The sequence below is a fragment of the Chlamydotis macqueenii genome, chromosome 3, assembly GCF_036417535.1.
Source record: "Chlamydotis macqueenii isolate bChlMac1 chromosome 3, bChlMac1.mat, whole genome shotgun sequence".
In the NCBI taxonomy this organism is placed as follows: Eukaryota; Metazoa; Chordata; class Aves; order Otidiformes; family Otididae; genus Chlamydotis; species Chlamydotis macqueenii.
The window spans coordinates 15,789,220-15,932,830 of NC_141558.1; the positions used below are offsets into that span (position 1 = coordinate 15,789,220).

The 143,611-nt window shown below is 41.6% G+C and overlaps 3 protein-coding genes across 4 annotated transcripts; 2 read left to right on the plus strand and 1 right to left on the minus strand.

The window, feature by feature from the left end:
• The first annotated feature begins 8,681 nt into the window (after nt 1-8,681).
• On the plus strand, nt 8,682-23,647 carry PDIA6 (protein disulfide isomerase family A member 6). Its single transcript, XM_086744579.1, has 13 exons — nt 8,682-8,761; nt 11,474-11,615; nt 12,822-12,879; nt 13,664-13,790; nt 14,282-14,391; nt 15,807-15,940; nt 16,360-16,474; nt 17,443-17,583; nt 19,043-19,127; nt 19,221-19,293; nt 20,364-20,522; nt 21,780-21,876; nt 22,622-23,647. Exons 1-13 carry the CDS (start codon nt 8,728-8,730, stop codon nt 22,688-22,690), a joined length of 1,344 nt encoding a protein of 447 aa, XP_086600705.1. The 5' UTR covers nt 8,682-8,727; the 3' UTR covers nt 22,691-23,647.
• A 747-nt stretch (nt 23,648-24,394) lies between these two features.
• Nucleotides 24,395-41,018, minus strand: ATP6V1C2 (ATPase H+ transporting V1 subunit C2). Of its 2 annotated transcripts, XM_086744580.1 has the most exons (13): nt 40,890-41,018; nt 39,971-40,038; nt 35,677-35,762; nt 34,771-34,800; nt 31,393-31,487; nt 30,606-30,697; nt 29,008-29,106; nt 27,861-27,929; nt 26,812-26,904; nt 26,296-26,389; nt 25,913-26,010; nt 25,389-25,518; nt 24,395-24,573 (listed from the first exon to the last, which is right to left on the minus strand). In XM_086744580.1, exons 1-13 carry the CDS (start codon nt 41,016-41,018, stop codon nt 24,478-24,480), a joined length of 1,179 nt encoding a protein of 392 aa, XP_086600706.1. In that variant the 3' UTR covers nt 24,395-24,477. The 2 variants fall into 2 exon arrangements, with proteins under 2 accessions (XP_086600706.1, XP_010114737.1); XM_010116435.2 differs by lacking the exon at nt 34,771-34,800.
• Nucleotides 41,019-46,979: 5,961 nt separating this feature from the next.
• NOL10 (nucleolar protein 10) lies at nt 46,980-99,839 on the plus strand. Its single transcript, XM_086745155.1, has 21 exons — nt 46,980-47,065; nt 47,555-47,600; nt 48,372-48,470; nt 49,235-49,312; nt 51,138-51,175; nt 54,440-54,576; nt 55,327-55,392; nt 56,837-56,897; nt 57,423-57,508; nt 57,870-57,948; nt 59,125-59,274; nt 61,540-61,606; nt 68,364-68,416; nt 85,537-85,663; nt 87,355-87,434; nt 87,576-87,674; nt 88,324-88,413; nt 90,342-90,515; nt 90,900-91,147; nt 96,419-96,521; nt 98,697-99,839. Exons 1-21 carry the CDS (start codon nt 47,000-47,002, stop codon nt 98,814-98,816), a joined length of 2,067 nt encoding a protein of 688 aa, XP_086601281.1. The 5' UTR covers nt 46,980-46,999; the 3' UTR covers nt 98,817-99,839.
• The last annotated feature ends 43,772 nt before the right edge of the window (nt 99,840-143,611 follow it).

Below are 143,611 nucleotides of genomic sequence, written 5' to 3' on the forward strand. Positions count from 1 at the left end.
TGCTACCAATTGGCTTGGCCTTGGCCAGCAGCGGATCCGCCCTAGACCTGGCCGAGTCCACTGAACAAAGGGGAGCGACTTCTAGCAGTTTCCTACAGAAGCTGCCACCTTAGGCCCCCCCTCACTAAACAAAACCAGAACACATGACTTTGTCCAGTCACTTTTAAAATCTATTTAAACTTTTACCATTCAAAATACCTTGCAGCAAAGGGTTCAATGATTTAACCACCCATAGGAAAAAGTATCTGCATTTTTATTTTGAACCAAACAGCTATTATTTTCATTTGTTTTTTCTTAATGACTAATGCTAGTTCTTGTATTGCACAATAAGCAGGTGTTCCCTATCCACTGTCTCTATGCCGCTCACAAATTGACTCCTTCACTTTTATGTTAAAGTAAAAATTCACAAGGTTACACAGAACAGCTTCTTACCACCATGTTAATCTCTAATGTATCAATGTGTTGCTACAGTGAGGCAGTAAAGTACAATTTTTAATCACTTATTCTTCATCTGAGTCATGTCTCCTTCTCCTGGAGTCACACAGAAGCAGAAACTAGCTCAGTTTCTCCACTCCATACAGTGCTTTCACCTTTGCATTATGTTTGCTGCTCATCAGAACTAACTGAACAAAAATCCTTCCTCTACTGAAGCCAGGGGAAACTTGTCATGGTTTGTAGTGGGGTCAGGATGACACCTCCAGGTATTTCTAGGCTTTGATGGCTCAGAGTGCCAGAGGTTTGAGCCAGTCTCCCAGGCAAACTAGCCTGCAGCTCCCCAGACCCAATCTCACTGACCTCACTGATGGTTCCCTTAAGTCTTTGATTTACTTCTTTATATTTAGCAACTTCCAGAATAAGACTGCCTGTGGATCTCATTGATGCACTTTTTCCCTTGAGCTCCTGATCGCAGTCCTAACCAGCTAAATTTATATTTCATTGTGACCTTGCCTGTACTGCCTGCAGCCTGACAGCCAATATTCAGGCTATGCTTTCAAAATGATGTCTCACACAGTGTAGTCCTGACACCATTTTTTTGAGTCTGAGTTTCCCTTCACTGCCTTTTATCATCTTTTATACTGTTCTATATGTGTTCCTGCCAGGGCAGTAGATGAGCCACGTGCAAAAAGCCTGTGCCTTCAGGACAAGATAAGGCAGAGCAGTCAATCACAGCAAACAGGCAGTCTGCTGGCCAGCCAAAAATACAGCTCGCCATTGCGCAGACTCTGGTGGAGTGTACTGCCAGTCTGGACTGACCAAGGTGAAGAAAAAGGAAAGGACAGAGCTGCAGCACTCTGCCCCATCAGCCAGCATCCCCCAGGGTCTCAAGTACTGCTGGAGCTGGCTGGGTGTGCAGGATCCTCCTTCCAGCCAGACTGGGCTTCCACCTGCCCGACACAAGCAAGCTAGTAGAGATCTACATTTACAAAACCTCTGAAATGCTCTCCTTCACTGTCATATTTTGTATTTTTCCCTTTTTTGACAGTTTCCCTTGGTGTACATACACTGTTGTATTTTTCAACTACCTCAATATCTGCCTTCTCTTAGTCTTGTTCCACCCAATTCTTTACTTTTCTCAATTAACCTTTAAAATCAACACTTCTGAAAGCTCCACTATAACACAGGCAAAGCCAGGCTGGCCTTATGAGACATGTTTATTGGGGTTTAAGGTGAACTCTCCTGTTCAGGGGTAGAAGAGAATCAATACAGCCCAGAAGAGCTAAAGGAATAGGGTTGCTATATTTAATGACTTATTAAGCAAGACACCAAGAGGGAGAGCTGAGGCGGACTCATGAGCTGTACGTGCAATGTCTGAGAACGCAGATTTCTGCAGAAGTACACATTTGTAACAAGATTTATGTAGCTTCAGCCCTTCAGGGACAACTACAAACCCCTTGATTTTTTTTTTTTTAAACTTACTTACATTCCCTCTGATACAATCTGACAGCAATTTTAACTCAGGTCTGTGGTGCTGTCTTTTAGCTTTTCAATGGGCTGATGCTTTGACTTTACCGAGCAGAGATGTTAAGTGGCCACAGAGATGCTATGCATGCACACAGTGCTTGTCTAGCAGAGTTACAGTGATTAGGTGTGTAAAACTATGCACAGTAATGCTGTGTTCACTGCATAGGGCAGATGGCAGGGATGGGCCTTCTGAGAGTTAGGACCACTGGCAGTGATCTTCAGGGCCAAAGTTAGGTCTGGTTGCTCAGGGTCATATTCAGCTGAATTTTTTATACCTTCAGGGATGGAGGTTCCAAAATCTCTGTGCTCCAGTGCTCTGTCTCTCTCAAAGTGAAAAATGTTTTTCCAACATCTAACCAGAACTTTCCTTGTTGCAATTTTCCCTGGTTGCAACATTTCCCCCGGTTCTTCCTCAGGATAGAGACAGTGGGAATTCAAGCTGCAGAGCTGAGGTTTTCCTCAGCAAGGAGAATAAGCTGTGCTCACAGGAATTCACCGTGATCTCCAAGGCCTTTCTATACAACAGGTCAACCTATATTTGATACACTCAAATCAAACCTATTTTTCTTAACATTTTAAAGATAGCCATGCTTTACTTTATTACAACAGATTTTTCTCCTTGCCACAACAGTAAAATAAAACAAGCTAGCCATTAAACTGAAAAATGACAAGAAGTTTACTGGGCTTTCATAACATTAGGTACCTATGACACTTGTCTTTTCTTGACAATCACAAGGTGACTTGCAAACCGACAGACAGTCTGTCCTTTTATACAGCCATATACAACTTGGCCCTGAGATTCATGAAGAGACCGAACTTCCATGTTTAGCACAGAAGTGTAATGTTAATAATCTGGAGGAACTCCTAAAGGATCCTGTGGTCTGAGGTATGGTCCCCTCCCAACCAAGCATCACGTTACTTCCTAAAAAACATACTAGTTTAGCTGAAATGATTTTGTGTATTTTTTTTAAATCCAGAATGTTCTGGTATATTTGTCAAGAAGCTGCTAAAAATGCTGTTTCAGTGCTGCCAAGCCATGTTAGATATTTGAAGCTAGAACATTTGAGATTTGCTGTATTTGCAAGTAGCTTGGTCAGGCTGAAGAAAACAGAGGAGTGGACCCAAAAGCACCTCCAACTCTTTTTTCAACAAAACAATAATTCATTTTTCTATTCTGTTCCTACTCCCTGTTTGAAACTGCAGCCACAGGAAGCATTGTCATAATGCACACTTCTGGACAAATTTTTGAAACTCTCTCTTATATGTCAACCAATTGAATTTGAAAAGCTTTCATACCTCTGATATTCCAAACTGGATGCTCACCTTCTATAATCCTCTTCCTCCTCAAAGATGCTGGCCCTACAGTAGAGTTGCACCCTCTCTGATCTCCTGGTATCTGGTCTGAGAGAGATATCTCCTCTACCGTCATCTGCTCACAAGCTTCAAATGAGCACAGAGGCATCCTCAACAATCAAGATCCTTATTACAAGTTTTCTTTTTGCTGCTGAAATCTGAGGGTTTAGTCTATGGCATTTTAAGCTACTAGAAGTCAGGACTGTTGGGGTCCTGGCAGACTCTTTGCCTCTGAATCTGAATCTTCCGTTGTGCAGCTGGCTCAGGGAATTGAGGTAGATGAACATGAGCATTGCTTAAAATTAAGACACTCTCAGTTGAGTGTCCCCACATTCCTGCTGTCACTGCTTCCAGAGGCAGCAGAATGAAATGGGGCCAGACCAGTAACTTTGCCTCCATCTGCACTGGCCACTCCTCCCAAACTTCTTCACCAGCAATAGTAACACTGGTCTGGCAGCAACTGAGGTTGTAAGTACCAAGAAAATAGAACCTTGTTCTTGTTTTGAAGGCTGGGTGTGTCCTCAGATATCTGGGTAACAGAGACTTCACAGGTCAAGCAAGGGACGTCTAGTGGGTATATTGCAGCAAACATATTCCAGAAAAGGCCACTGGAAAATCCTTCTGAAGCACACTGCATCACGCTGCCTCTCACGTGGCCCAGATGAACGGCAGGTGACTTTCTACAGCAGTGTGTGTCATTTGCTATCCAACTCACTTGTTATCAGGATAAGATCTAAGAAAGGAGACATCTGGCACTGGAAAACACAGTTTTCTGCTGTTATGCATAAAGAATAAACCTTGTATTGGTGCACCACATGAAGTGGTGACAGGAAGCTACATGATCAGGCCAGGCTAGGCGTGTCTAAGACTACTGGTTTTTCACTGTCGTTTTGAGAGCCCAGAAGGCTGTGTAACAGGCTAATCCCAAATAAGTTATGACACAGTGTCGTGGTTTTGTTAGTAAGGGGGGGCCTAAGGTGGTAGCTTCTGTAGGAAACTGCTAGAAATCGCTCCCCTTTGTTCAGTGGACTCGGCTGGGCCTAGGGCGGACCCACTGCTGGCCAAGGCCAAGCCAATTGGTAGCAGAATGTCTCGTGATAACGCCTCTGCGATAACGTATTTAAGAATGGGAAAACAGAAAAAAGAAGAGAGAGGAGAGAAGATGTGAAGAAGCTGAGCGGGGGCAGAGGCGCAGAGGGGGAGGCGCAGGCCTCATGGGCCTTGCAGGCCTCACCCTCTGGCCTCTTGCCAGGCAGCCGATTGGGCCCGACTTGGTCCAGCCCGGCTGCAAGAAGTGGAGAGGAGATGAGAAGTGAATGAGATGTAAAAAAGATCCTGAGAGACACCTACCAGCCTGTTGTGAGGAATGGCTGCAGACGCCAAGGTCAGTGAAGAAGGAGGGGGAGGAGTAATGCGGCTCCTGGCCAAGATTCCCCTGCAGCCTGTGGTGACGACCATGGTGGAGCAGGTTGTCCCCCTGCAGCCCATGGAGGTCCACGGAGGAGCAGAGATCCACTTGGAGCCCGTGAAGGACCCCGCACCGGGGGAGGTGGATGCCTGAAGGCAGCTGTGGCCCGTGGAGGGCCCGCTGGGACAGCTGTTCTGGAGGGACTGCACCCATGGAAGAGATGACCCACGCCGGAGCAGTTCCACAAAGGACTGTGGCCCGTGGGAGGGACCCCACGCTGGAGCAGGGGAGGAATGTGAGGAGTTCTTCCCCCAACCATGAAGCAGCGGCGTAAAACAACATATGATGAACTGACTGCAACCCCCATTCCCTCTTTCCCCCTGTGCCGCTCGGGGAGGGAAGGTAGTAGAGATAATGTTAAGCTTGGGAAGAGGGAGGGGTGGGGGGAGGTTATCTTGTTCTCTGTCTCATTACCCTGCTGTTTGTAGTAATAAATGAATAGTTTTCCCCAAGTCGAGTCTGTTTTGCCCGTGACGGTAACTTTAAGGATTTCTCCCTGTCCTTATCTCAAACCTCGAGCCGTTTTTCCTTATATTTTCTCTCCCTGTTTTCTCGGAAGGTGGGGGGAGTAAGAGAGAGACTGCGTAGTCTGGTCCGATCGGGGCTGAACTACGACACACAGAAAAGGGGAATGACAGGTTCTGTTGGGCACCTGAATGACCGTAACAGTAAAGACTTGAGATAGAAAGGCCTGGATCGCAATAGGTGAATGCTCCATTTAAGCAACAGAAGAGGAAAGGTGGCTGATTCCAGCTGTAGTGGGGATAAGGCGGAAACAACCATATCTGGTTTAGGATAATGTTGAAGCCTGGTAGAACTGAGTTCACTCCTTGTGATGGCTTTATCAAGGCAAATGGGCTCCAAAGCTGATGACGTCTGTTGCACCTCTGACCAGCAGATCCTGGAGCCTGGAGTGTTTGTGGGGCTACATCTATCAGTTAGTGAAGGCCTCTCAGATTTTTGCTACCTCCAAGTCTTCTGCTCCTTCTTCAAACATAGCCAGTTCTAATCATGTGTATCAAATAAGCCAGCAAAAGGCCTTTTTTCAGCTCCCAAACCTTCACTCCAATCTCATCCTGAACAGATAATAAGCCTCATTAAGCACAGAACAGGTTGTCTTAAGCTCCATCCATCATTCTTTCTGAGGCTAGGCAGCTGCTGGCTTCCCTCTGCTAGAAACAAAGCCAGTTGTTCCAAGGAGCAATCCTTATCCTCACCTCTTTTTACTAGCTCTAAGGCTTCCTCCATTTTCTCTCTCCAGTAAAAGCTTCTGCCTGCTGCCTTCTGGTAATTACAGGCCACTAAGATTAAATGTATGTTAATAACAGAAATGAAAAATGCTTCTTCAGGCAAAGCTTGTTTTACTGTGAACTGTATTCCAGGAACCTTCAGCCACGTCTCAGTTTTGGAGTTAGAAAGTACCCAGAACTTGTAAAGCCAGAATCCCTGTGCATTATACTCTTCCTACTCATCTGCCAGTGCAGAAACCGGGCAAGATCCTGGGAACACAAGAATATTCCTCACATTAGAACATTACTCCCCTTGTTGCCTGTTCTGTACAAGTGTTCTTCAGACACTGTATTTCCTTTCTCTGGTAACCAACTCCAGGTTTTGTATCAGTCAGCTCCCCCGCATGTATCCATGACGTCTCAGACTCCTATCTGGAATGACGTCTGCTCTATCAGCGTGCTGACCTCGGAAACCTGCAAAGTTCCTTCTAATCCTGTCCCTGCAATTATCTATATATTTTTAAATATACACCCAATAACTTGTCTCATGAACCTCTGCAGACAAAGTATCTTTCCGTTATTTCCCTTTTTGTGTAGCCACGAGTCACTTTAGGTTTTTTGCCAGTAATATCACAGAAGTCCATGCTGCAAAGGAGAAACAGCATCTAAATCTCTTTCAGAGACTCCATTCAAGTACTGTCTTCACTGAGATAGTAAAGCCTCAAGCGAACTCATTAAAACCCTTAATGCATTTTGTCTGAAGGCAGCTCATTTATCAAATACCCTGTATCGTTGCCCTGTTTTCATCGTTATTTATCACTGTACTAATATTTGTCTTGGTTCAGGTTTTATCAGCACCATCTTATGTGTATTTCCAGAACACACATAAAAATGTCGAATTGCTCCTGGTGTAGAATTGTTTCCTATAGAAATTCAGTAGGACTTTATCAAGTCAGGAAAGATCTGTGTTAAAAGCTTCTTATTCAGCAACAAGTACTTTAAGACATGCTTCTTGGTGCTATAGAAATGCTAAACACAGCCATCCAACTTACTGTTGCAGGACACTGAAGAAAAATAAAATACACTTCCTCTATGCAGTTCCTTCTATTACCCAGCCTCCCTCCCAATTTATCATTTTTCTCTGCTAATTTACACGCCATAAAACTACCCTTTAATTATTTCTGGTTTTGAGGATTTCACCTGGAGCTAATGTCATGCTAACTGCTCAACAGTGTCCTAAGGTGTCGTGTTTACTCTTTTCATCATACTGGTGCAACGGAAGAGAGACTTAAGGCAAATATTCATTTCCTTGGAAAGGGTGGTCAGCAAGGCAGCCTGTTTGCTTTAGCAGTCAGCAAAATAAGAGGTATGTTTTATCTTAAGAACTAGGAATCACCACAAACTTGAAGCTGCCTGCTCAGCAGACTGCACTTTTACAGATGAAAATGCCAAGATGTCAGTATTTTGTAGCCATTCTGATTACAACTTTCATTTCATGCATCCCTGTTCCTCCATTTCTGAAACAACTTGAGGGTGAAAATGGCTGCCCGTTCTCGCTACTGTGCTAACAATTTCACATGTTTAAAAAGGAGGACTTAATAGTCCCAAAAAATGCTACTTGTGAGCATGAAGCAAAAGATGTGTGGATGGGCTACAATTTAGACCACTTCAGAGCCAACTCGTGAAAAATTCTATTTCAATGTTACATTAAATCCAACTACTCCTACTGCTACACTAAAAAATTCACTTAATCATTGAATCCTAGCTCTGCAAAAGCCTTTATCTGGATCTATGCCCACCAACAACACAGCCTCAAGCTCTAGTACCCTCCTGCAATGTGCAATCATTAGAAAAAAAAAAAAAATTAGCTTTTTCAATCAATTGTTTCCAGAGCTTTTGAACTTGGATGCTGATTTTTCATAGCCATATACATATTGCACTGCTGGACAAGTCTCTTTTGGATGCAAGCAGGTTATCCAGGTTTTAACAGCACTTTTATCAGCATGCACCAGCCCTCCCCCTGCTTTTATTTCCTTGGCCTACAGCAGATGTAGCTGAGCTGACTTCTACTTTTACATGCGAGCTTGTGACTTGGAAACAGATTTTTTTTTTCAAATCTCCCTGCCTTGGTTTTCATGACGCCACTATTCAAACTGTCAAGCCTTTGAGACGTTATGTTTGCACTCAGAGGCGGTACAAATGAACCTCGGGCACCAAACACAGGCCTGCCTTCCTTCTCCTTGCAGGCCTACGTGGGCTTCAGCCCAGGCCCCAGTGCCACGAGGCAGGCGGCTGCTGTGGGCACTCAGGCTGGGACAGGACCCTGGGAAGCTGCTAGAAGCCGGCTGAGAGCGTATTTTCCAGGAGGTAGCCTGCTGATGGTGCTCACCAGGCACCCCTCCTGCCCTCGACAGCTCCCGACCCACCCCGGGACCCGGCTCCGCTTCCGGCCGCAGCCCTCCATTGCTATCCCACGCCAAGCCAGGCCAGGCCAGGCCAGGCCAGGCAGGGCACCACCCTCCTCCTCCGCCCCTCAGAGCCACCTCCGCCCACCCGCGCCCCGCAGCGAACTGACGCGGCCGCCTCCCATTGGCGGCGCCAGTGCGCGAGCGCCGGCGCCGCCAATGGGCGGCGGCCACGGCGGGGAACGCGCGGCGCGTGGGCGGGGCGGGCAGTCTCTAGTAGCGGCGGCCGAGGGAAGCGAGGGGGAAAGCCATGGGGGCGCGCGGCGCGGGCCGTCTCTGGTGGGGTAGGAGCCGCGCGCGGCGGGGCCGTTGGAGACTGATCGGGGGTTGGGGCGGCCCGGGTGGTGCGAGGGGGCCGCGGCTCCCCCCTTCCCGGCCTCGTCGAGGGTGCGGGCCCGTGGCGGCGGGAGGGAGCTGGGTGCTGGGCTCGGAGCCACCGGGGGCCCTTCTCCCGCTCGAGGAGGAGCGAGGGCTCTAGGCCGTGCGGGGGCCGCCCTCAGGGTGCGGGTGCGGAGTACGGGGCAGCGGTCGCCTTTCAGCCATTGCCGTTGCGAGCCGCTGTGCTGGGCGGGGAGCATTGCTCTGTGGGTTAGATGGTCTAAAGATCCCAGCCACAAGAGGAAAAAAAAAAAAGGGTGCTTATCTCTCACTTTAATTAAAAAAAAAAGAAAACAAACAAACAACAACAAAAAAACCCGCTTCGATTTCCAGTCAGCGGTGATGTTCTACTTGCCTGGGATCCAGTGCTGTAAGGGCACTAAGAAAGTAATGACTAAAGACAAAGGGAGGAGTCCATGGGGAATTGCACTTCCTCTTCCTTCCGCCCCGCGGCCGGCTCTTCTATGCCGAATAAGTCGGTCAGCCTGGGAAGCGGTCCCCCTCGGACCTCGTTACAGAAACACCGGGGGGGCGCGGGGCCGAAAGGGGAAGGCTCACCGAGCACCCATGCGGTTCAGGACACCGAGCTCCGTTGCAGAAGGGATGGGTGTTTTAAGGAGGAAGTTCACAGAATCATCATAATTATCCTATAGCAAAAGCTCTTTCTCACAGCTCTTCAGAGTTACAGCTCGGTTTTTCGATGAGGCCTACTAGTACCAGCATGGAGCTGCCTTAGTTGGTTTAACAACACTCCTATCTATGTAATTCACTTACATTAGAAAACAACTTTTGAAGTCAGATTGTCTGAGATTTTTTTTTTGCCTTAATATCAAGGACAGATTTGCGTTTTCCTGGCTTAGGTGCTTGTAGGAAAATTATTTGCTAAAGGTAAATTAAACCTTGAATGTTTCATTATAGAAAGGAAAATCATGACACCAGGTCATGACTCATAGTTTAAAAAAAAATGCAGTGATGTGTGACTAGGTGAATATCACCATGTGCTTTCTTTTGTGACTTCTCTAGCAGGTGTTTTTGCATGAGCTAGAACTTCTCTATTTGAAGTGACAGAAATGGCTGAGTGAACTCTGTTCGGCTTCTGAATACATTCTGCCACAGGTCTCTTTAGATTATGCCAAAATATGCCAATTTCAATTTAATGGTCTTGTTCCATCTAGAGATAGGTTTGTCTTGACAGTGGCTGTAACATTTAAGTAGCTTTTTCCATCCTTGTTTTCTTACTGTACCCCAGCGGCAACTGTAGGTCACTGTAACATGCTGTGACAGCCACAGATTGCCCTGGAAGTCAGTTGATCAGTGCTGATGAAGAGCTGTTTGTGTGCAGACGTACTAGAAGGAGAGAGCCAACCTAACATGAAAATCTAGTGATGGAAACCAAGTAGGATCAAGGCAGAAGAAAGGGATTGGGTCCTAGGGCTAGAAGAAGCTGTTAGGAGGGGCAATGGTGTGGTGGATAGGTTTGCAAGTGGCAATTCAGTCCTGATTTCTGGTTGAGTAACCTGAAAGATGTTATTTCTTTCAGCTTCTCTCACCTGCAGAACAGGTGAAATGAAACTGTCTTTTCTTGAGCGGGACTGATGAAGCGTGGGTGATGCTATGTGGTCTGTGTACCTTGTGCTGTAGTTTCTGCATCACTGAACTGTATCTTCCTCTTGCATTCAATCTTGAGAGGGAATGTGTAGCTTCCTATGCAAGTTATTAACAGCTCTCAGCAAAGCTACCTATTTTTTTGCATAGCTCTAACTTCAATAAGAGTTCGTACTCCTGCCAGTCTTTAGTGGAATAAGAGAAGTCTTTTGCTATGTGGATCTTGTTAGAGATGCTTGTCATCATTCATCAAGTCATCTCTTGATCTCTCTGACTAGGTAAAAGGGAGGATTATGATTTCTTACGTGTTAAGTTTCAAGCAATAATAAGATCCAGAAGTATGAAATCTTTCTTAAGAGAAAGCAATTTCCTTGGATCTTTGAATGATTTTTTTTTTTTTTAAGCTTTCTAAGAGTGCTTGAGTTGTTAACCAGAGAGATTTAGCTTTTGTTCTCCAGTCTGTTGCTAGAGAGACTAATCGATGGTAGATTAAGATCTCCATGAGCAAGAATGAAGGAGCTCCTTACACTACCAGCATAACTGTGCTAAGACTGGCTGGGACAGTCCCACGCTATGTGATCCTGTGAAAAATGTGAGTGTCTGCTGTGCAAGGGGTGTGGGCAACTGGCTTAGGAGTTTCTGCAAGAAAGAGAGCTGAAAAAAAATGTAGCTGATTGTGGGGATACTTGTGGAAATTCAACTGATCTGGTACCAGTCAGTAGTAGTTAGGGTTGCAGCTTTGACAAAATGTTCTCTGGAGACCCATAGCAGGAGTGGCATAACTCCAGCTAGGTTTACGCACAGAAAAATGTTACATGATCCTTTAGAACCATGATGTAAATGGGGAGGGAATACATATGTGTTGCCTTAACTTCCTTTTTCTCTGGTCAAGCTGGAATCCCTTTCTATTTTTTCCTGCTGATTTGCGCTGCGAGGGGAGATGATTTAGCCATGGCAACAGGAGAGCCATAAATGTTCTGCAGGAGTGCTCATTACTTCGCTTTTTGTTCTAGGCACAGTGAGCTGCACGTTATTCCTGGCAGTTAATAGTTTGTATTCAGCCAGTGATGATGTGATAGAGCTAACACCAACTAACTTCAACAAGGAGGTCATTCAGAGTGAGAGCCTGTGGCTCGTGGAGTTCTACGCCCCATGGTAAGAATTACAACTGCATGCTGGCTTGCTCTTATCTTGGAGGAGCGGCATAGGAATTTGGTGGTGATGTGTTCAGAGTTTTGTTGATTCGTTGGCAGTACAGTTACCAATTTGATGGCCACATGACTAGCAACATAGCTGTAGTTGAGATTCCTATTTTAAATATCCTCATGAGGGAAAAAGGCAGGAATTGGGTTCAAGTTGGCAAACAGAGTGTAACAACAAAACCTTGTATGCTGTTTTACTACTTCAGTTTTTCTACTGAGATTAGTGTTAGAAATTATCAAAGTGCAATAGGTAATTGAGAAGGCCTCTCATTTCTGTCTCTCTGAACCCAGTTCTGATGTGAAAGCACAGATCTGAATTAATACTTAAAATTTCCGATTTCAGTTGAAAAATACTGGCTTTGTGCATGTTAACTTAGCACTTCTATCTCCTATCCTGTTCGTGTCCAGAGCATGGGGTCTCTTCATCTTCCATGTAAATTCTGGTGATGCATGTTCCATCTTTGCACGAATCTTCTGTGCTATTGCCATCCAAAGCTCCACGTTCTGGAGAAAGGGGCCTTTTATTGCAACAGCCTGACTGTGTCTGGACTGAGATGTTTAGGGGAAAGCTTGCTGTGCCTCTTCTAGTGTTGTTGCAGCTTTACAGGCAACAGAAAGCTTTATTGAACAAGTATAAGTAAATTGGCAGCTTCTGTTTCCCTACAGACTTGTGATGCTGTGATTATGCACTAGTTGCCAGTCAATTGTTTGTCTTCTCCCTGCAAGACACCTCCAGGATATGGTGTGGCACTTCTCTAGAATAAATTTTTCAGTCTTCATCACATTTAGTTTGGAACAAGCAGACTAGCGTGCAAATCTGGATTTTGCTGTTCACTTTTGCCTCTGTGTTAGGAGAGCCAGGTAGCTTTTCAGATGCGTATGTGTGTACATGTTGTGCATATGCACGTGTATAATGCATGTGGAGATTTTTCTTCAGAAGTCTGAGTGATGATCTGATGTTGTGGCATAGCCTCTTCCCCTCTTTATGAGCAGATCTTAAGTCTCCTACAGTTTTCTGTGAGTGACTGGTCTGTAATTGCAAGCTTAACAAGGTGACTGTACTTTGAAATAGTTTTCAGATCTGGTTGACAATTACTGTTTGGTTTTGTTTTGGGTTTTTTTTGTTTGTTTATTTATTCATTTATTTATTTTCTAAAAGGTGTGGTCATTGTCAAAGACTAACCCCAGAGTGGAAGAAAGCAGCAACAGCATTGAAAGTAAGTTTAACCTTTCAAGTGTGCTTGTGGCAGTGGATTGAGGAGAGCTTGGCTGTTTGTTATCTGGCTTGGGAACATGGAGGTGGGGTTTCATCCCCAAAACCATATAACTTTAAACATACCTGTCCAGCCAGAGAAGTGGCCAGTCAGAGGCACTTAAAGTCAGAGTTTTTGTGGATTATTTTTTTTTTCCTTCTTTAAAGGAAGACATTGAATTGTAGGGGAAGGAAGTAAATTCTGTCCTTGTGAGTTCCCGTTACTGTTTTCCAGGGCTGCTTTAACAGCACCAGAAGACATTAGAATCCAGCCATCCACCCAAATAGCACATTTCTCTTTTCTCCCTCACTATACTGTCACCTGCGTCTGAAGCACAGGAACAGCATGAACTGAACATTTGAATCCAGCTTTGTAAGCTGTTGGTGATGAGTATTTCTTTAGTTACAGAAAACTTGGTCATGTAGTGATTTGCTGAACTCTTGCTGATGTAAAATATATTCCCTTTCTTAAAACCCAAAACAAACAATAAAAAGCCCCCAAAACCAACCAAACAAAAAACTCAACTAAAAAAAAAACCCAAAACAATTTAAATATTTGGTTTGTCAGAATGAAGAAAGAGGCATATATGGTGTTCTGTAGTTTAATGCTTTTGAGGGGATAACACTTCTGGTGACTGTTTTCTTGCCCTCGTAATTACTCTTTCTCTCCTTCCCCAGCATGCAGAGAGTATAAAATATGTTAAATCATTGTAGAAGTCTTGTCTTAGTTTTTGTTTTCATTTACACAGGGTGTAGTGAAAGTAGGTGCAGTAGATGCAGATAAGCATCAGTCCTTGGGTGGACAGTATGGAGTCAGAGGATTTCCAACTATCAAGATATTTGGAGCCAACAAAAACAAAGCCGAAGATTATCAGGGTAAATGTGATGCTCTTTCATGTGTTGCGTGCCTAAAAACTTCCCTGAATACAGTAGCTGTGGTAGCTGTTAGTGCTGTCTTGTGTGGTATTTCCTTCCTGTCTAGTGCTTGCAGTAACTGAGAGACAAATGAGTGGGACTCATTTGACCAAACTGTACATGTCTTGGTGTGGGCTGACAATTCCCTCTGCAGTTTGTAGTTGGTGGAGGTTGATAGGCAGTTCCAACGAATTATTCCTTTCTTCCTGTTTACTGGGAGCTTGCCATAGTCACCTCCCGTCAGATAAGGTGGGTAGTTAAAAAGTAAAGTCAGTCCTACTGCTTATGTTTAAGTCAGTGATGTCCCACCACTAGTACCATATCGCTCACAGCCCAATCTTGCTTTTCCTGAAAAATCCTTATGATGGGAAGTATTAAATTTGTAGTTAAGTCAGGGGCCTACCTTAAATTGGCCTTTTGATGCTTTAATCACTCATTTTGCTGCATTGCAGGTGGCAGGACAAGTGACGCCATTGTCGATGCTGCTCTAAGTGCTCTTCGGTCCCTGGTGAAGGACCGCCTTAGTGGCAGAAGTGGCGGAGGATACAGTTCTGGGAAGCAGGTATTTGAAGGGAATGTGTAGGTTTGTTGTCAACTGGAGACTGTCCTGCACAGGAGATCACAGCTTGTACTCTTGACTCTGTTCACAGAGTAGTTGAAGTTGGAAGGGAGGTTGTCTAGTTCACCCCCCTGCCCAGTGCAGGATTAACTAGAGCAGATTGCTCAGGGCCGTGTCCCACCAAGTTCTTAGTATCTCCAAGAACTGAGACTCTGCACAGACTGCACTCTTTGGGCAACCAGTGTTTGACCACCCTCACAGCAGAAAAGTTTTCTCTTATGTTTAAGCTAAATTCTTGTATTTCAACTTATGCCCTTACTTTTTGTCCTGTCACTGGGCATTGCAGAGCAGAGTCTACCTTTGTTTTCTTTACTCCCCTCTACTTGGTTGTTTATATACATAGATAAGATCCACGCTGAGCCTTTTCTCTTTCCACCTGAGCAATCTCAGTTTTCTCAACCTCTCGTATGTCAGATGCTCGGAGCCCTTAATCAGCTTTGACTCTCAGCTGGACTTGCTGCAGTGTGTGCATGCCTCTTACACAGAGGAGCCCAGAACTAGCTCCAGCACTCCAGATGTTTCACGCAGTGCTGAGCAGAGGGAACAATCACTTCCCCAGACCTGCTGGCAGCTCTGTCTGAAGCAGCTCAGGAGGCTGTTGGCTGCCTTTGCCACTGAGGTGTATTGGTGGCTCATGTTCAACTTGTCCACCAGGTCCCTCTCTGAAAAGCTGCTCTGCAGCTAGTCAGTCCCCAGCATGTACTGTTGCATGGGACTATTCTTCCCCAGGTGGAAGACCTTGTATCTCCCTTTGAACTTTGAGGTCCTTGTTAGCTCATTCTGCGATTGGTTGAGGTACCTTTTGCCTAGTCCTAATCTAAGCTAGATGGATGAAGCTTCTTAACTTTGGTATTCTTCTGAAGTTGGCTTGCTGGATTTGTCCCTGACGGTAAAGTGCTTCTGGCTGCTACTGCTGGAGCAGTACACTCCAACATCCTCAGGCTGGCCAGGTAGACCTGGATGGACTGTACCCTGTAGTGTGCATTGTGCTCACGTGTTTGTTTTGCCTGGAAACCAGAGCGCAGTAGGGTGGAGGGGGTTGGAGAGCACTTTGTTCTCAGACAGATCAGAGCATGAAGAACTGGGGGAGTGTTCCCACATCTTCTTGTTAGTCAGTTTGACCTGATTTCTCTTTCTTTTTTTTAAGAGAAGGTTCACTTGCTATTTCTTGAAAGTGCTGTGGGAGTAGACTGTGTGTATTGTCAGATCTAAAATGGGAAAGTTGTGTGACCTAACACTGCCTGTTTTGTATCTCATTCAAATAAAGACTGTTTGGTACAACATGACACAAGGAGATGGCTTGTGTGGGAAACCAATTTCGGCTGCTTCTTAAGTGAGGGTCTGTTTGTTTCTTGCAGAGCCGAGAGAGCGGAGGTGGAGATAAGAAGGATGTGATTGAGCTGACTGATGACAGCTTTGATAAGAACGTCATAAATAGTGATGATGTGTGGATGGTGGAGTTCTATGCCCCATGGTGTGGGCACTGTAAAAAGTAAATGAGGTTTTTCTTTAACAATTCATTTCGCATTAGTGCTCGTTTTTATGCAATACCCTTAATCCCCTAAAAGGGATCTTGTATCTCTGGTATATCAGACGTAGGGTTTTCTGTAAAGTATTTTATGAAAACTGTGTGGGCTTCTCCTGCTCAGTGCACCTTGGTACTGCTCTGGCTGCACTCTTCCTTAGCAGTAAAATTCCCAGTTACCAGTGGAAATAAGATCCAGAAGTTATATTAACATTTCCATTCCTTCATATGCCGTACTTCAGTCTTATTTAGGATAACCCTGCTAGCTGTCATACTCTCTGCAGAGACTTTATTTATTTTCCTTGAGTGGAATATGCTACATAATGTAGGAATGTGGTATACTTTTGCTAGCTCTGAGAGCTTAAAGCACACTCTTTACTTTTCAGCCTGGAGCCGGAATGGGCAGCTGCTGCCACTGAGGTGAAGGAACAAACAAAGGGAAAAGTAAAACTGGCTGCAGTAGATGCAACAGTCAATCAGATGCTGGCAAGCCGATATGGGGTGAGTGTGCTCTGCAGTGGTTACAATTTGCTTTCCATCTCTAGTAAGTGAGATTTCCCTTTAATAGTTACTCAGCTGTTCCTTAATCTGGTACCACTTAAATGTTCTTGGTGGTTTTTTTTCTTTTTTTGTGCTAACAAAATGTTAAATGACACATACCACTTTTCCACAAATAATTAATTTCTGCATGTAAGTAACAATACAAATACATGGAGTGAAATGAAAGGAATAAACCTGGATGTTGCTGATGAAAAAAGCTGTTTATTTCCATAAGGTCTTGTATAACTTCATCATCTGAAGTGAGAGGTTTCTCCTTTCAGATTCTTTGTGTGCTGGCTGGGCATCTCCAGAACAAATGCATGTACCTGTACATGTTGGAGACAGTTATTAGGGATCACGCTGACAAGATTAGGTGCCCAGATGAGCTATGCTGTGGATCCAAAGTGAACTGATGTTCTTCAATATGTTTTTTTTTATACAGTACAGGGAACTTACAGTGTGCAGCTCTGTTTTCATGTAAGTTCACATGGATGACAGTTGGCAGGAACACTGAACAAGTTTTACTGGAAGTGTAGCAGAGGGAGCTTAAGGTCTGTTTGTTGTCGTGTAAGCACAGTGCTGTCTCCTCACAAATTGTGAAACTAATGTCTAAGAAATGCAAGGAGTTAAGGTACTCCTCTTGGTACTTAAACCTGCGGTGCTTGGTGTGTCTAAACTTGAGATGAAACTGTTGCGGATTCATCAGGCCTGAAACTTGAAACAGTGTTTCAGCACATGTTAGACTTGTTTCCAATTGTTGCACAAGTAGGAAGGTACAGAATTATTCCAGTTCAGTCATAACGTGCTGTGAGACTTGTGGATGTTAAATATTTCCCTTTCTCTTAATCTAGAACACATCAGAATAGCAGGTAACTTCCACCATAAATATTCAGGTTTATTTGAGTTGATGGCTTAAACTTGTCTTGCAGATTCGTGGATTTCCCACAATTAAAATCTTCCAGAAAGGAGAAGACCCTGTTGATTATGATGGTGGCAGAACTAGATCTGATATCATTGCTCGTGCCTTGGATCTGTTTTCTGATAATGCCCCACCACCTGAGCTCCTGGAGGTACCTCTACATCATTTTCTCAAATTGCTTTTCCATCATCTCCTTTGCAGCAGTTTTTACAGGACAACATTAACTGTAAATAAAATAGCCTGTGTGCTGCTTGCACACTGTTTTGCAGCAGAATGTCAAGGATGAGAAGTCTGGTCATTCAACTTCCTGTAATTTTTTAGTGTGAACTTGTTGACTGAAAGATTATCAAAACTGATACACTGAAGGCACTGACAGAATGGTATCAAGGTGTCTGAATCCTCTCTTGAGGAACAAGTGAAAACGTTTGGTTCTGTGCCTCATTTTTTTTCTTATAACAAGGGGGCAGGGTTTTCATAGAATCATAGAATAGTTTTGAGTGAAGGGACCTTTAAGGGTCATCTAGTCCAACCCCCTGCAAGGAGCAGGGACATCTCCAACCAGATCAGGTTGCTCAGAGCCCCGTCCAGCCTGTCCTGGAATGTTTCCAGGGATGGGGCATCCACCACCTCTCTGGGCAACCTGTTCCAGCGTTCCACCATCCTCATCATAAAAAAAAACTTTTTCCTTCTGTCCAGTCTGAATCTACCTCCTATTTTAAAACCATTACCCCTTGTCCTATCGCAACAGGCCCTGCTAAAGGCTCTGTTTTGTTGTTTGTAAGCCATCCGTTAGAAGTTGCATGATGACTAGTCTTGCTTATTGTCCAAAAAACTCCTTTCTGTATGGTGACTTCTAGTTTCAGGTTGGTGTGGGTAGATTTGAAGTGGTGATCAGTTGTTTCCAAAGTGGAGGGAAAAAAATGTACCATTAATAAAAAAAAAAGTTCAGGTGGTATTTATTTCATCTTTGTCATCCTTTTAACATGTCTATTTTCTGTATGCCTTATAAAGTACATATACATATATTGGGGCTGTGTGCTTAGGAATTTCTTTACTGTTAGTGGTGCACAATCAAAGTTTGGAGACCACTGATGTAGCTACATGGTTTGATTTCTTTTTAAGGTAGCTCACAAAACTGATACTGCTCTGTTTAATGTTGATTAAATGTCCTCATCTTCAGCAAATGCTGCACCCTGCTGGCTTTCCTTATGCTAGCAGTGCCACAAATAAAACCTATGAGCATATGTGTAGGTCTGGGTGCACTGTTTGCTGGGATTTATAATTAGAGCAGTATTTGGTTTATACCAGTTCTGGTCCAAGGACAATGATTCTGAGCAAGAAGTGACATCTTACTTTGCTCTCTGTAAGCCTTATTTGGTACTGCTTACTTTCCTGTTGCTGCAAGTCTCAACAGAAGACTTTGTGAACTCTTTGTAATTAGTCTTGTGTTAGGGGACCAGTGAAGTAGTAGAGGTTTGTAAGCATTGAAACAACTTGACACAAAAGCTTATTACCTTGTAGGATGGAGCTGATGTGCTGTTGGAGGAAAGTGCAGTCACAGCTGGGTAACCAAGTCTTACTCACGTTGACTTTCTGATGTGTTCTTCTAGATAATTAGTGAAGATGTTTTGAAGAGTACCTGTGATGCTCATCAGCTCTGCATCATTTCTGTCCTGCCTCATATTCTCGACACAGGTAGACATACAAGCAAGCAGACTTCTGTATGAATTTGTCACTTAAGGCATGTAATTGTGTGTTTTAACTGGTCCGATTCTGTCTAACAAACAGGCGCTTCGGGGAGGAATTCTTACCTGGATGTCATGTTAAAAATGGCTGAAAAATACAAGAAGAAAATGTGGGGGTAAGTGTCATTGTAGACTGGTCTTGGAAAAAGATGTGAGCGTTTTTAGAGGTAATGGGATAGAACTTGTATAATAGTGATTTATCTGTGCATGAGAGTTGTTCCTTCTTCAGGATAGTATATCTTGATATCAACTATACTGTGGGAGTGGGATGCTGTGGTTTTAGAATAAACTGCTGGATTTTTTCTTTTCATCTGCTTCTCAAATCCTGCATTTACAAGTGATATCTGAGCATTCATGAGATCAGACTCAGCATTGTCTACTTTTGTCCTGAATAGTAAAATATTTTAGGGTGCTATTTATCCTGTTACTTTGAGTCCTTTTGCTGGTAGATTAGTCTGTCTGTATGACTGTTAAATTCTCAAAAAAAAAAGTAAATTTCAATGTATTAACGAATTTCTTGCTCTCAAAGAAGCAGGCTAGCAGGTTTTGCCTTTTCTCCTCCTCTTCTCAAGTGGAAGTTAGGATCTCTGGAACTTCTCTGGGAAGCGAGAGCTCTTCTGATGCGCTGACTGCTCTGAAAATGAGCCAAACTGGCATGAAAGCCTGGGGGGAAATGCTGAGATTGGCTGATTCCAGAGGTTCCTCAGGGAACTTGTTAAGCACTAGAGGAAATGAGACCTGACCTAATACTGAGTGAAATATTGATCTTGCAGTCTTTGGCTAGAAATCCTCTACAGTAGGATTTGGGCTGTACTTTGTCATGTTTAGATCTGTGACTTGAGCCTCTTTAAACCTTGCTTAATATAGGCTACAGGGTAGCAATTTGTTCAGATTGGTAACATAGTTGTTTCCCTGGACTCTCTTTTGTGGCTGTTCTTCTGTTACACCTTTCAGTGGATGTGAGCACTGGGCGGGCTTAGAGATGTTGTTCAGGAAGGGCTTTCTTCTTTTACATGGTTCAAGATTGGGACTTTGCTATTCTCTGCTGACTTCCATAACAGTTGACGCTGTGAAGGGCAGTTCAGAGCCCAGGTTGAACTCTACAGGATTGGAGGATATGTGTGACGTCAAAATTATTGTAGTGCTTATCTTAATTATTAATTTCCTATTTTCTCTCTTCCTCAAGGTGGCTGTGGACAGAAGCAGGTGCTCAGTCGGATCTTGAGAGCTCTTTGGGGATTGGAGGCTTTGGGTATCCAGCAATGGCAGCTGTTAATGCTCGGAAGATGAAATTTGCCCTTCTGAAAGGATCATTCAGTGAGCAAGGGATTAATGAGTTTCTCAGGTATGAAATCTTGAAGCGACTTAGAGAATTAAGATTATGAGCATTCACTGGAGTAAGGGAATAATTTAATTTCAGTGGGGATTATTGCAACTAATAAAGCAGTTGCTACCTTTTTGTAGTGGACAGAATTAAGAAGTTAGCCATTTAGACTTAAGTGGTAGTTTTAGCACAACTTTTGAACAGTTTGAAAACAGAAGTGACCTTTGATCTTGAAAAATCCCGCTTCTCAAAGAATCAAGTAAAATTTAGGATTAAGGTGCAAGAAGAGTAATACCAGACAGTCTGTAGTAATGCACGTGAGAGAAATGTCTGCCTTTCTCAGATATGGCAAAGTCTCTTAGTCTATAAAACCCATCTTATTGAAGCATCTCCTCTTGAGGGTAGATGGTGCTTCCAGGACAAAACAACCAAGCTAACAGCTTATATTGCATTAGATAATTGGTTTGGTATTGTCTTACTACAGAGCAATACTTGCTGGAGTAATCTTTTACTTGACACTTCAGCTCAGCTGTGCTGCCTAGAGAAAGCAGTACAATCACAGTTGGTGTAGCTGGCTGTCAACTCAGCTTGCTGCATGCAGCTTTTGTAATCTAATAGGCAGTCTTGATAGTGTTGTCCAAAAGTAAGGAAATAAGCACTAATAAGAGCATAGACATTGTAGACTCCTGGGGAGGAATGCTTATTCAGTCTTACTTGCATATGAAAGAATGCAAAGGGATTAGTTCTTCAGCATTTTAGTATTCAGGTTTTTTTGAGCAAGCCTAACTAGCAAGTGCAAGATGAGGTTCTCAAAGCAGAAGCTGGTTACTTCATACCCATTGTAACCTATGGAGGCTTGGACCCCACTCAAAAAAGATCACTAGCGATTATGAGTAACAGTTGCAGGTGACTTCCAAAACTAGAATTATAGATTCCTCTTGGAGTTGCCTCCAGTGGTACACAAGGTACTGTTAAAGGGGCTGTGTTTGTCCATGAGTGTTAGAAGGAGCACTGCTGAAATATGAAACAGTGTAGCTCACACAGTTTCTCTCTTTGGATCCAATTGTAAATCAGCAATGCTGCTTTAAGGGCTTTTTCATTTTCTGCTGCTCAGTTTAAAAAGCTTTTGCTAAACTCAAGATATTTAGATTTGTTTCAAGAGATGCAAAGAGGGAATTTAACTGAGTTCTCTATCTGAAGCAGGCACTGTTCTGGCTGTATGGAGACTGGAGAAATTTCTTAAATTTAACTTTTATTTTATTGTTTGTTTTTTCTCAGGGAACTGTCTGTTGGACGTGGCTCTACAGCACCAGTGGGTGGTGGAGCTTTCCCTAAAATTCATTCAGTTGAACCTTGGGATGGTAAAGATGGTGAGGTAAGAAGTGCTCCATCTCTAAAAGTGCTGGTGATTGGCTAGATTCAGAAGTGACTGGACAGAGTAATTAAGAACTAGCATTGTAAAAATTCTTGTTCTTCGATGATTGTGGCAAGCTGTGTTTTGATTTCCCATTATCTAAATCCTGCCACCAGACCAAACATCAGATTAATTGTCTGATGTGACGGACAGGTACTCCTGCCTAGCTGTTAGGATATAATCTGAAAGTTGAATCCCTTGAGGGTGAAATGTGTTATTACCCATGCTGAGTGAGGTAGCTGGTAGTTTATGTGTTCAAGACCTGACCATCTGTGGAGACTTCAGTTCGGCAATATGCTGACCTTACAATCAAACTCTCAATGTGAGAAAGTTTGTAAGGTAAAGCTCATGTTAAAACACAGTGATTAAGTATGTTCTTTAGGTTCAACATAGCTGTAAAAAACAAAGTTACTACAGTCCTTTGATGTACTTCAAATAGAATTAAAATACAGAATACAGTAGTAGCTTTGTTACATAGTTTATCGGTATTTGCCTTTATCTGGAGTATTTTTACTGGTAGAAAACAACTTTCTAGTCTAAACTCTGATCACTTGTCCTGTGCTTCATATGCTTTGAGTTTTTATGAATGAAAGAGATGATAGGTGGGAGCCTTATGCTCAGGATGAAGTAAGTGTCTTTCAAAGTCAGTGATGTCCCGGTGTTAATCATTTCTAAATGTGTACTCAAAATCTTCCCTCTTTCACAGCTTCCAGTTGAAGATGATATTGATCTCAGTGATGTGGATCTGGATGACTGGGATAAAGATGAGCTGTGAGATCTTCAGGAAACTTTTTTTCTTGGGAGAGTTTGCGCAGCAGTTTGCAACCTGGTGCAATCAGATGTGGATATTCCAGTGGCCTTTTTATGGAGAAATAGCACATGACACACTGTGCTATTTGATGCACTGCAGCAGTGAACTGTACGCATCTCAAGAAAACATTGCGGAAATTCTATGAATTGTCATAACCAGTAAACTTGATTGTATTCTGTGTAACAAATATTTTGAGGACAACATGGATATTTCTTTGGAACATCTTGGTTTTTATTTTGTTGATAGTGTGCTGTTTGAGTGTTACTGGAGGCTGTTAGTGTAACCAATTTTAAATGTGATTTTTTTTTTAATGGAGGTGGAACTTGGTCAGCTTCTGTTTCAATTAAAGAATAAAACAAAATATTTTTGACACAGTGTTAGTCTTGTATAGCGTAACAAAGGTGCACATAATAAAAGCTATCCCATTTTTGGATGACTCTTGAAAAATGAACCATAGAATAGAGAGGCTGGTGGAGAGGGGAGTCCTAAACCGTCCCCTTGCTGTGAACGATCTTGACACTTTGGCCTAAAGCCTGATTAGGCAGACAATCTTAGCTTCTAAATGCTCTTTAGTCTTCCTTTTCCTATTCCTTCTCAGGGGCTTTTTCTTTGTGCCAGACTTTGTAAGATCATTAATGTAATGGATGTGGGGTTGCTGCTGCAGTGGGAAACACTGGGAGCTGTTGGTCTTTTCACCATGAAAAAGGGGGGAAAAGACCTTTTTTCCCCCCATTTTTAAGGTATGAGGATTTCCAGGTGCTAACAGAAAAACACCATGGTGCTGTCTCCAGCAAATTTGATCTAATATTTCTTCACTACCCATCTGGCATTGTTTTGATTTGAAAGTGTTATTTCCTTGGAAGAGGAATCAGGAAGGGGAATGCTTACTGCTGCTTTTTTAATAAAAATACTATTATATTCTGTTGCTCTCCATGTCTTGTGTATTGGTGTCTAGTGAAGTGACCCTCCTGGAAACAGCTTGTTTATGAGTAAGGAATGAAAGAACTGAAAGTTTCCTCTCCTTTCAAGGAGATAACTTAACATGGATATTGCCATCTCCTGTCTGTAGGAGATTGCCCATAGCTCATCCCTGTGAAGGGCAGCATAAGAACCCCTGGTAGCCGACAGTAACTTGACTGCTGATTTGGGGCAGGAAATGTGCTCCAACTGTAAGTCATCCCAGCAGATGACATCTAACAGAGTTCTAAAGGAAATGTCTTGGCAAAAATTGAACTTATCAGTGCTTAAGACTGTAAATCATACTACAATAAGTTCCACAGCAATTTTGAGGATCTTTCTTCTTAAGTGTTCTTTTTTTAAATTAAAAAAAAAAACTTTACATTTTGTTCTGATGATTTCTACTTTTTCTGGTCTTTGGTTTGTTTTTTATTTTAAGTTTGCTTTGTTAGAAAAGCAGGACTGTACACACCTAGTAGATCCATTAACAACCACACTTTTAAAATTGTTTTATTTAAAGTCCAATAGATATTCCATCTTTGTAAATTACAAAAAAAAAAAAAAATAAATACTACCATAGTACCTCCTGCCTCTGAAGTATGTTTTTGTAGAATTGTGAACAAGAGATACTTATATTGAAGTTGCTGTAAAAATTACTGGAAGTGGTAGGAAGATCTTATGCAATTATCCTGCTACAGCATCTGCATTTTAATTTGACTTTCAGCAGCTAAAGATTGTTTTACTGTAACATTAGGGTCTTGAAAATTAATAGATGAAGCCTGAGCAATTCCTTTTTAACTGCAGTCAGGAAGACTGAGGTCGATCTTGAAATAGACGTAAGGATAGTATTCTTGATTACTCAGTTGTAAGCCAGGGATGTCCATGCCAGGCTGCAAAAAGGAAACAATATGAATTTAGTACCAGTAAACAAACTGTTACACAGTTCCAAGCTACACTGGATTGCTTTTGTGCTTCTCTTCCACAGGTGGAATTGAGTTTTGTATTTGCTGTGCTTAAGATGGGGAATTGGCTACTGAGAACGTGGTGTTTGCTTGGTGTTCTCAAGCATTGAGAATGCATGCTTGGTTGCTACTTTATGAACATGTATTGTAGCGTTTTTGTGTGCTTCAGCTCTAAAGCAGCTCATTTCTTTCTCCTCCCTTCATGCACTGGGAATCTTACACTTGTGGGTTTTAGACTGTTTTAACACCTACTGGTTTATCATGATTTGTTTCTAAATCGTTTGTGTGCTTAAGATATGGGGAGGGAGAAAGCAAGTACTGCTGCTTGCTGAAGTCGTAGGTTGAGGTACTTAGTCAATGACAGCCTTTTACAGGGAACAGGTGTCACAGCCCTAGCACTTAGTTCTGAATTCATTTTCCTTGCTTTTTTTGATCTGAATGTTTATAGAAATTTTTTTCCTAGATGAACTGACGTAATTGGGGCAGACTGTTTTCAGTCCACTAGCTGTAAACATCAGATGCTTCAACAGAAAATGTAAGCAATCTCTACACCTCTCCATCATAATCTGAGCCTTCCTGTCACCCTAATCCAACCTGTAACCTCCAGGGACAGAGTGGCATCCAGGGCTCCTAGCATCACAAGATGTGAGGAGATGTGTGCTCCAGCCCCTGGACGGTGGAAGTGTTCATTTGACTAAACTGAGACAAGCTACAGTGTGTGCACTTGCAGTCCAAATACATACATCCATTATACTTGCTGCTGCGACTTCATCCAGGTGTTTGAAGACCACGTTTAGGACATCTCTCAGGCGCTTTACAGACTTCCTATTTGGCTGCAGTAGCATTGCTTGGAAATTCACTGGGAGGCCATACCTTGAAACACATCAACAGACACAATCATCTCCCGGGAAGGGGCACGCCTTTTCGCTCCTGCCCTTCTCCCTCTTCAGTCTCCCGGCACGCTAGCTGATTGTTTCTGCAGTGCACAACCTCAGTGCTGCCTTCTTATCTGAAAGCATTTTCTTTTTGAAGCAGCAAGTCAACTAAACTGTGTCTTTCTGTTTTCCCTGTGAGTGCCCTCAAAGAACTGTTTTTCATCAACTTTCTCTGTCACCTTTTTGGGGGTCATCTGTATTGCTTCCTGTGAGCCCCTGGAGCGTGGTGTGTAAGGGATGTTCCCTCCCATGAAGGAACTGCCCCAGGAAGAGCGCTGTACCTTTTGTCTTCTACAGGAATCTCTGCTGGCACTGCATGTTTACCCACTTACCTCAGGACAGATTCAACAAAAACTCTCAAGGCTTTCACATGAATCCAAGCCACAAATGCTTCACTGAAGTTCACTTTCAGCCAACGCAGTAACGGGCCCTAGGAGAACACACACATCAGTGTTGCGATGCCCTCGCTGCGTGAGGCGACTCCGTAGCTAACACCACTGGAACCATCAGGCAGCCTGTTAATGGCTCACAGTGTATCAGAAATTCAAATAACCATGGGTGAATTGTGTTATCTATCCTGTGCCTCAGTGTTCTGGGCTCAATGGAGCTCACAGGAGTCTGTTGTAACCAAAAGCCACTTCTGAGTGAGGGGCGCTGAGGTACGCCTGTAGCAAAGGCTGTCATTATCAGGCCACCAACTTGATGTGCTACTTACGTATTGTTGTTTCTTATCGGAAGCCAATTTCATCAGCTCTTCCTTTTCACATTTCAGTTCCTTCTCATCAAAATAAAATTCTCGAACCATGAACCTACAATTGAACGACATTTGCTCTCACAAGCCATAGTCCAAGCAATGTGTGTGCTCATTTCTTTCACCTCTACAGAAGCAGGTTAGGACATTCCAAAGTTGCTAGCCATTTAACTGGTTAAAGTATGTGGAGGCTGGGAGTTGTAGTCACACCCAGAAAGCAAGTTTCCTGCTGTCGGTAGAATGAGAGCAGGAAGGACAACTCCAGGATCTGTAGTTTGGTGCTTAAATAGGATCACTGCATCTGCTGCCACAGCTCCTTCCCACCCTGCCTTCTCAGTGGCTTTAGGGCCAGCAGCAGCATAAATAGTAAAGTCCTAAAAACCAGTGATGGATTCAGCTGTACTGCACACAGAACAAGCCTCACCTTATCCTCACCATCTGCTTGCGAGCCTGGCCTGCTTAGCAATCAGTGCTTCTTACCTGTTTTCCCTGGCTTTAGCCTTGAAGTCATCCATCACTTTTCTAAATAGGGTCACAGTGAAGAGTCCTCCCTCTGCATCCTCAGCAATCATTCTGGGGAAGGGAAATACACTGCTGTGATTTGACATGGCAAATCCCTCATGCCTTCTTTACCCTCCTCTTTTCCAGTTCTTTTTTTCCTTTTATGATACTGAACAACACCCTGCTTTTCAAGAACTACTGTGACTGAAATAGGGAACAAAGACTCTACTAGCACCAGCCACACTATCTCCAACGTCAAACTCCTGTGAGTTAAGTTCCTGAACCTATCGTAGTACACACATGTTCTGCCTGCCTGATTTTGCTATGATTTCTGTTAATGTTACCCCACTTTCCATGCACTTGTGTTTTTGAGACAGGCAGCAGCACACAGCTTTCTTCTTTCTCTGTGCTTTCCATTTCTTCCATTTCAGATAATACCACTGTCACCTCTTGTGCCCTAGATTGGACCTCATAGTCTGCAGGAGCTGAGCAGTAGAATATTTAATTCCCAGTAAGGACTTTTTACTCCAGGTTTTTACCAGGATAAGTCTTAATATGGCACTTGCTAATGCAAATAACAGTACACAGAATTATCCTATTCTACAGCAGGAAGCAATTAAAGATGCAAAGATAAGTTTTTGATCTTTGTAAATAGTAGTTTTCATAAAGTTGTAAGTGATTGCATGTGTCTGAATTGTGCCTGGATTACTGTAACAAATTGTTTGTCTGTCTTACACAAAAAGCAAAGGCCCTGGCTGAAAGCAGAAAGAACTAAATTACTGGAAAAGGGAACAAAACCTCATTGTAAAAAAAAAAAAAAACCTGTTTTTTTTTTTTTTTCTCTTTCATTTGCAGTTCCCTTCGACAGAGTAGTTTCTGATTTCAGTTGAGAATCAGATTGGGCAAATCTATATGTTAACATGGAGCCCATGTGTTAGACAAGGGATTCCTTCCAGGATCCAGCAATTTGAGGGGCTGAAATACTACAACTGAAAAAAACAGGAACCTTAATTTGGAATTTCACTTACTTGGTGGAGCGAGGCACTACCATATCGGAGAGGGATTCATACGTCTTCTGCCACTGTACGTAGCTTGATCTTTCAGCAACACAAAAGAAAGCACAGTAAATAAATACTATGTACTAGAAAGCAAATGTGTTGATAAATATAGTTAATCAAGCTAATGGCTTGGGGTAGAAAAGTTGGAGCTCTTCATGCTGGGTTATGTGATTAAGATACATAAAGCCTCTCCTTTCCTCTCCCAGTCACCGGCTAGGGAGAGGTTCTGCACCCTCAGTCCTCACTTTGGGTTTTGGGATGAGGAAGGGCCCAAAGCAGGAGGCTGATGGTGGGAAGAACGTGGCTTCCAGCACATACTTCCAGGCTGCCACACAGTGTCCCATGCTCCAGGACCCCTGCAGAAGCTGCCCCTGGTCCATGGGTAGGTGGGCTGTACCTGCTATGATGTGCAGCCCCAGAGCTGATCTGGTGCTATACTGGAAACATGGCAAGTGCCAGCACTGGGAGAAAGGGGTCAAGGGGATGGTGAGAGTTTGCAAAGTGAGAAGTCTGTTTATAGGGGGAATCTGAAGGAACGTGCAGATAATAAACTCAACAAATTTACCTCAAACAGCTTTTTGTAGCATAGTTTTTGCAGATGGAAAAGTGATGGTACTGTATGTGTGTTTACTGGGACAGGGCTATACAGAGAGGAAAAGTTTTGTGCAGGCTGAGAAGAACATCACGTAACTTCACAACTGATAGTGATGGCAGTCATCCTGCGAGCAGGCACTTATGAATAGACAGCCAGCAGAGGCCCTGTGAGTTTGACAGGTCTAATTCTTTTTATAAAGTAGCTAAGCTCCAGTAAGAATTTGGTTTTCCCTTTTTTTTAGCTCACACTACTCTTACCAGGAGGCTGTTTGAGAACCCACTCTATAACAGCTGAAAATCTACATCCCATTTGTGTCCTGCTCCGAGTTCAGAGCAGTCTTTCTCTCTTTCTTTTGTGCCAGCATCACTCTTGGCAGAAACTGTTCTTTCGTCTTTGCTAACAGCTCCACACCAGCCGCAGCACAGATGAGCTGCCCCAACCTGACCCAGTATCACCTGGATCCAGTGCTTTGTCTGAAACTCAATGCCACACCAAGCACACGTGCATGTACTGTTGCCTTACTTTGGCACCACGACGAGCAGCGTGATAAGATACTCGGAATTCAGAACAAAGTCTTCTTTATGCACAATATCTGCTAGGGTCCGAGTCAGCAGATTTCCTCTATGGTAAAAAAGACAAAGGAAACGTATTTTCAGATGTTTTTTCAGATGTTTGTTCAACTCAAGCTAGCTGGCACTGGTAGACACCAGAAATGCCAGGATTTAAAGGTGGACACGATGGTCAGAAGAAGATAGGCCTGGACCACAGGGTCTCCCTTCTTCTCCCTCATCACCTTGCTGGAGGACTGGCACTGCTCATGTTCCCCACACAGAACTTCTGCCTCTTTCCAGATGCTCAAAGCTGATGTCGGAACTGGAGAGATACTGAGAATACAAACAGTGCCAAGAAAGCGGAAACGGGAATTAATATCTCCTTGTCCCTCCTGCCCATGTTTATCCACATGCAAGTGGCCTGAGACAAATGTGTCTTAACAGGAAGCACAGGCCAGTGGTGCTGGCTAGCAGTGGCGAGGCATGGACACAGAAACTCAGCAGAGAGAGGGGGAGACATCACTGCCATATGGCTCTGCTGGCCCTCGTGGGCACCACAGTCCCCATGTTGAGCAGGTCTCCATGAGAGACAGCATTTTTTTGACAAAGTCATTCTGGACTACGACCTGGAAGTATTTTTCCTATGATTTCTGGTTGGGTTCAGCAGAGTTGGTCCCAGGCATGCTCATTGTCACTCCACATTCAGAACAAAATTCCAACCACCCTGGAACTCGGTTCGAGCCCCTGTAAGTATCTTCCTTGGGTAAGGGCTGGTTTCTAGGCAGGCTACCAGCCTGACTGGCTGCAGTGCCAGGAAGGTGAGAACCTGCCTCTGTCCTGTGCCCAGAGCAAGGGGCCTGAGTAGAAAAGAGTGGCACATACAAGCACGTGTTGTGCGAGGGCTTGCACAGCATCTTCCAAGTTGCTCTACTTACTGGAATTTACTATTCTCCCCAGTGGTACTCTGGAGAAAATCCAGATATCAAGCACTGACATAGACAAAGAGCATAAAAAGTTGAAGAGAGAAGAGAACATTTGGGAAGCCCTGACAGAGCATTAAGCGGACTAACAGAATGAAACAAAAGAAAGAAAAATGTAAGCATGATGCTGGTGAGGTAGGCACAGTGGGGAAGGAGAAAAGATGACTTTGCCTGGAATACTGTAAAGCTGACTTTCTGAACACCATTTGCAGAGGTCCCATAGGAAACTGCTCTGTCTTGCAAAGGAATCCACCCATTGACCCAGCTGATCTAATTTCTGACTCCCTGAAATCTCATCAGAACAATACAGTGCATTTGGGTCTGACTCTTTCCGAGACTGTCTGCTCACACTGCCAGTAAAATCCTATTAGGGACTTTAGTCTCCTCGAACTTATTTTGAGACATGCTGATCACACCAACTCCCCTCCTCTGGCTTTTGCTGGGTCATGCTCAGCATGCCCTAAAGCCTGAAAAATTTCTTCCCACCAGAACAGACATGGTCCATTGCACAGCAATGGGTGTGAGCACGCACTGTCCTCAGCGCAGTCGTGCAGCGTTCCTGACACGAACAGGCACCTGCTATACTTACACAGTTTTTTTCTCCAGGTTTTGCAAATTTCCTTTAATGTTGTTGTATGCAGCTGATCGGGTCTTTAGGTCTGTTTCTATTTGAGTCACTTGCTAAAACGAAGCAAACAAAGTGAGTCAACTTGGTGGCTGAGGTGTTGTCCTCGCCCCCCTCCTGGAACCTCTGCACCTTAATACAAGGACACAGCTGTCAGCCCCTCATAAAGCCACCTGGTTGTGGCCAAGAGGGACCCCAGGTCAGAGCCCCCTGGGGCAAAGGCCTCTGCAGAAAGTCAGCTGCAGTCAGCTGTGGCTGTGGGTATTACAGCTGGGCCTAAGGAGCAAGTCCACGGTTTCATTTGTCATCTAGCTGGAACCACACATCACACCTTCCTGAATGGACGGGCAGTGTAAATAATTCATCCAACCTGCAAGGCGTTTGAGTGAATGTCAGGCCAACGATTTTGCAGAAATCCAAAATGGAAAATAATATGACAGCATATAAAAACAATAAAATACTACAATGCAGGGGATTAAAGTGCAGAAACCATGTCAATATATTCTAATATACCTGGTAAGGTGCCATACATTTACAGACTGGATAGGTTTAAATATAAGTATCATTACTATTACAGTAGAAATTAAAATAATAGCAGTGTTTCAGTGCAGAGTGTGTGCTTCTGAGCCTGTTCCTGCCCAAACCAAAGGCAAAGCTCGCATTGACTGCCAGGAGAGGAGGGACCAAAAACTGCCAAGAAGACATGCTTCCGCATGCTGATGTCTTCTTAAAAATTCAGAGTACGATTTACCTTTGCTAATGCTTCTGCTATATTCTTCAGCGGCTGCTTTATGGGATATTTGGCCATGTCCCACTCAAAGCGTGTCAGGTAGCTAATTAGGTCAACTGCAAATGCAAAGAGATGCATTAAAGCAGACAGCTTACCAGATGGCAGGTCAAAGTTTGGATAGTAGTCCCCACCTATAGCCTAGGTACAATTTCGATTAACATTAGTGATGGGTGTGAACCAGAAGCCCACCTCACAGAAATCCTCACAGAAATTTGATCTAGATCAAATCCGCACAGATCACATGCTCAATCTAATTACCTTTCTAGACATCCCCAAACTTAGAAATTGAACAATAAATCTTTTCCGCATTACACTTAACAATACAGAACAAGCATTACTGCAAAATTAGCTGTATCAGCAGGACATAGCAATGTGCAGCCATTCTTCTTTACAGCAGAAACAGCTTCACGTAACCTCAACCTTGATTATTGCAATAAACCTGAATTTAATCCTGGCAAGAGCTATCAGAAAAAATATTTTGTGCCCAGGATCAGCAGTAATACTGGGGACTGTTGGGAGTTTGATCAAAGGTATCAAGAGCGTAGTTGATATCGCTTTTCTGTGATGCTGTCAAGCGGTCACTAGAAATCAAACAAATTCAGGTGCGATGAGAAATTCTTCATTGACTTTGCATGCAGAGCTCCCCACATCACACAAAGCCATACGGTATTTCTCTAAATGTATAAATTCAGCCACATCATCCAACAACAGACATCCACAGCAAGGCCCTGTGCATGCAGCTCCACAAAACAAGGTACTACAGGGATCCATGGCTTCCCAGAATCGAGAGGAGATGACAGCTAGGATATTCAGCTCCTGGAACAGGATCATGCTGTTTCACTCTGTTTCAAGACCAAGGCTCCTTAGCATCAGAAAAATATTAAGGCTTGGTACATTATGGTACCAAGTAAGGAATTCTCCAGCAGCTCTGCCTAACCTGAGTCCTGAGAGCCCTTAGGGTACCAAGCACATCCCTACATAGTGTACTTCAGCAACTTCATGGGACGAGGATGAAGTCATGCATCCTGCCACAACAAGGACTGGGGCTTGGGGCTGTCCTGCTGCAGGTTAGAGAGTCTGGAGGAAGGCAGCAGGCAAGGTCTCTGTGTCTAGACAAAGAAGCCAGAGGCAATGTCACCAGCATGGTGGGCCTTCTTCCAGCCCAGGAGGGTGAACACGGTGAATATCTGGGAAGTTGCTCTGGGAAGACGGGGAGCGAAACAAGCTCAAGGTGCCACGGTGAAAGGAGAGGCACGCTGGGGCCGTTCAGTGCTCTTCGCTCGCTCGTCCCACGGCGAGGTCGGAGTACACTTTCTTGTGGGCTGAACTTTCAGGATGTGGGGAAAACTTTATGAACTGAGATGCATGAGAGGAATGTGAAAAGTCATACAGCTGCCATACTACCAGGCTGAGGGTACTACCTTGTCTCATGTGACACCCAATACCCTTGGCAGGAGAGTGCTACACTTTCCATGGGTTTCTCTCACCCTACAACAGAGTCAGTTTACCCTATCAGATTTCCAAAGCATGGAAAGTCTTATGTTAGGAGGAAACGGGCTGCTTATCAATGGATAAACTGCCTCGGAGGCAGAGAGCACTGGCATGATGATGTTCTCCTCCTCTTTCTTTAAAAACCACAGCTATGAAAACCTCCTCCACATCCAACAGACAGGGGACATGAGGCAAAGACCCAACCCCTCCTGCTAAGGTCTGACCGGGAATCTGCAAATTCTCCTGCATAGAGAGTGTGTGGGAAGGGGGCAAAACGGCAGAAGGCAGGGAGAGCGATCCTGCAGCTCCTGCATGCGCAGTTCTCTGGCAGAACTTGCTCATGGTCTCTAGGGGGAAGGCAGAGAGGTCAAAAATACTTCACCCCTGAGTAGTGCTCTGGAACTGCACCAGTGAAGCAGCCTGATCTTAGGGATGGCACAAACTACTGTGAGCACACTAGCAGAACTGAGCTTAAAATGCCAAGCAGTCCAAACACCCTGATGCTCCTGGAACGGCACCTCTCATCTATGGAACCTGTCAAGTCACTTCTAAAAGACCTCACATAGCTGCCCATCCAGGAGCGATGCTTCCTACTTACCCCAACATGCTCACAGCTGCCCAGGAACCCCTCAGCCTGAACCTCTCGTAACTCTGATTTACTCACCCAGCTCTAAGAGGCAATGTTAAATACCTTCCCTTCAAAACAATTAATTCTTCAAAATTGTTATGCTACCCATTTTGCTTTGTTTTGAGCTAATTATAAAGATTGGAGTTATTCCACCACTTACCAAATTTAAGAATTCATTTGGGTTTAACACTAGCATAAATGAAAGATAATTTGATCTGAATCTTTGAAGAAAAGCTTTACTCAATTTCAGATTTTTTTAGTCTGTCATAAGTAAGAAAGCATTTCCTGCTGTTGTGATATACTAAAATTCCCTTTATTACACAAACTCGCATTTTCCTTCTATAAGAGAGACATCTTCACGTGACTGCTTCTGACTGTTGCCCACTGGAAAGTAGTGTGTTTGTGTTCACTCAACTAAAAGTACTGTATTTTGTAGTACTTTGCATTTTTCTTCACACAAATCCAATCAAACAATTGTTAGACACACAGCTGCCATCTTCATCAGTTCATGGACCAAACTGCTGTCAAGAATATATACAACCGAGATAAAATCAGAAAACTTGTATAGCATAACTTCAAACAAAATTTGAGTCGGGACAGTCTAATAGTCTGAAATGGGCTCATGCAGCAAAAAGTAATGTCTTAGATTTTTTTTTTTCTGATTTCACAACCTCAATGAAGTCTTCAACTTTAGGGTCCTTTTGCTGAAGTCTTCAACTTTAGGGTCCTTTTGCTAAACAGAAAGGGGAGGAGGAAGAATTCGTACAGCAAAGTTGCTGCTGCTTATGAAGAATGACACTGGAATATATTAAGGGAATCCTCACATATTAAAGCTGACTCAATTTTTTAAGATGCAGTCAATAATCTCGGAAAGGTTAATGTCTTAGTTTAATATGATTTGTTTAGATGACCAAATTCAGACAGAGGAGAGAAATTAGTAACACATACAAGTAATTTCCACATCCTTCTATTACAACACAGGCATGCAGAGCTGATAGGAAAGGAAAATGGTTTAAAAAGAGAAAACAAAGGAAACAAAGGAAATAAGTGTTGTTTCTCAAGTCATAGGGATATCGTGATCAAGCTACGAGGTTGTTACTTGAGAAATCCACCGTAACCTGATCACTGTATCTCTACAACCAGACCAAGACTTGTCTCTAGCACTAAAACACACAAATGCATGCTTGTAACACCACTGCAATCATCAATCCTCAACATACTTTTGAGACATTTCATTTTATCCTTTAGTCCTGAAACACAGTAAGTGGAATTATTGCACTTGTCAAGCGGTTGCACTCATGAAACGTCACTCTTATGCCATGCAAGGAGCACATTTCTAAAAGGACTTCCTCCCCATCCTTTACTCATACAGATCTGAAGCACAACATTGCAAACAGTCAAAGGGTGATGGAGTGTGTACTGTTAGTTTATTTTAAAGTGTCATTCTACAAGCCTGTAACTAGCACGTGTAACATCCATTTTTCTTGTACTTTTCCAGGATAGCTGGGGAGGAATTTGCTATGAAACACTCTCACACTGCCAGCCAAGGCAGGACATCACTGGAATGCATCTCCTCCTAACAGGAGCAGCACATCCATGTCCTGCCGGCTCCTGGCATGGCCTTGTGAGTGCAGCCCCAGCTCCGTGCTTTGGAGCTGTTGCCTTACACGTCCACTGTGATGTCAGAAATCCACATTTCACAATGTGATCTATCCCAGCACTACAATAACGAAGGCAAATCACTAACAGATCACTGACAGATGTCATGCACCCATACAGAATGAGATTTAGCTGCCTGTAAGAGATCAAGCCCATACAGGGCACAGAAAGTGCTAGGTCATTTTAGGAATGAAGTGATGTTTCCTGCTTTCCTCCTCACTTCTCAGCTCTGGTGTTAGAAACTAGTTCAATACTAGATGCTGAACACTGCCCTGGAAGCAAAGTTGCCACTGGATAAAGCTTCTGCTAATTTTGAGAAAAATGGGAGCAGGCTAGATGTGTTCTTAAAAAATGTTGCTGATGGCTGTCCTTTCTAATGTGTGAGTGTTTCAATTCTACATGTTCATACTTTGAAGCAAACACAGGCAGCATCGATGCATTAAAGAATACACATTCACAGCACCCACCTCCATTGGCCAGAAGATTTTCCTGGACTTTATCTTTTGAGTCCTCCATAACTTCTCCAATGTACTGGGCTATTTTCTTTATTACGCTTAGGTGTAACAAGAGAAGCTTTGTTAGTGAAGAAACAAAACAAAAATAAAACAGTTGCCACAATGATCTGATAAACTCAGAGATGCCCAAACAAAACACTTTGAAAGCAAGGCAGGTTAATTTTCAATTCAAATAATGATAAACAACCTATGGCATATTGCAGAACTAAATGCCTTATTTCTAAATACACTGATCTCTGCAAACACATAGGTAACATCATCTCCCCAGTGCTCTAGACTTCCAGAAGATCAAGAGTCAGTCTTCTGTACACTCACAATACTCACAGCAGAAACCAGAAGGCAAAAAAATCCATGTTTAAAACTCTAAAGGTGATGGAGGAACAAGAGGCTACATACAGACTAACACTGGCTGAAAATCTGTTCCATGGGATGCTAAATAAACCCTTAGGGCTTGCTGAGATAAAGGTTCTTACAAAGTACTCGAGAGGAAAACAATAATGTTCTCTTGTTTAATAGGGAGACTTTCCTTCTTACTCCTCTTCTTTAAGGGCTTCTTTCTCTCTTCTCTTTAGCACGGTGGACAAGACACTCCCTTAAGGTGTGGGAGAACTAGATTCAATTCCTCCTTCTGCCAGATTCAGAGCAGTGAATTGACCAGAGCCCCTCCTGGAGAACATTGCCTCCCCATAGTTACTTATTTTTTGCTTATATTAAGAAATGGATTCATCAAGTCCCTCCAGCAGTAGATACCCCTGGCCCTAGTCAAAGCACCTATTGCATACAGGCCAAAAGCCTTTCCGGTTTTTCTACTACCCTTCTGTACTCAGAAGTATTCACAGAATTTGGCCTTCAGTTCCCTAACCCTCCCAGGCTGACTACACCTTGTAATAAAAAGCAACAGCTATAAAGTCTGATCATGAAATTGGCAGGGACATGAATTGGACATGATTCTCAGCATGGCGACATGGAGCGGAGCATAAGGGCAGGCTGCTTCTCCCTTTCTTTCCTTACAGAGGGGAGACTACTACAGCTGGAGACTGAAAGGGCACCTGCAGTGTTCAGACAATGTGTCTTGTGACATCCTGTGGCTTTCAAGAGTTCAGGAAACAGACTTCAGGCCAGGCACAGACACCATGATGGCATCAGAGAAAAGGATTTTCTCTGATGTGCTGCAAAGTAGCAGTAATTCACAGAGGTAAAGATTCCCTCTATTTCCATTCCTGTAAAGAAACTCACAGTCTTTGCAAAGGTTTTCCAGTCCTGTGATAGGGAGGAAAAATCTGAGATTGCTAATGTATACACTGGGCTGGAGCAATGTTCTCCAGTTCCGCCTTACTCTCTGTGACTTGCTTTGCAACCTGTGAAATGCAAGCAGGATTCACTCATCCAGTACATTCCCCATGCAAAGACAGAACATGCACCCTGCACATCACTCATGTCTGAGGCAAGCGAGAGGAACCAGACGCCCAGAGGAGCCCCACTGACTACAGTGGCATCCAACAGTGAGCAGCTTTCACATCCAACCCTTAAACCTCTGCCTTTAGATGAGATGAATCCCTCCTTGAGTAAATATATCGCTCAGATGATGTATTATAAAAGGAGAGAATTTCAGCTAAACTGCCTTGAGCAGTAGTAACAAAAATCTGTAAAGAGAATAACTCCATTTAGCCTATTATTATGGCTCGGAAGATTCTCACATTTTGCTTCTGAAATTGCTGCAATGTCATTATTTAAAGAAAAAAAATGTCTTAGACTGTTTAAAACATACTGTGTACCATCTGCTACCAGCTAGACCTCCAAAATACTTTGGGGAGCAGAAGCCCAGCCACTTGAGGCCACAGCAGAATGCTCAGGAGAGCACTCAGGAGAGCCCCCAGGTAAGAGTGACTGAGGGGATCGTCAGCTTGAGAGAGCTCCATGCTACCACATGGTGATATGGAAAAACACTTTGCCTCCCAGTGTAAATAAATAACAAAAGTATGTGGAAACAACAGATCCTGCAAACTCTTGCCCCTTCTCTGCTGTCCTGGCAGGAGGCAGTGCTGACAGGTTTGTGCTGCCTGGCTTTATTGGCAGTTGTGTTTATCTAGCAACAGTTCAGCAGGCCGCTGTTTCAGAGGAGCAGGAACATAAACTCTCAGGTCATTTGAACAGGCTTGTAACCCTCTGGATGCCACTTACTTCAACCAAGTGCGAGTGCTTGGCATTTAACCCTTGAACCAGAATTTAGGCTCAAACCCCTGGGCATTTATTTACTGCAAAATGCTTCTGTACGTCCTTGTGGGACTTGATCTGTGTAGATTATTCTTTGCTATTACTCTAATGCATTTTTCTTATTTTTTAACACATTTTTCTTATCTTCAAATCTCACTGGTCCTTCTTGGTTACCTAGCTGGATAGGCAAACAAGACAATAGGAAGAGTCCTTACCTCAGTAGCTTATGGTGGAATGGCCTCAATGACCCCTTTGCTTGGTAGCATGTCATACAGTAATGTAATTATTGGCATTAAAGGGACAATTAGTGGAGTAAAGTGGCATTCAGCTTGAACAAGGAGCTGTACTATGTTGTCAAGTTAAGACAAAGGGCACAGAAGGACACAGTGAGCCTAGGAAGCTCATACTGACCTTTCACTTAAAATTACCCTCCCTGATCTCACATGGATCCTGCAGACAGCTTTTCAGAAGTCCTAATTCTTCAGAAGGCTGGGAATTAGCTAAGACTTTCTGAAAATCAGTCCTGCATGATTTTTGGCAGCCCTCAAACCAAGATCACGCAGTTGCTTGCCTGTCTGCTGCCCTGACTAGAGACACCTTCCATTAGAACAGATAGCAGGTGTTGGCACTGTCTCTCCTGAAATTTGCCCCTATCCCCGCTTCATGAAGAATCTCTGCAGTATGAACCAGAGGTCTGAACATGTTTACAAAGAACTTGGGGCAGATTTTTTGGCAGGGTCAAAATGGAGAAGGTTTTCTTGGTGAACTAAGTATTAAGTTGCTCTGTCCTGCTAAAAATCCTTAAAAAAGCAAATAGGGTTAGGTTTTAGGCAGTCCTGTGAGGAGCAGGGAGTTGGATTTGATGATCCTTACAGGTCCCTTCCAACTTGAGATATTCTATGATTCTAAAAAGATCGATGTTGTGTGCAACCCAGAATGACCAAATGTAATCATCCTAATACAGCCCTGCTGTAGTACCTGTAAAGTAGAAAAAAAAAATCCTACAGAGAAATATATTCTAGCAGACTTACTTTTACCCAAACTGCCTATCACAGAGGTATACAGTTTATATCAGTATTTCTGTATGTGTTTGCAACTGCTAGACAAAATCTATGAAAGTATCAAAAACATTTAGACAAACAAATACTTACCAGTCCTGGCTGAGGGGAAAAAGGCAAAAAGCCCCAGAGCTAACACATGCTTCTGTGACCAAGACCACAACTGTATGTGAGGTATGCTTCCAAAGCAAAAAAAAAAAACCAACTCAAAAAACAAAAAACCACCAACAAAACCCCACCAAACTGAAAAAAACCCAGCAGCTTGTACTTTCATTGCCTCAATAACAAAGTTTACTTTGTGCCATGAAGCACTTTACAACCTGCCATTTTCTCAGCTTGCTATACTTATTATTCTTTGTACAGCCAGGTCACTCTGGCCAAAAAGGCAATCTGGGCAATGATCATCAAGAAGATCATGTGATTCTTTGCACAAGCAGGTTTCATACAATGTGAGCCAATATTCTGAATTTCAAGGAGTCTAAAAGTCTGAGAGGGGGACCTCTGTAGTTCATTCAGAAGAACTTATTCCTTAGAACTCCTACATCTGGTTGAAAAGGGGCAGAAGGCTCAAGAGAAATATTCTAGGAAAATAAGATCAGGGAGGGCTTCATATTCTCAAAATGCTATTTTATTAAGTTTCTGGAAGATGTTCTTTAAAAAAAAACCAAAAACCAAACTTTTTTTTAGCTGTTTCCCTTTGAGAAACAGCCTCCCTAGCACTGGCACTGCCACTCAAACATATCGCTGTGCAGACAGAACTATCACTGACTTAATTAATCCAAATTTAAAGGAATGGTCCTTCCTTTGTGATGATTCCACGACAATCCACACAAGGGTTAAACAAAGCCTATCTGCTTTAGTTCAGCTGTAGTCCGGGCTGAACTGAGTCAGACCGAGGTGAACACAAGGACATACCGTCTGACAAAAACAATGTCTGTTTCTCATTTGTAGGTAGTAAATAAGATCTATTTTACCTTTCAGCAAAGCTATCAAGTTTTCCCAACTCATCTGACAGACCAACAAGAGCATCCAGTGTCCCCACCTGTGCAAAAGATGAGAAGTAAGTGAAAGATGCACAAGTCTGTCTAAGGCTTCTGTTCGCAGAGTCTTAGGGACACCAACTTGTGTTTAGCACTTGTGAATTCAATTGCTTGGCAGAACTTTATCTACTGAGTGGAAAATAGCAGCAATTCCTTTATCCGAGACCCAGGGCATAAAAAGCCTTTTCCAATAGAGGAAAAAATGTATGTGCAGTCTCAAGATTACACGTCAGTGTCTTCCTTCCTGTTTTCATTCCTGTGTCATCAAATAGCATAGACTGGTCTTTTACACGATAAAATAGTGACTAGAAATGCACACAATATACATACAAACAAATCCGATGTATTGAGCAGACCAGGGAAGCAGCACTTATTCAAAAAGGTGTCTCTGTTGGCCTTCTTTGCTGGGTAATGTAACCGAATATACAGATACATCCATTTCCCAAAGAGTAATGTACATTACAGCACTGTTTTCTCTGTTGGCAGTCTTACTGGCATGCTTCTAGATACCCAGCTACTCCCCTTACGTTAGCGATCCAAGCGTACAATGCTGTACGACTTTCATGACTGGGAGCAAAAAGTAATGGCATGCAATAGATGAGTAACTGAGCCGGCCCTCTTCACTGCTGATACGTATATCCTCCCAATGGGAAGGTCAGCTTCAAGCACAATGACTGCTTTTCTCTCTGACCAATCTTCAGCTGACTGAACACAGCTCATCCCCCGACTGCCATCATCTTCTACTTTCTGCACATTATCCCAAAAGACAAATCCCACATTTATCCCACAAGTCTTTAGCCCTGTCTAATCCTGCTGTGTCGCCCGCCCATACACAAACCCCTTCCTCATTTACCTTTAAGTCTGGAATATGAAATTTGCTGTTGCTGGACAGGTTGGATTTCAACGTCACTGTGTTCATTCTTTCCCATGCCTGCAGATTTGTTTTGTCTCCCGGGGCAGAAATCAGCCAGAACTCCAACATGATCCAATATTTTCTCTTTGCTCCTGGTCACTGTAGAAACACAAAGCAGGTAAGAGGCTAAAAGAGCACCGCACAAAACAAGCTCTTCCCTAAGAAGAGAAAAAGTTAGAATAGACTAATGAGGGGTTTTTTTTTGTTTTTTTCCCAGAAACACAAGGACAGTGAGTCAGTCCTGTGTCTCAGGCTGAAGTGAACATGACCTTCTCCAGAATGTCACGGAGCTGTTCCATCCAGTTTCTGAAGAAGAAAGTAAGCTTCCTCCTCTCTTTTTCCCTCCCAGCCTCTTCCACTCGCCTTGCACTGTAAATCCAGTCTCCATTAAGGAGTTCGGGAACTTCACTAAACCATCCAAATGTGATTGAGGATTTCTGCTTGGTAAATACCATCTCTCAAATTTCTGGACATTTGTAGGCAAAGCTGAAAACAAGATGTGAAAAGACAACCTACAGGCTGCAGAAGATGCCAGTGATGAGAGGGAATGTCACTTTCCCCCGTGTTTTCGTCCCAGGTGGGACAGGGAAGAGCTGGCGGAAGGCAAGTAGCGGCATACAGAGCCAGTATCAGCCGAACAACACGGATCTAACAGCCGCGAAAATCCACGGGAGACAACCGCGCTGGTGTCAAACCCCCGCCGCCCCGGGAGCCCAGCGCTCCGCTGAGCGGGCGGCGGGGCGGATGCTGCCCGACCCCCGGTACGCGGGGCTGGGGGTGATGCTGCCGGGGGGACCCTGCCCGCTGCCCTACCTGCTCCGGCCGCCACCGCCGCCTCTGCCAGCCCGGCGAGAGGAGCGGAGATGCTGGGTGAGGCGGGAGGGGCGGGGCGGGGCGGGGCGAGGGGAGGCGGAGAACCCACGGCGAAGGGACGCGAGTGGGTGCGAGGGGCCCGTTTCCATCTGTCTGCCACCTTTGAAACTCGCAAGAATAATGCAGAGGCCACCTCTTGTCATTAAACATGGACTGCCTTTAGCGAGTCTGAAGGTTTTGGAATAATTAAAGCAATTTTGAGGAAACTTTTGTTTCTGCGACTTCCCTGGGCGCTCTATTTAACAAACACTCAAGAGGTGCAGGAGCCTGCAAGGCAGCGATGCATCCTCCCCCGGTGATGCTCCTCCCTTGGTAGAACACAGCTGTGGCCGTTAGTCCTTGCCGAGTCTTGGATTTGCCTTACGTCGCCTTAAGTTTGCTCGAGGTGTTTCACAGCTCGGATGGAGTCACGTTCTGCAGACCCTTCATGTTCTGAAGGAATCAAGAGTCTGAGCACTCCCAGTACCGGCCTTCGAGAGGCACCTCTGCAGGTGGGAATTTACCTCCCTCACAGAGAGTACATGGTGCCACCAGTTGTCTTTTTCATAGCTTAATCGCTATATTATCATACAACACTTAAACAACCTCTCCTTTTACTGGTGATTTATTTCCTTCAAAAGTCACTGCATTTTTTGCTCACATTTACATGTATCAAATGTAAATGAAGCCCCATAAGAAATTAAACAGAAGGGTGCTCTTGCTTTTCCATGTGATCTGTCCTAAACTGAGAGGCTCTGGGCCTGGCAGGTCTGCTTGTGGACAGAAGCAGAGCTCTTGGCACCTCCAAGAACCTTAAATGAAGACCCCTAATGGGTTTAAGTTATCTCCAACACCAGGTAGAAGTGGCTGATGGAAGACATCCTGAATCATAGTCTTGGACTTGGACAGTTCTGTCTAAATCATGCTTTAGGTAGCTAATGAACAGGTCAAGGTCTTAGACTCTAAATTTATAGACGCTTTAGATTAGTCAAGGATTCATCTTCCTTTGCTTCTCTTTATCATTTTTAGTGATATACAAAGCAACAATACATGTGTGGAGGAGGAGAGTGTCTACTGAAAGCTCTCCAGAAAAAGACACTGAAAAGATTTGTAGCTGAAATAACCACACTACGGGGGGGTTTTGCTTGCTTGTTTTGGTTTATTCTTTTTCCTTTCTAGCCCAATTAAACATTCAGCATTCATAACTGTGATTTTTCTAGTTCTTTTCAGTCATGTGTCCCCTAGGGCACAACAAAAGACATTTCAGAAGTTATGCAAAAAACCTAACATAGCGATGTGTGTCATGGCATTCACAGAAATAGTGATTACTGTCTAATCATCCAATTTTCTTTGTTTCTTTAGACTACACATTTTAATAATGAAAACAGAATTATCTCACATTTGAGTATATACATCATATGTTTCTACCCACAGACTAGTGGTCTGAGAGGTACAGTAACCCTCATCACCTAGACTGGCAGTTCTTTCCCATCTCAGACCACGTGCAGTTTGCACCGGATCCTTGCTGCAGTCTCAAGCTACAGACATACTTTGCATGATTAATTTTAGAAATGTTATGCTCTCATAAATGTGGAATTGTGTCATTTGACACTAGTGTTAACAGACGAGAAATGTTATTTGCTGCAGGGGCACTAGCTCTTGGGGATGCTTCTGTGTGCATGGATATTATAGTGAATAAGGTAAAATCCAAGCTGAAGGGTTGTCGGATTTCTAGATTCTACAATATATGTTATTTCCTTCCTAGATGTTTTTATTACAGCTATGTCACTTTTCTGTTTCTTATTTTTTTCATACAGAATCATTTGCTTTGGTTACTTTTATGAAAGAGGAAAATATTTTGTCACTCATTAATAGAAAGTTATAATGGAAACATGATGTTAATGCCTAAGCAATGTCCTAGTATGCCTAAGCAATGTCCTATTGAATGTTTTCTATTATCACATTTTCTGGTTTTACTGTGATTTTATAATCTTTTTTTTTTTTTTCCCATTATACATTTTTTTTTAGGCTGGACAAAGCACCAGTGAAGGTGCAGGAGGGAAGGAGCACGCAGCACCACGTGCCGTGGGATACGCAGAGCGAGCCGCACGCTCCGGTGGTAACACAGCTGTGACAGCTCGTGTCTCCCCTGCCATTCCCCTGGCTGGTGCTGCGCATTGCGCCATGTGATCTCAAAGCTGTCTTAATTCCCTCGTGATCATCATGGGTCTTTCTGCTCCCTTTGATCCATCAAGGCAGTGAACCTTTCTGTGACTTTGCCTCTCTCTGGGTTTATGAGTACTTCTTCAGATGTCACACCAAGGAGCAAAACTCTGCCTCCAGTTATTAAGAGCACTGAAATATCCTACTTGAAGTATCTCCCAAGGCAAATTTCTCTAATAGATAGCCAAAATTAATTACCTAGACAGTTATTACATTAATACTAATGGGACAGCTTACGTTTTAAGCTTGAAAAACAGCAACTACAAAGCTGTAGTTCTCTACAAAACAATTTATATGTCTATTACCTGTATTACCCGTTTAGTCTTCTAGTAATGCAGGGGCAGGGAGTGTTCCCTCTGCTTAGAAAGAATGTTTTAAATCCTGTTTCCTAGTCCTGTGTATTTTATTATGATTGTAACAATGATGTATTTAAAATTACAGTTGAAAATATTTCAGTGAAGGAACTCTTAAATAACTTGATAATGGATAAAAAAAATACTGTTTTAAGTGAAAACATTTTTCTGTGTACTTTTAAGATTAATGTGCAAACTACTTCTGTATCATAATTCCTTAGCTGTGTATCTACTTCTTAATTATGTTAAAGAATATCAGTTACTCGCTCACTGTGTACTGTGAAGGGCAGCAGAACCTTCCTGATGAATTACATCTATTTACTTTTGTATATTGAACGTGAAATGTTTCAATGTGAATATATCTGAAAACTTGTACTTGAGTATATGTATGTACGTATGGAAGGGGCACTGCCTAGTTATTAAAATCAGCAAAGGTTACACTGAGTGGGCTTCTCACCACATTGTTTCAGAACGCTGCACCACCTCATCTGCCACTGGGTAATGCACACAGCAAATCCTGACACCAGAAAAAGCAAAAGCAAGCAGAATTATTTGCTCTTGATTGAAAGCATCCTATATCACACCTGTTTGCAGTCAGTACACCTACCTGCTCATCTATATTCATCTGAATGGAAAATCTAAAAGTATATCATTACTACACACAACAAAGGTTCATTATATACAGGAAGCAAAATGCTTTGTCAAAGCTCCTCCTGCATCATTCAGATCCTGATTTTTTTAACTCTGTAGTAAGTGTAACAGGCAGTTTTGGCTAAGTTTTCTGGACTGAAATTTTAATAGTCCACATTCCACTTGATCTTTTCCATTTCAATTCTCTAAGAAGTGTTAAATGTATGACTGGCTAGGCTCAGATTTATCAACTTTGCCTGAGAATCGAATTTGACTGAAAAGAACAAAAAATTAATTTCAAGCAACTTGAAAAAAAATGCTGCTTTCCGCTGTGCAGACCCTCTGGGTTCTACCCCTCTTCTTTTGCACTGTGGCCAGATAAACACATTTGGAGAACAGACGAGAGGGTCAGGATACCTTGGGCAGTCTCACTTAAGAAAGTCACATAAATCTCCAGTCTGTAAGGATCTCTGGAGTTTTACTTCTCTAGGAATTCTTTAGGGATTCAGTCCTCCTGACTCTGCCTAATGTGTTTTGAGATGGCCTGGAGCATCCTGTTGGCCCTTCAGCTGCTTTTCCAGGATGAGACAATCTTCTGCACATCTTGTGTCACACCAACCAACCCCCTGCAGAAGTCTGTGATTCCCTGGGGCATCCTGAGTGGCCCAAGGCCTCTGCGTGTGGACAAAAGAATTCAGCCTTAAATGTCTATTAATAGCCAGTGGTGGTCTAAGTAATTAGAGAGTGGAACCCAGAAACCATTGAGCTCTCCCTGAAGAAGATACCTATGGCTGCTTCACTGCACAGCTCCTCAGGCTTCATTAACTGTACTTGCTAGGAATGAGATTCAGCTACCTCAGCTTCTGGTGCCACCTGAGATGCCCTTGTATGTCCTGCCTGGCCTCCAGCTCATGCTGCAGAAGGATTTTCCATAGGTCTTGTGTCAGCCTCATCTAGATGTCCTAGATACCACACAACATCTCAGATGCCACTAGACAACCTACATTTAAGCAAGTGAAGCCTTAGCTCTCTGAAATGGGAGCTTAGACACCTAGCACCCACGTAGACACCTGTATTTAGGCATGTTAAATCTCCCATCAATCTCAGCCGTAACACCCTCTAATATGAACTAGAACAGAGCCCTTTCTAGTTGTGATGTTAGTATTACCGTCATGGAAATACATCATCCAGAGAATGCCATACATAAGACTTCTATGAAACAGCTTCAATTTGCCTCTTGTACCAGGCTTATGTATTATTGTGGTAAGTATTTGGTTTTCATTGTTTCTTGAGGATATATATAGATTGGATATACATTACTTTGATCCTTGTTGTTGCTCTTACAGGTTAAAGTAGTAACTGTCTGACTTTCGCCTTGTTTAAATGCTGATGCTATAAAGCAATAAAAATCTGTCTTTTTACATTTGCTGGCAACTTTCTGATCAAACAAATCTTGGATTTATAGTTTTCTGTAGATAACGGACATGGGTTTGCTGTAGGGTGAGAAAATTAACCTCCTCCACCAAGTCTAGAAAAGCAGCTCCAGCCTTCCTGATGTAACCCGAGGGCTGCCCAGAACAGCAGCGCAGGCAGGCAGCCGTTCGGATGTCACAGGATGAGGTCTTGCCGCCCACAGAGGACAGCTGCAGGCCATGCGGCACACATGGCCGCCCCGTTGCCGCCCACCTCCACAAACTTCGACGCCCGGCAGCCTCTTGCACAGGCGCTGTCTGAACACGGGCAATGAACGCCTGGGACCGCCGGCAAGGCTCGGTTTCTCACGGATTTGCTTCCCTTCCTATCAGAAGGGTTTGCTTCTCCCCTGTAAGAGAGGGCGGTGAGAGGGGGGTCTACGGTCGCGGCCTGGCTCGGCCCAGCTGCCACCCTGCCGGCTCCCTGCGCCCCGCCGCCGGCTGGAAGCAGTCACGGGCCGGAAATGAGGCGCCTTCCGCTTCCCCTCCGCCCGGGAAGTAGGCGGGCAGGGCTGCGGCCATGCAGGTCTCCAGCCTCAACGAGGTGAAGATCTACAGCCTCAGTGCCGGCAGGAGCCTCCCGGAGGTGAGGGGGCAGTGGGAGGGCCGGGGCCGCCGAGCGGGACGAGGGGCGCGCTGCCGGCCGGGCCTCTCCCGCAGCCAGTTCGCGGCCCGCCGGATCCCGCGGCAGGCGGGTTTCGGAGCGTGTTGGGCGCTTTGGGCCTCAGCACCGTCCCGGCCGGAGCGGCTCACCGGGCCGCCCCTTCTCCGCATGCGCTTGTGTTGAGGGTGGGGGTCGTGAGCTAACGCCAGCTATAAGTGTTTTTTAAGCTGAAAATGCAGTTTCAATGCGCGCATCTCTAGCTGTAGGTGTGCTGTTCCACAGACCCCTAAAAAACACTGCTTCGTAAGTTTTCTTGACGTGGCATGGTTAAACTTACCAGTGGAAATCTTAAAATTGTCAAGATAAAAAGAATTAGCGGCCTAAATGTCTTATACTTTTACATTGGATAAACTTTCCAATGGTTCCTTTATGAGTAAGGGGTTCAAGACTGATTTATATATTTTCTTACAGTGGCTGTCAGACAGGAAGAAAAGAGCTTTACAGAAGAAAGATGTGGGTGAGTTTTCCCATCACAGAGCCCTCAGTAATGCTCGGCTGCACATACACAACATGCAGGTCCAGAAGGAGATGCTTTACTGACTGATACAAGGGAGTTGTGGCTCATATTTTAAAAACTATAGAATTAAAGCTATAAATGGTTATGGCTAGAGGTCATACTTCAACTTTTTACACAGCTTTATATAAACAGGATATTACCAATATTGCATTAAATTTCAGGCGTTAAAGATTGAGGTTGTAGGTTATAAAGAAGCATGACAGATGAATTCCACATGTAGCTTATAATAAAGTCCAACTATAAACTCTTTTGTGTGTGTTATGCTTGTCTTAGGGTGCAGGAACATCATAATTGTTAGCCAAAATAAAATACAGCCATTTACATATAATAAGAAGTATTGTGTAAAAATCTCAACCAAGGAAAGATGCATAGGGTTAACAGGAGGATGGAATATATTATACAGCATTTTAGTTGTGTAAAATGTGTCATAAATATTTGCTACTACATTATATATTAATTTGTTACATACTTACCACCTCAGAATAGGTGTGTATTGTGAATGGAGGTAGCCTGCATCTCAGGATTAACAGACTCTATTAATCTGCGTATAGCGTCTATTAGTTAGCCTTAAAAGAAGATCTTTATATTTTAAAAGGTATTCCCTATATGCAATTAACTCAACTTGCTTTCATAAGAGACCATTACAGTTTTCTGGGTTGATACAACAGTGCTGCCTTTAAAAAATAATGTATTTTCTTTTTTTCTTTATAGATATCCGTAGAAGAATTGAACTTATTCAGGACTTTGAAATGCCCACAGTTAGCACAAAGATTAAGGTATCGAGAGATGGACAGTATATTATGGCAGTTGGTGAGTTAACAAAGTGTCTCTCCGTAGCAGAGGCCAAAAGTGCTAGAAAATCTTGATTGCAGAATGATTTAGGATTTCAGGTAGAATTGATAAGAGTTTATTTTTAAATGTTGCAATGAACAGGGTTTTGGAAGCTTACTCTCAAGATGTGATAGAGTGGCTGTCTGTAGTGGTATTATGAAATGCTTCTTTTAGAATGCCCATGTTCTTAGAATCTTAGATTGGTTTGGGTTGGAAAGGACCTTTGAAGATCATCTAGTCCAACACCCCTGCACATTTATAATACAATTAAAAACTAAACCGTTTTTAACTGTATTATAAACAAAGTTCTTAATTATTTTTATTATATGTACATAAATTTGCTTTAGTTAATTTCCTAACATCATTGATGATTTTTTTTAAAGGATGGACGATAATGCTGCATTTTATAACTGTCAAAGCAGGATCCAAACATGAATACTTTAGTAGGCATTTATAGCGTAAGGAGACGTGTTCTTTCAGACTTACTGGAAGGTATTAAATTCTGTATGATGTATCTGGTAAGCCTACATAGAAGTAGGTTGCTTTCAGGCACCAAAGACAAAAACCAGGCCATAAGGTTATGTTACTAAGAGGCAATCGCAGAGACTTTGGTAAGATCAGAATACTTATAGTTGAAATGCAGTAAAGCCTGTATATGTAAGCCATTTTATTTTTTTAAATGCTTTAATGTTATCTTTTAATTTAATTTTTTTAATTAAAGATAAAATTACTTTTTTTTTCAGGAACTTACAAGCCCAGGATCCGCTGTTTTGATACCTATCAGTTGTCCCAGAAATTTGAAAGATGCTTAGATTCTGAAGGTTCGTATAAGCTGTGGACTTGAGGAGAAATTTCCCTGCTTGTGCTGAGGGGACAGAATGTACTTTGAGGGAACATAAGAATCTAGAGTAAAACATGACGTAGTTTTTATCTCTGAAGGAGGAGGAAAAGGGAAAAATACAAAGTTTTTTCCTCTCTTGGAGCGGTGTGAGGAGTGTACTTGAGCCAGTAAGCATGGGCCTCAGGGAGTGAATGTGGCTGAAGGCTGCACTCTGGGGAATGTGGTGTGGCTGCGTAGTGGCCAGTTCTCCCTTCTTTCCCCTTCTGTGAAGCAGTAAGGTAGGAGAGCGCGCTGTGGTTGCGCTATTGTTGCTGAAATGAATTCTCACTGTTTTCTCACTGGAGCCCAAGCTCAGTGAGTTACAGGGTAAAGAGAATTCCCTGAGAGTGGCTTGTCTGGTTTGTTTATTTTGGTGTGTTTGTTTGTTTTCTTGGAAACAAGGTACATAGGGATAGATGGTAGCATGGCCAAGGCCCTAATTACACCTTTTTGCTGCTAATTTGGAAGGAGAACAACTATGGTGAGGAAAGGAAGGAGCCATCCAGACAATGAGAAAGGGAGAATCTGCTGGCAGTTAGACTAGGGGAGGAGGTCAGAGCTTTGAGTTTAAGGGTGCACAGATTTGGGGAATGGTGTTTGTTTCTTTTTTGCTGTTGTTGTTTTGATTTAATTTGTTTTTTATTAGAAGACTGGGATGTTAGAAGAGTGATGGCTGAAAACTGGGATACAAGGGTGACCAAAGCGATGAGGGGATGAGCATAGAATGGTAGAAGTCGTAAATCATTACGGAAGAAAGAAACTGATCTAATTGTGATGTGTGTGAAAGTGATGTGAAAAATAAAAATTGAGAGCTACTGAATTAGGTCAGGAAAAGGAGTAGTGCATGCTGGTATTTCTTTACCCTGTACCTCAGGACTGCAAGGAGTCACTTAGGGTGAAGGGGTGGTGCTACAGCCTAGTAAGAGGGGAGGTGGTAGGGGCTGGAGTTCGGAAGGGCTAGAGGGAGGAAGGTATGGCAAGAGTGAGACCTTCCTTAAAAGAGTAGGAGTCATTGTAATAGTAAATGCTTGCTGGTAATTAGAGCTTAATTTAATTTTTTATTATTATTATTTTTTTTTTAACTGGCATTTACTAGACTGCAAAATTGTGTTTAATTTGAAAAGTAGCGTAGGGTCACTTCAGGTAACTTTAAATGAGCTCCCGCATTTAAATGGAACCGATTTAGCTAAGCAACTACTCTCTAATATTCCCAACCCAGCTCATTTAAAAGTAGGCAAAGTTCAATACGTTGCAGTGTTCAGCATGGATAGAAGCTTTCAAATTTGTGGTTTTTGTTTTGAGTCTTAAAGCTCTTTCTTGTAGAAGAGCTGACCCCTTAGAAGGATCACACATGCAGGTTTGTGCGTAGTATGTCTTGAACTTAGGTCATTTTTTTATCATCTTTGATTACCAAAGATTGATGGACCACCCACTCACTGCAAACCATCTGATTAGACCTCCTCCGAGTCATTAAGTACATGGTTGAACATTGTGTTGAGGAACATGTCAAGTATACAAGAACAATAAAAAGATTGCAAGATGCTTCATATGTTTCTAAAGTTTCAGAAAGCTACTTAATGTTTTGCAAATAAAGTTCTATAATTAAAGATTTTATCACAATGCCTGCATTATGCGTTGACACCTGTGGGGAATACTTATATGACTAAAGGTTAGCATGAGTGTAAATGTTTTCAGGATTTATGCCAATGTTTGCAAATAAGTTTGCTTACTTAGTTGACTTAAAATTCTCTTGCTCTCTCCTCTAGTGGTTACGTTTGAGATTTTATCAGATGATTACTCCAAGGTATGTTTAATGTTTTCAATTTATAAATGGAAAAATGTGTATATATTAAAATGCATTTTCATATATAGTAAAGGCAGTCAATCAACACAACTTTTGGAACAGAAAAGTTTTTGGATTTTTTTAAAAAGCAAACAGGATAAGTATTGTTGCTTGTTTTCATTGTCTTTTTGTATTATAATTTGCCTTACCACTTTTAAAGTCTTTTGTCTGTAGTAGAGAAAAACTTCAAATAATGATCTATCTTACAAACAAAATAATGTGAAAATGGAATTAGTTATTCTTTCTAGGATAACGTTTAGTCACAATTCCTTGTGACAAGTGATACACAAATACACCCTAGGTAAGTTAATAGTCTGATTTGTCAGCATTGTTGTAGCTGTGATGATTATAAGTGTATGAATGAGGGAAAAATTGTGGAGAGAAGTAATGCTTTTTTTTTTTTTTTTCAATGAAGTGCTATACCTAGAGAAAACAGTTGAGTTCTTAGGACCATCAGCCATTTTTTAGGCCCAGTACGGATACTGCTTTTAATTCTGTTTAACACCTGGAACAGTGTTTTTATGCTTGAAAGTTCATCTGTTTTATTACATGAACTGCTGCAGCTGGAGAAGAGATGTTACCTCTTCCTGTAAACTTTGATTTGCAGATCGTCAAGGTGTTACATTCCAAATTAAATATGAAACTTAAGCATTTAATTTTGCTGATTTCATTGGCAAGCCATAAAAATATTGATTGAAAGGGGACCTTCAGATGTCACTTAGTGCTTGAACAGGACTATCAAAAACTGCAAGCATGGAGGTTCCACAGATTCACTGAATAAATTGTTGCAATGCTGCGCTACCTCCTCGTAAAGAGTTTTTTTCATTCCTGTCTATTCTGCTCAGGAAATCTGAAATTTTCACTGTTGCTACTGCAAAGAGTTTGACTCTTGTCGTTTTTGTAACTGCATTTCAGTTGTTGGCTGCTGTTAGATTGTCCTATAGAGCACTCTTTGCCTGACTAAACAAGCTAAGATTCATCCAACCTTTCTTTGTAAGTTTTGTGTCCTACCACTTGTCTGTCTTGGTAGCCCTCTTGATGATCTCAATATGCCTCTTGATTTGGGGCGGGGGGCAACACTGGACACACTGCCTCGTGCCTTAGCAGTGCAGGGAAAATAGCTTCTCCCCAGTCTGCTCCTGCTCTCCTCGTAAGGTTACCTTTTGAGGCTTATTTGGATTTTCACTGTGAGAGCACACTGTTGACTTTCATTCATATTGATATGCATAAGGCCAGTTACACTTCTGTGCTTTCTTAAGTTTTAGACTTGAAATAAGTTTCAGACTTAGGAGAGAGTGTATCTTTTTCTTTTTTTTTTTTTTTTTTCCACAGCCTTTTGCAAAAAGACATGTATTCCTACTTAGTATTTTTGCCACACATTGGTGGCTATGCTTTTGCTACCCTAAGGTGGTAGTTTTCTGGTAGTGACTGAAATAAATTTAGTATGAAGGAAAGACAAACATGATTTACAGTGAGTTGTATCCACTGCTGATGAAAGAGGGCACAAGTATCTTCAAGTCCAATATTGTAGAAATTCATCTTAAAATAGAAAATTATTAGAGGTAAGGCAATCATTAGAAGAATATTTTTGGTTGCTTTTGGCAACTATCAAAAACTGAAATTTTCTTGGAGGTAGAGTGGATGAGAAGAAAATTCACTTTTCTCATTGAAAGCAAACTGCACCTTCTGTCTTCCTGGTAACAGGTTTTTGATGACTTTCTGGTAGTGAACTAAGATAATGCAAGTTAAGTGTGGTTTAATTTTGTGTTCTTCTTGTAGCTTATTTAGCTTCTGTGTTGCATGAAGATGCAGACATTGCTTCTTTTGCAATGATGACAGAGAAAAGATTTAATCTGGGCATTGTTTCAAAAAGATACTTAAAGAGCTCAGCTTGTTGTAACCCTCCAGTTAAAAGCATAAAGGCGTTAGGCACACAAAGGATTGATTGGTGTGTATATGAAAAAACATCATTGTATAACATCAGCTGTGTGGCTGCATCTGTAATCTCGTATGAACTTGTAGTTACACTTCTGAAAGATGATACTCTGTTTGGTCTTGGACCAAGGTGAAAAAGTCTGTGAATAACACTTGGAACACTAGGGTTTCTGATATCGCAAAAAGCATAAGTAAGGGGGGAATTTAATGATAAATAGACACGAAGTACTGCGCAGGTCAGTACTTTCTTCGTGTCTCATAAGGGAGAAATATACAGATATATAAATAAAAATGGCAGATTGAAAATAACTTTTGTACCTCACCTCTCCTTTAGCTTCTCATCCTTACTTGCACTGCCAACAATGTAGTGCAGCAGTAGGAAATTTAAAATCTTCATTATCTACTGCTTTTAGAAGATGCCTGGACTATACATACTCTGAACTAAACTTTTCTAATCTAAGCTAAATAGGGATGAGGCTTAGAGTCAAGGAGTTAGCCTGTGATTATCCATATAATTTAATTGTTTGCATGCATCGTGGCATGAATTTGGGCCAGGCCAACTGTTCCTCCATCACACAGTGCCTGGGCACGGTTTGAGGTACAGCATGAGTGTAAGGGATTGTGTGGATGGTGCTGTCTCTGTTCGGAGTGGGCAGAATTTCTTCATGCGGATGTGAGTTGTGCTGTGTTAATTTGCCATCAGGACTACAGGGGCAGGTTCTGGCCTATTAGATTTACTAGTCTAGATCTAGCCTTCTGGTAATGCCTCTCTGTGGGCCATTCCAGGACTGAGATGTTTGTCTAAGTTTCAGAAAGAAACAGTGTACTTAGTCAGTTGGCAAACAAAAACAAAATGCACAAGGGTTGTTGGTGTCACTTATTGGAACATTACTGTGCGTCAGGATATATAGTTGTGTGCTTAGTACCTACTGACATACTGGTGTCTGCATGGCACTGTACCTGGAAGAAATCATTAACTCTGGTGTCTAAAAGAAGTACAGGTGTTAATTTGGGTTCAGCGTAACACAGAGGTGACTATACCACTTCTGGTTGCAGAGTGATTTTCAGGGTGTCTTGTGAATATTAATTTAATGCTTATTAATAAAAGTCTTTGTGGCTAGCAAGAATGATGAAGCAGTAGTTAATTCTACCTATTTTAATAGAAGTTGTGATAAACCTGTGTGAGCTTAGAAAAAAAAAAAACCAACCACTAGAGTTTGCGTTGTAAGACAACTTGAGGGGATTGTCATCTGCTTCCATATGTATCAGTGCTTTCTGTTTTATTTTCAGATTGTCTTCTTAGAGTGTGGCAGGTTTGTGGAGTTTCATTCACAACATGGACATTACTACAAGACGAGAATACCAAAATTTGGAAGAGATTTCTCTTATCACTATCCATCGTGTGACCTGTATTTTGTAGGAGCAAGGTATTGATTGTGTGGATTATTTTGTTTCACTTTTGTTAGCAGTGTTTTCCAAAAATAAAATGAACATTAGAATACCATGAAAATTAAAAATTGGAAGAAGTGACAATTCCTTACCAGTTAATAGTGGAGACTGTTTGTGAAGAGTGGAAAATGTGGGAAGACTAAGATTAATTCAGTTTCCTGTAGTGTTTTGAGACTTTTATTTCTTTGATTCTTAAACCAGGTATATCATGGATTTGCAAATTTGTTATAAAAGTGCAATTCAGTGTGTGGTTTTAAGAAGTTATTAGCATTCAAGTAAGAAAAATTAAAAGTTTTCATAACTTGTTGTATCCTGGTTTGTGTTTTGTTGCTGTTGAAGTGAGTCAGATCGCATAAAATAGTTAGAGTTTGTGAGAATACATTTTGTTGGAAGACCTCATTTTATTTTTATTATAGGTAAAATTCAAGATGTAACGTAGAAAATTAAAAGATCTTAGAGAAAGGAATTAATGCATCTTTTCCCTGGAAAAAGAATAACTGGTACAATATTTCAATATAATAAATACTTTTGGTGAACATACACATTTTCCTCAGTATTTTTTACCCTGAAGGATAGATATGTCTTGTGCTTTAGAATGTGAATTCTGAAAATTGTATATTTCGTAAAATTAGGCTGCCCGCAAGAATCTTTATAAATCATCCTAACTTATAACAATGTTTTTCAGTATTTATAAGAGAAAGGAGTAATTTTGGATTTTTCCTTTGTAGTTCTGAAGTATACAGGCTAAATCTGGAACAAGGAAGGTTTCTCAACTCTCTGCAAACGGATGCCTCGTAAGTTATCTGTAATGCATGACATCTATCTGTCTTCTTTCCACCAGGTGGAAGCAAACTACTAGCATGCTCGCTGTCGGTACTGTATCTAAATACTGCCCAAACGCGTTGTAGAGTTGAAAAGGAACATATGCCGAGTCTGAGCCTCATTTTATGTTCTGTAGTTCTTTGTTCTAGTTTTTATGTTTTAATTGAGTTTTCTTTTGTGAATATTTTAAAATTGCATAATATAGACTTGTAATAGGTATTATATAACTTGATCTTAAGAGCATTTCATTAAAACTGTGCCATTATTGCTCAATTTAGCCATCATATAGAGATCTACCCACAGGGTATGTACTTTCCCAGACATGTCTTTGTCCTTCTACTCTCAGAGTAGCCCAAAGAGAATTTTTGTATCTGCAGCATGTGTCTGCTTCCTTTGAAAAGCCTACCAGAGCAGGAGCTGGGCTTCTTTTATGTGGGGAGAAGCAGATGAGAAGAGACTTGACTAGATAAAGTGGCTAGTTGGTGGGCAACAGCTGGTGCTCAGTGGGTAGGATAGCTTAATGGACAAATAAATATTTGGGCAGGCACAATACAGAAACTGACCAGCAGCAAAAAAAAAGGGGGAAGATCCTGGAATGAGAGGGTGAAGGGTCTTGTGTAAAATCTAAATTAGGGAGATGTGACTTGAAGTTTTGTGAAGATTGTGAGGGTAGGGGAGCTGGATGATTTACAGAGTTTGAGGTGGAAGGCTTTGAATGGAAGAAGGTGGAAGGCGCTGGGATGAGCAGTGTAGAGAGAAATATCTGTACTTTGGAAGAATTACTGTAGAAATACAGGGCTCCTGGAGGCCCTTGTTGAGAAACAGAACACTTGGGGCAGGGAAAGAAGACAGGCCATTCACCAGAATATGTTGGAGATGTCAGCTTCAGAACATGAGTAAGCAGGAACACCTTTTGACATAATTGAGTTGTTTAAGAATGTTTTGGAGCAAAGTGATATGGCAAGACTTGATGGTAAGTGATGAGTATGGGCAGAGGAAACACAGAATCATTCAGGTTGGAAAGAACCTCAGAGCCCAGCCCAGCCTCCTGCTTAAGGCATGGTCAAACTCAAGTGTTTCAAGACCCAGGGAGTCTTGAAAACTCCGAGGTTTGAAGTTCCACAGCCTCTACAGGGAACCTGTTCCAGTGCTTAATTATCTGCATGTCATAAAAATATTATCCTCATGCCTAGCTGGAATCTTGCCTGTTTCAAGTAATCAGCATCGTCTCTGATGGCTCCAAATTCTTGATTCCTGTTAAGTATGGAAAGTTGCTGTTAGGTGGCCATCTGTCCTTCCCTCCAGCTTTTGCTTTTCCAGGCTGAACAGTGGTGTACCTTATTACAGAAATCTTTTTGGTTGTTCATATGTTAGGTAATTCTGAGGTCATTAAACTTGTTTCTTTTTCTGTTTTAGAGAGAGTAATGTCTGTGACATAAATCCTGTACACTTCCTGTTTGCTATGGGGACGGTTGAGGTAAATGCTTGCATTCCTTTTATAAAAAGGACACTAGTGTTGGTTTCTTTTTTTTTTTTATGTTAGTTTGCATGAGGATAAGAAGAAATCATGACAGGAACCTAACTAATTAATTTCATCTCATTTGTTGTGTTAAGTATAGATCAGGTAAACAAGAGGACTTTTTAGAGCATAGTGCATATATAATTTCTCAAGCTGAGATGCTTGAAATTATGCAGATGGGACAGAAAATAATGTTATCTTGCTTTACAATGTAGCCATCTGTAGAAATTAGCTAGGATGTGTACCCTATTAATCTTTGGAAATTTAGTGTTAATGATTTTGATCCAGATTTTTAATGATTTTTTTTTTTTAAGTGTAACTGAAATGTATGGAGTTTGTATGCCATTATTAGAACAACTCATGTCAATCTAGGAAACTTGATTAATTATGCATAGATTAAATAATTTGTAATTTTATTTAAACATTTTCAGAATACCAGACATCTGTTGCATAAGTTTGAAACGTATTTTCTAAACTGTTTAGGGTAAAGTGGAGTGCTGGGATCCTAGAACTAGAAATCGAGTTGGGCTGTTGGACTGTGCTTTAAGCAGTGTGACAGCAGACACAGAGTGAGTAAAGGCTACCTTCTCAAAGTGTGTTCTTCGGGGTTTTTGGAAGTTTTGCTTTTAGAAACAAATCCCACTTTGCATTAGAATGGCCTGCCCGTGATGGTCTCTTCTCGTTGTTAGTGTGAATAATGAGTTTTCTTAGTCATAAAGGAGTCTCTTTGTTATTGATCTGAGTAGCAGTGGCTAATTTTCTATACAACCACAAGTTGTGAATGTAAACAATGCAACTTTTTGAAGTAGTATTTCTGAGTGATACCTGTAAATTAACTTACATTAATTATCTTAGCTATTTTTAACATCTAAAAAATTATTTGCAGCCTTTATGGAAAGAATATCTGACTATAAGGATTATGCTTTTCAGGATAGAGGGTTTACCGTCCGTTTCAGCACTGAAATTTGATGGAGCTTTGAATATGGCTGTTGGAACATCTACTGGGCAGGTAGACTTAACTTCATCCAAGTCTGTCATACATTGAGTGCGCTTATTGTAAAGTAAATATGTATTAATACAGGTATTTATAAGAGTATAAATTACATGTCTAGAGTAATCATAGTCATTCTTAAAGTGCAGATTAATTTTGTCAAATGGTCTTGCTCTTCGGAATATGGTAGGGACCACTTAAAATCGTCACAACCTGCGTACCATATAACTTCAAATTCTACAGTATTCTTATAACTTAAGAGTCAAGTATGTGGGGAAGTTGCTGCTTTTTAAGACTCTATCAGTAACATCTCAATGCAACATTTATGCTCTTCCTTATCTTGATGGTGGAAGAAGGAAAAGTCTTTCAACTATTGTTTTTGCTATTGTCTAAAAGTTTTTCAACTATTGTTTTATCGTATTTTTCTGTAAGGGATCATTTGAATTCATTTATTCATTATTGCCATCATATTTGTAAAGTATGGGGTTTTTTTTTTTCTGCCATCATCAGTCTTTTCATAGGTGTAGAAAACAGCAACTTGTTCAAGAGCCGATATCTATGTAAGAGTTGTATTTGCGATAATGTTAGTATACATTATTGGAGATCATTTTTTTTTTATTAAACAAACTGATAATACCTTTTCCCAAAAATTGTTAGTGTTCACACTTTGTGGGTGAAAGATTTAAGGTCTTTCTCAAGTTCCAGGGAGGTTTCTGGAAGTCAGGGCCTATGCTTTCTACTTTCCTTAACATTAGAAGTTGCATTCTGTGGTGTTTCACTGAGTGAAAGTGATACTCAGTGAATGTGGAAGGGAGTCTGAAAATTTAAATCTTGTAAGAACAGCACAAGAATCTGAAAGTCAAATATTAGTAACTAAGAAATACTAAGAGCCTGGAAAATGGTTCATTTTTTTATAGAAATTCAGAAGACTTTAGAAAGATGGTGAGCTCTTAAATTTGCTCTTAGTTTTTCTAGACTGAAGCATGCTAAAGTTAAAATTTACTGACAGAATAAAATGGACTCACTTAATAAGCTATTTTCAGAATTTAAAATTATTTCTTTTATGTAAATCCTATCCTTGTATTCAAGTAAAAAAATCTCAAGTTTAGTTAAGTCTTTACTGAAGATCTGGTGTGTCTGACTTCCTCTGGATCTTGCAGTATTGTAAATTTAATCTGTCTCTCAATTTTCAAGGTTTTATTATATGATCTCCGGTCTAGTAATCCATTAATAGTCAAAGATCACCACTATGGCCTGCCTATTAAGTCAATTCAGTTTCAGCGTCAGTTGGATTTAATTATCTCTGCAGATTCTCGAATCATAAAAATGTGGAACAAAGATACGGTAAGTGTTTTTATGTTGAGATTTTTTTATGTTCAGATTTTATTTTTTTTTTTTAATGCAGCTTGAATAATAAAGCTGCCACTCAGTATAGGAAGTTGGGTTTTTAATGTGTCCTAATTTACATAGCATTTTGTCCTGTCTGACTAAATAAACCCAACATCTGGGAAGTTATTCAACAGCCTGACAGGTATAAAGATACAGTCTTAGGTATTTTTTTGCCTGCTTGTACATGTCTGCCTAAGATGCTTCTTTCAGTAGAAAGTTTTAAGCATAAAAAGTAGTATCTCAGCCATTGCCCTGGTTTGTGTGTTTCTCACAGGGTGCTTATACACGTTCAGTTACGATTTTTCATCATAGTCATTCCAATTCCCAGCTCAAAGAATGGCTAACTTCAAAGACAGATCAGTTAGCTTATAACCTATTAAAATTAGGTGCTGCTTATTTTGAGAGAAACCTGTTTGGATATTGAAGCAGATACTATGCCTAGATCCGGATAACAATGTGTATTATGCAGTATGAATGGATTATGTTGCAGTAGGCAATGTCTTTATCCTCTTAAGTGAAATTTAAATCTCTAATTTTCATAACACTGTTTCATTATAATGTGCTGTTCTTTTTCCTATCAGTGAAGCTTGCACAAAATATTACCCCATAGATGTAGCGTTGTTTGATTAGAGAGGCTATGTTTAGTCATTGTATTCCTTCTGAAAAACATGCTCCATCTATGCTTTTCTAGCTTTAGTGTGAAGCCTATCAAGAGCAGTTATAGCAGTTTAGAGGCACTTTTTTCTATTTCAGGCAGTCATTTCTCTATTGTTGTGCTTCTTCATGAACTTTCAACAGCCTCTTATTTCTTCTGTGATCAGAAACAGTTTTTTGTAAGCTCCTCTGCAGTTATTTTTTATTGTTTAAAAGAACAAATAAATTATTGGTTATTATTTAAAACATCTGCAGTGGCTTCTTTCCATTTTTCCTAGGTATATGTATTTCCCTCTTAGAGAATGAAACACTGTAAGGTTTGTCAGGTGGCCTCTGCAGTGGGAAAAGGGAGGATTTCTTACTGCTGGAAGGCAAAGATAGCTTTGGATGCTTTCCTAGAGTATGTTCCAGCTGGCTCCCCCTCTCCCAGATGTTGGTTCCTGAGTATCTCTGGCTGGAAACCAACTGCAGAGGCAGACTGTGGGGTGGAGAGCATATGGCTTTGATACCAGAATAGCCCCATGCTGAGACGTGCCTTGGGGTGGGGAGCATGAGGCTTTTGTCTGCTAAGACCAGGGTGGGGAGGACTCTTATTAATCATCGGGGAGAGACCAGAGGTGGGTGGGGTAACAGCATGTAACTGGGAGGGAAAGGAAGGGCCCAGAAAGGTAGGTGGGATTGCTGCAGGGAAAGAAAAAGGAGAAATAGGATCAAAATTTGCTCTATTCCTGTCCCTCATTTAGAACCGTGTAGGCATGTACTCTCATGCTTCAGATTCTGTGGCCCAAGTCCTTAGAGACTTTTCCTTTACTGGCTGTCTTGGGTCTTGGCTTATAAGAGCACCTGTATTTTGTCTGGGTTTTTCAGACTCTCTTCCAATTTTTTTTTTTTTGAGAATGTTGTTTCCTGCTTTTACCTTTTTCTTAAATAACCTTTATAACTTCAACTCTGATCTAAGCTAGATACTACTGGATGCTTTTACTACTTTTATATTAAGACCTCTTTAATACTGAGTTTGTAAATCACGGAGTGCTGAGCTATATTTCATTTTATGTAGACATCAGCACGGTGGAGGAACCAAGCTGCAGAATCAAATTCCACTCCCAATCCATCATTTCAGCTAATGATACTTACCAAAATAAAATTATTTGAAACTGCTATATTCAGACTTGAACAAAAGGAGGGTTACACTCACAATGTGCCAGGAGCTTGTGGACCTCACCCCCTATTTTGCATAAAATAAAATAAAACAAATCTGACACACACATTTTCAACACAGACGTGTGAGCTGAGAAATTAGAAGTGCCACTGTACATTGCTTGTCTTCAATAACCAGTAGGCTACATTTTCTTATAAGAGCTTGGATCAGAGACAAAATACAATATTGACTTCCTTGTATTATGTTCAGATACTTTAACAACATTTTATTGTTCTGCAAAATCAGTTCCATCTTTATTTCATCATATTTTTTAGTTTTTATAATGGCTATTCTTAATGTTTAAATTTACTAGATTTAATTACATTCTTTGGAGTTCTTTATAATATATTTCCTTCCTACAATTTCAGGGGAAGATATTTACTTCAATGGAGCCAGATCATGATATCAATGATGTCTGCCTGTATCCAAATTCAGGTATGTTAATGACAGATATATTAATGACAGAGTAAGTTCAAAAGGGAAAGCTTGTGTTAACCCAAGCTAGGATTTATTTTTTTTTTTGTTAGGTGATACAAACTAGGTCCACATTCCTGCTTATGACAGAGGTAGGAAAAAATGCTTACTTGTCAGTTAGTGTCATTGTTTCCTCTGCATCTGTGTCAGATTGGAGCCTCTTTGCAGTTAGGAGCTGCTGTGCTGCCTATTGAGTGATTGACCTCTTTTGCCCTTTGAAATATCTGAAGTGTTCTGTTTCATAAGAATAGGAGTTTTGGCCTTTTGTCTCAGCTAAGTCCCAGATGAAGTAGAGCTTGCTTTCTGAGCTAGGAATATCTTTACAGTAAGTTTACAAATTTTTACAAGTGTTTACAACTGTCTAAAACAAGGAAAGATCAAATACAGCACTTACTGTGCCCTTCCTGAGGTTGAATACTTTGGTGTTAAGTGTAGATTCCTGAGTGCACAGATTTGCATACCTTTTGCGACTGTTTTTAGATTTGCTGTGTTACATCTCTAAACATAATGTTGTGTTTAGAGGTAAAAACTGAGGGATGGTGCTTGTACGTGTACATGTGCTTTGGGTGTATCTCAGATTGCAACAGCCCTTAATTTTCCCTGTTTTATCCGACTTACTTAGTTCTTACCTAGTATGTGACACCTACTTCCTTTTTAAAAGCAGTACTGAAAAAGACTAAATAAAAATTAGGGCAATCCTAGCACAGGACAAAATTCTTGATGCAGAGAATGCCTATGTTGCAAATTCTGCTATTATCTTCATTTTACAGAGAAGTAGCAGTGAAGACAGTGATTTGGACTTTGATTCATACTAGTAGCTCAAATTCAAGATTGTAGATAAGTGAGTTTGAGATTTCTAACGAGTTAAAACTTATCTTGTATTTTCTGCCAACTTCAGTTAAGAATGTGTCTTTTTTTTTTTTTTTTTTTTTTTTTTTTTTTTTGGCAAGATGAGCACTTGAATGCTGATCCCTACTGAGATGATGGGCATTTTTGACCTTATGCAGCAGCAAAACTGTAATGGTCTGCAGGACCTTACTGATGAAAATACTAACTTTTTTCCATGCTGCTCAGGTTTAGCCCCCTCTGAAACAGACTGGTGTTTCACTACTTAGGAATCGGGATAGGTTTTTCTGAGCCCTCAAAAAGACATCAGTACCATTTTTATTTGTGTTCCATATATTTGTTTTTCCCAGATCAAAGAATTGAAGCCTGCCAAAACAGGGACTTTATAGCGTGGCACTGAGGGTACATCTCGTGTGCCCTGGTTTGATGTATGACTTCCTTTTGGGATATTTGAGAATAACTGTGTGGTAGAAGTGTGGGCTGTGCAACACGGAAGCAGATAAACCTGATCTTCTTTCATGCATAGTGGCTTCAGAGAGAGGTCATTGGAGTGAATTTTCTTTAGTATTTCATCCAGGTTTCCCCTTTGAGCTTATTGATCTTATCCAAAAGAGAACACAGATGTGAATTAACATCCATGCAGCATTAATAATGAAGGGCCCATGACAGGGAGTAAAACAGAAGTAAGTTGTTTGGCAATGTAGAATCTTAGCATAATTTAAGTTGGAAGGTACTTTTGGGAGTCATATATTTCCTACTCAAAGCAGGCCCAAACTTGAAGTTAGATCCAGCTTCAAAGTCTTGATGAGGTTGCTCGGGTCATAACCAGTCAAGTTTTAATATCTACAAGGATGGACCTTACTCAGCTGTGGATGCTCTGTAGCCTCTGTGGTATGTAGACATGCCACAAGTGCTTTTGCAGAAATGATTTTCATGAGACTCTGCAGGAAGAGTTTTGTAGCACAAAGAACTGAATGCACATATCTCCCTAATGTTGCTTAATGGACGTTATTTTTTCATGTGTCTGTGATCAAGACTGCATTCCAGTCCTGCATCCCGCGTGTCCTCCTTTAGTCAGTTCTGCTTTTCTTATTGTTCTTTCTTCGATCATGTCTGTTAGGGAAGCAGGTTGATGTCTTGGTAAGAACTGTTGTGGGATGAAAACTACATTGTATTTTATAATCATATGGAAGACGGGGAAAAAATAGAACATGTTGCAGTGAAAATTAAGAGACAATGTTATAGGTGATGCATTGATGTTTGTCATAAATACTGTTGCTGTAAAAATTTAAAACACCTAGCACCACCTCATGCTCATTCAGAATTTAAAGAATAATTATGTTTGAACATCTGATAATAAGGAAATACTTTCACTGATAGGAACTTCCAGTTGTGGAGAACTGGAAATACAATACAGTTTAAGTTCCGATGTAACTGTGGCTCACTGCTGTCACTGATGCCCCAGTATTCTTGGGGCACCCCTGGGTCTTTGAGAAGCCAGCATGGCACAGGAAGCCCAAGAGGTATTTGCCTAGCTTGTGCTCTAACAGTTTGTATGATGCTGCTGCTCAGCAAGTCCATATTCTAATCACACCCTTATGCTCTTATATTTGTTTAAAGCAACTTTGTAGTTCATCATTGCATGGAAGAAAATGCTTTCATGTTTTATTTCACTGATGTGAGTCAAAATTCAGAATTTGTGTAATACACTTACATGTTTTGTTTCAAATTGAGAGAACAATTTCAGAAATGTCGTGAACCAGAAGACATTGAATCTACATTTAGAATGCTTTTTATTTGGGGAAAATTGTTGTCTAGTATGTCTCGACAATTTATTTTTCCATTTTATATTTACAATTGTATTACAGTAGTTGTAATAATCAAGTTTGGTTTTAAAACCAGACAAGGTAGCTGATGCCTTGTATTAGTTGCAGCCCCTATTGTACAGCAAAATACCTGCTGCGTGTGCAGTAATGAAATAATTTTAACACTGGATTTTCACAATTGTAAAAAAAAAAAAAAAAAATTGAAAAGTGGAACTACATTGTAACATAAAACATTCCGAAATATTTATGGTAAACTGTGGATCAGTATAATGTGAATTATTCTTTTTCAGTATATTTTTTGGAATTTAGTTGTAGTTGGGGTTTTTAAAATTAAATTATTTTATCAACCAGCTTCAGTACTACTGCCTTTCATGGGAAGGAAACTCTTGTGTATCTTTGACAAAACTACAAGATGATGAACTTCAGTGGGTCGTTTAAACTAGTTATTAATCTATTTTCTCTCATCACATGTGTACAAAATGGAGCTAGTGGAAAAAAGGTTTACCACTTACTGATTAGCCTTGACTCAGCTTCAGTTAAGTTGTACGATATAAATGAAACTTAAGACTATGTTCAGTGTGTAGAAATTTGTGTCTTGTTTGTTTCAGATATTGTAAAATATTTTTGAAAGTAAAAAGAAAAATGTTTTTTCCAAGACTGCTTCTTCCATTTACTACTTCATACTTGTGTTTTCATTCCTTTAAATTAATGATACTGTATTGTAGACCGCTTTCCAAAGATGGTCTTATTTAAAATAAGAGTTCTCATTTATTTCCCTTTAAAGTGATCAGACTAGGCTGCTGTGTAGTTTGTTAGGGTGTGGTCTCTATTCCCATAAAAATTTGTTAAATCTAACAAGCTGAAACAATGAAAATTATTTGGCTGGACTTCAAGAGAGCAGACTTTGGCCTCTTCAGGAATCTACTTGGTAAAGTACCATGGGATAAAGCCCTGGAGGAAAGAGAGGCCCAAGAAAGCCGGTTAATATTCAAGGTTCACCTCCTCCAAGCTCGGGAGTGATGCATCCCACAAAGAGGAAGTCGGGCAAAAACACCAGGAGGACTGCATAGGTGAAGAAGGTGCTTCTGGACCAACTCAAAAACAAAAGGGAAGTCTACAGAGGGTGAAAGCAAGGACAGGTAGCCTAGGAGGAATACAGAGAAATTGTCCAAGGAGCCAGGGATCAGGTTAGGAAGGCTGAAGCCCTGATAAAATTAAATCTGGCCAGGGACATCAGGGGCAACAAGAAAGGGTTCTATAGGTACGTTGGTTCCTCTCTGGAAGGAAATAGGAGACCTGGTTACCTGGGACATGGAGAAGGCTGAGGTACTCAATGACTTTTTTTGCCCCAGTCTTCACTGGCAACTGCTCTAGCCACACCACCCAAGTTGCAGAAGGCAAAGGCAAGGACCTGGAGAATGAAGAACTGCCCACTGTAGGAGAAGAGAAGGTTCAGGACCATCTAAGGAACCTGAAGGTGCATAAGTCCATGGGACCTGATGAGATGCATGCACAGGTCCTGAGGAAACTGACGGATGAAGTTGCTAAGCCACTGTCTCTCATATTTGAGAAGTTGTGGCAGTCCAGTGAAGTTCCCATTGAATGGAAAATGGGAAATAAAACCCCCATTTTTAAAAGGGAAATAAGGAAGACCTGGGGAACTACAGACCAGTCAGTCTCACCTCTGTGCCTGGCAAGATCGTGGAGCAGATCCTCCTGGAAACTGTGCTAAGGCACATGGAAAATAAGGAGGTGATTGGTGATAGCCCTAGTGAGACCCCACCTGGAGTACTGTGTCCAGTTCTGGAGCCCCCAACATAAGAAGGATGTGGACCTGTTGGAGGGAGTCCAGAGGGCCATGAAGATAAGAGGGCTGGAGCACCTCTCCTGTGAGGACAGCCTGAGAGAGTCTTCTCAGCCTGGAGAAGAGGAGGCTCTGGGGAGACCTTATAGTGGTCTTGCAGTACCTCAAGGGGGCCTATAGGAAAGCTGGAGAGGGACTTTTGACAAGAGCATGTAGTAATAGCTTTAAATTAGAAGACAGTATGTTTAGATTAGACATAAGGAAGAAATTTTTTACTGTGAGGATGGTGAGGCACTGGAACAAGTTGCCCAGAGAAGTTATGGATGCCCCATCCCCGGAAGTGTTCAAGGCCTAGTTGAATGGGGCTTTGAGTGACGTGGTCTAGTGGAAGATGTCCCTATCCATGGCAGGGGTGTGGGAACTAGATGATCTTTAAGGTCCCTTCCAACCCAAACCATTCTGTAATTCTATTAAAATACGTGAAGTAGACTTCTCCATTCAGAGTTTTTCCTTTTTAACGTTCTTTTATTTCCCCTGTAGTGTACGCCCATGTACTGTTCCAAAGTCTTTTTTTTCCCCTCATTTAATTGTTGATGGAAGACTCTCAAAGAGGACATTTTCCCTTTACTGTCATCTTTGATACACCTGCAGAATTAATTTCTGTCCTTTTATCTCTAGTGATTCATACTTAGTCAACGGAGAAATGTTTTTACCTCCAGAAATAGTAGTGAGCATGCCGACATGTTAAGGGAGCATGTGATCTATATACTATACTATATACACATGGTACATTGTGTGTGTATGCATGTGTGTATATATATAGGTATACACTGTAAATTCTTGCTTTTTCCTTAAATTAACTGCAAACCTTTCCAGGTATGGTTTTTAGCCTGAGTTTGCTGACTAAGCTTTCACAAATTCCTTGCTTTGCCAGGAAAGCAAGCCCCCTTTTTTCTGACATTGTAAGTCCAGCTGCATCGTGTATTTTTAATGAAAGGATTAGGTAGGAAGGATTACTCCACCCACATTAATTGCGTTCCTCTAGTTGGGTGTAAATTGTATTTCAGCCCTCTGGGTGTGTAGTAATTGACCCAATTATTCATAGTCTCGGTGGCATATGTTACAGTACTTTTTAGATCAGAGTGTTATCTAACTTGATTGCTCTTTTCTTCTTTATATTCCATCTATTGTACTATGTGGTGATCAGCTACATTGAAAAAGCCAAAACTGAGGTGAACGTAAAAGAATACACCAAATGTCCTTATTACTCTCTTATGTAGAAGGAAATTGAGAGTATTTCTCATTTTGAACTTAAAAGAAGTCTTGTGGCAGTTGGAGATTTTCCATGGTTTTTAATATTTCTGCAGTGGTTTCTTATATTCAGAGTTTTTGCAGCCCTTATTCACGGTGTTTCTTAGGTATGTTGGTAGGTATTTCAAATTTTACGTTTGTCCTGCTTGGCTAATATCATTAATGTTACTGCATTTGAAGCCACAATATCCTGTCTCCCGTCTTGTGTTGACAAGCTACTGTTGTGCTGATTTCACAAGATGAAATACAAATAAAGATGTAAACCATGTTATGATTTATGACTTTGTTTAGACTATAGGTGTGTATTTAAAAACAAAGCAAACAAAAAAACCAAAATCCTCTTATATTAATAATAAAAGTTTATGCCCAAGGTAGGTTTTAAGTGCAATACTAACTGGATTTGTTTTAAACAGTTTTATGGGAAACTGTTTAAATTTATGAAAATTGGCAGCCTGCAGTTGTCAGGACTTAGCATTGCTTGAAGTGGTACTGAACAGTTGTTAAGATAGAGGGCAAAAGGGGTTGAATTTGTGGAAAATGAAGCTTCATTAATTGTGCTGTTATGGGACCTTCCTTTCCTTAGCATTTGACACGATTTATTATGGGTCCCAATTAGGTGTTCCATTGCAGACCAAGAATACGTACTGTGTGAGCTACAGGTGGTGTGCTTTCACCCCTCCTCCTATAACCCATGAAGATTTCTTTCCCTAGAAACAATCAGATTGCCACTCTAATACTTTCTTTTTTGTTGCTAGCATTTTTCCATTTTTTCCATTTCTTTTCCTTGAAGGATATTTTAAGCCCTGTGTACAAATCTAGTTCAGGTGAATTAAATGCCTCAGGTACATACATATATATGTATATTTTCTTTTTTTAAAGTGATGTTGCCTTCTTGTGACCAATATTTTTACATGTGGAAATCTCTTTTTAGGAATGCTAATGACTGCCAATGAAGCCCCTAAAATGAATATCTATTATATACCAGTAAGTAATACAAATTGTTGCTGATACTGCTCTTTTAAAACTCAGTTGTTTAGTGCCATTTAGCTGTTTATGTGGGAAAACTACTTCTGCAAATTCACATCTACATTCTCTGACTTTTCATGATAAAGTGAATTTAAGCTAACCATAATTTATTAATGTAATATATTGAATTACTAAAGAAATAGCCTGCAGTTGCCTTTTGCTACCAGTTCCAAAACTGGCTAGTGGCAGTAGGAAATTCATGAGGAGCTTTGCCAGAAAAAATAGTTTTTGATAGCCAGTCAGAAAATAATTCCTAAATAGGGACTATATAGCTTACTTTCAAGATAGTAATTTTGCTTTGTTGTTAAAGATTTCATTACTGTCTTTAATATGTGGTATATAGTGACACAGTCACAGCAATAAATATTCTCCTCTTTTCTGACAAATGAATGTTACTGTGTGGCTTCAAGTACGGCTCTTGGCTGTAGCTTCTTCTCAATGCCCTACTTGAATTGCAGCTTTTCTCTTTAGCTCTTCAGTTGAAAGGCTTAACTGTAGGTTAACTGCATGCTATACTTCTGCAGGTTGGTTTTAGGGAGACTTAACAGCAAGCCTTCTGGTGTTAGGGAATGGTACAGAAAACTACACCTGCATTTCACTCTTGTTCTGATTTTGATTCTACAGTGCATTCACTAGGGCCTTTTTTAGTTTATTTCGGGGTTCCTTTCCCCCCGCCCCATATCATCTTGATTACATTTAAGATGGAGATTCATCAGTTTACATTTTTACTGTGGAATAGACACTAATATACCTATAGGATGTACATGTCTAAACACAACAGTATACCCCTCTAAACAATTACATAGTCTGGTTATATTTACTTGTATTATTCGTTTTTTGCACTTAAAGGTAAAATTTTATACATGCATTCTTTGTGTGTCACTTATGTCTGGTTGTTCTTCGGATGTGAATGACATTTTTCTCTAATTCAGCTCTAACCAACTTATATTTTGTTACCTGGAGCTGTTCCAGGCTTTGGACAGCAAAAGACAGGAGGGCAACAAATGTTTTTGTATTAAAGTATTAGCTGTAGTTAGAAGCTGAATACTTTGTTTTTATTTACCTTGCCCTTTGTAAGGTTTAGAGTAGCTCTTCAAGCATTTTTTTTTTAATCTACCATCTTTTTACTTAATGGGTTAGGGAGGACAAACTCCAATATTTTCAAAGTCTGATGACTTTAAAACTTAAACTGAGTAACTAGTCCATTTAAGTAATTCAAATGGAAAAAGCATTAATCTGTCACTAATTTTCTCTGTGAAAATTGTGCACTGAGGTTTTTTATGCAGATGTGTATGATACATGAACTTTACAGCTATAGTACGTAAGAGGTGCATATCTAATATTGCCACTTAGCCAAAAAATTATTTCATTGTCTTGATTGTCACCAGCAATGTGTGTTTGTGAGAACTTGTTCTAGCCGGTATTGAGTATTCTTGTACATACTGTAAATGAAAATGAAAAATACTTATTTTTTACGATCTCAAAAATCTCACTCTCTTAGAATCCTCAGTGAATGCTGAATTCATGTTTCTGAAGTCAGATGAGTAGTTTTTAGCTAAGAAATAAGCACTCTGTATTAGATATTAGATCATACTTAACAGATATTAATTGAAAACTTAAATATTGACTAGTACTATCTAGTATTTTTGCAGCATGCAGGCTATTCCAGTGAAAATTAACACAAATCTTTCCTTAAACCATATTCCTTTGTCGCCATTCTCTATTATTGGTAGCTTAGCCTACCTGACGGTGTTTGGATCATACAGCGCCACATGAGCATACAAATGGACTCAAATGATGAATGTTAAAGCATAAATCGAAATATGAATTCTATTTTTAAGTACTGTTGTGTATTAAGAATAATTAAAATTACTGCCCAGACTAAATTTGCTTTTTGAATAAGCTGAATTTCTCCCGTTCACGTCAGTAGCTTTGAGTTTGAAAGCTGCTGAAGATGTCTTAAATACTGGCATGATTTTTTTTTTTTTTTTTTTAAGTGAACAATCTATAGTTCATTTGAAAACATGGAATGCTTGTTTTAGACAGTGGAGAAGTTAAAAATAGTGAGAAGAAGTTACTTTGAAATATGGACAGAAGAAGTCTCACGCTCTAGTAACTGGCTTTTTTTTATCCAGTCTGCCTTTTCATGGGCAAGACAGAAAGGACTGGCACAGACAGTATTGTATAATTGAAAGATTTCTTACTGCATTTCCTAAAAATCAAGTATGTAGCTTACTAATCTGTTTTGGTTGGCTGTTTGGGTTTTTTTAATCTCCTTTTTAAATGAAGAAAATATAAAATGGAGAAGTCATGTCAGCCTTAAGCTGCTCCAGGGCATTTGTTATTGAGGAGAATTCACTGTTATTAACAAGTTCATATTACAGTTTTATTCCTTGATCTTTTGGGCTAGTTATTTGAGCTCAGAGATGCACACCTGTCCTTTGGTTTCTGTGTCAGTAGATTATTAAGACATGGGTGTTTTCCATCCTTGGAATACCAAGTAATTTCCTTGCACAGGCAAAGCTGAGTTTAGTTGCATGTGTCTTTGAAGCGAAACTTTAAAGAACTAGTGATTTGCAGTATTACCTGATCTCTTTTCATAGTGTAGTTTCCTGACTTTTTCTAGGAACTAGGATTCACCATTTTTTCCAATGAGTAGCTTAATTTTCTGTTTGTTTGTTTACTTTGAGATAGACATGAATACTACTTAAAATGTGTCCTCTGTTTTTGAGATGTTGACAAGAACAGAGTTATAATTCTTGAGTTCCACAACAGAATAAATGCCTAGGGGAAATGCTACTACTATAAAGGACTGTTCTGTTTCAGAGCTCTTGGAAGTACTTTTGCGTAAATAGAATCCATTTGATTGCCCTAGCCCCTCAGTGCCCTGTAGTGCTAGTAATTAGCCTTTTTTTTTTTTTTTTTTTTTTAAGTCTTCATTGGAACAGCCACAAGGAATTACCATGGCTGTGGTCAAGGAGGATACTTAAAATCTCAAATGTATGGTGCTGTGTCCTCTAGTTTATGACATAAGAAAAAAATCTTCAGAAGAAGAGATGCACAGAAGTTGGAGTGATACATAGCAGGAGTGCATGTGTGTGCAGATGGGTGCAGACAGACCCAGCATCCTCTGTCCTTGATTGGAGTTGGCCAGACAGTGTAGGACTGTGCCCAGCCTAATATACCCTGCATCACAGCAGGTTTTATTAGTGTGGGCATAGTGCTGTGCTAGCACAGCTACATGACTGTGAACTGGAGCTGGCTCGTGTCTGGCCGGCTTGGAGTACAGTCTGACTGAGCTCATGTCTGACTGAATTGTCTGTGTACATGTGCCCATTCTCTCCATTGTTAATGCCAAAGCTAAATTTCCATTGTAAACCCAAAAAATGACAGTGTCTTGAACTTCAGGATTGTAAAAGAGTTGACAACAGGTATCATAATATTGTCTGTAAATGAAATGGTGTGCTTCAATTTTTCCTGCAGAATTTTCGAAGACATAGGTATGACACTTGAGACTAGGAATGTCTGAGAGAACTATACTTTTCAAAAAAAAAAAAAAGAATTGTAAACGGCAAGAAGATGCCTTATTCAGGTACACAGGGCAGGGAGTGAGTAAAAGCTAAATTGAATCTGACCGTTAAAATGAAATGTTTGTTTTACATAGGTAACATCTTTAGTGGTTTAGCTTAGAGACTTTGTTTTTGTTTTATTTTGTTGGGCTTTAATGAGGGCAAGTGCCTCTGACTGGAATTGGGCTGTTTGCCAGTAGTTTCATAGTGAACTTGCAGTTTATGCAAACATTTGGAACCTACTCCTTGCCAGCTGGCTTCCTGGTATATCGCTTTGATGTGTGCCTCGGGAAGGCTGAAATGAAAGTTGTGTGTGCCTTGGGATACTTCTCAGACTACTGACTCAGAAACGTAAGTTGAGTCAATAGTGCAACCAGGTCCTCGCCAAAGAAGAGAAGAGAGGAAGAAGCTCCACGGGCACATGGTGGTCCCCTGGCCTGGGACCTAAGATGAACCAGATCCTTTTCGTTTAATTGAGGCTGTCAGCTTCTGTGACATGCAGTGCTCTCTTTTCAGGTTGTACAGAACAATCTCTACATGTAAGCTCCTGGATGCTCTGGGTGGAAAGCAAGGGGCATAGATGTTACTTAGTCTGAGTGTTTACTACTGGTTATGTGAACATGTCTGATCTTAGCACAGACATTTCAAATCAGTCCTGTCTCCTTTATTGGACTTGAAACTTTGGGCTACATACACATACTGAAACTGAAACTTGCTCTATTCATTAGGCTGTTAAAGAAGAGAGCAATTAAGCATGTAATTAATTGAGTGTAATATTCTGTGTTCTGGATTTTTTTTTTTTTTAACTTTCCTGCAGTCTTGGCAGAAACCTCCCTGTTGAGGCTAGAAGCAATGTACTTTTAGTGTAGAGAAGATATTAAGTTCTTTAAGAAAAAATAAATCCTGGAGCGTCTCTGGCATCTTTTCAGGTGGTTTTGGAAAATTATTTGATATCCTAGCGTTCTCCTAGTTCAGGGTTGTTGGAATTATAAACTGGAAATGTTTCAAGGGCAAGTATTTCTTGCCTACTCAATGATTCAGTTTCTCCAAGAGTATCTTTATAATGGGTCTGGTTTTTGTCCTGCTTTGGATATGTGGAGCTCTTTATTGCTAGAAATATATATTAATTTTGTCCTCTTCAAATTGGGTGGCTTTTCAACTAAGCCAGTCATTATTTTGTTTCTCCTTTTTTTTTAAGTCCTCTACTTGCCTGTTTTAGTTACTTTTTATCACCATATTTTTTTTTAATAACATGCCTCAAAATTAGTCATTCTTAAAATAACCAAAAAAACCAACCAAACAAACAATTTTTCCTTAAATTTAGGAAAAAAGTTTTAGAGAAACTGTAGAAAAAGCTAGATTTTTTTTTTTTATTATTACCTAAAATAAGATGATCACTATGTTATTTTAGGTAATCACTGAAAACATAAACACAACAAATTCTACTGGCTTGTATGTTTTTAATGCACTGGATATTTGATGAAACAAATCTGTAGAGGGAACTTGTACTGGAAGAAATACAAGTGAAGGCAGTTTTTTTTTAATACCTTGGTTCACTCCCTTTATTTCTTTCTTGATACTAGTTTGGAACAGTTCTGGATTGTAAATTAAGGATGAACATGCTTTGGTTCGATTGTAGGGTTCCAGGTTAGCTGCTTCTAAACCTACTTGTGACTGAATTGACCAGAGTTGTGTTTGGTTCACTCAGAGACAGCAAAAACACCTATCTGAAATAGGTTGGTATTCTCCATCAGTCTGGTGACAGAGTGCTCTCACTGGTTCTGTGCAAGGGGTTAAAATCATCAGATACTTATCCTTAGTCTGTCATTTTTCACTTTAAGAGATGTGGGCTGTTTCTCGTAGGTGACACACTCCACACTTAGCTCTATGGTCAAAGCCTTTCAGAACAATATTATTGCTCTAAGACTTACTTTCTTATCCTTTAATTATTTAGGATCTACTAATTGTCTCTCTTGAGTCTTTATATGGTGGGAATACAATTAGAGAAAAACCCCTATCAGCACCTTGTATTTCATGCCCTTAAGACCAATGTTCTGTATAGTCAGCTGTCATTCAGATGGTTTATGGGAGCGCTTAGAGTTACAGCAAGATCTTCTGAACTGATTTTTGGCTTCTGCGTGGTGGAAGCTCTGAAGCAGAAAATGCAATTCTTTTTATATTTGTGGCTTGTATTTTTTCAGTAATAGAACAGATTAGGACTAGAGAGTGAGATTTTTATTTCTTTTAGGATGTTCTAATGTCTTCTGATTGGCAGTATTAAGTCATTCTGGACCTGCCTCAGCTGTGTTCTTGAAGATCATATGATGTGGCTAAATATTTTAGAGGACAGTTGTTCATCTCCTTCACCACAATCCTTACCTAATAAGTTTTAGGTAAAGGAAAGCAATCACAAAACTGAAGAGGTTTTTTTTCTCTATCCTGAAACAGTATATAGTGTAGAAAAATGTTCCATTCCCAGGGAAAGAAAAAGTTGTAAAATAAAAATACAGTAGTTACGACATAGAATGGGAAATGTTGGTCTTAACCTTAGTTTGCTTATTTTGAGAATTATGAAATAATTGGGAAGCGGGGCTGTTATGAAGTAGTGTATTACAGTTGTGCTTTGGGACTGCCAAGTGTTAAAAGAAAAAACTTTCCATTAATAAAAAGACTCTTGAGCGCATCTTTGGCCTTTAAGCTAATTCTGAGTTTTGATATTTCATTCTTTTAGAACTGTGTTTTCCATCCAGAACAGTCTAATCCTTTACACAGAAAATTATGCAAACAATATAAGATGAATGTCTGGTGAATGATGCATTACCTATCTCACACTATTAACAAGCGTAGGAAAAAAGTTGTTTATCTTTACAAACAGAAATGTGAGCTTCCTACTTTTAACCTAAACACTTTCAAACTGAAAAATAGCATGCTGGGCTTATTCCCAACAAAGGATATCCTCCATTTCCCATTCACTGGCTGAGACACACTGTACCACGTATCACACATATATAGAAGGAAAACACCAACGTGTGATAATCAGGAAACAATTTCTGGTCTTCCTGTGAAACTTGTTTTAGATGTTTTTTGGTGCTGATGATGTAGTAGCTCGACGTGTAGATTATGAAGGTATGTGATCCCTGCTTACTGCTGTTGTGGATGATAGCATGATAGGCAACACTGCTTCATTATTATTTTTTTATTAGATAGCAGCATGCTGACTGTTAAATCCATACTTCCTTATAGTTTGAACCATATCCTTCATAGAGCAAAGGAGAAAACCCTTAAGGGCAGAAGTTTTACTGAATTATACCAGATGATTGCTCTACTCACTTTTTTTGTTTTTAGTGTTGCGAGTGTTTCTTAAGCAATTGGTGGTATAGGACACTCTGTTCTTGGTTTCCTGTTTTAAGAAAAGAGGTTTTGAGGGGGGAGTGCTCCCCTTTTTAAGTGATAGAAAATTTAAGCCTTGAGTACCTGAAATATATTTTTTTGCTTCTTAAGTTGCACTTGTTCCTTCCTTTAAGCCATCTGTTCTTCACTTGGTTTCTGAAAATTTAGAGGTGTAGTTGCTCAACTTCACTCAGTAAAGAGAGAAGCAGTCACAGATAATGAAGAGATGTAATTGCTAAAAGGACATTTTGTACTATATTATAGTCTATCAACACACAATAAGAATTAGTGTCTTTTTAGCTTTTGGATCAGCAAAGACAAAGCACATGAGAATTTTTTCTGTGTGATAATTTCAACTAAGTCTTTATTTCATTATATTTGAAAGCAGGCGAGTGACTTGTGGTTTATCTGTATTGTCACCTTCTGTGCTGCAGTCAGTAGTAAATCAAATGTTTTGGGAGTTATAACTGTTTTATACAAAACTAGAAATCTTAAATCATCACAACTTTGTTACTATCACACAAACCTGAGAGAGAAATAAAAATATCACATATGTGAAAGCTTTCGAATATATATTTGAAAGATGCTTCCTACTTAAAGAAAATTATTTCGTAAGTTATATACAATTCTTTCTCACTAGTATTATGCTCTGTAAGGAGTAGGCCGGTTTATGCTGAGGTTGTCTTCATTATCTGTCTGGAGGAGTTGCATGTTCCCAACAGGTAGTTGCCTTTCCTTCCCATTGTGTTGTCTGGCAGTAGTTGTATGAACTCATAGAGCAGTCTTCCTCCCAGGTTTGCAAAGAGCAATTAAGCTGCCATGGTAGGGAGTTATTAGAAGCTCACATGTTCCTAGATTTCCAGTAGTCTGTCAGTTATGCAAGGCAGACGTACAGCTGGATTTGGCTGTTACCTTTATATCCCTCAAATTTCCCTGAAATGCAGGTCATGCTCTGAACTCCAGTTCATGACCATAAAGATGTTTATGCTGTAACATTATCCGGTACCTGGCTTGTGCTGTGAGAGCCCTGTTGTTCCCGGCTGCTTAAAAGCACGAGAGGCAAGTCTCCATACAGTGTGACGACTGGGAAGTTTCATGTCCCATCAGAGAAGTGGAGAAGGGGACTTGCTGGAATTTTGCATTTCTGGCTTATTCTTAGTTCTTCTTACCTGCTAATTTAGATTGCAGTCAGAAGCTATTATGTACATACTAAAATGAATGCGCGTTACTCTTAGCTCTATTAGTAGTGGAAGTTTTGTCCGTTGATGGCCTGTGCCCTTAGCATTGCAAGAAATGCTATTATATTTTGAGATACAGATTTCTGACGGTGTTGGAACAGGTAGAAGCTGTGTAGAAGTTCTCTCCTTGTGTGAGAAAAAGCCAAGGTAGTTATGAAGTCTCCCACTTGCCATTGCCTTGTCTGCGTCCCTTGCAGTCAATTTTAAATGCAGGGGGAAAGCTTTGTGGAATATATTCTTCAAAAAGTATTGTAATAAGGTGGAGGTTTTTCTGTTAAACTTCATATAAAATGTGGAGGTGTTGTGTTTGTGAGGGGGGTTGTGCTGGTTCAGTGACTCAACGTCACTGAACAGTAAATTGCCTTCGTGAAAGGCCAAATGAATACCAGAACCTATGCAAAGGAATTGGTAAAAGCACGTAGTCAGATGTGGTAGACAATCGGAAGTGTGGATGGCCAAAGTAAAATGTGGATGCTGCCTTTTATCATCAGCAAGGTATTAAATCAGCTGATCATACCTGATTTGCACCTTTTTTTCTTCATGGAAAAAGAAACAGACCATCAGCAGATGTTCACAGGTTAAAAAAATCCTACGAAGTGAGTCTCAGCTGAACTTACTGCACAGTATTTAAGTAACTTACCCAAGTGCCTCTGTTATTATAGCAGATATACTGTATTAGAATAAGACCAGACTTTGGGAAACTTTTAATTCATTTCCAGCTGATATTTATGAGGAACTGCTTGAAGCAGATCATGCTTGTAACACATGCTTTGAGAAGCTACTTTCTTCTTACCTCTTAAGCTTAATTTGCTTAGTTGACTTAATGTGAAGGTAGTGGGTTCTTGTACTTTAAGTTTCTATCTATTTTTCTATCCTCAGATAATCTCAGTTCCAATTGTCTGAAGACCTAAAATGTGTAGGGAGTCTGATAAATAAAAAGATCCATAGCAATAGTGATGAGCGTTTATCCTTTATGTACATCAGCATGTCAGAACATGGTGGGGATACTAAAAGCATCAGACTCCTTATTCTGAATGCCACTGCTGGTAAGTTACAGATGACTTGTGAGAAGTGTCCCTTTTCTTCCTGTCTTGTGAGGAAGAGAACTATTCTGCCAATCTTATTTACAATTTTAAGGAGTAACTTTCTCTGCTGAGAAATTATTTGCTGTTCCTATCTTGGAGGGTATTTTTTTCCCAACATTCTAAGCAACAGGACCATTTCCTCCTTTGAAAGACGGTGACTTCTCCAAGAAGACACAGTGAGAGCAGACCTGTGGCTGGTTAACTGACTGTAATACCTGTCAGATCAGAGAATATGTGATTTTTTTTTTTTTTCAAAATCCACTATAAAGCCAAACTGCTTAGCATTAGAAAAAGAAGTACTTACTATCTGTTCAGTACCAGGGCAGGAAGATTTAGTGTCTCATTCCTAGAAGATGTGTGCAAGTTCCTGCAGCAGTTTTTGTTTAACACTGGGAAAATCTTAAAAGCAACATTTCCTTTAACATGCTCCCTAAGGAGTAAAACCTCCAAATTGTTGATTTGGCAGCTTCCATAGCATAGTGAAAGGTAGGAAAACCAACCTCTCTGATTAATGAATCTGCCAAAAATGTCTGGACCTGCTGGAGTTAGGATGAGAGAAAGAGCCAGTTCGTTGTATAGTTCAGTGAAATTTATGACTGTGTGGGCTTAAAACCAAATGCAATGCAGTTGTCAGTGCTATGCCGAAAGGAACAATGTGCTGTTCAGTCTCTCTTGGTCATAGCTGTAATCCAGTGAGCTACTTGATGGCCACAGAAGTTCAGTTACTGTAAAAGCATCAATTCTACATCATATAATGTACGGTGAATGAAGGCATAACATTATGAAAAATGAAAGTATGTGGGAGATTTGTTTGGAGTTTATTCCCAAACCCCATTTATTTTAGAGAATTAAAGAATTTCATTCAGAACATTAAATGGGTTTACTCATGAGATTAGCAGGGCACAATTAGAGTTGATTATAGAGCGTTCATAGGGAGAAAATTAGAAAGGAATGGCAGAATAAAATTCAACTTCGCAAACTGTTCAAAGCATATTGGTTGCTAAGGGAAACACACTGTATGGAAATGTAGTAGACAGAAACATAACAAGGTTAAGTGGTCCCAAGGCAGCTTTCTAACCCAAGATAATCTCCTGGACTCTCTGAAGTTCTTGGGCTGAGTATGACTGAAGCCCAAGAACATAGAAACAGGAATGGAGAGCCACAGCTTTTAATGCCTGCAAGCTGTGAAATGATCCATCTGATTTTTGAGTTACCAGTTACAATTGATGTAACCTTGACTGTTAACATTGTATAATAACAAGGTATTCTTTCTTCTCCTGCCTTTTCAATGCTTATAGATGGAAACTTTTCAAAATTATTACATATTGAGATCTAATTCTTAAAATTAGAGAACAAAACATTGAAAACAGTACTCTTAAAATGAATAGTAATTAATTACTCATGTAATTGCATTAATTAAACTTGGCTATGCAATTAGGGAGCTAATTATGTTTAAAATGCAATTGCACATTTCAATCACTGCTCACACCCTGGGGATCACCCATTTTTTTTTTTTTTTCTCCTTCATTAGACCTTCTGTAATCTCCTTCTGTTAGATGGCATAATCGAATCTGAGGATATGCATACATAGATGTGCATTTGCTTTCTCCAGCAAATGTGTCCTGTTAAAAGTTTAAAATGCTTTTTATTGTGCCATTTAATTAAAAAAAAACCACCAAAATTAATTTTTTAAATATTATTCTTTGTCTCCTCCAAGGAATTATTTTTGTCTCCTACAGGTAAATATGTATGTGAGATCATTGAGTCATATGTATAAAATATATTTAATTTAAAGAAATTATAATACAGAAAAGAATCTCTCTTTGTTAAAGTGCTTTAAGTATAAGTTTGGATTTTTTTTTTTTTAATGGAAACCGAGGAATGGAGGAGATTCTTTGGATCATGGAGTCTAGTCTCAGGCAATCAGATTGTGTAATCTTTTGCATAAATATGATCAATTAAATCTGAAAATTAGTTGTTTATTTCTTCCTCATCTCCATTAAAAGGCTGTTAGTCACATTCCTCTGATGCTTAGTTAACTTTTCTAGTTTAGTGTCACTGTGGTAGCTTTGCATGTGTTTATTCTTGTGCAAGTGTTGCACAAGTGTTTTTGAAATTGTCCTAGGAGCCTTCCACTGCACTTGCTACATTTTGCATCCATGTATCCTGAACATTATTGCCTGCAGTTGTACAAAACATACACTGAGTCATTATTCCTGTCTTATACTTAATACAATGGCCTTGTCTGACTATTTTATTGTCTTGTGATTGGGTAGTATCATTTTTTCCTGTTCTGTTCCTTACAGCTGATAGTGATTGGCTATACATTTCATCTGATTTCCAGCATTTTAGTTTTCAAGGTAGCTTTTTTTCCCTGAGAAATGTTGATCCTTATTTTGTGACAGTTTGCCATCAGCAGATTTTATTTATGTTTTCCTACTATATGTGACAGACATTAATGAAAATATTAAGTAGGACAGTCCTTGGGCTTCAATCGTAACCTTCTTTCTGTGCAGTAATTCCCCTTTCAGCATAAACTGTTTCTTGTTAACCCTTTCTTATCTTGCTTTTCAATTAATAAAGTTCTCATCCTGAGCAGTAATTTTATATAATACACTGTACCTAGAGCTCTGTTGAAATCTCTAAAGATACACTGTTTTCGTTGTAGTCAGCATTGTTCAAGTAGGATGGCAGTGGATGATTTAATTATAATTGTGCATTTTTGCTAACTGGTAAAGGTCTTACAGTCCTAACTGAACTGCACAGAAGATACCACAACAATTTGAAGATTTTTGAAAGAAAGTTTTACTTTTTAAGTACATTATGAAAGAACAGTGATATGATGTATTTTTATACTTAATTGTTATTAACTGTATTATTTTGGTATGGCATAATACAGCATTACAGTGTTAATTTTTGTGAAACTGTGAAGTTTCTGTGAAGCTGCACGTTGCTGTCTTCTACAGCTACGACAGCTAATACTTCTCCTTTCCAAAGCCTCTAGAAGTGTTTTGTTGAATGATATCCAAAAAAAATTAAGTTAATAATCTAAACAGATTTCAGCCAGTTTAAAATTTGCAAATTCTAGTTAATTATTTTCAAATCTGATTATGCATTCTGTGAACATTTTGCATGTTTTTGATTGCTAAAATATATCAGAGGAGGCTGGGAGGTGTTTCTGCTGCTTGAGTCTTAATATATTTTGACATCTTATTTATGGCAGAATGGTTTATCGCTGCCTTATGTGAAATCTTCTAGGGACTTACTGTTTGACATACTGAAAAATAGATTTTGGAACCTGTTTTGACTCCCTGAGAAGAAAAGAGCAACTGTTCAGTTCACTTGTGTAGAATTGGTCCCTGAAGCCTTCAAATAGATACTTCACAATACTCGTCCGTATGTGCATACAAAGTCGTTTAATTTAAATCTCATGACATGTGACTCTGGAAGCTTCTACATATCCTGGGCTTCTTTTAAGTTGTTGAGCTTGCTTAGTACTAGTTAGGATTAGACCCAGTTTTCCTGTGGCTCTAAGGGCTCTGTGGAGCTGGCTGTCAAATTGTTGAGTGGCATTTAAAAGTGTATAAGTGCTGTCTGGTGTTCCAGATTAAAGATAAGGAACATCTGCTGTGGGTTGGGAATAATACCTACTCTGTCCTAGGGCTCGTTAATTTCTGGGGAATTACAGATTGATGACAGGATGATATTTTCTGCAGAAGTGCTCAGAAATTAGGGATGGCTGTAAGTACAGAGCATTACAGAGCTGTACCACGTAAGATTTGTGGTGCTAAAAGACTATTAAGTTGAACATATTGTAAAGTAGAAAACAAAGAACTGTGGGTTTTGAAGTTATTTTCCAGTATTATAAAAATATTTTTCTGTCAATATTTTTTTTCTTCCTTTTCTTGAACAGTTTGGTCTTGCGCTTGTCACCTCTGTTTGGTTGCGTGCTAGATTACTCATAATATTTTGTGTTTTCTGTGTCTAAAGTTAAAAAAAAAAAAGAAGACATTCTAATGTATACTAACAAAAATTTGGTGTTAGATGGCACAATACTAATAATTATAAAGCCCACATCTTTACTTATGTGGCTTGGTATCAGACAGGAAAGGCAATGGCAAGATGTTTGTTACCTGTGTATAGCATTGGGATGCTTCCTGTGGTAAGTCCGGCTGCTTGGCTTGCCCGTGGGGAGGAGACGGCCACGCTTCCTGGCTGCTCCTCATCACCTGCCCAGTGTAACCCAGCTGCCACTCTGTCTTACAGTGTGGTGGTGGCACACCTCACAGTGCAATGGAGGATAGCTGTGTTTTGGTTGCTTCATGGGTGCTATTTCCAGTCGGTTAAGGAGAAGAGTACTGGGAGGGGAGGAGAGCAGGGTGCAGCCCATCCAGCTGGCTACCAGCAGGGCCCAGGCTGCAGGTGAGGCTCTTCTGTTGATAGGCAAAAATATTTCCAAAGACTTCTCGACTTTCATGAGCAACTGGCAGAAATTGTCTCAAGAAGTGATTATCCTACTGAAAATAGAATAATAACAAAAACAGCAAAAATACAGGTTCAGTCACTGTTGGTGATGTCTGGTTTTCCTATCCTAAGAAATAGTTGAATAAAAGCCGAGTATAGATATATGCTCGTTTAATAATTGTTTTCTCATTAGCTGTGCACAACTTTTCCAAAACTTGCAGAGAAACCTATTTGGTGTATCATAAGTATTTAAAAAGTGAGATCTGTCAGTTTAGTTGCGTGCAATTACCTACCTCGATAACATTTTCTTATTCTTGCTGTGAATTCCAGTGCACTTTTCTGCCTTAGATATGATGGAATTGTCCCTTCCCTGTCTAAATTGGCAAGTATATTAATTGGCCTGCCCAAACTACACAGCTTTGTGGCTGTTTTACTGGTTTTGGCAGGGACTGTGCACCAGGCTCAGGTGGTCCCAGTGCTGGGTGGCAGGGATTCCAAGGGGTCCCACCTCATGTGCTACACACCCACTGTATGGTAACCCATGAACTGAGGAGGACAGACAGGTTTCACCTGTCTGCCCCATCCTTGGTGGCCCAGTGTGGACCAGCCCTCTGAATTTTTTCATTTGTACCTGGGCACAGAAACGGCAGAGCCTGCTATTTCAGAGTGCTGTCGACACCATTCTGGGATGTCTCTTGGTTGACAGAAGAGCATTAAACTCTGCGGGTAAAATGCAGTGGCAATTAAATTCTGTGAAGAATTACTGTTGCGAGAGAAGGATATTTCTTGTTTGCATTTTTGTCATTGTGGCTGATATTGTTTGCCTTTTCTATTGTTAAATTTCTTCCTAAGCTTTGAAAAATGTTCCATTTTAATATACAAAGTCAAGCTCCTAAGGTATCCTGGAAGTAGGTAGGCAAGTGGAATGGGAGAGAGGGAAGTAAGGCAATAAAACATGCACAGACATCTCTGTAGGGTTTTCCTTTTTGACAGTCTACATGTGAAATTTGAATAATGGCTGGACTTTCTATTTTTTTCCTGGTATTCTGCCACTGCTTTTTTTTCCGTTAGTTATCTCATTTCCCCCTCCTTGTTTTTGTGATTGTCCAATTCACCCCACAGATTATAATGAATAATTGGGTCTTTTAGCTTTATATGTTTCATGGCACAGATTATGTGCCGTGAAAGGTTTTACCCTCAGTATCAGGTTTTGAGTACAGGGATACTTAGAACAGTGAGTGGAGCTACAGCTGAAGAGCAGATAAACTGTTTTCCCTTATTTGTGAGACTTCTGCTTTCATTAATCATTTGAAGATTTACACGAGTCAAGATCCCATCAGGGGATTACCCTAATTGCTTGGAGTGGCCTGAGTTTTAATGAGTAACGTGCACTTTGTAAGGCTTGAGCAGATTTCATCACATGGAAGTGATGAAAAAGGTTTATTGAAGTGATAGAGTGATGAATCAGCAAGATGGAATGAAGGGGAACTTTTTATTTAATGAGAATGGACATGAGTCAAGGATTCTCTAATCTTATTTCTAATAATGTTCAGCAGAGAAACTTAAATTTTATTACAAGAGGAGTTTTGTTTAGTTAGTAAGCAACTTTTTTTTTTTTTTTTTTTTTTTTTTTTAATAAAGAGGACAAATGGTTTAATCCAAAACAAAACTATAGGTAAACTTTAAAGAAGATTTATCCACTCCATGCTTTGATGGTCTGGTAGTAAAGCACGGATAACTGATTTCTTGAATGGCTTGAAAAGCAGTGGTACATTTAGTATATCTAGACTACTTTCTTATTAGTCTAAAAGTTTGGCATCTCGATTTGAAGAAGTGTGCTTCAGAGAAATAACTGAAAAATTTAAAATCTGGATGGAGACAAGATGGACACAAAAGCTTCTGCAGTGTTGGCAAGAAATCAATTTGAATGTTGCGTAGTGTTTAAGCTGAGTATTACTGGAACAGACACAAGGATTTGGTTAATTCATTAAGTAGGTAAAGTCTTTCCTGTTAGTGACATCTTAGATCTTTCCTTGGAAGCTCTTACTAGTTGGAATAAAATATGCAGCCCTGTTAAAAAGTGCAGTTTTTCATTTCACATGTTATGGTTCTCAGCTAGGGCTGAAATCTTACAAAGATAAGTCATACTTCATACAGAGACAGTAGTGGTCTAAAAGACAATATTATTGTCTGGAGTGTTACAGTCTAGAATATTAGTAGACTATTATGGTCTAGGATACAATTTTACAATTTTTTGTGTATAGGTGTCTTTAAAAAACTACTTTTGAATGAGAAGTAACACACTTATTTTTAAATGAACAGCATTATCTCATACTATTCTCACACTATCATGTTAAAACAAACTATACGTATTTTAGATATATAAAATATCTTCTACTTGTTTCCATGATTAAATAGAATCTTAAAATATTATTGTTGAGTCACAACCATTCCTATGATCATTTAATGTGAATTTTTAGCAAACAAATCAGAAGCCTCATCAAAAGTCCCAGTCTAGGAGTTAACTGACTGCTTTATAGTCTAAAATGTGAGATGATTTGCTATAGAGAGAAAACTGTGTTGGATCTTTCCGTTCAGCTAACTCGCCTACTGAAATCGTAGTACTGGAACAGTTGAGTATGGCCGTGTGCATCAGGATAGAGAGGAATTTCAATCAGAACAGCAGGAGGGAAAAGTGAAGAGAGTCAATTGTTAACTTGGGAAATTGGAGGAAGCTTATGTGGAAAAGTACGTTGATAGTGCAACATAATATTGTTCAAGTAAATCCTTTGCCTCATGGTGTAAATATGCAAGTTTTTAAATATTTCCCAATATCTGTTCATACAATCTGTGTTTATCTTTGAGTAAAAATATATGAAATATTTTAATTAAAACACCACCGGTATAAGCAGGGCAGCACAGGGTTTAATGTGATTGCAGAGTGAACCCCATGAGTTCAAGATCCAACAGTGCTTTACAGATTAGTTGCTATCTATTGCCATTAGCTCATAATTTTATCTATAGTGTTTAGCTCTGAGCTTTTAATAAATTAATCAATCAGACTGGGACCACTTGAAACCATTAAACTTGAAGCCTCTAGATTGCTTGTCTAAAATAAATTGCCTAAATGAAAATAATGCTTACATAATCTATAGTACTCCTTATTGGTAATGCAAGCAATAGGTTTATTTGTGTTCTCTAACTGCTGTTGCTGTTAAAGTATGTTTGCTTTCAGAGGGATTAATTTCTACTCCATTACAGAACAGTAGCTGAGAACCTCACTGTCGGTTTTTCCTGTAAGAATACACAATAACTTTCTATAATATCCACAGGTTTTAGGACCTGCCCCAAAATGGTGTTCCTTCTTGGACAGCTTGACTGAAGAACTGGAAGAGAATCCAGAGAGCACAGTTTATGATGATTACAAATTCGTTACCAGAAAAGACCTTGAAAATTTAGGTAAAACAGTTGAATATCCTCTTTAGCTGATGACTCTGTTCAGTTTTTTTATCACTTACATGTGTAAGTTTTTTGAATTCCGATGTGACATATAAGGACTGTTAGAAATTCACTGGCAGTAGTTTCCTCCAGCCTTTTGGTTATTAATGTACCAGACTAATGGCTTTATGTTCTTTGGTTCCCAACCAGTACAACACTAGATATTTCTGTGTCTCAGATTTTTATCCCAAGAAGATGATTGATATTTGCTGATTTAATATGTCTAGGAATCTGTTTTGTGTGCTTTCAGACACTAAGTGGAAGGCATAGGAAAATAAGTTGGTTTAGTTTTCAAAATATTTTTTGAGGTGCTCAAATGGTATGTTGGAACTCACATCAAAATCTGCCAAAGGCTACCCTATTTTAATGTAGCAATTTCCAGAAAATACAAGTAATTCTAGGGCTGATAGAAACACAGGTTTAAAGAACTGGAATGCTGAAAATTATATAGACGAGAAGGTAAGCATGCTTCTCTCAAGATAATTAGTCCTTTTTCCGTCTGTTACATGTTTTGATTGCAATATTTTGCTCCAGTTTAGTTTAATTTACAACTGAATATGGGAGTTGGGTTTGGCCTGGCAGGAGGCCATACAAGGAAGAGGTCATCCAGAGCACATGCATCTTCAGCGTCAAGAGTTCTAGAGTAGATGGTCTGAGCATAGCCTGCAGACCTCTATCCCAGTCCTAAGGGAATAAGGCAATGCCGTATTATCTACACAGAGACTTGGCTGGGCATACTTATTCTGCTTTAAATTCACAATGACTTAGTCAAATCCATTTTCTCATAAATTCAAGCTTTCAAATGAAGAACTAACTTAAGGGATATTTTCTGTTTCATGCGTCGGAGTTTCTTTGTTTTAGTAGCCATTAGCTGGAGTACTCTCATTTTGGAATATGCAGGAAGATTGTTTCCTGGAAACAGTTTAAAAGATTTTTGAGAGACAACTTTACTTTGAGATACACAGTAGTTTCTCACTTTTTTTGCTATTTAGTTCTAAAAGAAGTTTGTTAATTCTTAATTTCTAAAGATTTGGGGTCTGTAGAGGATATTTTGCTATAAAAAAACCTTTTCCTTTTCTCAGTCTTAGAATTTTGTCAAGATATATGTGGAAGGAAAATCAGAGAGCTGTTAAGTATTTTCATCCCTACTTAGGTTAGGGCCTAAGGTGACAGTTTTATGACCTGATGTAGTACTGTATTTTTTTCAGCATGTTGATTCTTCAAAGATAGTGACCCAAGGCAAAACTCGTTAATTAAAAACATCTCTATACCACACTAAAAAGGTGATTGTCAAACATCTATGGACTTTCAAAAAAATCCTCTCAAATTTTTCTTTGTAATTTTTCTTTGTAAACTTTTATGAAGCGTAGTGCATGTGGGCATTTTAAAAAGTGCACAGTAACATGTATTATGACAAGAAAAATGGATTTTGTTGCTCTGAAAAAGCTCAAATTTCTTGCTGGCTGAACTGATTTTTTTTTTTTTTTTTTGCGGTTTTACTTAGTCTTGGTGTAATGGATGTGACTGTTAGATTGATGTGTTGCATTGGCAGTGCTTTTTTGTCTTGAATTGGGTAAGTGAAGTGGCTAGCTTGGAATAGGAGTTCTTTATATAAGAAAACTCTTTGAAATCTTCTGTAACTTTTTTCCCAGGCCTTGCTCATCTCATTGGATCATCATTGCTTAGAGCATATATGCATGGCTTTTTCATGGACATAAGACTTTATCATAAGGTAAATAAGGCTGATCCTTGTCTATTTTTGCTCTTAATAAAATGTGTGTTGGGTTTTTTTGTGTTTTTTGTTTTCTCCAAATAACCGACTGTGTCCTGTATTAATGATATTTTCTTTCAACTTCCTCCTGCTTGTTCAAAGGCAAAAATGATGGCCAACCCCTTTGCCTATGAAGAATACAGAAGAGAGAAAATAAGGCAAAAGATAGAAGAAACACGTGCACAGAGAGTTCAACTAAAGGTAAGTCCTGTAAATGAGTATACTTCTGAGAAAACTATTCATATAGAGTAATATATTCTTAAGTGTATCTCAGAGATGGATTTGATTGACTTAGGATTTGATTCAGTTTCTCACCAGAGACACAAAGTAATTCATGGAACTTTTTGAATAGAATCATACAATTCCCATGCGTGTGATTACAACAGATGAGACACTGATACTAAAGTGTGAAAGAGCAGCTCTCATTACATTTGCCACTTGAGAGGAAAACCCACTAGTAAAACTTGCAATTTCTACTTCTGTCATTAAACTAAATGACTTAAGCTGTTATACCATAATACTTTGAAAAGAGATATATAAAAATAGTGTTTATAACTAGTAGCTTTCTAGGTTGAATTTATTCAACATACAAGGAGAAATAATTGCTTTTAAAGAACTCATGTTGATGCATTACAAGGAAAAAAAAATACAGAAGTTCTGCTTAAATTTTCTGCAAGCACTATTGCTTTACTAGTATCTAGAAGTATTTGGGACCAATCAAGGAGATTTTCAGCAAGAGTTATAAGAATGAGTGAGAATTTCCTCTTCACTGCACTTAAGAATGTAAAGCATGTAGGTTTTTGCATGTATAAAAGACTAATGTGCTGATTAATTGCTTTCCTCTCTTTAGAAACTTCCAAAAGTCAATAAAGAGCTTGCACTCAAACTCATTGAAGAAGAAGGAGAAGAGCAGCAGGTTACTAGAAAAAGGAAACAGAAGGTGAGCTTTTGTTTTGGAGACTTCCCTAACTGGGAAACACAGAAATAGTAATGCTTACAGTACTGATTTTATTGTTGTTGTGGTTTTTTATCTGGCCAAAAAGATTCAAAATTGCATTGTTTCTGTTTCTCATAAATAAATTCTTCTAGTAGGTGGTTTTAAGGTGGACTTCACTGTAGCTGCAGCACTGAAAAGGCCATGTAGTAACTTAAAATGATGACATACTCGCTGTGAAGATGACAGGGGCTTCGTAAGACTCCAAAAGCTAGCTAAATGCAGAGTCTGGTACCAAAGCACCTAAAGGGGGCTTACAAGAAGGATGGGGAGAAACTCTTTAGCAGGGCCTGTTGTGATAGGACGAGGGGTAATGGCTTTAAAATAGAAGGAAGCAGATTCAGACTGGATATAAGGAAGATATTTTTTACAGTGAGAGTGGTGGAACATGGGAAAAAGTTGCCCAGAGAGGTGGTGGATGCCCCATCCCTGGAAACATTCAAGGCCAGGTTGGATGGGGCTCTGAGCATCCTGATCTAGTTGAAGATGTCCCTGTTCCTTGCAGGGAGATTGGGCTAGATGGCCTTTAAAGGTCCCTTCCAACCCGAACTATTCTATGATTCTGTGAAAAAGACCTGTTGCTTGCATTTGTTGGTATTGTGGTGGGGACAATGGCAAGATGGGTGTTATCTGTAAAACTGAAGATAGAATTACTTTTCTTTGTGTACATAATTAACTACATTTTATAAAATAACCAAAATACTTTGCTCTTATGCAACAGGAATTCTTCCTGATGTTGAAAATAATTCATTTTTATCTTAAGTGAATTCTAAAGGAAAGAAATAGTTAAGGTTTAGTATCTGGTGGGAGGAGAGGGCTTTCTATAATTAGCACTTCATAGGTGCTCATTCTCATTAAAAGCAGGCATTAGTTTCATGTGGCATCTAATGAAATCCCATGTGTTACAGTTAGTAGGAAGCATTAGACTGTTTTATTAAGAGGACTAAAAAAAAGTATAAATAGAAATGCATGTTCTGGTTATTTTCCTGGAATGGCATTAGAATCTTATGAAGAGCAGTTTAGTTTAGGCTTTGGGATTTAATTGTTAGCTGTGCGACTGCAAGTCACACATTGGCAACAGTTTCTGTGTTTTAAAAATATACTTTTTTTTTTTCTGTATTTTTTTTTTTTCTCACTTCTTGGGTAACAATGAAAATGTAATGCTGGGGTGGGGTGAATGTGCTGGTATAAGTTTGGCAATGTTGAAAGATCAACTTTTTAGAATAGAGAGTTATGTATTCAATAATTTTAAAATTACGACAATAGGTATTCGCATAAGCTGAAGTCATAGCTTGAACCATTCCTAATTCAGCAGTAGCATAATTTACACTGAGTTCATTTTACTTTGACATGAATAAAACTGCCTTTTCCATTCTGTATGCGAGGGCAGTGAAGAAAAAGTGTTACAAGATGTGTAGAAAGACTTCTACGTATTTACAGTAAAACAGTAGTAGCATTGCATAAAGACATGTTTACCCTGATAATTTGTTGTACATGCTGTAGAATCATCCCTGTCAGGCAGGGTATTTGCCTTGGAGGTACTGCTGATTAGTCAATAAGTATCAACATGTCTCCAGGCTAGCTGGCTGAATATATGAGAAACATTAATTCAAAAATATTAGTAATTGTATATTTAAGGTGTCTAAAAAAACCTGTCTTGCTTACAGGTAGCTTAGAAGGATATTTATTTGATCTTTGTGAAAGTAATAAAATATAATAAGCATAAATCTTGATTTTATATGACCTGGAAGGATAAAGCAACTGGTATTTCACATGCTGGTTTTTGAGTTTTGTTCGATTAAAAAGGTGTTGCTTACTTTACCGATGTCTGTTTCAGAATTTTATAACTCACTCATGCTTTTCTTCTGTTCCAGAATCTGCCTAGCCTTCTCAAAGATGACCGTTTCAAGATCATGTTTGAGAATCCAGATTTCCAGGTGGATGAGCAGAGTGAAGAATTTAGGCTACTTAACCCACTTGTTTCTAAAATAAGTGAGAAAAGAAAGAGGAAACTAAAGATCTTAGAGGAACTGGAAGCACAAGAACAGGTAAAATATTTTCCATTAAGAAGAATCCATAGGTTTTTTCAAGCATTCAGATGGTTGAATCCTAGAAAGAAGGGAAGGCAGATGGAGGCAATATAAGAATGTCTTATCAGCTGCAGTAATTAAATGTAATTCATAATGTTATCCGAGTCTTTAGATGTGAACAATATTGTGTCTACGTGAATATAAGTTTAAAAAGCATAAAATATGTAGGCGGAAACAATTTTATAATGTGTCTTCTGCTTCTTTTGCTGATACTGCTTTTGTTCAAATTTCAGTTCTCCTCCACTGTATCGATGTAAAAGCTGTCACGTACTCTCGTTGCAGGAATAGTTTGAAAAGAAAATTAGTTGATGTTTTCTTATTTTAAACTATTTTTATCTGCAGGAAGAGGAGGAAGAACCAGAAGGAAAAGCAAGTGATGCAGAAAGTTCTGAGAGTTCAGATGATGAAAAAGGCTGGGTTGAAGAGGTCAGGAAACAGCGCAAGCTTCTGCGCCAAGAGGAAAAAGTAAAGCGGCAGGAAAGGTTCAAGGAGGATCAGCAAACATTACTGAAACCTCAGTTTTTTGAGATTAAAGAAGGAGAGGAATTCAGAAGCTTCAAAGTCTCTGCCAAAAAACAAAAATTAATGAAGTAAGACTAATGTTCCTATTTTTAATAGCTGGGGGTGGGTGATTCTCAAGTATTTCTCTACAATGCAGGCCATTGGCATTTTGGAAGCACTTACTAGTGAAGCCACATCTGGCAATCCAGAGGTATAACTTAAAGCAACATATCTGTTGAAAGCTTTGTTTTCTGGTTAAAAAATATACAATATCTCAAGCGTGGCAGAGAGACAACACAAATTAGATGGGTAAGAGATTAATATTCTGAGCCAGATTTGGGGATCCATTTCTCGGTATTGGTGAACTGCTGCTCACACTGATTCCTGTGAGACCGGTTATAATTCTCCATCAGTGTCAGTATGGGGTTGACAGTCTCAATGTTTTTCATCTGACCCTTGAAAAGGATGTGGAATGCTGTGTGACTAGCCACTATTCTGGGAGTAGGATCAAGGTGGTAAAAGAAAAATTGTTTTGTCTGCTTATTTTTATGGCATTCAGAAACTTTCAAAAAGCTATACTGTCCTTATATTGTCAGGTCTCACTATTTTTGTTTCTCTTTTTACAACACAAAACATTGGACTCATGGTTGGTTGGGTTTTTTTTTGTTGGTTTGTTTTTTTTAATTTGGATTTCTTTACATTAATGAGCAACTGAAGTAATTGGGGACTGTATAAAGAGCATGTCAAACTAAAGAACTTGGGTTTGAGGTGCTTAATGCCTGCAAATCTCATTGATTTTTTTTTTTCTTTTTTTTTTTTTTTTTTTTTTTTTCAGAGGTGAGTAGAGCCCTTTAGAAAATGGGATTTAATAGCCTTTTATTATTCGGAGGGCAGACACTAATGTTAAAGCTTTGAAAGACAATTGCTTCAAAGTTATTGCAGCACACAGCAGAACAAAATTTTGACTAATGTTGGAAACAAGTTGCTGGACTAGGTGGATCTCGTAATAGTAATGTTTTTACTCTAGAATGAAAGATACAGTCAAAGAAAAGGAAGTGAATAATATATATAATGGGACTGTTTCTTTATGTCACTAATGACTGCCTCTACAACCTAATTTTTTCATGATGGAAATCTTCTGGAGAAAAGAATAAATGAAGAAACATTTGATAAAAATTCAGCCTATCCCTTAAATGTGCAAGTTTTTAACTGGAATTATACTGTAAAATGGTCTTTAAGTATTACTGAGAGAGTATTTCTACAGTAGTCTAGTACTGTAGGATTTCCGTGTTTTACCTGTAAGACCTTTTTACATAGAAGTAGTAGTTTTTATAAATTAGGACTTACAGCAGTTCTGCAGAACTGATTCCAATGGCTGTTTTTTATCAACAGTTGTTTTCACACAGGAATTTTTCTTTATTCTTTATATTGAATATACCCACTTGTTCTAGACTTTTCTATCAACTTTCTTCTGATTATTTTTTTTCCAGAAGATGAAGCAGCTTTTAACTTTAGTTAGTTTTTCTTCTTTGTCTGGAGAAAATCCACTCTGGACACTGTGACAGAGTATTGTAGGTTAACGATATATTTTACATTGTACTTGGATTTATAGTCACTTTGGCAAGTGGCTTGAAAGGAGCCTGCGACAGTGGTCAAATGGCACCATATTCTTGCTGCCATTGAAAACTTCCCTAAAATGCCATATGGCTGCAGCTGACTCACATTCTGTTCATTTAAGCAAATTCAACTGCTGACCTTTGAAAGAAATTCTCAAGGACACTCCAAATTGAAGTATTAAGGTTTCATTTAGTTCAAACTAAGGCTTAAATGGGAACAAAGATACTGAAGGGTTAAGTAAATAAGCCAGGATAGACGTAAGGAAGAGAAACATTAAAAATAGTATGGTGTGATACAGGACGAAGTAAATTCGTCTGGTATATAGAAGAAGAAAAGTTAAAGCAAATACCACAGACCTGTCCAGTGGATGGACGAATATCAATGATGACATAAACGATGGAAAGTCTACTTTTAGGGAAGACAGAATCTGTCTTAAGATTTGCTGCTAATTCTCTGCAGAGTATTTTGCAAGGTGTGATGCATAATTAGGGTGGCTTAGGTTAGGTGCACTCTGTGGTAGATGCACAGATGGGATGTAACGTAAAATGGTAAAAAAAAAAAAAAAAAGAAAATTGAGGATAGAATAGGATGACAAAAAATGGATGTGACAGCATTACATCCTTTGTTTTTTCTGAGTAGCTGTCATTGAATTGTCTTTCCATTATTTATTTTTGTCTAAGCAATTAGCTCTATACTCACTGATCCCATTTGTGCTCATCCAGGCATTATTTTGAGTATGGAGTTTGATATTTCTCAAATTTTTGAAAGAAAATTAAATATTAACAGCTGGTATGTTTCTTATAACATATAGCTGATACAATTTTGTAATCATAATGACTTAGTCTCTGTTGTGAGCTACTGGTTTGGTTAATAAGCATTTTTACATGTTAAAATTTTATGAAGAAAATACCTAAATATGTTTTCTGCTGGCCTTATTCAGTGATAAGTAGTCAGCATAAAAATAATTAATTCAAGTAGTGTACTGAAAATTGGGAAGACTGTAGTGGCATGTACCATCTGGTGAGGCTGGCATGTTTGTCTTTGATTTGATTTATCCAAGTTACAGAATGATGGTCTGTGACCAATGTAATTAAGTACCTTAATACCTTCACTATGCATTTAATGGCTAGGTGTTCTTTTTTTCTCTAATCGTATAATGTTCTACCTGAGGAAACACTTTATGACTTATATAAAACTGGGTGTTTCTTTTGACATGTTCCTGACTCAGCACGGCTCCAAGCCCAACTTCTAAAGCAGTGGTGCGTACTATAAATTTCTTCATAAACCAACAGTCTACGCATTTCTTTGCACAGGAAAGCTGCAAAATTTACTCACAGTTATAAAAAAACCACTTTGTCTCAAATCAGTCTACATTTCATGTTCCCCTTTTGCATTCTTACACTTTGACTGCATTAGCAAAGATGCAAAACTTTGCTTTGTTTACTTACTGCCTAAGTTTCATACATAGTAACTTAAAAAGAATCCGTAAAAGAAAAGGAGTTTTATCAATGTGCTAAGAGCTCTTCTAATTTTCTTGATGTCCCTTTCAAAGGTTTGTTAGTGAAGTTAGACCATGTCAAAATTAAAAACTACAGTAGTCATACTTTAAAGTATGACAGTCAATGTATGTATCTTCAAAAGTGGCCAGAAAGTCAACAAAAGCATAGTTGACATTCCTAGGTATTGCTGAAGTAAAACAGCAGGAAAAGTCTTGAAAAACTGTTCTCTTTATAATGAGGAAAAAAAAAAGTGCCTAGGCAATTTTTTTTGTTTGTATGTTTTTTTACTGTAGGGCAGGGGAAGTTGCTTTTAATAATGCTGTTAGTGTATCCCTTTGAATCAATTTGTTGAGGTTGATTTAAAAAACAAAAAAAAAAAAACAAAAAAAAAACCAAACAACCCAGCTGTCCTAAGTGTTTATGTGTGTGTGTGCAATTCACTATCATTTGAGGTCTGCACACTTTCAGATAAAGACAGTCATACCTGCAATTATTCAGTAAAATAGCAGCCCCACGGTGTTTTGCTAGTATCTCTTCATTTTAATTTTTCTCCTGACAGAAGCAGTATCTAGGCAGTCAGGCTAAATAATTGCTGGGTAGTAGCCATATTTCTCCAGTTCACTTTCAAAGGGGAGAAAAATGAGGCTTCACTTCAGTGTAGAAATCCCACCACGATGTCGGTGACTGATCTTCTGCCATAGTTAGCTCTGAGGCTTAGCTTGTCTTCCCGATTCACATAGATGGAACAAGTTTTTACATGTACTCAATGAAAAATATACTACAGAAAAAAAAATACAATCAAAGTACCTAGTCATGACAAATAAAGTAATTCTTGACAGTAACTTTTCATTGTTAATCTGAAAAGTCTTTGTAACATAAAATGGCTCATTAACCAAAATTCTGCAGGCTTCAGAGACTTCATGCGTAGGCCACAGTCCATGAGCCCTTCATCCACAGTGAATGCCATGGACTTTGGCTGCTAATTGTCTGTGTTTTTATGGTGGCTTATCTTCCACTTTAAAACTTCTACAAAAAATGTCTGTTAGCCCTCTTTATAGAGATCTAATAAGACACTAAGAGCAGCATCTGAAAATACAGAAACTAGTTTTGTTTACAGTTAGGTGAATGTTGTCTAAATGCATTGCAGGGTGAGTTTGATTGTACAAATCATGTCATATTCTCCAGCGGCACTACCTACTCGTAGCACCCACGTTATAGAAGAAGGACGAGCTGTGTTAGGACTCACAGGTGCCTTTAGGGAGGCTGGCTGAAACCAGCACGGTCCCTGCCTGCCTGCCTCACCCTTGTGCTGGAGGCTATGTGGGAGCAAGGTGTATTTCCACTCCTCAGCTGTTCCAGTTTACAACCCAACTTACTGAAGTCAGCAAGGGTGATATTAAATATCAGTTCACAACCCGGAGCAACTGAGGCACATCCAAGTATCTTGCTTTTGTAGGGGCATTAACTTGCAGTGGAGGAGAGCTGAAGGCAGTGTCAGTTTCGGCCACAGCAGCTGCCACCTCCTCCATAGAGATGCTAGAATTCAGTGCCCGAGGGAGAGACTCTATACCAGCTTGCTTACAGAAACTAACTGATCGGCACCGTGCGCTTGAAGGCATATGCTCATGTGGAGCTCTGGGGTCAGGGTCTGTCTTATTTGTCACATTCACGTGTTTGCATTGTTCTTTCATTTAGAAAACTGCTGTTGTGAGTGCAGTGTCTGAACAATCATGTATTTGGACTAAGTAGTTTATCAGTGAAGTAATCCATTTGGTGATGAATTCATTCTGATGTATAGTCAAGATTATTTCCTTCCCTCAAAAGTGTTTACAAATCAGAAACTATAAGATTCCAAGAAAACTGCATATATCTAGCCTTATTTTTTTTTTTTAATTTGTGTATGTATCTGTTACTGCAGCTGAGTATTCCTGACTTCTTCTGACATTTCATAGAAAGCTAAAGCAATAGAAGGGTGTGGTTTCTTTCTCAACTAGAGTCCTGTTGCATTTTTAGCAGAAAAAAAACAATGAACTTTACATAAATTTTTAAAAGTGTTTCTATTGAAAGCAATATCTGGAGGGAATGATTTGAACTTGTCTGTCTTTTCTGAATGTTTATTTTTTTTTAGAGCTATGGCATTTTCAGGGTTTCAGAGAAATTGAGATTAGATTTGACTGCATTATCAGCCTTTATTGTAGTAAAAAGATGGCAAGAATAGGGACTAATGTTAATTATTCTCTGCAGGAAGACTCTTGGAGATCGTTTAAAGCTTGAAGAAAAACTTGGCACGCTCAATGTGTCTGATACCACAGTAGGCAGCAAACAGGCAACATTCAAATTAAAGAAGGTGAGCTATATTTAATTTTTTAAGATAATACACAAGTAACTTTAGTTTTTGCATGAAAGAACAGGAACTTTAAAACCGTCAAACAAATGTCCCTCTTCATTTCTTTATAAGCTGCCAACTCTTCTGCTTCTTGCCAAGAGAATGAAAGCCTCCGGTAGTACTCTGTGTGTTTATACCCTTATAACTTAGGCAGCGCTCATAAAACCTTATGTTCCGGTGGAAAATACTGGCTTCTATCTTTCAGTAGTTTATTTGCAGACATATCATCAGAAGCTTGTGACCTTACCTGGCTTCTGTGCCAGGACTGATCTGATCCTGATCTGCAGGTCCACATGCAATCAGGATGCTGTAGGTGACAGGCTTTCTCTTGGTTGATAATGTTGCTGATGGGTCTCAGCATGACAAAAACGGAGCTCCTGCCCACCTTTGTCACTGAATTTGTGTAATGCAGATCACAAGAATGAGCTCTGGTCCTGTTTTACTTGCCAAATTCCATTTGAAGTGTGTAGTTGACTACTGCCTATCTACCTTTCCCAAAGGCTTTTGATTTCCCATCCAAAGGAACTTTGTAGATCACAGACAGGTGATTACTTTTTAGTGTGGGCAGAGTAAATGCATGTGTGCATTTGCTGCTGTTGTAGAACACCTAGAGGTTTTTTTCTAGAAAATTCCTTTAGAACTGAGGAAAGGATGCTTTATAAAAGCTGAAGACTCAAATTAATTGATACTTGAGCTGACAAAATGCGTTTCAGTTAAAACTGGTTTTCCTCAGGTAAGCCTCTTTACTGTAATACATTTCTCCTTACCAATGGTCAAATATTCTCACCCGTAAAACTGCTGTCACTAGAATGGCTAAGTAGTTATTTGATTGTCACACTGGGTATGCCTGAAAAAAAAATTAAATAACCAGATTTATTGGACTATTTCTACCTTATTTTACCCACTTTGAAAGCAGGTAAAATATAGTATAGTAGCTTTAAATAGAAAGTGCAAAGCCACAAGGTTTCTTGCAATTTTTTTTTTTTCTTGCAATTTTGCTAACAGTTTTGTGAAGATTTGGGAGTAAAGTGCAAGAAGACAGATATGGCAGTGGTTCAGAATGCCATTTTTACTTGATTCCATCAGATATGCTATAGCTTTGAGGGTTTTTTAAATTATGTTGCTACTAACTTACATGGATTTTTTTTTTTTAACCTGTTAACTGATGTTGCTTTATTGAAATGAGCACAATGACATATTTGCATTAAAAAGTTTTTTTTTTTAAAGTCTAATTAAAAGAAAAATAATGTGTCTACAGTGGAGATCTTTTCTCCTATCAAGAGAATAGCAAAAGAAGACTTACCAGTCTTCTCTCAAATAAACAGACTCTGTGTATATATTCTGAAGTCCCAGGGAATGAGTGCTGTTGAAATTGTTATAATTGCTGGAGTATTTTTTAGCATGGACAGTTACCTGAGCTTAGCTAGTTCAAGTCTGCTAGTTCCAGTTTATGCTTAGTTTGAAGACAAGCCTTAGTCTTCCAAAGCAAGTAGTAGTTCATGGCTATAAGAGCCATGTGGTATATAAATGAAGCCCTTTCAGCATGTTTTTGATGAAGAAGAAAAACATTAATAGAGCATGTGCCACAGGAACAGGGATTTTAAATTATTTTCATGTGGAAAATCTTTCTAGAATTACATACAGCATATCAAACACTTTCAAGAACTTCTAAGAACACTTTTTAGAAAACCTGTATGTTTCAGCAAATTTAACTAATTGTTCTGTCTTTTTAAAATCCATTTGTGTGAGTCCTAAATGTGGTAATAATAGTTAACCAAAGTAGATACTAAATAGCCTCAAATTGTGTTCTACCTTCTTAAGGACATTAAAACATAAATTCTGGGGTGTAATTTTACGGTCTGTTGTTAGACATTAGTTTTCATCTGAAATACATTATTTTATTCACTGTTTCTCCGATACCTTTGTCTTAAAAGTTTGTTCTGAATTAGTTGGAATGATAATGCCTAGGATACCCAGAATCAACAGATATGGGATAAGACAAGATAGCAAGGGACCATTTACAGTAACACTTCTGGATTTCCCTAATGGAATTCTGACCTGATGTATAGATACTTTAACAATGAGGTGATATGTAAGTTTATAAGAACCTGAGTCTATTTTTTTTTACTATTTCAGTCAGAGCAGCAAAAGAAACAGCAGGAAGCTGAAAAACAACATCGTCAAGAGAGGAGAACTCTTAGGCGTTCTGCTAGTCATCTCAAGAGCAGACGTGGAAGAGGACGACTGTTTCACTGATATATTTTATGGGATTTTTTTTTTTAAGAAACTTACCTCATTTTTCATTTGAAAAAGGGACTTTTTCAAATTGGGACACAGTACCAATGTATTTGTATTTGGATTCATTGCTGGACACAAAAAAAACCCCAGAACTTGCTAAGCCCTGTGTTAATTATTTAAAAGTTTATGAAAGTAAAAGTATTGACCAAAGGACACTACGCTTATGATGTGTTCTAAACTCCAGTGTGAGCTGTATTTGTGCAGGAATCACCAGAAACTGGTTATTGTGTAACCCTGGTTGTTTTTTATATAAGAATTTGTGTATACAACAAGGCTGCCTGTCTTTTATTTAACTTAAGAGCTGTGGATTTTTGCTTTCTGAAATATTTATTTGTGTCTGCTTAGATAGAAGATCAAGGGTAAGTTATTTTGTCTAAAAACTTATCTGTACAAGGGCACAACACATTTTCATTTTATTCTTCTTGAAGGATGACACACAATTGTGTTTTTCAAAAACTGACTTTGGCTTTATATTCTTGGGTTGCCTTAGTAGCCAGGAGTAGGTACAAATGGTTGTCATGAGGGCAACTGAGAATGCCTGATTTAGGTTCCTCTGAGTCACTCTATGAGGAAACCTCTCTGGCCGCACTGGTGTACAAAGGGGAATCTTGGAAGGATGGTCTTATTAAGTTTAAAATTTGTGAATATTGCCTTTACTCAGAATCCTTAGGACCAGGTTTAATATGTTTTGGTAAGCCAGACATGGTTTGACATAGATAAAGTGGTATATGTTCACATAACAAGCATATTAAGGCCATGTCAGTAGCCTCCTATTCTTCAAAAAGTTAGTTTAGTTAAATAACTTATGAAACTACAACCTGTGTTGAGGAAATGATTGATTCTTTTCTGTGTCTTTTTTTTTTGATTTCCAACAGAATCCTTGTTGCTAACTAGGATACAACATCTTGATTTTTATCTTGCAAACCCGTAATTTACATGAGTAGTTCACTACTGAAGCAAATAAATTAATCTCTACTGTTAGTCCTAAAGGAGCTTTGTTTTTTAAAAGGCTTTATAAATTCTTTTCCTAAGTTCAAGAAACTGAACATTGGATCCAACAACAATCAGTGAATCTCCACATTACTGTAAAATCTTTTTAAAAGACTTTAAGATTCTTAAGTGTTTTTCTTTATAAACTAGAGAGGTTATTAATCTGGTCAGGTCTTCTGGACAATACTTACTGCAGAATTTTTGCAGTTATTTCAGTAAAAAACTTCGTTTCTCACAGCCTGATGTTTGGTTTTTTTTTTTAAGATGGTAGAGCAATCAGTCACATTGTTAAATTTGTTTTCTTCTCCCTGATTTAATTTTACCTGCTTGAATTCCTTGCTTCTGTTTTAAGTTATATTGCTTCCTTTAATTTAAAAATGTCTTTTGCACCCGCTGTTGTCGTCTTTAAAACATACATTGTAGTCATCACCTCTCTATCTTTGCATTCAACTAAATGATGACTCTCAATACCTTTTTTTTTTTTTTTTTTTTTTTTTTACCTCTAGCTGTCAGATTCTGCATTGTCCGTAAGCTTCTCATGCTTTGTTTAACACAGAACTATCCAGTATTCCAATGTCAGTCTCACCCATGCTGTGTATCAAGAAGTACCATTATTCGTTGTCTTTAGCTACTGAGAAAATGTAATGCGGTTTCGGTTGCTCCAGGATATATCCCTCTTTTTGGAGTCTTGTCGTTTGATAACCTTCAAGCCTTTGAAATCTAAGTGCAATGACAAGTTAAAGTTTGTAGTAGTGCAACATCTTTGCCCTGGAGCATTGTATTATCTCTTGGGAATTACCTGCATGCAATTCAGGTGTTCACTTCATATACATGCCTGTATGGAACACAAAGATTAATGGTGGAAACTTGCCACCATTCTGGTTGATACAAGGAGAACTGGGGATTAGGTGAACAGAACTGGCACTGTAAGAACAGGAATTTGGGGAAGTTTGCTCCTTCTCATGTGTCCTGGTTTTATTTAGTGAGGGGGGGCTACAGAGGCAGCTTCTGTAAGAAGCTGCTAGAAGTTTCCCTTCTGTCTGGTGGACTCAGCTGGCTCTAGGGTGGACCCACTGCTGTCCAGGGCCAAGCCATTGGTGACAGTGGTAACACCTCTGTGATAATGTATTTAACAAGGGGAAAAGAAAATTTTTAAAAGTGAAGCAGAAGTGGTGGCAGAGGGGGAGGCACGAGCCTTGTGGGCCTTGCAGGCCTGGCCTCCTGCCAGGCAGCCGACTGGGCCTGACTTGGCCCAGCCTGGCTGCAAGAAGTGGAGAGGAGATGAGATGTGAAGAGAACCTGAGAGGCATTTGCCTGCCTGTTGTGAAGAATTTCTTGTGAGAGGAATGGCTGCAGACGCCAAGGTCAGTGAAGAAGGAGGGGGAGGAGTAATGCGGCTCCTGGCCAAGATTCCCCTGCAGCCTGTGGTGATGACCATGGTGGAGCATGTTGTCCCCCCGCAGTCCATGGAGGCCCACGGAGGAGCAGAGATCCACCTGCAGCCTGTGGAGGACCCCACGTCAGGGCAGGTTAATGCCTGAAGGAGGCTGTGGCCCATGGAGGGCCCACGCTAAGGCAGCCTGTTCCAGAGGGACTGCACCTCATGGAAAAACAAGCCATGCTGGAGCAGTTTCACAAAGGACTGCAGCCCATGGGAGGGACCCCACGATGGAGCAGGGGAGGAATGTGAGTAGTTCTTCCCCTGAGGAGGAAGGAGTGGCAGAAAACAACATGTGATGAACTGACAGTAACTTCCATTTCCTGTTCCCTCTGTGCTACTTGGGGAGGGGGAAGGAGGTAGAGATAATTTGAAATGAAGTTAAGCCTAAGAAGAAGGAGGGGTGGGGGGAAATTGTTTTAGTTCTCTCTCGTTATCCTGCTTTGGTTTTACTGATAATACATTGAAATGGTTTTCCCCAAGTTGAGTCTATTTTGCCCATAATCGTAACTTGAATGATCTCTCCCTGTCCTTACCTCAAACCTTGAGCTTTTTGTTAGAACATCTCTCCCCTATTCACTTGGATGGCGGGGAGACTGAGCAAGAGACCGGGTAGCATGATCCTGAGCACGGCTAAACTACGACATCATGGTAGGTCTAAATCGCATTATGTTTGATGAGGAGCTAGAGGTGTGTTTATGGTTTAAGGCATCCTTATTTCAACAATTATTTTGTTGGCTGTCAAGAGCAGTAAAAAAAAATGTGGTTGATCTGCAGGATAGTAGTGAACTTTCAGCTTAAAAAAAAAAAGTGTATTTTTTCTGTTTTGAAATTCTTCTGGCTCACAGTGGTTTAGGTCAGTGTTTTGCTTTTCATGCATTTACAGAGTGCCTCATTATGATAATACTGATCATGTATTTAGATTGGAGCCTGTATGATTAAAGGAATATAAATATACTAGGCATAACCAGTGAGATGCCTGGAAAGGTAGGACAGTGATTGTGATTTGACTGTGGTTGTAGGACATAAGAAAGAGGCATGCAGTATTCATTATCTGGACTCATTTTCCCCCTTTGTCCTAGCCTTCAACTGAATCACTCACTAGTTTTATCTTTTTATCTCTTTTATAAAGATTAAATACTTTTTTGGCTTGTTTCCATAGCTGATATATTTTGTCTGATCTTGGGAAGTATGGGTTTTTAAGCTGAATGAACACATAAATCTAATAAACTTTAGCTCTTGATCATTATCTCTGTGTTTCAAAGCCCATTTTACTCAACAACTGAGTCTTTGTGATGAACACACAAAAAGTAGTCCTATTCTATCACCAAAATGAACAATTTACAGCCTGCAGAAAATAATCAGATTTAGCAGAGCTTCTAGTTTACACAACTGGAGGAAAAAGAATTCCTGCGTTCTAAAGTCTCTGTAGATGGATAACTGTAAACCTTGCAATGTGGTTCGTAAGGCTTTCTGTCTATAAAACTGGTTATTGCTAACTTCCACACCCATTCCCCCACCTATAATTTAGGCATTGTCTCTCTGCCCCATTCTTCTCTCTGATGACACTGCTTGTGTTAACTACATTTTAGTATCCCTTCCTTCCTTTGTTTTTAAATTTGACCCAGATCCTTGATCCACATGGGGCTTAATGGCAAATTTCTCTGGATATATGTCCCATGTTATCCTGCATTTGTACTGTAAGTGGCATTTCCATACAAAATACTTGTGAGCATCCCGTGGTACAGACTAGTTTGCGCACTTCACGCATCAGTAGTGGTAAAGTAAGCTGATTTCTGTACAAGTGAATGAAAACTGCAGTGACTGTAAATCATCCATACTAGTTTCAGAAATGTCTGTGCTGACCGTGTTTTTCAGGATCTCATCTTCTGTTCTTTGTTTGCTTAGTGTTTGACTGTGGTGCATATGCAAGAAGTGAAGATCAACCCTGAGCATGTTCAGAAAGGAGTAATTTTTCTGTTACCATTGAAAGAAATAATTGCAGAAATAAGTGCTGCATTTCCTTTGACAGAATTGAATTACATTCAATTAGAGTTTAAGTACAGTAATTTTACAGCAAGATCAGGTGTGAGTTTAAAACAGTCGTTCCCAGTGTGGTCATGCTTTACAAGTGACATTTGGCTCAGCTTACCTATGAAGGCAAGTCCTTCTTCCCATTTAATTCTTCATTGAGTGGGGCAAAAGAGAAAATCCCGTTTCCTCATTAAAGAGAAAACTAGGCAGTTGAAGTGGGAAATACCAGCCTAGCCCTAATCAAAATTTATACTCCTAGTTCCTGGAACCACCCTTCCCTTCCCTACAGCGGTTTCTGCCGAAGCTCCTCTGTCTCTCCTAATTATTATCTCTTGTTTTAACATCTGGCTATTTCTTGTGGAGTGCCTATCTACACTCCAGTTTTTATATTAATGTCAGGATCTATAGTACAAATCTGTGCAGATGCAGCACAGATTTAAGAATGAGCACTAAAATTATAATAGTAGGCAGGTTGTGTATAGGCACATCTCCAGCAGAATGGATTTGTATGAACCTGGAGATGTGAGAGCTGTGACACCAAAGTGCGTGGTGGGGGTGCAGAGAGCCGACACGCTCCTGTGCACGTCGTTGGCAATAGGCAGAGGGCAATGTTACTTTAACACAAACAATTTCTACCCTTACTGCTCTGCGTACATCTGTACCTCTGTGCTAGCTCTACTTCAGTAAGGGTCTGGGTATTTTGGGTGGGGTGGTTGTGGTTTATAATTTTCTCAATAATTTTTCTACTGCATTAGTGCCAGTGCAATGTACAATTACATACATGCACAATTACGTTACATTATGTACAATTACACAAAAAGTTCAGCATTCAAAAGCATTCAAATTATGTATCATCTGGCTTCAGTAATGAATATTATGCCCATTCTATTTACCAGCATTTCTTCTGTAACTACATTTTCCTATGTATTTTAACCTTTGTAATATTGCAACTTTATATCACAAGTGAAGTGCATGCAGTAGGGGTCATAAAAGACCACGTGTTAACCTGTAAAGATTTGATCATCTTATGCAAATGAGAATGTTGTGAAAAGTAATTATCTTGTCTATTAGGATTTTGCTGATGTTCTTGTAAACTGAATCAAAAGGGAAGTTTGCTACACTCCCATCCTAGTTACTGTGCTTCTCTACTTTCCCAGATGTAAACGGGAGATTGCCCAACAGGACTATGACACTGTTACACCGAAAATATGAGGCAATATTTTAAACAGATCTCAACAGCAAGCAAATATCCTCTGAGATGTTTTAGACAAGTTACAACAAATCATTTTTGCACAATGCCATGGCAACTACATTGCTGCAATTAAAATATTACTAGAAGCAGAGCATAGATGATCCTGCTCCAGTGCTTAGGACAGGGTCTGACACTGTTCAGTTTACAAAGGTAGACACAGGCAAGAATTATTGTAATTACTAATAATTATTATGTGTAATATCATACATGTGCATGTAGCTGGGGACTAGTATCACTAAATTAACTGTAGTTTGGCCAGTTAAGGGAAGAAATTAGAAGTATTGATAAGTTTAGAGAAAGTTATTTTAGGAGAATTCGAAGGAGACAATCCTTTATTTCCATGGTCAGTCTCTCAAACTGTGAGAGGTTCCAGTCAAAAGTGGAAGAAGATGGAAACTTCTCCAGAGCAGAGATGAGACATGGGCTATTTCAGGTATTCAAGAAAAGCTTGACCTCCCTGGAGTGATGGGAATGAACGCTGACTTTAGTGGTGGCATTTTGTATAGATGTGAGGGCAGAGTTGCTAGTGTATGATGGATATTTAATGTGACCAAAGCAAGGGACATTTTACACCCAAGTGGAGAGAACACTGTGCCTCAGGGTAGCTGATGATGAAAAAACCAGTCAAGGCAGACAGCTCCTTCTCTCCACCGTTTTCCCAGAGGATCTCTCTTAGCTTCCCTTGTTATATGAAGTGTACATGATGTCTAGCGAAGCAATTTCTAGAGAGTAATGCCCAACAGTGGATGTCTTTCTTAGTCTAGTGATACTTACGTGCTTTCTCTTGTGCACAGAAAAGTAATTGACCTCTCGTGTCAGTTAAGATGTACTATTTCCCCTTGCCTCTGAAGATCTAGGGAAGCGGAGCTTGTTCCTTCAAAGAGGCCACACTGCCCATGAAATTAGAAGAATTTCTTATAGAAAGAGAGAATTTGGAAAAAGGGTGGCTGTCTAATAAGGCAGTCAGTAAAGCAGCTGGGAAGGGAGAGAGGAGAGGTGGAAAATCGTTTGAGATCTGGCCAAATGTTTCTCTTAAAACACTTTCCAACAGAGAAAAGAGCTTATCAATGTAAATGTCAAATTTTCAAGAGCTGAAACTAATCTGTTCCTGTTCAGGGTTTCCAGTGAAGGCTTTCAGGCTTTTAATTTTACCACCATTTTCTCCTAGAGGGTCCTGACCTGCTCTGGTTTCTTGCACTTCAGTGTCTTTTAAAAACTGGATTCCTCCAGCCAGCATGACAAGGTTACTAGGCTAGTCAGGTAGAAATAGTAATGCAAACTCTTTAAAACTTTCAACCCCCCAACATCTGGAGGAGTTGAGGGTTAGATAATAGGCTACTATCTAATCACAAGGCCTGAACCAGTGAGTACCTGTGTGGAGCAGCAGTCTGAAGTGCCTGCAGCTTGTGACCGCTGGAGTGCTGAGCTGCCTGAACCCATTCTATCTTCCCGTCCTTCTGAGTAGGCATGTTTTCACACTGACAGCATCAAGATAGTGACCAACAGCAGCTGTCAGCAACAAGTTTCCCAGCTTCCCTTCAGCTGACGGAAAATGGTTTTAGTGAATACTGTTCAGAGAACAAAACAGTTATAGGAAGTTTGATAGACAGCTTCTTCATTTCTTCAAGCTGTCTTTAGCTGCTAAGTCCTAACAGCAAACCAATTTCTGCAGTAAGTAGGAATAGTGGGAATGAAAATTATTATCAGCACTGATGTTTGGGTTTTTTTCTGATGATTGGGATTTGGTGGCAACTAACTGATAGGAGCTAAGTGGAAATAATTTCTTAATCGCAGGAAGCTTTGGAGCTTTTGACTTTGAGACAACCGTACTTCTGGCTTACTTCATGCATCACTTAATCTGTCTCACCACACTGCATAATGCATTTTAGGGCATCTAAACTAATACATCACGATGCAAACTAGGCTGAAGAACCAGATGGGCTTAAGAATCTGTCATTGTGTAAGGTCAGGTTGGATGGGGCTTTGAGCAACCTGATCCAGTGGAAAGTATTCCTGCCCATGGGAGGGGAGTTAGAAGCAGATGATCTTCAAGGTACCTTCCAACCCAAACTGTTCTATGATTATATTAAGATACTTGTAAGGCCAAAAAACTTCTACTGTATTAGATTGTGTAATTCTCATAGGTCAAAATTTCTGCCTCTTGGCTAAGGCAAGAATTTGGGCTGGCCTTCAGGCTTGCTCGGAATTCAAATGTGCTTGAATCTAAGAAGAATCTAAGAATATAGGCCTATCCCTGCTTTGACCACAGTTCAGAAATCTTCTAGCACAAGGCTATCCTAAGAGCTTGGCAACGACTATGCTTCTAACCTTCTCTCTACTGCGCATTCTCTGAGCAATCTTCCTGCTCTTTTTTGAAAGCCTTCAGTATGTCAATGCATTTTGAGGCCAACGTATCTAGAAATATCTTCGGTGTTCCAGAAAGGTACCACAAGCTCTCTGTGGGGCCTAGGCAGTGTTTCTCACTACAAAATTCAAATGCAATAGAATTAAACTGTCCATAATAGATTTTATTTTCTTCTATAAATACTAAGGGTCTCTGAAAGTAAGAAAAGCTGCCCACTGGGTTCAGAGAAAGGAGGACTAAGCCCTAAGGCGGAAGGAGGTAAATAAATAAGGGCCAGTAATGATTCTGAGACATTTCAGTGTTAGTCTCTCAAAGCATCTGATGCAAATGCTTCAAAATAAAGCAAGAAATTTGAAAGCTACTCAAACAGTTTTCTTTGAACATCCTTTGTATGTGGATTTAAAGCATTGAAAGAGGGAAATCCTGTTATATCAGTGGCATCTCTTGTATTTTTACCAGAGAAGCAATGATATCATGAGAGCTAGCTATGGTAACTGTGCTCCAAATCCCACAACAGCAGATCTGTAGCTTGGGTTGACTAGCATGTGATTGTTGAGAAAGACTTACTTTTCTCTCAGTTAAAAGTTCTTACTTTGGTACATAACTAAAGCAGCCCAAAGGCAGGGAGTTAATTTGGACAACTGGTACTTAATTTGTATTGGCTCTCATGGATGCTGCTTACGTTAATTACAGGGAACCCATTGCACAGGATGAACTATTATTGAATCATTTCTTAGATTTATTAAGCGTGGGCCAGCTTTCATCCCACATGCAGGGCTTTGAACTGTTACTGAATAATTTCTCAATTAATTTTCTTCGGGGTTTTGTTCCACCTGCAGGTCTTGTCTTTTCTGCCTACACAGCTTCCAAAACAACAGGGTCAATCCTTCTGCTTTGACACGAGCGATGCCCCCACTGACATCAAAGGAGTTTTGCCTGTGTTGAGATGGTGGTGGTCATTTGTTTACTGCGACAATTGCAAGGTATTGTCTGGCTTACAGGTTGCCTGTTGGTTTGGGTTGTTCTGGTGGGTGGAGTTGAGAGGAAGGAGTATATTGTATCAGGGTAAGGGAAGACTGCTGTTTAGGTGTGGTGAGTTTGCTAGCTCTAACGGCTGCTGCCCTGACCACTGACGATGGCTGTGCTGAGTAGCCTGTAATTGCAGCAGAGGCCAAAGCCGAGTTGTGCACAAGTCTAGCAGGGTCCCCTCCTCGGGGAGTCACATCTGCTGTATGGTTTGCCTAGACCCAGTTCCTGGTTGCCAAATAATTTAGCAACATGGAAGGAGGATGCGGGAAAACACTGGAAGCTCCTGTAGGATTTCTGCTGCTCCCTCACTTGACACCCCTTCCCAATGTATGTGCTATGGTGGGTCCCAAAATGGGAAGGGATGAGTCAAGGGCCATGTCTCGGAAGTGCAAGGTGAAAGTTTCCAAATCCACTGAGGGGTTTTGTCAGAGTGTTGTCTTAACTGGTGTGGAAAGGAGCTGAAGTTTCAGTCTACTCTGGTGGACAAGACCTTTTACATCTTTGCTTTGATTTCCTGATATTATGGCACATCATACACCAGGAAGGTGGTTAAATGCAAATAGGTTCTGCCTTACACAAAAGACAGGGGAAAAAAAAAGGTGCATTCCCTGCTCTGAAATTGGTGATTTAATTAGAGACAGTATTTGGCAAAACATCTCTATGCTCCAGTTGCTGTTGCTAAGGGCTTAAAACAAATGCACTCTTTTCTCCAAGAAGATACAATTTGAGAGAGGGGAAAAAAGAGAATCTTTAAAAAATATTTAGAAATAAACAAAACCATTCACTGATTTTTCTTCTTCTGTTTTACCTCTGATGAGCTAAGGGAGACCAGCAGAGTCTACTTTTGTGTGGTTTGTGCCCTTGAAACTCTATGTATCCTGCTCACAAAGGTGTCTGCAGCCACAATCAGGAACAGTTCAGATCTTAAGTGCCATTGGTGGTTGGGTTTCATATGTAGAGGCTTTGAAGTTTCCTCTGGAGGACAGGTTCTGTAGGTGACTGCACAGATTTCTTATGTGGCTGTAGGATTAAACAAGGGCAATGGGACTGCAAACTGTCAGAGCGCTTGGGGAGAGATGAAAACCCTACGAACATTTGCAGCTTCAGATGAGTTGATACTTCTCTCACAAAACTTTTCTTTGAGCAGTGCATAGTTATGGTGTAGCCCACGTCTACTTGTAGATGTGACACTTGTTTCTACAGCAGCAGCAGCTTCTACCTAATAGTGACCCAGCTACCAGCACTATGTAGCCTGGGGACAGACTTAGCTGGATATGGTTTCTGTGTCTTTGGTATCTCAGCTTCTGTGTACTCCTCCAGCTTCCCCTGGAAGCCTGCAGACTTCTTGCATCTGCAACACCTATCACCATTCTGTGGTGAAACTCTTCTTATTGTTAGCGCTGTGCTTAGCTCTGTGGCTTCACTTGAACTTCTTTCCAGTTCTTGGCTTTGAGGAACAGTGAGACAGCTGTTCCCTTTTCATCGTCTTTGTAACAAGACTCTTGATGTTGTAGACTTCTTTCATGACCCTTTTAAGTCATCTCTTTTCTAGACCGAAGTCCTGAACTATTCTGTCACTCCTTGTGTGTCACTTCTTCATGTTTGGGATATCCACAAACATGTAAACAAGTTAGTGTGTTTGGCTTTCTGAAAAGCTATCAATAATATATTTTTCCTTTTGCATGGAAACTACGATTGGTTTCTCTTAGTTGTCATGGGAGTAAGAGGAGAGGTCCTCCTGTGAGTTAATAAGTTATTATAGATAGGAAAGAAACAGTGATAGTAAATGGGCTGTTTCCCTGACAGAAGGAGAGTAGCGGTGGGGTTTCCCAGGGAGCTGCGTGGAGCCTTGTGCTTTTCCATGTATTACAGTGCTTTAGAAAGATAAATCATTACCCAGGAAAGTAAAAAATAAATAAGTCTGCAAAGAGCTGTAGGAGAAGTCAGTAAATCTGGGTAGAAAACAAAGCGGCAGCTATCACTGTGGCATGCTGTGACATGGCAGTGGCACGTCGGCTGTGCAAAGTAATAGAGACACGCAGGAAAATCCAATCAGCTGCAGGGACACAACAGTGAGCTCTCAACTGGTTATTGGTATTCAGGAAAGATCTTGTCACTGGAGAAAGTTCTTGGAAAATATTGATTCAGTGTTCTACAGTAGTCAAATGTTATTGGAAATGAGAGGAGAGGCAGGAAAAAAAATACTTGGTATACATAAACCCCCAGAGCTCCTGTACCTTGGGCATTATGTTTAGTTCTGATCACCTCACTTTAAGAAAGGGTGAGGTATAACTATGCACTGAAGAGAAACAGCATTTATTTATAGGAGACATGAAGAACTTCCTTGCAAATAAAAATTAAATAGTGTGGGACTTTTCAGCTTGGAAACAAAGACAGATGAGCAGCCATATGATAGAAGCCTATAAAAGAGTTGGAATGGTGTGTAGAGGAAGGTTGCAAAACTACTATTAAATATTCTTCATAATGTAAGATCCAGGTGCCATCAAATGAAATTATCAGGTAGCAGGTTTAAGACAAGCATATGCAGTATTTATGTATATGATATGTAGGTACATTGTGAAGCTAGTCATCTTAGGCTATTATGGAGGCCAAATGTAGGTACTAGTTTTAGAAGGGGAGAGATATGCTCACAAGTGATAAATCTATTGAGTTTTACTGTACCTGAGAACCCGGATGCCATCTCTAGCTCAGAAAACCAGTGATTGCCTGAAGCTGGAAGCATGTATTGAGAAAAAGATCACTCTGTACTTGTCCTGTTCTTATACGCTTCCTTACGTATCTGCAATGGAGCAGGTAACTTTGGTCAGCCTAGATTTATATGTTGCTGTGACCACCCTGAAGGCTGTGAGGTTTCCATCACAGGAGCTTAAAAGCACATTAGTTAAATGTCTCTCTGATGCGGGGTGGGTAGAGCTTGTCCTGCTTCAGAAGGGAAGCTAGACTCAGGAACCTCCAAATGTCATTTTGATCCTGTTTCCTGTGATTCTGTGAAAACCATGAGGGAAAGTGCCTACTTATCCTCTTCCCACCTCTGGACTGTCATCAGGACATGACAGAAAGGGGTCCTGGGTGCTAAAGGGAAGGAAAGGCTGAAACAAGGGCAGAGCCTGCAGCCAGCGTGTAATCTTCCCACCGCTGCAATCACCATGGAGGCTGAGGGTGAGTTACACCTCTGCAGTGCATCAGAGCAGACACGCCAGGATGTGACTCAAAGGCCAGGCTAAGCCGTAAGCCAGCTCTGTAGGCGCTGGAGCCAACATCGTGTCAGTCTGCTGTGCTGCTGGCAGCCCGCCTACGGAAGAGCACAAGTGGCAGGATGAGGTTGCTTCAAGCCCTGGAAGAAAGGAATTGCAACCACTGAGCCTGTATGTATGAGCTGTTATCGCAGCCGAAGTGGTGAAGATCTGAATGTAGCATCCTAGGAGCAGTTTCCAACACATCTGGCCCATGAGCTTTCATTGGGAAAAAGGACAAAACTGGAATGGACTTACAGGACAGATAGCAGTCTCACCCCTGCACACTTCTCTTGGTTTCTTCTTTTGGTGTGATTGTGATTTTTGGACTGCAAGCTAACCTGCAGGACCCTGTGGCCAGATGCAGGGTGATGTTGATTGTAGGGAGAGCAGCTACAGTAGATGCTGGTGTTCATGCATTTCAGAGCACATTCTTTAAGGCAATGCCATGGAGAAGTTACCACTGAGTCTCCCCGCTCCCTCTCCCTCAACAAAACCAATCCCTGTAGATAGCCTTGCAAATGGACAGCAATAGACTTGAGCTAACAGACTATACTGGGAGTAAAAGATGAAAAAAAAAAAAAAAAAACCAACAACTCTAACTTGCAGTTACAGAGAGAAGTTGAGCTCTGAAGTAACTCAAAGAACATAGGAAGAACTGGCATTTGAAAATCGCTACATGCAAGAAAGGGTATAAGCAAAGAGTGAATTAGTGCATATTCCCCTATGTCGTCTTTAAAAATGTCTGAAGATTTATGTGAGCTACAGCCTTATTTTTTTTTCCAGGGACTGACTTTGAGGTTGTCTGTTATTAACAGATGTATTGCCAGGAAGATAGCTGAACCTCTAACTTGCAGTCCGGCTCATCAGCCCTCAGTCCAGGAGTCTGGAGCTGCCTCTAACCACAAATACCCAAGCCTGGAAATCCCTCCTCAGAGGCAAACCGGCTTCCAGGCTCTGACTAGCTGTTGTGAAGAAACCTGAAGATGCCTTCCATGGCCATATCATGCACATTATGAGGCTGAGCAGTCAGAAGCATTAGATGGCTCCTGCCCAAGTCAGCCTCATAGTATCTACCACATATAAAGTATGAGTAATACCCAGTCTTTGAACCACAAGTAAACCACTTCAGTGTAGTTCCATTAAGGTATGTTCCACAAATAATAATTGCAAACAGCTCCCTGCAGTCCATAAATGCATTCCACCTCCGCAAGTCCTCTCCTTTTCCTATGGGGCAAGATCTTTCCCTAATGCTTTTGAAACCAAAGCAACAAATGAAAATATTTCCAGCTTGTCTTTAACCGCTGCTGACAACCTCTGAAGTGATTAGAGAGTGTGTTTCTTTCATTTGTTTATTTTTTGTTATGTTATTTGCATTCATTAAACACAGGCATAGCACAAAAAAATTAGAGCATAAAGGATGTGTTTGTGGAATAAAACCTGGTTGGAAGAACGCCAGTCTGACTGCTAGTAGTCTTGAAGATGGCATTTCTGTAATCCTGCTGGAAAATAGTGCCTAACAGGATGCAACACACCTCTGCTGTTCCAGAAGTACTTCTGTATTTAATGGAGATGGACTGAAAGAACAGCATCTATTTTAGCTAGGTGCATCCTGGAGCCACCACATGACAGCTGCAGGACAGAGATGATGTGGTATCAGCCCGTTACTGTTTATGTGTCCTTATTAGCTCCCAGCATTAGGGAAATCAAAGATTACATTGCAATATCCTAACCAGGATCCTAATGAGTGTTTATAGGGAGCGTTCTTTTCATTACAAACTGCAGTTGTGGTCTGTTTCAGCTCTGATCTGAATTCCCTAGATTTTTTAGGCAGGACACTTGAAGGATTTGGACACCACTCACAACAGGGGCAAGAAGACCGAGGTCTTTTGTACAAGCTGGCTAGAGAAGTCTTCATCTCTTCACCTCTGAGGAACAAGGCATTTTGGGGGTAAGGCTGTCCTTGCTCAACAAGCAGGACAGGTGTCCTCACAGAAAATTTTAGCTTGGACTGCAGAAGGAAATAAATATTCTATAGGCTATGGTTAAAACATCCGTCTATGAAGCATTACTCATTTGCACCCTTATTAATATTTAAATATTTTGCAGATTGCAGGACAGTTTCATCAGGTGAGTTGGGATAACTCCACTTAGAATGGTGTATGGAAGTGATTGACAGACACTGCTCAGAGGGAGGTCTCCGTCCACATGTCTGCTCTCACATAGCAGAGGAGACCTCCAAAACCAGTTCTCTGTCGTGTCTCTTCTCCCTCTCAGTACTAGCTCTGGCAGACCTTTTGGATAGGTTTGTTGCTTGCAGCTGTGACCTCAGCTACTGTCTTTCGCTGCAGATAGAGCGGGCCAATAGTGAGTCTTACATTTTCTTGAAATTAATTTAAATCAAGCATTTTCAGTTTCTGGCTCACCTAAAATAATTTTTATTTATTTTTCTGTTCAATGCTGCAAGCCCCTCCTCTGTTTCCTTCCCCAGTAAAGTTTGCATGTCCCTAATCCTAAGATTTACTTACAGAGAATCCTGAAATGACTTCTCCTCCAATTGCTCTGTCTCCAGCTGTAGACAATTACTGATTTGTCCAATTCTCACCACATATTTATTAAGATCAAAGGCAGACCTCAAAACATTAGCAACTAATTTCAGTGTTATACTTATAGTAAAATACAAGCTGGCCACTATTAGGCAACATCTCTTTTGTATGTGGTAACTTCTTCATTGAATTCTGAGGTTTTCTTCCTTCCCAGATAGAATTAATCATAGTTGCAAGGATCTGTGGATTACTGCTGCTTTTATATTTGCAGCAGGGTGGCAGATGGGAGTAATTTGGGTATGTCCCCAGCAAGAGCATGGAGAGAGGCAGAATAGTGTTAATAATTTTATTTTTTTTTTCTTATTCTAATACAATTCTGCATTCAGTGTCAGATACTCTTTTTGCAAGAGTCTCCTTTTATCACATGGCTTGGTAGCAGATGTTGATTTGTTCTATATCATTGCAAGCAAGAGGAAAATAAAGTGCCACAGTTTCATTCTTCTGGACAGCAGATTTGGATGAGCCCAAGGAAGAGTTGCCAGATTTCAAAACTGAGCAGTGCTGACCATGGAAGGTGAAAAGAATTAAGGGGACAGGGAATAACACATCTCATTAATATAGGAGACAAAGACAACCATAAGTCACTTGCCCTCACTGAACTTGAAGATAAGAGTAAGTGCTTTCTTTTAAATTATTTCTATGTTTAGGCCCTACTTTCCAGAGAAAACATCTACCCTTTCAGCTTCCAGCTCTGGCAAAGAAACTTGCTGGCCTTTGCATTCGGACTGAGCAACTGTCTATAAGGCACAATTATGTGATCAGACCCGAGGCCTCTACCCTGACCCTCTGCTAGCTCGGGGGCTCTGATGAAGGTCTGATGCAGAGCCTACCAGCCCAGCCCTGCCTCAGCCCACCCCAAGAGCTCAGCCAGAGCAGGAGCATGGGGAGCTGCCAGCACACAGCCGATGGATTTCTGGTCCTACCAGCCTGTCTTGAAACACCTCACCTCCTGCTCGTACCCCTTGTAACTGGAAACAAGTGTGAAAGGAGACAGAAGCTGGATTTACTGTGGGGACCCAGCATGGGCTACAGAAAGGGTCTGTAGAGGGAAAGGTGAGCATTAATTTCCTCTATGGTGCAGGTCACATAAGTTTGTGATTTGCCACCAGTTAGCACAAGCAGCCAGGCAAATCAATGATGATGAGAGGACTATGTCTGAAATCACCTCGTCTGACTCGTATCCCCGTGCTCAGGTCAAGGTTGGAGGAGGACCCCTCTTACCAGCAAGATTCACAGCTTAAGAACAGCCTGTCCCTGGATCTATTGGATAGGGCTACCCAGGAGTGAGAGGTGTTAAAGATAAGATACAGGCATGGGAGCAAAGCCTAGAAGCTGTGAGAGCTTATGTTGTGGTTTAGGCCCCCCTCACTAAACAAAACCACAACAGCTTAGGATCCATCTTTCCGTCTCTTCTGAGGTGTGAACTAGCCTCTGGGCTGCTGCACAGAAGATGCTCACTGGCATTTCCTCTGGATGCTTCTCCTCTTTTATAGTGAACATGGCTGCTGCTTTTTGGGCTGTCAGTGACCTCTGTTGCAGGTAACCCCTCCTGAATGGGACTTTCCAGGAGCCGTGTGTACCAACACCACTGTGTTAGGAAACCTCAAACAGCATGAGGTATGTGCCGTAGCTCTCAGCTTGGCCAGGGTGATTGTGTCACTGAATCACTTCACAGCACCGTTCTCCCCATCATCACCCCTGGAACTGTCATGCTGTCCCAGGTAAGGGATGAGGCAACATGGCAGCAGAGTGGTGTGTGTGCCTTTGTCTGATCTCGGTGCCTTTTTAGTGGACAGGTGTTGTGATTTAACCCCAGTCAGCAATTAAGTACCACACAGCCGCTTGCTCACTCTTCCCTTGCCCAGCAGGATGGGGGACAGAATCAGGAAGACAGGAAAAGTCATAGGTTGAGGTGAAGACAATTTACTAGGATAGCAAAGGAAGGTGATAATAATAAAATACAGGGATAATAAAATATACAGAATGAATTATGCATGATTCTCACCACCTGATGACCCAATGACCGATACAGTCTGTCCCAAGCAGCACTCACAGAAACAAAACTGAAAAGCGATCCCAGAATGATCCCAAGCAGCAAGCAAAAGAGCAAGAGAGCTGGACACTGACCAACACCCCCGCCCCCCCCGCCTTGTATACTGAGTATAACATTTATGGTATAGAATACTTTCTTGGGCCAGTTTCAGTCAACTGTACTGGCTGTACCCCTCCCAGCTTCTTGCACCTGCACATTAGCAAAACCTAGGAAGCTGGAAAAAGTCCTTTAGCAACAACTAACATCATCAGTTTATTATCAACATTCTTTGCATACTAAATCCAAAATACAGCAACTACTGAGAGGAAAATTAGCTCCATCCCAGCCAAAACCAGGACAACAGTCTAATTCCCTGTGCTGTGAGCTGGGTAGCTGGGGTGCAGTTGTAAGCCCCATCTGTCTGGATGCGCTGCAAGATAAAGGGGATGCCTTAAACCACTGCAGCAAAATTTGTTAGAGCTGCTCTGCCAGAGCCTGGAGTTAAAAGGGGCCTTTTCCCATGTAGTCATGCCAGAAGAGATGATCACAAACAACTGGCTGTCACTGATCTGACTCTGAAGTCCTAGTTTTTGCAACACTCTGATTTAAACAGTTCCAGTCCCCAGTGACTCCAAGGGTACTGATCAATGGGGAAAAGCGTCCTGCTTACAGGGAAATCTTTGCAGGAGGAACTTGCATCTCAGAGCTGTAGCTGTTCCATCAGGGCAGCACAGAACACAACTACTGCTGAAGTTTCTGCTCTGGCTCCCTGCGTTTGAGTCACCTGGGGTGGCCCTTCTGTCTCTTCATGGTCAGCAATGCTGCAAACTGATCTCTTGTGATTTTTATTTGGAGCTGAGCTTGATATCATCTTCTTGTGACCTTTCATCTCCAAACAACATTTGTTTTATAAAGCTGAAATAATATATGGGCTAATAATGTTTAAAAAGATATGGATCTGGATTTTCCCCCTGCTTCACATCTGCCGTATTATAGATTTGATATGACCTACAGCAACCATGTTGTGTATGCTGCATAATATGTCACTGCAACTCCAGAGGGCCTCTCAAGGGCTATTCTGAAAGCTGATTTATGGCAACCCACCTCAACCCGTAACAGCTATTAGCTCACTTCTGACACTTAGCTAGATTTCCTGACTTTCTGGCTGGTTTATTTTGGAAGCAGAAGGGAAAGATGGGATTTCTGTTGGATATAGGCCAACTCTTTAGCCAGTCACTGGAGCTTTGCTAGTTCTTGCCAGATGGAGATTGGGCACTGGCTTTGTCAGATGAAATATTACAAATATTACCTAGCCAAGATTTAGTGGCATCTGGCTAGACATTCTTTGCTTTCTAAGAGATTTTCTGTTACTCATCCCAAATACTTTGGACTTGGATCTGGTATTATCTGACTATAGCTTTTCCTCCAGCTACTTGCAGTGAGGTATTTGCGTACACACAATCACAGCAGATAAATCTCTTATAAAGAGATAATCGTAATCTCTAATCGGCATGTTGTAGTAATCCCTTCTAAACAAACAGGCTGCAGCAAACCTTTTACTAGGTCAGTGTCATCACTGATAGTTTCTCTCTTCACTTTTGTGCTGTGTCAGCTGTGTAGCAGGAGGTCTTTTGGAGAGATCAGGAAATTAAATGATTGTGTGTACATACAGGAGCTGCTAATAATGCATCTTGCATGCATATGCTATTTGGTGATAACAAATCTAAGAATCGCATGCAAAGATGAGTGAGAAGAATGCAAGCACGTCTTCACTGTGATTTAGCACATGGCAAATTCCAGTGACTCTTATCTTGGGGCATTCCCTACTAAACCAGCATTTACAATGTGCTTTTGTTTGCTCTTCGTACCGGGAAGCTAATGACGCTGCTGACACTGCAGAAGTTACAGTTATGTTTCTTGCCATACATGGTACACATACATTATTGCCAATGTACTTGTATGAACCGGTTATTGAAATAGTGGGGAACATGAATTGCACACCTGCCTCAAGCAAACTCTCTTTGTCTGGGTTTATTCAGTTGCTGTAGGATCAGTAAAAACATTTCTAAAAAAAAAATTATTCATCCAAGGAGCTCTAGCAAGGGGTCAGCTCTGTTCAGACCCACTCCAGAAAATGGAGGGGAATATCTGCCCAGAGGAAAGCCAGTGGTGTCACCTGCCCACAGCCCCTGCTCCGGCCCTTCTCACCATGCAAGTGTTAACACTTTTGCATGCATTTTTTAAATAAGATGATTGTTTCTAAGTACATGCTGGGGGATTTAGCATGTTGACTACTGCACTGGTGGGACTCCAGGTAAAGCAAGGAGAGCAAATGAGGTTTGGGAAGCTGGTGTGGCTCATCCAAATTGTCAGATGGTGTTCTCATTTCAGGCAAGGGCACTGTAACTCCAAGTTTAGGGCTGTCTGGAGAGACCAAGGAAGTACGATGGGAGAGAAGAGTGCCTCAGGCATCCCTGGGTTTTGCCTTAGAAGAGAGGACAGTGTAACCATTCATGTTTGCTTTATTTCCCAATTTGCAGGTCAGCTTTAGCAAGCCTGCACACACTTGAAAAAAAATGACAAGCTGCGTCCAGTCCCATGGGTCTTACTCATGGGACTAGTCCCTACTCATCGGATCGGCCCTGGCAAGGTCGATGAGATTGCTTGTATGATTGAGCCTTTTGGCAGAAAGACCTGTTCATTCAGATGGAGATCTGTTTGTTTTGCATGCTGTAAAAATGCAACTGTCACTGGAAGGCAGCAGGAATTTTACCTGTGTGGGCTCAAATGCGCAAAAGGTCACAAGGCCACCTGGGACAGTCTTGCTGTCCAGGAAGCCATCATGAATGTGCATCCAGGCACAGGATTTTTTCTGTGTCTTCATCTCATACCAGAGTCCCCAGAGCTTCCCCGTTTCCAGAGTTGTGGCAGCAGATAGGGCTCTGATGTCTTTTTAGTTGCTACAGGATTTATGTCGTTAAGTCAGTTGAGGAAGCTGGGAGTGGAGGCGGAGTGTTCTTGCCCATGTGTTGTGTTGCAAAGGACATTCCTCTGTGTCCCTGTTTTTCCCCTCAACTGCAGAGCAGCCAGAAAGGGGACAAGCTCTGATCTGGGCAGCTGAAGACTGTAAAACTGCATTGGAATTGGTCCAAGTGCAGAGACCCCCACCAACTCTGACGGTCACAAACATCCCGGACATCTGTTTCAACCTGGCATCTTCATCAGCAGTGTCTTGGCTGTGGCTGCTGATGGTGGCTGTATGGTCACTGCAGAGATGGATGCGTGGGGATTGCCCAGCTCAGAATAATGACGGTGATTCCTTCCCTGCAGAGCAGGCAGCGGTGGGGCACAGCAGCACTGGAAACCTCTTTTTTATCTCAGCTTTCTGTTAAAGCTAAGCATCTGGAAGGAAGGATGGTCTTACAATTAGGACACTGGGCTGGTAGGACCAAGCTGCAGTTCTAGTTTGTAGCTGTGCTTTCCCATGTGATTTTGAGAAAGTCACTTAAACGCTGCTTCATTTTGCTGCATTTTAGGAGCAGGAGAGATTCCCTATTTCAGAGGAGAAGAAGTCATGAAAGTTTGTGACCTCACTGGAGAATATGCTTATGAGAGCCTAACAAGTGTGAGAGAGGAGGAAAAGCTGGTAGGCTGTGGCGTCTGGGGATCCTGTCTGATGATGGTAAAGGTATCACAGTGGTAAGAGTCCTCTGAGTTTGGTGGGGTTTCTTGTTTTTCCTGAGATGTCTCCTACAGACGCCTGAAGTTCAGCTTTTTGTAGTTAGGGAGATCTTAGCATGCAGCTTAAAAGCAAGGAGAAACTTTGCCCTGCTATGTATAACTTTCAAAGATCTGTGTGCAGGTAAATTCTTTATTTGCCCATAAAGAAAGGTCCTTCCTCATAGTTAGTGAGAGGCTGCTGTGATGGTATGTTCCTGCAATGTTCCCATCACCAACAGATGGGCCCAGCACTTGCTAATCTCTTTAAAAACACCTATTTTGGGTGAAACTGTTCTCAGGAACTGGCCACCAAAACTGCAGTGCAATCAGGATGGAAACTGATTAGCTGATTTGTCTCTGCTGCCCTCACTCCACTGCTGAGGACATGGTTAGAAGACAAGGACGCACCTCAGTGAATTGCCTAGCAGGCTTGGATGATGTTTGAATTTCATGATTAGTGGTTTTGATCAGGCTTTTCTCATACCTGTTTTTCACTCAGTGGAAGATGTTTTAAGTGAGGACCCCTGTCCCATTCAATAAAACAGTGTTGACCAAATCGAAGTGGGGAAGGGCTTTGCTGCAGAGACAGAGCTGGAGCCCAGAACAAGAGCCAGAAGGGAAGGCACATAAGCGAGTTTGGCTGAGGGATCACAAGACCCTTGAGACCAGCAGTGGGAGGCTACAAAGCAATACTCTCAGCCAGCTGAAGTTGGTGGTGCTCTTTTCAAGTCAGCTGTCCTGCAGACTGTGAGTATCTCCCTCCAAGGAGAGGAAGAGGGACCCAACAGCTTAAAAACTTGATTTTCTTCTGAAGCTTTCTGGGGATTGATGATGAAATAAGCTAAACTATCTTTTTTTTTTTTTTTTTTCCTTTAGAAGGGGACACCTTAAGTATAAGCAATAAGGTCAAAAGAAGTTAGACTTGAGGATGCTTTGGTGTGATTTATGAAGGTGGCCCTCCCGTCTGAACGAACGTGGCTATATCCCAATGAATCTTGATTGAACAATTCAAGATGCTTTTGCTCTCCAAGCATTAGCCCCATCCAGGTTACAGGTTACACCCCTTAGTGCTCCAGCCGGCAGTTTGATGTCCTAGCTAGGGCTCCCTCTGCAAGCAGACCAAGCCACAGCAGCCTATGTGCTTTGAGGAACACGAACGTGATGAATTTGCCAACACAGTTACTGCTGGAGCAGTAACCTCTCACAGAGAGGTGGTCAGCTGTGAGGGGCAGCCACTTCTGAAATTATTCCTCCCGTTTCCAAAGGCAACATATGCTTTTGCAGTTAATAGTTAAAAACAGGTAGCTGCTCTATTTTAGCTGTTGACAGTTCTACTTTGGCTTTGCTTAAACCCTTGTTTTCAAGGGCTCTTCTACATGCACAGCACAATGGCAACAGCCTGCTGATAAACCAGGGCATTTTTTTTTTGTAGAAGCTCTGAAGCATCTTCCACACACAGTTTAGCACTGATTTAACAATCATATTTTAAAGCCTGTTAACATTGTAAAATTGGTCAGGTTGCTGAAATAAATTTGAACATGTTTTTGCTTAAGCCATTTTCTAAACCAATCTTTAAAGCATGTCACTACATTGGTGCAGAAATCTGAAAGCAGATATGGTTTTTTGTCTCTTTGTACTGTGCTAAACCAGCTTTTACTTGCGCAACAGTGGCAGTTCAAATTAGAAGAAAAAATACTTCTTTGATACTTTGAAAACAAATTTGGTAAAATCTCAGATCTTGTCCTTCTGTTTAAAAATATGCCAAATAAAACTGGGGAAGATGAGCTTTTAAAAAGGCAGGAAGTAAAACCAAAAAGTATCCACCCTCTTTATACGGTATAAAGCAGCAGAAAGACCTCATGAGTTAAAAATACTTTCACAACACCATTAAATCTATTTATCTTTTCAAGGTCCAATGTTTCCTTTTTGTCCGTGCACTTTGGTTATGCTTCTTTATGATCTCTTTTCCACTTCCAGCTCACAAGACTAAACATGCTTTATTTTTTCCATGGTATGTTCCCCCCTTCCTGTTCTTGCCCCCTCACACTCACCCCTAGAGATCTGGGATGGTCTAAAGACAAGACAGAGCTCCTGCTGTGTCTAAAGATAGCCTCTGGGCTGGATGGGTAATGTGATATGGAGCCTTTCACTGTCTGGGATGCTAATTTGGCTATGAATCGGGTCGGTCATGACTGAAATAGGCTGTTCTTCAGTAGCTTTCTAGTGGTCTGTTTGATATGATTTATTCGTGTTCATATCAATTCAATCCCATTTGTCACAAATCACTGCCACAAATTAGCTTAACCTGCTCTTAACCTGATCCTCGCCAAGATGGTGTGAGCCTTTGGATGCATCTGTTCTCTCTGGATTTTCTCCTCGTGGTATTGTTGCCCATGTTGTAGCTGCAACAGTTCTTTTTACAGAAAAATCAACCCAGTGCTTTTCATCAGGTGGAAAAGACAAGTCAATGCCCTAGCAGTAAGAGCACAAGCAAACCCTCTCTTTGCTGTCAGCTATGCCATTTGAAGATGTTATTGCCTCTTCAGAGAACAGATGACTGTCCCTTTGCTGGAGGTGACCATTTCCAAAGCTCTGATGCTGGACAAGACCATACAAACAGCCTCTGCTCAGCTTCAGTCAGCCACATGGATTTGAACAGTCAACACTGGTACATTAATCTGTCTGATTCTGACAACAGCGGGTGGGGTAGTCCTGCTGTAGAGGGTCCCTTCTGCTGATAGAGCGCAGGGATGGCCACTGTGAGTAAGTTTGTTAGTGAGGGGGGGGCCTAAGGTGGTAGCTTCTGGAGGAAACTGCTAGAAGTCGCTCCCCTTTGTTCAGGGGACTTGGCCAGGCCTAGGGCGGACCCACTGCTGGCCAAGGCCGAGCCGATCGGTAGCAGAATGTCTCGTGATAACGCCTCTGCGATAACGTATTTAAGAATGGGAAAACAGAAAAAAAAAAAAAGAGAGAGAGAAGAGAAGATGTGAAGAAGCTGAGCAGGGGCAGAGGCACAGAGGGGGAGGCGCAGGCCTCATGGGCCTTGCAGGCCTCACCCTCTGGCCTCTCGCCAGGCAGCCGACTGGGCCCGACTCGGTCCAGCCTGGCTGCAAGAAGTGGAGAGGAGATGAGAAGTGAATAAGATGTAAAAATGATCCTGAGAGACATCTACCAGCCTGTTGTGAGGAACGGCTGCAGACGCCAAGGTCAGTGAAGAAGGAGGGGGAGGAGTAATGCGGCTCCCGGCCAAGATTCCCCTGCAGCCTGTGGTGACAACCATGGTGGAGCAGGTTGTCCCCCTGCAGCCCATGGAGGTCCTTGGAGGAGCAGAGATCCACTTGGAGCCCATGAAGGACCCCGTACCGGGGGAGGTGGATGCCTGAAGGCAGCTGTGGCCCGTGGAGGGCCTGCTGGGACAGCTGTTCTGGAAGGACTGCACCGGTGGAAGAGATGACCCACGCCGAAGCAGTTCCACGAAGGACTGTGGCGTAGGGGTGGGACCCCACGCTGGAGCAGGGGAGGAATGTGAGGAGTTCTTCCCCCAACCATGAAGCAGCGGCGTAAAACAATGTATGATGAACTGACTGCAACCCCCATTCCCTCTTCCCCCCATGCCGCTCGGGAGGGGAAGGTAGTAGAGATAATGTTAAGCTCGGGAAGAGGGAGGGGTGGGGGGAGGTTATCTTGTTCTCTGTCTCATTATCCTGCTGTTTGTAGTAATAAATGAATAGTTTTCCCCAAGTCGAGTCTGTTTTGCCCGTGACGGTAACTTTAAGGATTTCTCCCTGTCCTTATCTCAAACCTTGAGCCGTTTTTCCTTATATTTTCTCTCCCTGTTCTCTCGGAGTGTGGGGGGAGTGAGAGAGAGACTGCGTAGTCTGGTCCGATCGGGGCTTAACTACGACAAAGGTGCTGTTGTGTCCCTGGCAATGAAAATGCCTTTTGCTGGCAGGCATAACCCTGGAAGTCTGTTCACAGCCTGTGTGTACACTCAGAGTTGGACTGGGCACCCTCTCCAAAGATGGAGGAGGTTCGCTGCTGCAGCTGTTGTGGTGTCTGCAGAGTCCTGTTGACCTGCTGCTGCTGTGCCTAGAATGATTTGGACCTGAATCAGCTTGGACCTTCAGGCAACGTCCAGCCCGTGGCTTGGGGATCAGTTTGGACCCAATCTCACTAAGTGGTTTGGGTGTGGCCACCCTGCTGCAGAAAGCCAAGCTGGACAGATGTGATCTGGTGGCCATTGACCTCAGGATCAGAGAATGGGTCTGGACCCATTTTATTTGCTGGTATTACTGTCCCCCCTGTGCCTTGCTGTTTGTCCAGCGTTTGCACCCCAGTTTTTCTAAATCCTAAACATGTCACTGTGATACAAAACCACAACTTGAAATAAGAGTGGTCATTTAATACCCAGGGAGACTTAGGGTTTCCTGCGACCTAGAGGTCACCCTGTCACTCCAGTGCTCTCAAGGGACACAGGGGATGGACTTGGTTAGACCCACAGGACCAGAGCAATGTTGTATTTACAAGTAACTTCACTGGAGTCCCTGCTCTCAGTGCACCAAAAGGTAGTGAGACTAAAGGAGCTGAAACATGAATAGGAGCTGAAAGTTTGGAGCTCTCTTCTGGCATGGCATATTTGCTGTGTGGCTTTTGCCAAATTTCTCTAAGCTTCAGTCTCTTGGCACTGAAAATGGAGAAAATACTTCCATGGTGGCTGCAAAACACATTGAGGAGCTATCAGCAGAGTTCTTTAGATCAACAGATGGGAGGATTTGTGTGGTATTTGTTATTTGCATCACAGCCCTCCCTTTTTGTCTGAACAGGAGGTTTTTTTGCCTGGGTGTCTTGTTGGAACTGCCACCGGCATCCTTGTTCTGGGCATGCACTGCACATTTTACCTGCTCTCTGAATATTGATCAAAGTTTCTAGGAGGAGAAGCCAGCAACATACTAAATATATGTCAGTTCAGTTGTTTTCACATGCAGAGCTTTGCTTAGCCTGCTAAAGCTCATTGTCTCCAAGCCAAGTAATTGAAGGAGGCAAGGCCCTATTTAACCTTTCAGGAAGAGCTGATGCTTTGACAGAACTTCTTTGTTTGAGGAACTAACGGATCTTTGCAAGGTTAGGCTCAGGGTTTACAGCCCAGCACATGGTTGCTAGCTGTAATGAGTAAGGTAGGTGGTAGAGGCTGGGATGGGGGAGACCTAGGGCTTGCACCTCCCACCCATAGGGATGTTGCCCTAGCCACCAGGTGTGAGCTCGTGTACTCTTGAGGGACAGGAGAAAGGTATCACCAGTACTCTCAATCCCACATACTGGATCTGCTTTTTATAAGGTGACTGAAATAAAGATTAATCTGCAGGAAAAAAAAAAAACAAAAACAAAAACAACCAATCCTCTAGCCCTTGAACAACTAATTTCAGGCTCTGGTTCCTGCTCCTGTGAAGAGGAGAGACTGTGAGTTACCCACACCAGGGTACCTTAGAGTTTGTCTTGTGGTGGCAGACCTACAGTTTGAAGCCTTGTGCTGAATAAAACGGAGTGGTTTTGAGCCAGGAATGTCTCATTTTCTAAGAAGTTGTCCTAAACCCTGAGTTAAAGAGAGAACAGTGGCCTTCCTCAGTTTTTAAACCTAGGCTGTCTGTTGAATATGATGAAAAATTTAGGGTAGAGCAAAGCAGCTTTCCTCAGGAAATATTCTGCCTGAGATCCCAGTCACCATGCGGCAGGCAGCCTGCAGGAGTTAAGTGGGCTCCTCCACAAGAGTCAAGGCAGTATGAATTTTACCCCACAGCTGTCCAGCATTCATATCAATACAGCTATTGATTTATATGTCATGTTGCATTCTGTTATGAAAATATCTATGATGAATAAATCTATAATACCTTTTTTATTATTCAGATTACATTCATACAGCAGTGATTTTATATCTTTTTTGTTGTTGTTGTTCTCCATTGTCACTGCTGCTATTTTCTGTGCTTCTGCCTGTGTTGGAAGTGAATTTGGACCAACACACTGAAGAACTATCATTTTTTTTTATCTAGTAGCAATCATTCAGCAACTCTGTGTTCAAAGTGATGTAGTTAATGGGAGGAAAATTTAATTGTACCATCTTTATTTCATTTTCTTTATTTCCTTTGTCCCCTTTGGGATTGTTATCTTGGCATGTACGGTTGCAGACTTGCCCTCTTTTAACTCAAGTCACCCTCTAATCGATCACCACCATTATGCAACCTGCAAACCCATGGGTCTGCCTTGCTGCAAGCTGAAACAGGCACCACGTGAGGCATTTCTCCAGTGTCATGCCTGGTATTAGCTAGGTACTCTACAAGCTGCTTTGGCATCTTCACCCCTGTAAATCTGTCCAATATAATGAGGCTCACAGGTTATTTAAGGTGGAGGGCTGTCGGCTAGAGTGCTAAAGACTTGCCTTTCATCCACATCCTCGTGTAAGCAATTCCACATGTTTGCTGTCCGTATGGACATTGCAAGAACAGAGGAATCTTGCAAGAGCAAGAACACTTAATTACCTTACGTTACCTCAGAAACTCATTTGACTTGCTAAGTTCTGCACTAATCACATTTTGTAGTTGATTTAAAATGAACATCAGCATCATCCAGGTCCCACACGGTGTAATGAATACATTGATTGTAGTTAATTAATAACACGGACCTTTTTATTCCAAAACATGGCCAGAAAGCCAAGTGTATCATTAGCACCTACTGAGGGAGTAACGATTAATTTGGCTTACTATTTCTGTTCACAAGGAGGCCAATAATTGTTTGGCACGATTGGGCTGTGGAGAGGCTCTAGTATACATCCTCACACTCTTACAGCTTATTTTATGTTGCACACAGAAGGGTGATTCTTGCTGCCCAAACCCTGCCATAAACCATACAAATCTACAAACAGCTGGGCCAGTGCTTTTCAATTCCCCTTAACTCATCCCCCGTTGATGCCTTGGCAGTGAACCTAGTGTAATGTGAAGCACTGCCTCGTGAACCCAAAGACTAAGAGTACTTAAAGGACTCAGGTCCACAACTGTAGAAATGTTTTTCAAGAACAGACTTTTTAAAATATCGATTACTAGAAGTTAAATGATTCAATGAGCTGACACAACTGCAGAATGGATGCTGCTGCTTTGCTGCATTTCCTGAGGCAGCTCCCTGCTCCCCTCTGCCTCCTGTTCTGCCTGTGGCTGCTGCAATGCTCCCAGCACGCAGGCAGCTCTGGATACACTGTGATGGGTGAGCCAGGCAGTCTCCCTGTCACCTAGGCCTGGCTCGCCTCTTCTCCAGGAGGTTCTTGAAGCTGGGTATGGAGCAGTTTGCAATTCTTTTTGGTGGCTCTGAGTCTGCTTCTGTCGTTGTTCAGCCCCGATCGGGACCAGACTACACAGCCTCTCTCTCGCTCCCCTCACCCTCCAAGAGAACAGGGGGAGATGATATAAGAAAAACGGCTCAAGGTTTGAGATAAGGATGGGGAGAAATCCTTAAAGTTGCCGTCACGGGCAAAACAGACTCAACTTGGGGAAAACTATTCATTTATTTCTAAAACTAACAGGAGAATGAGACAGGGAACAAGATAACCTCCCCCCATCCCTCCCTATTCCCAGGCTTAACATTATCTCTACTCCCTTCCCCCCACCCCAAGTGGCACAGGGGGGAAGAGGGAATGGGGGTCGCGGTCAGTTCATCACACATTGTTTTACACCGCTACTTCGTTGTCAGGGGAAGAACTCCTCGCGTTCCTCCTCTGCTCCAGCGTGGGGTCCCCCCCACGGGCCACAGTCCTTTGTGAAACTGCTCCGGCGTGGGTCATCTCTTCCCAGAGAGGTGCAGTCTGGAGGTGCGTCTGGAGGTGCAACTGGAGGTGCATCTGGAGGTGCAGTCCCTCCAGAACGGCTGCCCCAGCGGGCCCTCCACGGGCCACAGCCTCCTTCAGGCCTCCACCTGCTCCAGCATGAGGTCCTCCACAGGCTGCAGGTGAATCTCTGCCCCTCCGTGGACCTCCGTGGGCTGCAGGGGGACAACCTGCTCCACCATGGTCATCACCACAGGCTGCAGGGAATCTTGGCCAGGAGCCGCATTACTCCTCCCCCTCCTTCTTCACTGACCTTGGTGTCTGCAGCCGTTCCTCACAACAGGCTGGCAGACGCCTCTCAGGATCCTTTTTACATCTTATTCACTTCTCGTCTCCTCTCTGCTTCTTGCAGCCGGGCCGGGCCGGGCGGAGTTGGGCCCAGTCGGCTGCCTGGTGGGAGGCCAGAGGGTGAGGCTTGCAAGGCCCATGCCTCCCTCTCTCTGCCCCCACTCAGCTGCTTCACATCTTCTTCTCTTTTTTTTTTTCCTGTTTTCCCCTTCTTAAATACATTATCGCAGACGTGTTATCACGGGACATTCTGCTACCAATCATCTCAGCCTTGGCCAGCAGCGGGTCCGCCCTAGGCCCGGCCGAGTCCACTAAACAAAGGGAAGCGACTTCTAGCAGTTTCCTACAGAAGCTACCACCTTAGGCCCCCCCCTTACTAAACAAAACCAGAACAGCTTCTTATCTGCTCTTTTCCAGAAGGTCTTATGCACATAGGCAAGATAAAAAAGTTCAAGTGCTTCTGCCTAGTGAGCAGTACACAGCCAGCCGTATGTTTGGGGTGTACATATACATTGGGACACAGGACAAAGGTGACTCTGGTGTCCCATTCTGGGAGTGGGTGCACAAACATTGCTTCTTGGGGAACACCTGTATTTTGGATGTGCACCCACCTGTGTGAAGAAGATGGAGCTAGACAACTGTCTTTTTTTTTTTGCCTCTATAAGCAGTTACAGAAGAAAAAAAAAAAGTTGAGTCAATGAGAAAAACAAAATAACCCCTCCTACCTCCTCCAAAAAGGTACTGGAATGTGGGATAAAAGCATACTTTTGCCTTTCAGGTACTAAGCAGGGCTTTGTGGTTGACCGCTGCCAATGGCTGGTGTGCAAAGCCAGGACTCTTGGAGCTCGAGAGCAATGTGGTGCTGGGAAATCTCTGCCCCACCAACCACCTACTGTTTGGCCTTGGGGTAGTCATGTCATCTCTTTCTGCATCTCTGCTTCCTCCTCAGAATATGCCTTGTCTATGTACACTGGGTTCTCTGGGGTAAGGACCAGCCCATGACATTTATTAATATAGTGCTTGGCATGCTGGAGCATGACTCCACTGAGGTCTCCAGTTGCTACCAAAGCGCAAAATAATTAAAAGAGTATGTTAAGGCTTCTTTTATGTAATGCTGTCATCCAGACAGTTGATGCTTGTTAGCTTCTAGGTAGAGTTTGTCTTGGACATCAAAATTGTGTGTCTCACTTATAAAATTAGTTGCTTGCAGTATGCTATACTGTCATGATTGCAACCACTGGAGAACCCCTCTGTATGTGGAAGAGTAGCTGAGCATTTTTCCTGCAGAGCCCTTAGGCTGGAACTTGTCCCTGCTTGTCCCGAAACAGCACTCAGTGGAAGATACTGTCACAAGCATTTTAGAAAGTGGTCTCTGATTTTGGGGACACACAAAGAAAAACTTGATCTGCTTCAGAGCTCTGGACAGCCACAAACCAAAGTGCTCAGCACAGAAAACCCTTCTTAGGCACATAAGCCTGGCTCTCTGAGGATCCAAGGGATTACCAGCCTTTTGCAAATTGACATGATATGGAGAAACTCTCCTGCTACCAGCCAAGCCAGCTCCTAACTAGAAGTCAAGTCACTGCAGTTATGGTGTACTTGAGCTTTGTGCATCTGCATAGCCCTGGCTGCACCTGGCTTGCTTTGGCCCCACTCAGAGCAGGTACAGAAGACACTCATGTCTGGTGCGAAAGGCTGGACGAAAATACTCGACATGTTACCTGACATAAAACCGAGTCAGCAGCACTGATAACAGGAGCGCCCAGAAATACATTCCCTTCCTGAAAGGGCGAGATGCAATAACCTTTGAAGAATGGGAGCGCTCCTTTTGAGACTATTGAACAAGCCATTGACAAGTGCTGGGACATCTATTAAGAGCAGACTTTTAGCTCTTGTGCGAGATTATTTCTGGACCTTTTACTCTTCTCAGCAAGTGACAGCAAGTGACATGGTGCCATTTGGCTGTGGAGTCCCCTGGTGTGACCCAGAAGAGGAGGTGCAGGACAGTTGTGGCTCCAGGCAGCATTAAGCTCACAAACTATCAGTAAGCTCAACTTTGAACTTCCATCTTCACTACACCTGGCAACTTGCCTCTCTGGTGCAGATGATGTAGCCCGGAGACACATGCTCTGCCTCATCACACAGAGACAGGCAAGCAAGGCAAACTGTGGCAATGAGATTATAATCCCCTATGGAGGAGCACAAATTAGAGAGGAATGCCCATTTTCAGTAAATGGCTTTCAAGTAAAACAACCTTGACAGGACAGCCTTTTAATTAGTCAATTTTCCTTCCGCTCTTTAGTGCCTTATGACTCCTAAGCTTTTTATTGCTTTACGTTTCTGTGCCAGCTTGTATGGCAAACCAGTAGCCTACATCAGGCCTTAGTAGCAGCAAATGCTGTTGTACTTCTAGAAGCTGGCAGCTTCTTGCGGTTTCACAAAGCAAAGGTGCAGTAACTCTGACAAAGGGATGGTCGGATACGGTGTCATTTCTTCTCCTGTATTTCAGTTTTACCCAGCATAGCAAGAGGTGAGCTTCTTTTGAGGGAGACAACACTGGAAGAGCACTGTGCTAAAGCCCAGTTCCACACAACTGCTGGCACTTGTCAGAAATGCAATGAATTAGGAAGATTTATGCCTTAGGTTTGGGTGGTATTGGGGTAAAAGGCACGCAAATCACTTGAGGGTGGGATGCAGTGCCCTGGAGATCACATATCCATCCAACAATGGAGTTCCTTGAGACCAGGTAAAACAATGAAGAAAGGGTTGATGGTCACCTGCTTGATAAATTACTCCACTGAGCTGATCCTATGTTGCTAAGGGGAACGACCTTGTTTTGTTCTGCGTTACACAAGTTAAGGAGAGATCACTTCCCATGCCAGGTCTGTGCTGTGCTTTGTGACTCCCAGGGCTGGTGTACTGTGGCTGATGCTGCTGTGACCGAGAGCCTGCCTTGGCTCTGCATGTGTCCCCAAGGTGGGGTAGGTTGCTTGCAGCCTACTCCCTGCTGAGCATTTTTGGGTTGGATTATTTCCTCCTGGGGTCAGAAAACTAGAGCAAATCCAAAAGAGGAGTGGGATGGATCAGGCAAGTGTCCAGACCATGACCCTCTGCTGCCATAAACTTGCCACAGACTTCCAAAGGCAGCAAGGTGCCGGTACCCAGCCCCACACATGGCCCATAGCGAGGGGTCAGTACTGCTGGAGAGAGGTGCAAAAAGCCACCAGGCTGTGCTGGAGGCTGTCCAGAGCCAGCCAAAATGAAATACCAGGCACAGGGCCATCTGAACTATAGCCTCTCTCCTGAGGGTGGGTGCCTTCCAAAGGTCCCCTGCCCGGCACAGAGTGCCAGCCCTTCATCTCCCAGTGTTTCTGGAATATGGGCCTGGAAAAGCTTTTTTAGCGAGATGGGCTTTGGACCCTTGTGTTTGGATTTGCTGCGCTGACCTTTCTTCTCTGCTATTTCCCTTGTTTTGAGGAGGCTGCAAGAAAATCTTCTCTTCACCCATTTTAGCGCTGGAACTAAATGCTGGATTTCCTACTCACTACAACCCTTTTATAGAAAAGGGCACAGCTGCCTCGGGCTTGTAACAGCTCGAGCCCTGGGTTTGGATTTCACATGTTCAGGGACATGTGAGAGAGCCATAACGGGCATTGTAAAGACTGTAGGAAGACAATAAACGTTGATTGAGCTACTGTGAAAAATGCAAGGTTAGGCAGAAGACACATCTAGATGGATGTGTGTATATGTACATAGAATCATAGAATGGTAAGAGTTGGAAGGGACCTTCAAAGATCATTTAGTCCAACCCCCCTGCAAGGAGCAGGGACATCCCTGACTAGATCAGGTTGCTCAGAACCTCATCCAGCCTGGCCTTGAACATTTCCAGGGATGGGGCATCCACCACCTCTCTGGGCAACCTGTGCCAGTGTTCTACAACTCGCATTGTAAAAAATCTTTTCCTAATATCCAATCTAAATCTACCTCCCTGTATTTTAAAACCATTACCCCTCATCCTATCACAGCAGGCCCTACTGAACAGCCTCTCCCCATCTTTCTTGTAGGCCCCCTTGAGGTACTGAAAGACCGCTATCAGGTCTCCCCGGAGCCTCCTCTTCTCCAGGCTGAACAGCCCCAACTCTCTCAGCCTGTCCTCATAAGAGAGGTGCTCCAGCCCTCTTATCATCTTCGTGGCCCTCCTCTGGACCCTCTCCAACTGGTCCATGTCCTTCTTATGCTGGGGGCTCCAGAACTGGACACAGTACTCCAGCTGGGGTCTCACCAGGGCAGAGTGGAGGGGGAGAATCACCTCCCTCGACCTGCTGGCCACGCTTCTCTTGATGCAGCCCAGGATGCGGTTGGCCTTTTGGGCTGCAAGGGCACATTGCCTGCTCATGTTGAGCTTCTCGTCCACCAGCACTCCCAAGTCCTTCTCCTCAGGGCTGCTCTCGATCCATTCTCCACCCAGCCTGTATTTGTGCCTGGGATTGCCATGACCCAGGTGCAGGACCTTGCACTTGGCCTGGTTGAACTTCATGAGGTTGACACGGGCCCACCTCTCCAGCCTGTCAAGGTCCCTCTGGATGGCATCCCTCCCTTCCAGCATGTCGATGGCACCACACAGCTTGGTGTCATCGGTGAACTTGCTGAGGGTGCCCTCTATCCCACTGTCCATGTCACTGACAAAGATGTTGAACAGGGCCGGGCCCAACACGGACCCCTGAGGGACACCACTTGTAACCGGTCTTCACTTGGACATCGAGCCGTTGACCACCACTCTCTGAGTGCGGCCATCCAGCCAACTCCTTATCCGCCAAGTGGTCCATCCATCAAACCCGTGTCTCTCTAGAGAGAAGGATGTCGTGCGGGACAGTGTCAAAAGCTTTGCACAAGTCCAGGTAGATGATAACTGTTGCTCGTCCCTTGTCCACTGATGCTGTCACCCCATCATAGAAGGCCACCAAACTGGTCAGGCATGATCTGCCCTTGGTAAAGCCATGTTGGCTGTCACCAATAATCTCCTTGCTCTCCATGTGCATGGTTTCCAGGAGAATCTGCTCCATGACCTTGCCAGGCACAGAGGTGAGGCTGACCGGCCTGTAGTTGCCCGGGTTCTCCTTATTCCCCTTTTTAAAAATGGGGTTTATGTTCCCTCTCTTCCAGTCATCGAGGACCTCACCAGACTGCCACAACTTCTCAAATACAATGGCCAGTGGCTTGGCAACTTCATCCACCAGTTCCCTCAGGACCCGCGGATGGATCTCATCAGGTCCCATGGACTTGTGCATCTTCAAGTTCCTCAGATGTTCCCGAACCTGCTCTTCGAGTACAGTGGGCAGTACTTCATCCTTGCAGTCCCTGCTTGTGCCTTCCACAGCTTGGGTGGCGAGACAAGAGCCCTTATCGGTGAAGACTGAGGCAAAAAAAGTCGTTGAGTACCTCAACCTTCTCCATGTCCCGGGTAACCAGGACACCGGTTTCCTTCCAGAGGGGGCCTACATTCTCCTTGGACTTTCTTTTGTCCCCTACATACCTATAGAAGCTTTTCTTGTTGCTTTTTATATCCCTGGCCAGATTCAATTCCGTCAGGACTTTGGCCTTCCTCACCCCATCCCTGGCCACTCGCACAGCCTCTTTGTAGTCCTCCCAGGCTACCTGTCTCCGCTTCCACCCTCTATAGGCTTCCTACATCCATTCCACGTTCAGTTTCCCCTCGTGTATTCACTGAACTAAGGGCAGTGTCCCCCGACGCATAAAATCCTTCTGGGACAGACTGCAATACTGTGACTGGTCCCCTGCTTCAATATCATGGCCTTCTGCTGGGACTTGTAGTTTCTTCTGAGGTCTCCCAGAGCTGCTTGAGAACTGCAGTTTTTAAGAAGCAGAACTAATCCTGTTGCTTTGTTCTTCTGTGTTGGAATTGCTTGCCAAATCCCATTCTTCTGTAGCAACATCAGGAAAGCAAAGCATTTGATGTTTCTGTCCAAAGTGAAGTGGGGACTTCAGTTTTTAAAGATTGTCTTTGGTTTAGGAGACATGAGTGACATGGCCTTGGCTGTGCCATGGCTGCTAAGGCACCGTGATTTGGTCTGATCAGCCTGAGTTCATGAGCTGTGCATGAAGAGGTTCCTTGGGGACACAGGTCCATCAGGTCACAACTTACACTGTTGGACCCATTTATAGGTACCTCTCTCAGATATCTATGTGCTGCTGTTTTGTCCAAAGCTTGTTTTCAGTTCAGTGGCCTCTCATAAAAATGGTACGGTAGACAAAATATTCTGGACAGAAATCTGCTGAGCAGGAGAAATCTTTGGCTGGAAAGTACCCTTTCTGCAATCTCACCCAACCCAAAACACTGACTTACAAGTTTGAAATTGTATCACTTTTTAATTAAGTACTGACTGATGTTACATTTAGAATCATGGGCTGGAGACACAGGATGCTAATGATTAAATATCTTGATCCCTATCCCATAATCCTAACATTCTGCCAGTTGGCTATCAAAGTATGTCCAGAGCAGAGCAGGCATTTGGCAGCTTCACAGCCTTCAGTGATTTAAGAAAAACCCCAAATGACTCTTTAGTTTATGTTCCTACTTTAATCTATAAGCAGTATCTACAGCTGCTGAAGAAATTTCAGCATTTTCTGGGTTTCACAAGCTTTGAAGAACAGTCATCATGAACGCTTTTTCCCAGCTACAAAGTGCTTGGTAGTTTAATAACAGGCTTGGGACAGAAAGACCAAATGCTTCTCCAGGGAGTGACAGTAGATGTCAACGCAATAAAAAGGCCTTAGTCACGGTTACATACGCATGGCTGCAAAGGCACACTCACAATAGCGTTGCCTTTGAGGGAGTTTGTGTGGTGGACACAACTGGAAAATCCTTTGCCATGGTCCATCTCCTTCCATTGTAGATTGCTTACGATTTTGTTTTGAACTGTGTCCTGTAGTTTCTTGAGCTTGTTTCCTTGTGTGGTATTTGAACCCATTCAGAAGTCTACAGAGTATTTGGATTGAAAGCTGAGCTGTATTTCTCAAAGACACTTACCTGGTACTGCCACAGTGCGAAGTTTGGCCAGAGAGCAGTCAAGCAGCCAGCAAATGTCCTGAAGACAGTGCCTCCTCTGACAAACAAGTTTTAATGGTATCATATTCAGCACAACAAAACTGGGCAGGGTTAGGTAGTCTTCAGCAGAAGCTCACCCTTCTGAGGCCACACATGCTGGGACCTGGGGCAAACTGGAGACAGAAATCTGACTGCAAGGGTGTAGCTCTTGTGTAGCTTTTACAGAGATGGATAACGCCGCCATTTGCTTCAGTGGTTGCTGTTCCTACCCCTTTCTTTCCTTTGGTTTGGTTTAAGGAGGCTTAAATCCTGTGATGCAGCTATTTTCATTATTTGGTTTTGGTTTAATCACAGGTTACTTACTCTTAAGTGTTCCTCTTACGAACTATAGACCACTTGACATGAAAGATTTTGTTTTCCTGGGTATTCTACAGTGGGACAGCCAAAGTTTCTAACAAGGATTCATTAATTGCCTGAATTTGGCTCACTTTTCCAGTAGATGTGAATCTAGGTCTTTCTGAAAAGGCAGTCTCTTCAAAATGCCACAAACAGTATATAGGAAAAGGAGGCTGTTTCAAGGAGTATGCTGTACCATTTATTCGCTTCATTCACTCCTACCCACTTCATGCATTTCCCTGCTGCTGTTTCCTCCTGAAGATTTCTGAGCTGAGGGCAAAATCAAAGCATGAGATCTCTCTCCTGTGGTGGTTTCCATTTGGTGGCTAAAGGGACTGTGCTGCAGTGATGCCACATCCTCTCCTCTTCCTTGCTCTGGTTATCAGGGTTCTTTGGACTTTCCTGGATGGGGAATGTCAAATAACACTTGAGTGCACATGAGTGCAACTCAGTGATTTTCACCATGCTGAAAACTGTTTCATGCTGAAAACAGTATGAAAAAAAAAAGTTTCTTGCAAGCTTTCATTTCACTTATTTTCCAAAATATAAAAAATGGTGAGAAAACATCCATTTCACCTTAGAGCTCTGTGTGTCTTATTGCTGTTAGCACACTCAGGCCAGCACTGGGAATCACACCCCAGCTGTTAACGAGGTATTTAAGGGCACTTAACATGCATTTCATTACTAAACCAACATTTCTGCTGTTGCTGGTCTTGTGTTTCCCAGGCACCATTATCTGATCTTCTAATTATCACAATTTTATTCTTGTCTGGGTAATTAACAGGATGTATCAGGGTTCTCTGTGTGAAATGCTGTGTTCAGTTTTTAACTTCAGAGCTTGTTTAAGGTCACTTTGACAAGGTCCTGTAGCAGAGATATCATGCCCAGTTTTGGTGGCAGATGAGGCAGTGACAGGCATGATCTGTGGGGTATTTTGAGAGGCTACTGCCCTCAGTTGGCCATTGGCCAGAGGTCACCATCCTGAGCCATTTTTTCTAGAACAGGGATTGATTTAAATTTAAGGTACCTGGCTGCAGACTCTGTCAGATGGAGAGTCTACGTGCTTTGGCTAGAGTGGCAAGGGACAGTGACACCTGTAAAATAATAAATGGCAGAAATTTCTTATATCAGCCCATCATGAATTTGTCTATAGGAGTACCTGTCTTCACTTCTTCCATGTTTTCTTTAATCCAACTCAGTGCCACTGAGTGAGAATTAACCCATTTGAGAAGAGGTGACCTTCTCCATCCACCTCAGAGAGGGCAGCATGAGGCAAAGACAGGAGGGAGGGCTACTGGATTGCTACCGGAGTAGCAATCTTGGATTTCTCTCAAATTCAGCAGCCCTTTTGGCTGGATTTTTAGGGTTAAATCTTCAGGAGGTGTAAATTTGCCACATCACTGCACAGCTTTACTTTGAGAGAGAATGTGACTCTGCAGAAGCAGAAAATGCAGCAGAAATGTATTATCAGGGAAGGAAGTATGTGTCTAAAGTGCAAGACAGACTTTGAAGAGGACAGCAAACTGCTTTGATAGCATCACACCAAACTGGGACAAGTGCAGGAGGGACCAAATGGGATCATATAAATGCAGAAAGCTGGAAATCAAAGCAGAAAGACCAAGTCCTTGCACAGCCTGTGCTCTGCCTCCTGTGTGATATGGGCTTGAACTGTAGTACCGGTGTCCTGGTTTTATTTAGTGAGGCGGGGGGGCTATGGTGGCAGCTTCTGTAAGAAGCTGCTAGAAGTTTCTCCTTTGCTTAGTGGACTCGGCCAGGCCTAGGGCAGACCCACTGCTGGCCAAGGCTGAGACAATTGGTAGGAGAATGTTCCCTGATAACAGCTATGCAATAACATATTTAAGAAGGGTGAAAACAGGAGGAAAAAAAAAAAGAAGAAGAAATTAGAGAAGATGTGAATCAGCTGAGCTGGGGCAGAGAGGGGGAGGCGTGAGCCTTGTGGGTCTTGCAGGCCTCACCCTCTGGCCTCCAGCAGCCGACTGGGCCCAACTTGGCCCGGCCTGGCTGTAAGAAGTGGAGAGGAGATGAGATGTGAAGAGATCCTGAGAGGCGTCTGCCTGACCTGATTGCGAAGAATTTATTGTGAGAAGAACGGCTGCAAACGCCAAGGTCAGTGAAGAAGGAGGGGGAGGAGTAATGCTGCTCCTGGCCGAGATTCCCCTGCAGCCTGTCGTGAAGACCATGGCCAGCAGGGCCGGGCTGGGTACGAAGCACCCGTTGTACCCAAGTACCTCTTGATGTTGTGGGGAACATCAAGAGCGAGGATCTTTGCTCTTTGTTACTGTCCCATGAAGGCACAGGGGTTTTCCTGCCCTCCTTGATTTGCTCACTGCCCCCTTGAAGGAGTCACCAGCATGGGATAATGGTTCCAGCAGTGCTTTTCCTGCTCACTGGAAAATAGCTATGAGGGCCTAGGGAAATCTGGTTTTCTGTATGGAAAACAGGACTCAGAGAGGGGAAGGTAGGTGGGGCAGCACAGCAATGCCCTGCTGCCTAGCCCTTCCCTGCCTGCAGTTTTGGGTCTCATCCCCAATCATTTAACACCTTGCTCTGCTAACCTTCATCACTGACTGTTTTTTTCTATCCCTTGATTGGCTTAACTGATACTTATTAATTTGAGGAAGATAATGACAAGGATGAAAAAGTAATAGTTCAGAAGAGGTTGGAGGAATTATTCCCCAAGAGGATGCACGTCCAGCTGTCAGCCTCATGGGAAAAGCAGGTGAGACCTTTCAGAGCAGCAGGTCGTTCCCAAAAATCAGCTTTCCAAAAATCAATCAATGGTCCTGTCTCCATCTTCCACACCACAGATGCACTTTCACACTCTGTGCACTTAACAAATATGCATTTTATAACTCCCTGCAAACATTCATTCCCTCCTCAGTTACATTAATTCCTATGGTAAAAATTACATCCGAGTCCATTGAGTCACTACCCATCACGTTTTCCAGCACCCCGGGTGGCAAGCAAGTTGTGATACTTATTTCCCCCTCTGTGCTATTGACATGCACTCCCCCTTTTTCCATTTGCAAGCTCTGGCTTTGCTGTTACTGGTTCTGGAGCCGCTGCTGCCCAGCCTCCCATATCCAGTCCTCACATAACTCCTCCCCTGCTTTGTCCTTGTGCCTTGCATTTTCCCTGGCAGGGAAGTGCGAAGCCTTTTCCAAACACGGAGCTGGGCCACAGCAATGCTTTATGAGCAGGAGGAAACTACCAATCGTGCCTACTCCCTCAGCAGGGATCTTCCAGAGGAGTTTTCCAAACTTAATTCCCCACCTGCATGGGATGGAAAGTGAGATAAGGAAGGGAGAGCTTGCCTGCCCTACTCACACAGCAAGAACAAAGACGATCAGAGGGGTGGAGCACCTCTCCTATGAGGACAGGCTGAGAGAGGTGGGGCTGTTCAGCCTGGAGAAGAGAAGGCTCCGGGGAGACCTTATAGTAGCCTTCCAGTACCTAAAGGGGGCCTACAGGAAAGATGGGGAGAAACTCTTCAGCAGGGGCTGATGTGAAAGGATGAGGGGTAATGGTTTTACAATAGAGGGAGATAGATAGATTCAGATTAGACATTAGGAAAAAAAATGTTTATGATGAGGGTGCTGGAACACTGGAACAGGTTGCCCAAAGAGGTGGTGGATTCCCTATCCCTGGAAACGTTCAAGGCCAGGTTGGATGGGGCTCTGAGCAACCTGATCTGGTTGGAGATGTCCCTGTTCCTTGCAGGGGGGTTGGACTAGATGACCTTTGAAGGTCCCTTCCAACCCAAACCATTCTATAATTCTGTGATTCTAACTCAACATGGAGCTGTGGTCCATGCAGCCTGTGTCAGGCTGCGTCATTCCTCCGCTGAGTGCTTCCCCACACGGGCTGGGGCTGGTGGTGACACTGGAAAGCAGATGTTTCTCTCCTGAAAAAGCTGTAGCTGAATCCTGGGTTGTGTTTACATTCCCAGCAGATATGTAATGTGGAAATGTCTTGAAATAGGAAATAGTGTCCTGGCTGAATGAGTAAAAGGCATGAGATTAAAAAAAATCACTATCATAATTTCCGAGAGACATGCCAAATTCCTCGTTTCTGCACTTGATTTGCACATCCTGCAGATGTGTCTGCTCAAATTTCCCTTCTGGTGTTTTCCTTTTACACGACACGTCAAGCACAGACACACATTCACCTGAATGGACAGACAGTTCAGTTAACGATAAGTGAAATACCTGCTGTCAGAGGGAGACCGTGAGGAGTGGGATGTGACCAGGTGCACACACACGTGCCTGCAGACCGCATAGCGGCGGATGAGCATGCTGTGTGCTGTTCTTACTTTTCTAGGTGACTTCAAATGGCTCACTGCTGGGGACAGCAGAGGTTTTGAAAGTAAGAAAGAGTATATGCACAGTCCCCTGTGTCTCACATGTGTCCCCTGTGAGATGCTACGGTCCACTTCTATTAATGTGAAGATGTCCCTTTGTGCCCTATTTATTGGAACAGGGCCTGCTGAGATTTGGGGACTGGCCTGCAGAAAATTTCCCAGTCGATTTCCAAACCTTGTTTAAATGGAAAACATCCTTCCTCCTTGTATCTCAGAGGATATCATCTGCACCTTTAGTTGCAGGTACTGTTGGGAAACATCGTAAGGGAACTGAAATAGGCTCAGAAAGCAAGGGGTTTGCATATATGTAGTCTGGGTTTAAGATTAGAGTTCTGATTTTTACTTTTTTGGAATAACAAATTACATGACAGCAGGGTTTATAAAACACAATTTCTGACCCTAGCCAGATGCTGACTCCCACTTGCTGTCTCCTGGGGTTTCTCCAGGTTGAGGCCAGAGCAGGGTCACCTAAGTGGTCATCTAGAGTGACACCTCTAACAGGGCCCTGACCTCATTTTAATAAGTCAGAGTCATCTGCTCAAATAAACATGACCAGTCAACAGGCTTGGGAGCACAAGACCTTGAGCCAGGGCAACGAAATACCATCTTCTCCTTGCAGGAGCAGTACCCCCCGGTCAGGCAGATGACACCAGAAGATCAGCACTCCCAAAACAATGTTTCCAGAGTCCTGTTTTTTGCAGTATCTGGGGTTTTTTTCTTATTTCACTGCACTGTGTTTTATTTGGAGGAGCGACAGCACTGTGAGGAGCGGCAGAGGTGCTGGGTGAAGGCTGGGCTGAAGTTGAAGCTTTCTGGTTTGCCGGGGACAGTGAGGACCAGGTTGGAGCGAGCAGCTGTAGGGAAAAAGCAGAAATTAACACCGTCTTTGCTTGGAATGGCACAATATCATGTGCATGAGCAGTTGCAATGGGGTTACCGTGAAGGACAGAGCTGCCCAGCGCAGCAGGTCCAAGCCCAAGCCACGCAGATGTCCTCGGCAGTGAGCAGGCAGTGCTGGGCAGGCAGCATGGCGTCAGTGCCTCTGTAACTGACCTCATGACAGGATGGGATTCCTCACATTTCTCTAAAAAAATTTGGTTGTAGGGCCTGTCAGAGGCAGGAGATGTAATCTGACAGATGAGACATGTACCCAATCCCATCATGCCTGCTGCTGCTGGAGAAGGGGGATCTTGGTCAAAACTGCTGTGGTTCTCATGACAAAGAAATCACCAAGCAGCATGGGGAAGATCGTATCAAGGAAAAGAGATAAATTAAGGACATGCATTTTGAGTGTTAAATTTGACTCTTACGGGCTGGAAACATCGAAACTAATATTGCCTGGGGGAACTGGAGCGCAAGTCCAACGCCAGCCACAAGTGGAAATGAATTTGAGGGGGTGGCTCTCTGCTCGTCCCAAGGAAGCTGTGCACCTCGCGATGAGCGCTCTGAGCTGCCGAGAGGCCCGGGCCGGGAGGAACAATAGCAAGGAGAGATTAAATGGAGAGATTTAGGTCTTGTCTATACAAGAAAAGTTGTATCGGTTTATCTAGGTGGATTTGGAGTGATGTAGTTAAACTGGAGAAAACCCCAAGCGCAGGGGCACTTAAGCATGGCTGCAGCCAGTTTAACTGGGGCTGCAGTGCAGTGCTGCCTCAGCGCCTTTGAAGATCCGGGGCCAGATGCCTATCTAGACATCTGAACGCTCCTTACCCTCGGTGTTGTGAAATGGGGCAGTACCCCACCGAGGTGGGGTGAGGACAGACTGCATTTGGAGTCTGCGAGGCACCAGGGTGCTCCCATCCAGGCACAAGGACCGTGGGGCAGGCGGTGGAGCACAGCATGGGCAGCTGCGCTGGTGCACGGGGAATTTCCGTGGCAAGTGCTTTCATGCTGTCTAGCTCAGGTGCTAGAGGGTTTGTTGTTTTTTTTTTTTCTCCCAAAGGAAAACGCTGTCAGAGCAGTAGAGGATCAGGCCGTCCTTGGGATGTAGTCTGAGCTGACATTGCCGTTTGGTAAAGTTTCCTCACATCTGTGCAGGCCTTGTGTCTCGTCCTGTGTGGCTAATCCACTGAAGGTGATGAGGACTTTATTTTGCTTTTCAGGCTACCTAACGAATGAGTTATCCTCTCAAACTCTGCCAAAAAGGGCAATAATTTTTCCTTTAAAAATTATGCACCAGACAGTAATTTCCAGGAGCTGAGCCCTGATGTGCTGTTGCAGTTATGTTATCTGAATGCCATTTGAAATCTGCAGCAGACAAAGAGGACAGCACAAGCCACTGAGGCCTCACTGACAGCTCTGCATTGCTCTGAGAAAACAAATCACTATTTTTCTCAGCCTGTTGAAAAAAAAAAAAAAAGACTATTTTTGATGGGCTTTATCCTGTCAGATGCTGAAAACACATTTGCATACACAGTGCTGAGTGCCTGCACCTCTACTGACATTAATATGAAACTAATATTGATGAGAATGTTGGTTTGTTGGTAAATCACCGAGCGGCACATGGCTCTGGGCAGAGGCCAGCACTCTCTCCACTTGCAAGCACTTACAGAGCTTGCATAACTCCTTCACAGTGAAAGCAAATGCTATTATTAGTTTATAAAGCAAGTTTTGTTGGATTTGGCAGACAATGTGCATGTGTAAATTCCCCCAAATTAATTAAAACGTTTAGAGCGATGGTGGAGATAGCAGTGCTGCTCATCTAATAGACAGTTTTAACAGGTTCACAAATGCTTTTATGTAATTAATTAATGCTTGGCTACCTCAGGTGAAATAATCTGGGCATGCATGTTTCCTTAAATGAGAGCAAAGGTAGAGGGGCAAATTCATGCTCTGTTTAAGCAGCTTCCATCAAAGTTGGTCTGAAGCCTGTTGTGAGCTCTAATTTATTTCTGGAAGACAAAATGTGATCTGAACTGACTATATGAGCAGAAGAAAGAAAATGCATGAAATAATAAATAAGGCCATTGTGCTTGCCAGGACTGAGTGCCAGAATTTTCTTCTTGCCCAGTTTATCTCCTCTCCGTCTGTAGTCACGAAGTGAAACCAGGCTCAGACTTGGCCAACAGGGCCTTGGGCCGACCCCATCACTGGCACGGTGGCATTGCTGTGATGCTCGGCAGCGCGGAGGAGGAGGCAGTGTGCAAGACGAGCCACGCAGCATTGGTCGCTTCCTGCAAGTGAAAGCACGGGATGTTTGGGTGCACAAGCCACCTGAATTTAATGGGATGTATCAAAAGTGCTCCGGCCAAACCGGGACAGCTAATAAAGTTCATGTCAACGTGCTCGGGAACACTGCAGAAAAGAGGATGGCTGGCTATAGATGCCATGGCCCAAATGTACTTCCTTTGCCCCCTACACAAATTCTCATGCTTGAGACTTTGGATCTGGACTCAGTCCTCTGTCTGCCTTGTGCATGGGAACACAGGCACATGCAAAGCTTGAAACGCTGCAAGGAGATGAACTGAGATCTCTCAGAGAAGAAAACCCACAGCTTAATCTAAAGACGTTTTCTGAAATGACTGTGAAATTCTAGTGTGCCTGTGAATGTGGCTGAGGAAAATAACTTTTTTTTTTTTCCATCAGATCTCTTGTAAGTTGAGAGTACCTGCTGCTGATCACTGTACCATGTAAGTATACATTTACTCACTTTTTGTTAGCGCTCACCGTGGAGGATTGCCCCTGCTCTAGTAGGTAGAAAGCTGTATTTTGGTTATTTACTGCATCATCAGAATAATTATTTGATAAATTTTTGATAAATGTTTTCCCTGGGCAAAATCAGGCCCATAAGTATAAGACAACCAACCTGGCTCCCAGATGAAGGTGAGTGGAGAACCTCCCCCTCATTTTCCTCTGCAAGCAGGGCATATCTGATCTGAGTCACTGAGGGAATCAACTCAGAAACCTACCATCCCATTTTCACCTCCTTGCTTTTCAGAGCAGCATCACACTTAAAACATCTTCCTTATATAAAGCCCGTCCAGGTACCTGAAACGCAAAGCTGTGCTGCTTCCGGACAAGAGGGAGGTACCCAGCTGA

Excerpts from the sequence above, each read along its gene's own strand:
- PDIA6 (XM_086744579.1), top strand. The coding sequence starts at position 8,728 with ATGGGGGCGCGCGGCGCGGGCCGTCTCTGGTGGG. Across the intron at positions 8,762-11,473 it reads CGCGGGCCGTCTCTGGTGGG|GCACAGTGAGCTGCACGTTA; the intron begins GTAGGAGCCGCG and ends TTTTTGTTCTAG. Across the intron at positions 14,392-15,806 it reads GATACAGTTCTGGGAAGCAG|AGCCGAGAGAGCGGAGGTGG; the intron begins GTATTTGAAGGG and ends TGTTTCTTGCAG.
- ATP6V1C2 (XM_086744580.1), bottom strand. The coding sequence starts at position 41,018 with ATGTTGGAGTTCTGGCTGATTTCTGCCCCGGGAGACAAAACAAATCTG. Across the intron at positions 35,763-39,970 it reads CTTGATAGCTTTGCTGAAAG|CGTAATAAAGAAAATAGCCC; the intron begins GTAAAATAGATC and ends GTTACACCTAAG. Across the intron at positions 27,930-29,007 it reads CTGCTCGTCGTGGTGCCAAA|ATCAAGCTACGTACAGTGGC; the intron begins GTAAGGCAACAG and ends TGTTGCTGAAAG.
- NOL10 (XM_086745155.1), top strand. The coding sequence starts at position 47,000 with ATGCAGGTCTCCAGCCTCAACGAGGTGAAGATCTACAGCCTCAGTGCC. Across the intron at positions 61,607-68,363 it reads CTGCCTGTATCCAAATTCAG|GAATGCTAATGACTGCCAAT; the intron begins GTATGTTAATGA and ends ATCTCTTTTTAG. Across the intron at positions 90,516-90,899 it reads AACTGGAAGCACAAGAACAG|GAAGAGGAGGAAGAACCAGA; the intron begins GTAAAATATTTT and ends TTTTATCTGCAG.